General features: G+C 44.9%; 1 protein-coding gene across 2 annotated transcripts; it reads left to right on the top strand.

Annotated features, from left to right (window-relative positions):
• The first annotated feature begins 45,634 nt into the window (after nucleotides 1-45,634).
• On the top strand, nucleotides 45,635-93,832 carry LOC137677111 (zinc finger protein 366-like). 2 transcript variants are annotated; one of them, XM_068424301.1, is made up of 6 exons: nucleotides 45,635-45,707; nucleotides 78,034-78,114; nucleotides 79,401-80,627; nucleotides 82,732-82,923; nucleotides 90,808-90,982; nucleotides 93,000-93,832. In XM_068424301.1, the coding sequence occupies exons 2-6, from the start codon at nucleotides 78,052-78,054 to the stop codon at nucleotides 93,563-93,565; spliced, it is 2,223 nt and encodes a 740-aa protein (XP_068280402.1). In that variant the 5' UTR covers nucleotides 45,635-45,707; nucleotides 78,034-78,051; the 3' UTR covers nucleotides 93,566-93,832. The 2 variants fall into 2 exon arrangements, with proteins under 2 accessions (XP_068280402.1, XP_068280401.1); XM_068424300.1 differs by lacking the exon at nucleotides 45,635-45,707 and having other exon boundaries at nucleotides 78,033-78,114; nucleotides 79,303-80,627.
• Nucleotides 93,833-144,179: the final 50,347 nt, after the last annotated feature.

The raw sequence follows: 144,179 nt of genomic DNA, 5'->3' as shown, positions 1-144,179 counted from the left end.
GAGACGGATGCTGAAATATCAAGCCGTCCTTCTGGAACAAGATGATGTGGAACTGGAAGTAACCAGCATCCTGAATCCAGCAACCTTTCTGACTACAGATCCTGGTAGGAAAAATTAACACATGACTGTTTGCAGGCAATGGAACATACTCCAGCAGAGACCTTTATCAGGAGCAACAAAGAGAAGAAACAATCCAGAAGACTATTGGCAAATAGACTTTTCCGAATTACTGCGGCAAAATGGGTATTGGTATCTTTTAGTAATGATAGGTGCTTCTTCAGGCTGGCCGGAAGCTTTCCCCTGTTGCACCAACAAGGCAAGAGAAGTCGCAAAAATATTGCTTAAAGAAATAATACCGAGATTTGGGGTACCTATGGGACTATCTTCAGACAGGGGCCCACACTTTGTATCAGAAGCTGTTCGAAGTTTGGCTAAAGTGTTAGGGGTAAAATGGAACCTCCATACCCCATGGAGACCTCAATCAAGTGCAAAAGTAGAAAGAATGAATCAAAGCTTAAATAAACAGATGAGTAAAAATTTGCCAAGAGGCTCAGATAAAATGGTCCGGTGCTTTACCCTTAGCTTTGCTACGAATCCTAAAACTAAAGAAAAGATTAGTCCTTTTGAAATCATTTATGGTAAACCCTATCAGGTGACAGAAACAGGAGTTGATCCCGAGATCATGGGGAAACATTATCAGAAAGAATATGTTGTCTCTCTAGGAAAGGTTTTGTCCTCCCTCCACAGGTACATCACTGTGAGCACACCATTATCCCTGGACGTGCCTGTGCATCAATACCAACCTGGAGACTGGCTGTACCTGAGGACATGGTCAGATGAACCGCTAAAAGAGAAGTGGAAAGGACCTTTCCAGATTTTGCTCACCACCTACACAGCTGTCAAGCTCAAAGGAGTCACTCCGTGGATACATCACAGCAGGATCAAACCAGCTTCATCACCAGAATCAGAATGGACTGTAAAACAAGGACCTTTATGTTTAAGATTAACTCGGGGATCACAAGGTTCTGGGTTATCTCCCTTGCAGTGATGTTCGGAAATGCAGAAATTGATACAGATGGAGAGGCCAATACAGTCATAAATGAGAACTTAATTCTAACTCTGATACAAGGAGAATGAACAATCTTACTAGTGTAACAGCATGTATCCCAATTCCTCATTCAGCCCGTCAGTCTATCCCCTGGGGTCACAACTTGAATGGGGATTTCAAAGTTTCCTTTTACCAGGACTGATGGCTTTAGAAAATCGGATGCTAATAGAAAATCTAAACGTGGCAAGTAGAATCTTTATCAAGAGCCACTCAAAAGGGATTCCAAATTGTTAACAAACTAAGCTAATACTAAAATGACTCTGCAAAATAGACTGGCCTTAGACTTGCTATTAGTCAAAGAACAAGGAGTGTGTGGATATCTTAAGTTAGACAAAGAGCACTGCTGCATCCACATCCCAAACATCACTGATAACCTGCAAGAGCAATTGGATAAAACGAAGAGAGTAGCAGAACACAGCAGGGCAATCAGGGATGCAGCAGAAAATAGTTGGCTCAACAAAATCCTGCAAGAATTAGGTGGATTGTCTCTAAAAGGATGGTTAGCCGCATTATTAGAGGGAATAGTTTATGTAGTTGTGATTATAGTTATTCTAGGGATCTGTGTGGGTTGTGTTAAGAGAATCATTGAGAAAAATATATGGAAGTAGTGAGATAATAAATCTAACTACTTCCAAAGGGGGGAACTGATACCACACGGTTCAAGTTAGCAACAGTTTAGCAAGAGTAGGCCTCAGAGTTAGGAACAGTTTAGCAAGAGTAGGCCTCAGAGTAGGCTCTAAAGGCTTGCTCTGTGTTACCTTTGTACAGAACAAACTTTCCTGTCAATAATCTTCCTTTTAGCTAAGAATAATATAGAATAATAATAATAGGTTCTGAAGTATCTACATGTTTTGTAGATAAAGTTTGTTTATGGGATTGATAACAAGGTTCTAGTAAACAAAGATTCATGCTGTTTACGCTTACTCTTAGATAAACAAAGGTCTCTGCTAATTATATAAGGCCAAAAGACAAAAAAGAAAACTGTAAAGAACAACTTTGTGATGTCTAAATTAATTTGATTCATAAACTCTTGTGTCAGAGGAGAGATAAGTCCAAAACGATATCTTCTTCTTGGGAACACATGTACTTGTAAACAAGAAGGCCTCAACCACGCTTGCGCACAAGCACGATTTAAGGGGGATTGGGACCACCAGCGACCCCCAGAGACCACCAAAGACCCCTTCCCCAATTTAGTACGCATGCGTAAAGACATTACGTAATGCATTACATAATGTGTTATGTATAAGTTGTTTTTTAATTGGGTGGGTTTTTCCCTTGGAATTATGTATATAAGGAGCAAGCTTTTGTTCTTAGGTGTGCATGCTAGGAGGAGAGATCCCCCATGCACCCAGCGCTGCAATAAACCAATGTCGGCTTTCTAAACTGTCATTTGGTTTGGAGAGTTTTCTTGGTTACTATTTTCCAGTAACAGGAAGACGACTGCGCGTGCGGAACAGACATTAATGAGTTCTCGGAAATCTCACGAATACGTATAACTTTATGGTATATAGTCTCTGAAAGTTTGCCGAATTGGTGGAGCACTCATGGTGGACTAATCCCCAGTGCTGCCTGGCGCCGCTAATAAAGAATGCCTGCTTAACAGTATCGTCAAAGTGCTGTTGAGTCACTTTCTTTGTTTCAATATTTTCTTTTTCTGCAGATAGGATAATGTTGCAATAAAATTTTTCAATGATGTAGATTATTCCTGCTTGTAACAATTATCTCTAAAATCTGGATGTGATTCTTCAGTGTTTTATGCCTTGAAAACAGTACATCTTCAACGATTTGTACTCCACAGGCAAGAATAATTTAGTGGTGGATTTTTTTTTTTTTTAATAGGATATTGGGATAACCAGAGAAGATGGCCCTCTTCTTAAGGGAAGTCTAGCAAGGGCTTTAATTTTCTTAAATTATTGCCATCCAAGTTGAACACTAGGGGTCATATTTAGATAACCACTGACATACTGCAGAGCACATCAGGGAGAAAAATACCCACACACTCTTACCAACAATCCGTGAATGTTTAACAATTCACAGAGGAACAGTAGTGATTTTCATAATATATAGCACGAATGCTGGTTTGCTTTGAAGTGCTGGATTGACTCCTGTATTTCTGTGCTTTCACTAGGAGTTTGGAAACAAAATGGGAAGGCTCACAACATGCTTACAGCATCAGACCAGTTCTATCCTTTCCCCTAAAGAGGAATGTTCCTGCACAGATGTCTCAGAGTCTGTGCTCTGTCCCTCTTATATTTCAGTACCACACCAATTCCAGTTCAGGAAAAGTGGGGCACAACATTTTTGTTCTTGAGCCAAAGTGCTCTTGGGAAACCCAGGAAGTTCATTTAGGAGCCAGATTCAGAGGCAGCAACACTAGTTGTTTTATCAGTTTTACTAAGCTTTTGTATACTTACACATTTCTTTAAGTTAACTTTCACTGCCTATAATCCCCACAGAAGAGAGCTGACTTCAGGCAAAGTACCTTGACATTACATAGTTTCCTGGAAGCCCAAATAATGCCCTTGTGAGGAACAGACATAATATAACATTAATTTTTCATCATTTTACAGTAGTGGAAAGAGACTGCAGGAGATACGTACTTTTATGGAAGTGCAGCTCTACCAGTGTTGAGAGAGACATGTTCACTTACGGCAAACAAGAAATGCTAGAAGTGGCCTGACGGACATCTTTGCACTCCCACTAACCCCAGCTGTGCAGTGGTTCCCCAGCAGCTGTGGAGAGCTCACATATTCATGCTGTTATGGATTGTCGTAATTCTGGGTTGATGTCAACTTGCAGCATTGTGCTACTGCAGGTCCATACAATGAAATGTAAATGTAGAAAATAAGCATTAGCTCATGCCTAATGCCTTTCTGTCCACATGGCTTGCTTGTTTCCTACATTATAGTTTCCACTGCTTTGTCCAGTCACCTTTAAATGTCCTAAGTACTGGAGTTTCCACCATTTCCTTTAGGTGACTATTTCACAGTTTAAAATGTCCTGCTGTCAAGGAAGCTTTCCTGACATTCATCCTAAAATTTCCTTCTCTTAATCTCATCTCAATATTCCTAATTAAACTCCCATGTAAAGAATTCCTTCCCACAACTAGAGCCAGATTGTGGCTGTTCTTTCATGTATATGCAAGCTGAAGAAGGAATAGGGAACTTGATTTTACCTCTGCCCTGTGAGGTAAATGCAGATCCAGCATCAAACAACTCTCTAAAGAATCTTCTTTCAAATTAGAAATTATGAACATATGTAATATATACAGTTTGTTTGAACTCAGATGCTCTAGAAAATGTGAATCAGAACTGAAAATAAATAAGTAGTTCAAGACAAATAGAAGATGTAGTGGATTTTTACTACCCTAAAGCTTTTTAAAGAACATTTACTGCTATTCCATACTAAAGATATGGTGTCACATATATATCTTTGAATCTTTCTCTGAAAATGTACTGCCACACTTGAGTATCCCCACTGTTTTGTGGAGCTTCTTGTGAAACTCCTTGACCACTACAACTCTTTCTTAAGTGGTTAACAATTTACACTAAAGCCTTATACCTTATAACTTAGTAGTAACAGGTTATCCCTCAAAGCAGGGATTCATGATCAGGCATGATGATAAGAGACCCTGGATTTATAGATTTGACTAAAACGTGTTAGCACTTTGGGCAATAATAACAGATTAAGTCCTTATTGTCATGGTTAAATTCCAATTTACCTCTCTTGTGCTGACATTTAGTTCTCCTGCGGTTTCAAATTGTGTGCTGTTTTTCATTTCCCTTCTCAAAAACAGTTGCACAACATTGCTAATACACAGTGGCTGCTTTGGTTACATCTCAGACACTGAGCCTCAACACTAAGTGCAATAACTGGTGAAATACTTCAACCCCTAAATATTCTGCATGAAAACAAAAAGCTCTATCAATGTAGAAATTTATCAGTATAGACATTTTTTGTTAAAATGCATAACTGCATCACAAAATTTGCTCTTCAGAAACCCATGCTTTCCCCACATATATCAAGTTTATCTCTGGTTTGATTTCAGAAAAATCAGAACAGTATCAGCTGAGACCCAAAAGGACTAAACCAAATTTTAGCAGAGACAAAAACCTGCAGAAATAAAAAAGGAACTTTTAAAAATGCTCCAATTCAAATGAAAAGAACTATATTTAAAATATTCTTGCTTTCTTTAAGTTCTCTGGGAAAAGATCAGCTTGTCTTAAGAAATGACTTGGCTTTAGAAAGCAGTATACAAAGCACACCAAACACCAACTGTTGAGACTCAGTTCTGTAACTGGTGAAACGCAGAATCAAACTCTATAACTCATTAAAGGGTTATAAAGCAGGTATGTTTATTACAGCACTAGGTGCAAGGGGGATCTCTCCTCCAAACTTGCACACTGGACCACAAAGTAAGCATCCATTTATCACACAAAATATGCATATTCATTAATATGGGCTGGGTTATTACAATTAGTTCTGGGAATAGGTGTGACTATGGTAATTATTTCCAGGAACTCATTATCATAAGTCTCCTCCTTCTGGCACTTGCGCACTGTTATCTGGTGGTCGTCTATGGGGGTCTTCAGGATGAAGGCTCGTAGTCTTCTTCACTGTGTACTCTCCACCTTTGTCCTAGAACGCTGAGTTGGCTGAGCATCTAAACCGCAAGACCAGTTCTAACCCATTTGTGTACCAGCAGTTCCTCTTATCTATACATTTTAGCTTGTTAGCAGAATTTTGGGCCTGTTGTTATGTCTCCCTGCCTGCCTTCTCATCCCCAGATGTTTTTAACTCTTGGCCTGTTTTCCCGTATCACTGGGATACCAAAAAATTATATTACTTTCATGCTTTTTCCTGCCTGAGCAAAGAAAAGCACAACACAACTGAAAGCCCAAGCAAACATGGCTTTTCCTACTGTGTGTACGGCTGGATTAGTGGAATCATTCCAAGCACTCAGGCATGCCAAGGAGCATTGTGTAACTACCTCCTCCCACTCATCTCAGCAGGACAAATTTGATCCAGGGATGGGCACCTGTCTTGAGGGTGGGCGAGAAGAGGACAGGTACAGCTCATGGTCCTTGTGGATGGACTGGGGCACTTCTGTGGATAGCGGGTGGAAAACATGCTCCCTGCTCTGCTGGTGTGTTGGAAAGGGCCTTGTCTGGGGTCCTGGTTTCCTGGGGATAAAATTTATAGAATCAAGTTTCTGTTAGATTTTGTTTCAGTTTGTGGCCAGCCATGGTGATCAAGGGCAGCTGACCCAGGCTGGCCCACAGGTGTATTCTATAACATTAACATCAAGTTCACTATAAAAGGGAAAGCTTGTGGGGGCAAGGGTGTGGGGCTTTTTTTTTTTTTTTTTTTTAAAAAAAAAAAAAAAACAAAACAAAACCAAAAAAACCAAACCAAACTCTTATCTCCTGCCTTTTTTTTGTGTTCTCAATGCTAGCACTCTGTGGGCTAAGTATAATTTTGTGTGATTTGTATTATGATTGTTATTGGTTTCTTTATTTTATTAAATCTGTTTAACTTTAACCCACAAGTCTCCCTCCTTTTCCCAATCCCCTTCCTCAGTTGGGGAAGGGATATTGGGTGAGAGAAAAATCTGTTATTGTTTAGCCCTGGGTGGGGACTAAATGAAGACAGTTTATTTGGTGCCCAATGTAAACAGATCACCTGGGAGAAGTGTAGACTTTCACTCTAAGAGTCTCAGAGGGTTGAAGTTTTCAGATTTGACTGCTTTTGTCACAAGCAGTCATTATGTTGGTGTCAGTAGCAGGGTCACTGGGTGGAATTCTCTGGGGTTTGGTTTTACAGTTGCTTTTGGGGTGGCTAATCAAATGTGTGGCTCTGCTGCTGTTTGTTACTGGTTTTGTGTGGTTTTTCACTTCTGGGCACGGACTTAGAGGCATCACTCTGCTATGTGGTTTGGCATTGGTTTATGGTATTATAAATTCTTTTGGAACTGTGTCCATTTCTGATGTCTATGGAATGGGAATGGGTGACATGTACTCTCCCTTTCCCTCGAAGCTGATCTCACTGGCTTTTGACAATCTTTAATACCTGTGGGATATTTCAACCACCATGCTCATATTGTCAGGCCTTTTGAATGTTTTTCAGTTCTTGCTCTTGCTTAAACACTGGTATAAGGGTGGATACAGCTCAGCTGCTGCAACCACTGTTGTGGGCCCCGCAGCAGCCCTGGCCCCTACAGCAGCTCCAGCCCTTTGCCAGACACTGCAGCTGCCCCAGCACCCACAACTGGAATCGCAGATGCTCAGACCCTGCCAGTCCCTACAGCAGACATCCCAGCTACCCCAGAGGCCATTCAGATCTCTGCACTGGGCACTGTGACTGCTCAATTCCAGGCAGCACTTGCTGGGATGACCCACACTTTGGCAACAAGGGCTGCAGCTAATCAGCCCCCAGTGATGGGTGATGTGGCTAACCTAGGGACTCAACCAGTGCTGGTATCAGTTGCCCCTGTATAAAAACTACAAAAAGGGCAGGTTGTGATGGCCTAGCAGGGACATCAAAGGAGGCCAAGCCAGAGGTAAACACTTGATCCCTATTGTGGAAAAACCATCTGACAAATCCACAGAACTGCTCGGTGAGATGTTGGAAAAATTGTCCCAGATGGAGGACAGACCCCCCTCCCTGCCTGTACTGATGAATGTCTCAGCCATCAGGAGACAGTGTTCCCCTGCAAGACCGGCTTGGGAGAGACAGTACACATCATGAGGCACCCTGTGCTTTTTCCTGGGTGACCATGGAGAAGACATGAGGAAATCGGATGGAAAAACTACCTTGGCTTTACAGACATGCATACATAAGTTGCAAGGTGAACTGATTAGGAACGGGGCTTCTTCCAGGGAACTTGTTGCTCCAGTTTCCAAAGGGAAGCTCTCAAGACAGTGTAGATGGGCTTCAGATCCCTATTTACCAGGTGTGAGTAATGGGGATCAAATCTATGTGAACTGCAGCCAGGTGGAGGATAGGAACAACTGTGTTTCTGTGACTGTGTGGATTTGATGGCCTGGCACATCAGAGATACAGCAGTATAAGGCTCCAGTGGACACTGGTGCACAGTGCACCATAATACCATCAAACTATGAATGGACAGAATCAATATGTATCTCTGGTGTGACAGGGGGCTCCCAAGAGCTGACTGTACTGGAAGCTGAAGTGAGCCTGACTGGGACTGAGTGGCAGATGCACCCTACTGTGACCGGCCCAGATGCCCCATGCATTCTTGGTATAGATTACCTGAGAAGAGGATATTTCAAGGACCTGAGGGGGTACTGGTGGGTGTTTGGTGTAGCAGACGTGGAAAGGGAAGAAATTAGACAGCTGTCTACCCTGCCTGGTCTATCAGAGGACCCTTCTATTGTGGGGCTGCTGAGGGTTGAGGAGCAAAAGGTGCCCATTGCCACTACAATGGTCCACAGGCAGCAATATCGTACTAACAGAGACTCACTGATCCCCATCCATGAGCTGATCCGTCAACTGTAGAACCAAGGAGTGATCAGCAAAACGCGCTCCCCCTTCAACAGTCCCATATGGCCAGTGTGAAAGTCCAATGGGGAATGGAGACTAACTGTGGACTATCGTGGCCTGAACGAAGTCACACCACCGCTGAGTGCTGCCATACCGGACATGTTAGAACTCCATTATGAACTGGAGTCAAAGGCAGTGAAGTGGTATGCCATGACTGACATCGCAAATGCGTTTTTCTCCATTCCTTTGGCAGTGGAGTGTAGGCAACAGTTTGCCTTCACCTGGAGGGGCATCCAGTACATATGGAATCGACTGCCCCAGGGGTGGAAACATAGCCCCACCATTTGCTATGGACTGGTCCAGACTGCACTGGAGAAGGGTGGAGCTCCAGAGCACCTGCAGTACATTGATGACATTGTATGGGGTGATACAGCAGGAGAAGGTTTTGAGAAAGGGGAGAAAGTCATTTGAATCCTTCTAGAAGTGGTTTTGCCATCAAACGCGCTAAGGTCAAGGGACCTGCAAAAGAGATCCAGTTTTTAGGGATCAAGTGGCAGGATGGCTGCTGTCAGATCCCAATGGATGTGATCAACAAAATAACAGCCATGTCTCTGTGTGGGAATATAACAGAAGATTGGCGAGGAGGATTGCAAACACGCTCAAGTGACTTGCACCTGGGGTGTCAAAAAACACATATATCGTACTAGTAACTGTTGTTTAGTCTTGTGTGCTGGACAAGTAGAACATCTGCATTCAGATAACATAGGTCTGTGATAAGACTCAGGGGCACCTAATTGTTCATGCCTGAGATTCCTGCCCTGCTGTGAGAAAGATCAAAGCGCAGTGGAAAACTGCTGCCTGCAAGAAACCCCCAATATCCAGGCGAAGGCAGCAGGCCCGGAATCTCTCGCTCTCTCCAGCAGAAACCGAGCTCCGCGGTGCCTGCGTCCCGCTTGTGTGCCTTTGCACCGGGTGCTGCTTCGGCGATCCCCCGGTTTGCGAGGTAACAGGAATAAATTTGCTCTTTGCATTTTATCCGTGGTTTTGTGGCTGTTCCTGCGTCCTGCTGTGTCGGCTCACACACTCTGCCAACTAACAAAAAGGAGACAGTTTTCTTAGGTGTAGTAGGCTTCTGGAGGATGCACATTCCCCATTACAGTCAGGTTGTGAGCCCTCTCTATGAAGTGACTCGGAAGAAGAATGACTTTAAATGGGGCCCTGAGCAACAACAGGCTTTTGAGCAAATTAAACAAGAGAGAGTCTATGCAGTGACCCTTGGACCAGTCCGGATGGGACCAGAAGTAAGGAATGTCCTCTATACCGTAGCCGGGGAGAACGATCCTACCTGGAGCCTCTGGCAAAAGGCACCAGGGGAGACTCAAGGTCGATCCCTGGGGTTTTGGAGCTGGGGATACAGAGGATCAGAGGACCATTATACTCCAACAGAAAAAGATACTGGCAGCCTATGAAGGAGTTTGAGCTGCCTCAGGAGTAATTGGCACTGAGGCACAGCTCCTCCTGGCACCCCGATTGCCAGTGTTGAACTGGATGTTTAAAGGAAAGACCCCCTCTACACATCATGCAACTGATGCTACGTGGAGTAAGTGGGTTGCATTGATTACTCAGTGGGCCCAAATAGGGAAACCCAATTGCTCAGGAACTCTGGAAGTAATCATAGACTGGCTGGAAGGCAAAGATTTTGGAATGTTGCCAGAGGAGGTGAATGAGGAATCCCAGTGACATGTGTAATACCCCGTAGTTGACAAAATTGACGAAAAATCTATGAACAGTATGCTGGTCCATTATCAGTCTTAAGTTGTTGTGGAACCCCAAGACTTGCAAAGCAAGCAAGTAAATGTCATTTGACATGACGACCTGTTTCCCCAGTTTGTGCTGTTGCCCATATTATATGTGAAAACGTATCAACAGATACATGAACATATTTGAGCCTTCCAAATTCTGCAATGAGAGTAACGTCCATTTGCCACAGTTGCAACGCACTCAGTCCTCGAGGATTTACCCCATTCCAATTCCCATGCCAATTTTCTGACAACTAGGACAAGCACTAACTAATTCACGTGCTTGTGCCATGGTGAGGTGAAATTGTTTCGCTAACATTTTCGCTGATTGATGAAAGAATTGATGGGATAGGTGCACTTGTTCAAATAAATTTGGTGATATTTGCGTATAGGACACAAGTGTGTCTGCTTTATTATTTCCAATGCTCAAACCTTGATCAAATTGATGACTACGAATGTGAGTGACAAAATAAGGTATCTCTCTGAGGTTTATTGCTTGATGCAACTGTAGCAAAATGGTGTAAAGTCGCATATTTCTTATTGGTCGTATAAAAGCTCTTTCAATTCGATTTACAATGTCTGCTGCATAAAGAGAGTCTGTTACAATATTTACAGGTAAATCCTTCCATTTTACAAAAACCTGATATATCGCAAAAAATTCAAGTGTCTGCAATGAGTCCTCAGTTTGTCCTGAGAATTTACAATGTTTCCATTGTCCATCCTCTTGCCAGGTAATAACTGCTGAGTGTGATCGCTTTCCTGCATCAGTAAAAACAGTTAGTCCAGTCACAGGTATCTCTGATCTGATAGGTTGTTCTTCCCAATCCTGTTTGCAAATAAACTGTAGCTTTTTATCTCTTGGCAAATGCGTTAACAATTGTCCAGTAAAGTCCTGTAAGGCCATTTGAAAAAGAGTTGACTGATTTGTTAACCACTGTAGATATTCCTTTCTGACAGGTAAATAGATAACATCTGAGTCTAGTCCGGTAATGTCTGTAATCCTTTTATGCACTTTGACAAGCAATTGTGCTATTGCTTCCACTCTGGTACAAATTGTTGTTTTAGGATGAAAAGGTGGAAAAACCCATTCTATGATTTGCTGTTTAATGTCCGGCACCTGCACAGTCATTGCAGTAGAATTTGTAAATTCAGAAACCAAAGAGTCCACTCGAGCATTGTCTTCTGCAATAAACCCAGGCAAATTAGTATGATTTCTTACATGTAAAACATAAAACAATGCAGTTCGGATTTGAATTTCTTGCCACAGAGCTCGCAGCAATTCAAAAACACACTGATTACATATATGCTCTATAACAGATCTATCCAATTGCTTTATAATGCCAGCTACATATGCTGAATCAGTAATCAAATTAAAGGGAATGGGAAAATTCTGAAATACTTTTAATACAGCTCGTAATTCTACCACCTGAGGTGAACCCTTTTGTTGTACTACCATAGATTCCCACTTGCCATCAGAATACCAGACAAGGCCCGCCTTGCCTGTGTTCCCAGATCCATCCGTAAAAATGGTAGTTCCATCCACAGGAGTGTCTGCGCACCACACTCCTGTGGCAATTGGAAGTTCCACACTCAATTTTATAACAGGATGGGAGGGCAAGTGGTAAACAACCTGTCCCGAGAAATTCTCCATGGCTGTTTGCAAAGCAAAGCTATTAGCCATACACCACTCAAAATATTGAGCTGCAATAGGAACGGTTAGTGATGCAGGGATCTCTGGCCACAAGCTCCCGACATCGCATCCGTCCTTTGATGATAATCTGTGCCAATAGCTCTGTAACGAATCTGATCATTCTGAATTCCATTGACCAATTATTGCATACGGAATTTGCCTATCAAACAAAGTGATAATTTGTATTTCCTGATTCAAATGAATACGATGTACAAATTTGGAATGTAGCCTGCTTTCTATTTCTGTAATCAGTTGCTGTACCTCTGAAGTAGTGTGTCGTGGTGCTGTTAAAGTTGTGTCCCCTGCTAACAATTGGAATAGAGGCTGCAATTGTGACGACGTAAGCCCCAAGTACGGCCGCAGCCATAACTTGAGCCTTATGTTCCACAGTACCCACTTTTGCACATGCCTTTATCATAGCATTCAAATCTGTTTTTCCAGGTAAAGCTTCAATGATCTTTTGACAATCAGCATTAGCATTATCCCTGTTTGCCACAGGTCCAAGGCTTGGCAGCCGCACAGGTTAACCCTGCGTGGAAACACCAGTCCTACGCTCCCTGCGGTTCGGGCTGCGAGTTAACTGCTTAGGCCTGGAACTGGTTGGGAAGATTCATTTGTGTCAGCACACGGTTCCCCCCCCACGTTCTTTCTCCAGTTTCCCTGTACTCTGCAGCTGGTTGTTATCAGCTGACCTTGAGCATTATACTGAGACCTGCACAGCTTCACAAAATGCCCTAGCTTCCCACAGCAATGACACATCAAAACAGAGTTATCTCTCCCACTCAGCTTCAACTTCTTAAGGCAGTTTTTCTTAAAGTGACCTTCCTGTTCGCATGTATAACAACGATGAACTACCTTAATTGCCACCGCAAAAGTTTTTGCTAAATGCTCCATCTGAAATGTGGTGGTTCCTACTTTCTCACAAGCATCCATTAGCTCAGTTAAGGTGGCATTACTATTTGCCATCCCTGCAACAACTTTTCTGCAGTCCTCACCTGTGTTGTCCCTCGCCAACTATAGTGGTAATGCTTCTTTTACAATTTTCCAATCTAACGGTTGCCAAATATTTCTTCCCTCAGGACCCGCACCCACAATCACCGGATATGCTTGTGGAATTATAACTCCTTCTAATAACGCATCTCGAATGACCCCTTTCCATTTCACTCCTCCCTCACCTCCCCCCTCTTCCCCTGTATACGCGGGCGGACGCTGACCCTCTCCCTCACCTCCCACATTACCAGATGGACGCAAACCTCCCCCCCCGCCCTGATCTAAAGGTGGAGTAGGGAGTTGTAAAGGAGGTTGAGGTGGCCCTAATACTTGTCCCGAACACAGAGGGGGGTTTTGGGGGAGACATAGTCACGTGTCCCGAGGCGTTGGCTGAACGATGCTGCTGCAATTCCGTCTTTAATTCTTCCAGTCGTCTACCAAGCTCTGTCATGTCAAGTTCGTGTCCATTTCGTGATGGTAACGGTCCTTTAAGTCCTTGTGACTCTGGTACTGCTGACTCCGTAACTGGAGACTTTAACGGTGGTCGTTTAGCGCCCGCCGGAATGTGAACTTTGTTCAACAGACTCAGGATAACGGCGAATCCGGTAAAGGTGGATACGAAGCAGGTTTACCCTCCTTCTTGTCCTCCTGCTCAGCCTCATCCGCAGAGAGATCAATGAGAGGGAGGGGGTTTCGGAGGGGGTTTCTGCCAAGTCTCCTGTTCAGCGTCTGAATCAATTAGTCCAAATTGAGTTCGTGTTTTAGGGCGCACTACCGGTTCTAATGGATCTGTATCTATTTCACTCGCTCCCCGCTCCTCGGCTTTTTTCGGAGCCGTCCGTACCGACGGCGATAAAGGAGCTGCCACCGGTACAGCCACCGGGGCCGTGGGAGGTGTTGGTCCCGCAAACAGTGAGGGGGTAGTAGACGTCTGCGGTCCTAAAGCCATAAAAGCTGTATGTGTGACTTCTCTCTCTGCTTTTATTCCTTTTAACGCTTCGCTAACCAGCCTCCATGTAGCAGACAATTTAAAGGCTTCCTTATCACCACTTGACACCGCATTCCAGAGAGAGTCACCAATCTTCTCCCATAAAGGCACTTCAAAGACATCATTAAAGGTTGTAAAATGACCTTTATCTTTTGCCCAGAACAGTAACTGCTTTAACGCAGCTTCATCGTATTTAATTCCTCTCTCAGAGAGTATATGTTGGAGGAGTTTCACCACTGCCACTTCTGTCTTGGTCAGGGTAGACCCCATGTAAACACGCCCGAGCCGCATCCCATGTCGCCCGGTCCTCCTGCGCAGCCCGTAGCAGCCACAAGATAACTCCCCATGTTTTTAATTCTTTGGCAGAACCCGCTGCCATAGCTCGCTCAGCGAGCTGCATCGAGCACCGCTCCCAGGTATTCGGCTGTAAACAATCAGCTGGTCCTGCCACCGCCCCCTCTTTAACGAGACGGTCCACACACTGGGCTACGTCTTTCGATTTCACAGAAATCTTAAATTCCCCGCCCAGTAATGAGATCACCTTTATCAAGGTTTCCATGGTTCGCGAACCCACTCCGACCGCCTGCGGTCCGCCAGCCCAGCAATCACGTCGGGGTCACCATTTGTTGCCGCTTGTCTGCGGCAAGATCCGTTCGGTTGCTGGCTGGCCTGAGGCTATCCGCACCCCAGGGCCATTGAGCACTGACACCAATGTGAGGATGCAACAAATGGCGTTTATTTAACTGCGCAACAGCCTTATATAGTCGTCTTGTCCCGTACGAACTCGCACGATACTTGCGCATCCTGCTCCTTTCGCCACGCCTACCTTCCGTTACAGCCCGAGATTTTCCGGTCGCCGTACCCTAATCTACCTACAGGGCTGGCAGATTGATTACATCTCACTTCCACGAACCCACCAAGGCAAGTGCCATGTGCTCACGATGGTGGAAGCAAGTACCGGCTGCTTGGAAACATACCCCGTGCCTCACGCCATGTCCAGTCTTTTCTTAAACACATCCAGAGATGGTGACTCCACTACCTCCCTGGGCAGCCCATTCCAATGTCTAATGACCCTTTCTGAGAAGAAATGCTTCCTAATGTCCAACCTGAAGCTCCCCTGGCGAAGCTTGAGGCTATGTCCTCTTGTCCTATCGCTAGTTGCCTAGGAGAAGAGGCCGACTCCCACTTCACTACAACCTCTCTTCAGGCAGTTGTAGACTGCACTAAGGTCACCTCTGAGCCTCCTCTTCTCCAGGCTAAACACCCCCAGCTCCCTCAGCCATTCCTCGTAGGTCAGACCCTCCAGACCCTTCACCAGCTTGGTCGCCCTCCTCTGCACTCGCTCCAACACCTCAACATCTTTCTTGAAGTGCGGGGCCCAGAACTGGACACAGGATTCAAGGTGCGGCCTCACCAGTGCCGAGTACAGAGGGACGATCACTTCCCTAGACTGGCTGGCTACACTATTCCTAATAGAGGCCAGGATGCCATTGGCCTTCTTGGCCAAAGAATCACAGAATCACAGAATGTTAGGGATTGGAAGGGACCTCGAAAGATCATCTAGTCCAATCCCCCTGCCGGAGCAGGATTACCTAAACTATATCACACAGGAAGGCATCCAGGCGGGTTTTGAATGTCTCCAGAGAAGGAGACTCCACAACCTCTCTGGGCAGCCTGTGCCAGTGTTCGGTCAACCTCACCGTAAAGAAGTTTTTCCTCATATTTAAGTGGAACCTCCTGTGTTCCAGCTTGCACCCATTGCCCCTTGTCCTGTCAAGGGATGTCACTGAGAAGAGCCTGGCTCCATCCTCATGACACTTGCCCTTTACATATTTATAAACCTTAATGAGGTCCCCCCTCAGTCTCCTCTTCTCTAAGCTAAAGAGACCCAGCTCCCTCAGCCTCTCCTCATAAGGGAGATGTTCCACCCCCTTAATCATCTTCGTGGCTCTGCACTGGACTCTCTCTAGCAGTTCCCTGTCCTTCTTGAACTGAGGGGCCCAGAACTGGACACAATATTCCAGGTGCGGCCTCACCAGGGCAGAGTAGAGGGGGAGGAGAACCTCTCTTGACCTGCTAACCACACCCCTTCTAATACACCCCAGGATGCCATTGGCCTTCTTGGCCACAAGGGCACACTGCTGGCTCATGGTCATCCTGTTGTCCACTAGGACCCCCAGGTCCCTTTCCACTATGCTGGTCACCAACAGCTCTGCCCCCAACTTGTACTGGTACATGGGGTTGTTCTTGCCCAGATGCAGGACTCTACACTTGCCCTTGTTATATTTCATTAAATTTCTCTCCGCCCAACTCTCCAGCCTGTCCAGGTCTCTCTGAATGGCTGCGCAGCCTTCCGGTGTGTCAGCCACTCCTCCCAGTTTGGTGTCATCAGCGAACTTGCTGACAGTGCACTCTATTCCCTCATCCAAGTCATTAATGAATATATTGAATAGAACTGGTCCCAGTACCGACCCTTGAGGGACTCCGCTAGACACAGGCCTCCAACTGGACTCTGTCCCATTGACCACCACTCTCTGGCTTCTTTCCTTCAGCCAGTGCCACCTGGGCACACTGCTGGCTCATGTTTAGCCGGCTGTCGATCAGCACCCCAAGGTCTCTTTCCGCCGGGCCGCTTTCTAGCCACTCTTCCCCCAGCCTGTAGCGCTGCATGGGGTTGTTGTGGCCGAAGTGTAAGACCCAGCACTTGTTCTTGTTGAACCTCATGCCGTTGGTCTCAGCCCATCTATCTAACCTGTCCAGATCCCTCTGTAGGGCCTTCCTACCCTCCAGCAGATCGACACTCCCACCCAGCTTGGTGTCATCTGCAAATTTGCTGAGGGTGCACTCAATCCCTACATCTAGATCATCTCTAAAGATATTGAACAGCACCGGCCCCAGAACTGAGCCCTGGGGAACACCGCTAGTGACCGGCCGCCAGCTGGACTTTGCCCCATTCACCACCACTCTCTGGGCTCGGCCATCCAGCCAGTTTTTAACCCATCGAAGAGTCCACCCATCCAAGCCCCGGGCAGCCAGTTTGTCTAGGAGGATGCTGTAGGAGACAGTGTCGAATGCCTTACTGAAGTCTAGATAGATACATCCACAGCCCTGCCCTCATCTACTAAGCGGGTCACTTGGTCATAGAAGGAGACCAGGTTGGTCAAGCAGGACCTGCCTTTCATGAATCCATGTTGGCTGGCCCTGATGCCCCGATTGTCCTGCATGTGCTGTGTAATGGCACTCAGGATGATCTGTTCCATCACCTTGCCTGGCACCGAGGTCAGGCTGACAGGCCTATAGTTCCCTGGATCATCCTTCCGACCCTTCTTGTAGATGGGCGTTACATTTGCTAATTTCCAGTCAGCTGGAACTTCTCCAGTTAACCAGGACTGCCGGTAGATAATCGAGAGTGGTTTGGCAAGTTCACTTGCCAGTTCCTTCATTACTCTGGGGTGAATCCCATCCGGGCCCATAGCCTTGTGGGTGTCCAACTGGCACAGCAGGTCACTAACCGTCTCCTCCTGGATTACAGGAGGTTCACACAGCCCCCCGTCCCTAACTTCAGGCTCTGGGGGCCGAGTCTCCTGAGGACAACCGGTCTTGACATTAAAGACCGAGGCAAAGAAGGCATTGAGCACCTCTGCCTTTTCCTCATCCCCTGACACTACACTACCCTCCTCATTCAGCAAGTGGTGGAGGCTCTCCTTGACCCTCCTTTTGCTGTTAATGTATTTGTAGAAGCTTTTTTTGTTATCTTTGACTGTAGCAGCCAAATCAAGCTCTAATTGAGCTTTGGCCCTTCTAATCTTCTCCCTACACAACCTGGCAACATCCCTATAGACCTCCCAAGTTACCCGACCCTTCTTCCAGAGCAAATAGGCTCTCTTTTTTCCCTTAAGTTCTAGCCTAAGTTCTCTGTTTAACCAGGCCGGTCTTTTTCCCCGACGGCTTGTCTTCCTACACACCGGGACAGCCTGCTCCTGAATATTTAGCAATTCCCTTTTGAAGCATGTCCAGCCTTCCTGGACTCCTTTGCCCTTCAGGACCGATTGCCAAGGGACTCTGTCCACCAACCTCCTAAACAGGCTACAGTCTGCCCGCCGGAAATCTAAGGCAGAAGTTCTGCTCTTGCCCCTCCTTACTTCCCCCACAATCGAAAACTAACATTTCGTGGTCACTATTCCCAAGACGGCCACCGACCCTCACATCTCCCACTAGTCCTTCTCTGTTCACAAACAACAGGTCAAGCAGGGCCCCTCCTCTAGTGGGCTCATTCACCACTTGCATGAGGAAGTTGTCCTCCACACATTCGAGGAACCTCCTAGATTGCTTCCTCTCTGCCATTTGCATTTCCAGCAGACATCCGGCAAGTTGAAGTCGCCCACGAGTACAAGGGCCGGCGACCGGGCGGTTTCTGACAGCCTCTTATAGAACACCTCGTCCACCTGCTCATCCTTGTTGGGTGGTCTATAACAGACTCCCACCGTAATGTCCGCCCTGCCGACCTTCCCCCTGATCTTTACCCATAGACATTCAACCTTGTCATCCTCACCATCTTCCTCAATTTCGACACAGTCCAAGCACTCCCTAACATATAGCGCTACCCCACCGCCTCTCCTGCTTCGCCTGTCCCTCTTAAAGGGCTTATAGCCATCCATAGCAGCACTCCAGTCATGAGAGTCATCCCACCACGTTTCTGTGGTGGCAACCACATCATAACCTTCCTGCTGTACAGTGGCTTCTAGCTCTTCCTGTTTGTTGCCCATACTGCGTGCATTGGTGTAAATGCACTTCAGCTGGGCTAGCGGCCTTGCCCCCGATGCAGGCCTGTCGCCCCTAGGTTCATTTGTGGTTGCCCTGGTCTTATCCCCCTCCCCCATCAGACCTAGTTTAAAGACCTCTTGACCAGCCCTGCCAACTTCTGGGCCATAACCCTTTTCCCCTTCTGACTCAGGTGTTCCCCATCCGGCATAAGCAGGCCCAGTGCCATGAAAGCCACCCTGTGGTCAAAGAACCCCAAATCCCACCTACGGCACCAGTCTCTTAGCCACGTATTAATCTGTTGTATTTTCACAGTCCTTTCCCTATTTTCACCTAACACCGAAGGGATTGAGGAGAATATAACCTGTGCACCTACCCCCTTCACCAAACGCCGCAGGGCCCTGAAGTCCCTTTTGATTGCCCTGGCACTTCTCCCTTCAATCTCATCCCTACCCACCTGGAATACTAATAGTGGGTAGTAGTCAGAGGGCCTCACCAGTTCAGGAAGCCTCCTGGCAACATCCCTCACCCGAACCCCAGGGAGGCAGCAGACTTCCCTGTGAGTCGGGTCTGGCCTGCATATGGGGCCCTCTGTTCCCCTTAGCAGGGAGTCGCCTATAACAATTACTTTTCTTTTCTCCTTTTTGGAGCTGGTTGCAACCCTCCTAGTTGGTTGCTTCTGTTTACGTAGCCCCTTAGAAGGTCCTTCACCTAGATTCGTGTCTTCCTGACGCTCAGGAAGACGCTCGGTCCCTGTGGTTCATGCAAGAAATATGTTGGGGAAAAGAATTTGGATTACTCCTGCCTCGAGCAAAGGCAAACCTATGTGTGGAATTGCTTTTGCTCAAGGACCTGGGAGCACGTGGTGGATGATGCAGGAGGATGGGGAAGTTAAATGTGTACCCAAGGAGATTTGATTCTGGGTGAGAATAGCCAATAAGTTGAACTGTACGATGCTAATTGTCATTTATTACAGTAAGAATCACCCCAGACAGTGAACATGGGCTGCACCAGATACACCAGCTGCAAGCTCCAGATGCAGTACATAATCCTGCTGTGCCCAACTTCACCAGTCCATGACACCCTATTGAGGCCTTGTCCTGATCTGCCAACTGATTGAATCCCACACCAATGTTTTTCCTGCCCTGAGAGACTATTATGAGAAATGGAACCCACGGTTTTGGACTAAATTAATTCAATGGACAACTTGGAGAGATAGCCCCTAAAGAGAATGATACCTGTGTGTATATATGGAGATATATGTACGTTGAGGGATCGGGAAAATAGTAGTGACTTGATGTAAATGATATAGAATAAGGGGTGGAATCCTGTCCTGGTTTTCTGGGGATAAAATTTATAGAATCAAGTTTTTGTTACATTTGGTTTCAGCTTGTGGCCAGCCATGGTGATCAAGGCCCTCAGCAGTTAAACCCAGGGCAGCTGACCCTGGCTGGCCCACAGGTGTATTCTAGTTCATTAACATCAAGTTCACTATAAAAGGGAAAGTTTAGTAGGGGGGCTTTTTTTCCTCTTTTGCATTCTCAATGATTGCTATTCCTGGAGCAACCTGCCAGCACTCTGTAGCTAAGTATAATTTTGTGTGTTTTGTATTATCATTGATATTGTTTTATTTTATTAAATCTGTTCAACTTTAACCCATGAGTCCCCCTCCTTTTCCCAGTTCCCTTTCTCAGTAGGGGAAGGGACATTGGTTGAGAGAACAACTGTTATTGTTTAGCCCTGGGTGTGGGCTGAACGAAGACATCTGGAGAAATGCAAAGCAGGAAGGGAAATAGAAAGAAGAAAATCTGATTTCTTTGAGGCCCTACAGACAGTTTCGGTGTAAACCAGGTGTAATCATTGCAATATTTTTTTTTCCTTGGGTGCAACCCAACAAGGGAAGTGTGTAAAGGCTGAGGTTAGTAGCTGCAACAAGCTAGCCTCTCATGCTGTTACGACCTGGTCACAACTAGTTCATAAATCCCTTGGAGTAAATTAAGGTGAAACAACACCAAATAACTAGTATGAAATTAAGAACAATTTATTAATGCAGGGAAAGTGGCATGGTTGTAAGTGTGTTGGGTTTCTAAAGATGCTGCCAAAAGAGAGAGGGGAAAAGAGAAAGAGGATAGAGATTATGAGAGAGAAGGAAAAAGAGATCACCACCCTGGGATCCAGCGATGTAAGTTGCCTGTAGAGTTGGTAAGTTGCTTGCAGAGTTGCTCCTCAGGTAAATCGCTTGCAGGATTGGTCCTCAGGTGGTGGGCGGGAGCGCGCGCCAGCATCCCAAGTGAGAAGGTCTAAATACTTTAGGTCATTTGCATGCGAGATAGGAGAGGGTGGTAACATCTCCCCTCTCTGCTCGCTTCTCATGCTGAGATGCCTGTGCTTTGCAGTCTTAGATTGTTCTTGAAATGAGTCGGTGGTCCCCCAAGGGGTGTCTGGTGGTCGTGATTCCCCCCTAGCTGTGGTGTCCGCTGTATGACCCCGCTTCTGCACAAGTGTGCTTGATGCCTTGCAAAGTTGTTGCACGTGTAGGCTGGCCCCAAGGAAAAGATACCATCCTGCCTCCACAGGACTTATCTCTTCCTCCAGCCAGAGTTGTAAATCACAACAATTAAGGCACAGCAGGGGTATTGTTCTGTTCCCAAGGCCCTTATCTCTTGCCAGACTTGCAGGCCTCTGTAGTACACATACCCTCCTCCAGCCAGAGTTGTCAAACAAGTTGTTTAAGGCATACAAACTCTGTCCATCACACATGTCAGTCTTCACAAACATAACACACAAAATGTTATTGTTAGTATTTTCATGCTGGTAGGTTTTAAGCAATTTGTTGCATTCTATCAGTATGACTCATTTCAAATCATAAGGGGTGCCCTACTAATTCTATAAAATGTAATTCTGAAAAGGGTGAATTAGTTTTACAGACTGTCAGAAGTTCTTATGTTTTGTTACTCTCCAGCCTTCAAACTACACTTCTAACAGGAGAAATTTTTTTCTCTCTCATTCTATATAGATAATGATTTATAATGAGCAATTGTGTTTATCTTAACATAATCTACTCAGAGAGACTGTAAGAGAAGGATAAATACTAAGATACATAGTTTCTATCCAATAGCCATACAGGACTATTTTTATCAAGTATGTAGCTTTGGGACAAAAAAATCCCACCTGATTGAGTGTTGTGGTTTAATCCCAGCTGGCACCTAAGCACCACATAGCTGCTTGCTCACTCCCCCTCCCAGTGAGAATTGGAAGAGTAAAAGTGAGAAAACTTGTGAGTTTAGCTAAAGATGGTTTAACAGGTAAAGCAAAAGTTGCACACTCAAGCAAAGCAAAACAAGGAATTCATTCACTACTTGCCATGGGCAGGCAGGTGTTCAGCCATCTCCAGGAAAGCAGGGCTCCATCACAAGTAACGGTTACTTGGGAAGACAAATGCTATAACTCCCAACATCCCCCCCCTTCCTTCTTCCCCCAACTTTTGTTGCTGAGCATGATGTCATATGGTATGGAATATCCCTTTGGTCAGTTGGAGTCAGCTGTCCCAGCTGTGTCCCCTCCCAACTTCTTGTGCAACTTGCTGGTGGGGTGGTGTGAGAAGCAGAAAAGGCATTGACTCTGTGTAAGCACTGCTTAGCAGTAACTAAAACCATCCCTGTGTTATCAACACTGTTTCCAGCACAAATCCAAAACATAGCCCCATACCAGCTACTATGAAGAAAATTAACTCTACCCCAGCCAAAACCAGCACATGGGGCAACTCAGAGGCAAGTTAGAGGCTGGAAGAATCAGCACAGGAGTCTTAGACAAATAATCTGTACTTAATATGTTTTTGTATTCCAATAGTAATCACATAAACATCATCTGTGTGCTTAAATGTTGAATTTAGCATTTCAAATCACAAGCTGGACATCTTTTAAAAGCTGATGAGAAGGACTTAGCTTGGGAACTACAGTTTATGCAAAACACTCAAGCATGGGTATTTGCTGTGGAGATGAAGACAGTGGCTCTTTGGGTACTAGCTTCAGTAGTTGACTCTTCAAGTAACAGTTTCCCTGTTTGGGAGCAGCAGAGGCCCCTATCAAGCAAGTGACTGAACATCCTCGCTTCTTTTTAATGAGGACTGAGGAATTCAGCACCTTGCGAGAACCGGGTAATGTTAGGGAAATATAGTGTCCTGTTTTGTTGTAAAGCTGAGAAAACATTCCTTTAGTAAATCATAGTTGAAGAATTATTTATGCATATTTAAATTCAAATTTTTGATACTATAAGCACTAGGACTATTTTCTGCAACCTGCTTATCTGGGGTTTCATCTAAAACACATTAACAAAATTCATTGATTCGTTAGGGAATACAACACAACGTACAATGCACCACAAGTACATCTTGACAAAATGTAATTGTTTTGCTTTAGCAAACAAGGATATAAAAAGCAAAAACTGCAATATGTGAATATGACAGTGTTCACTTAAGGCCATGCTTTTCAAAACGTAGTCAACATAACTGTTTAATGTTGACAGTGTGCTTGCTGCTCTGCGATAGCAAATAAAAATCATATTTTAATATCTTTGAGCCAATATAACAAAGAGCAGGCATGACATCAAGGAATCAAGGTATTAAAATAATTAATTTGAATTATTGCTGTGAACTTTTTATTTTATGGCTACTGTAAAAGAAATGAGTTGTCAAAATGGACTGAGTGGGGAGCTGTAAGTTTGGTGATATGAAATCAGGTGGATTCAAAGCACAGTTACCAGACTGTGCTGTTCCTGTCATATGGCTCAGGCAGCAGTCATGCCATGTAGTGGGCACTGGTTTTAGAATACTTTTCCTGAAATCTACCCTCTCAGAACACCATACCACTTCTTGAAATAATACTTAACTCTCCTAAAACTAATGGTGTGAGAGAGATGCTGCAAAGGCTGAACCCCACCATCCTCTGGTTGCTTTCTTTTATAATTTCCAGGTATCATGTTTAGCCTTCATCTGAACAAAACTATAGATAAGGTGAATATCCATTGATTTTTTTTTTTTCCCCTTTTCTTAAATGCACATCATACAAAATATGGTCTGGAATTTAAATCTGTTTTGGCTTGCAAGAAAACCCATAAAGGTAGCAGGAATCCAAATTAAGGAATACAATGGGTCTGAAAATAATGAAAGGCTGAGCAGGCAGGGAGCAGAATTTCCTACATTTCTATGGGCTGTGTCAAGACACATAACAGCAAACTAGGAAAAAAGCTCAGGTCAGGCATAAATATAGACCAGTTCACTCTAAGGGAGAGAGAGGGTACAGGGTCTTTGGCAGTCCCAGGAGCTCTCTTTGCTAAAGGCAAGGGCAACCAGGACTGTCCTCAGATTAAATAGCTGAAGATACTCTGGAAGCAAAACCCTGACCTAGCAACTGCAAGGAGTACCAAGGGGGTGGGTTCACAACTGGTTTTGTCTGGTTGAAGACTACACTGCCCTTGACAGCAATGGTCCTGTGCTTTCAGTCTTCTCCTTCGCTGCCACTTCCCTTGTGTCAGACCGTGGCTGTTGTTCAGGTAGGCATGACATCGCATTTAACTGCTTTGCCTTTTCTTTCTCTTTTGTAACAATGTCAAAATATAGCTGACTATTTCATCCCTGGGAGAATAAAGCAAGTATATTCCCTTCCACTAAACACTGCACAACAATGCTGCAATTTCTAAGTGATCTGGCAAACAGAGACTATTCCTTTACTTTGGGACAGGTGAATCATTGTGCCAGGCAGGACTGTTGACTCACAAGGTCTCTACACCTCAGCACTGCTTGTGGGACGTTTCCTACCCTGAGGGGTGCATTAGGGCCTTGTGACAGGCTGTAACCAGTATTCTTCAGGTAAGTGGTGAAAGGCACATGAAAGCAGCCCAGCTGCCCTAAGAGATGCACATCTGTCTTGGCTTTTCATTCCTTCTGCCATCTCCATCTCGTTCTTGCCCCTCCTGCTTTATTCTCTAATATGATATGATCTATCTTGCAACTTCAAAGTGCTTCAAATCTTATCCTTTAGTGACATTGCATTTTATGAAGCTTTTGAAAATGATGAGACACCAGAGATTAAGAGGACTATGTGCTTAGTGGATTATAGAAGCGAATTATTAGTGCTAACAGACAGAGGATCTTTGTGTGTTTGATCTCTCCATGTATTTGGTTGTGTCAGCTGTTGGCAAAGAAGATGAAAAGGGAATCTATGTTACAGGCAGCCATGGTGTAATGAAAAGAAAAGAAAAATGTCTTCATAGTCTGTGAATTGTGTGTTTTGTTTTGTTTTTTTTATTACTGCATTAAAGAAGTTTTAAGAGTGTGCTATTTGCTTGTCAATAAAAATGTTGAAAGTAACTGATAGGTAGTTCAAATCCAAATTTTACTTCTCCCAAAACCAATAAAATAAAGGTTTATAAACCTAAAGATTGTTGAAATATCTTTCAGCTGAATGTGTTACTGAAAGACAATTTTTGCTTTGGATTTTGTAAGAACTAATACATGATACCAAACCTGATTTGTAAGAATGGTATATCTGTTTAATTTTCTGAACTGAATGAAGACTAACGCTATATCAAACAGGAGGAATCACAGAATAGTTAGAGTTGAAAGGCACCTCTGGATATCATCTAGTCCAACCCCCTGCCAAAGCAGGGCCACCCAGAGCACATTGCACAGTTGTGTCCAGGCGGGTTTTGAATATCTCCAGCGAAGGAGACTCCACAACCTCCCTGGGCAGCCTGTGCCAGGGCTCTGTCACCCTCAAAGTAAAGAAGTTTTTCCTCATATTCAGATAGAACTTCCCGTGTTTCAGTTTGTGCCCGTTGCCCCTTGTCCTGTCACTGAGCACCACTGAGAAGAGTCTGGCCCCATCCTCTTGACACACACCCTTAAGGTATTTGTAAGCATTGATAAGATTGCCTCTCACTCTTCTCCAGGATAAACAGCCCCAGCTCCCTCAGCCTTTCCTAATAAGAGAGATGCTCCAGTCCTCTGATCATCTTTGTACCCCTCCACTGGACTCTCTCCAGTAGTTCCTTGTCTTTCTTAAACTGGGAGGCCCAGAACTGGACACAGTACTCCAGGTGTGGCCTCACTAGGGCAGTGTAGAGGGGGAGGAGAACCTCCCTTGATCTGCTGGCCACACTCTTCCTAATGCACCCCAGGATACCATTGGCCTTCCTGGCCACAAGGGAACTGGAAGAGTAAAAGTGAGAAAACTCATGGGTTCAGATAAAGACAGTTTAATAGGTAAATGCCATGGTTTAAAGCTGGGTTGGCTATTAAACCTGTGGCAGATGCTCTCTGTTATCCCCCCCCCTCCCCCCAGAGGGAAAGGGAAAAGGGAGAGAGACTTCTGGGTTGGAAAATTAAAACAGTTTTAATAAACTATAATAATGAAAAAGAGTATAATAACAATAATAGAAATAATCAAATATATACAAATATATACACAAACCCAAGATTGAGCTCCCCTGAAGTCAGCCATGTCACCACCGGCACTGCAGGGCCTAGCGACGGTCAAGAGCTGGATTCAGGAATGCACGGATCGGGATTGGGGGCAGCAGGAAAACAGACGGAGTCCTCTGTGGACACCGGCCATAGCAGAAAGAGAGCGAGACCCTCGTGATCCCCCCCGCTTTATACTGAGAATGACGTGTATGGGATGGAATACCTTCGTTGGTCAATTTTGGGTCACCTGCCCTGTCCGCTCCCCACTGCAGCTGCGACCCCCCTTCGGCTCTTCACTCGTAAGCAGTAAGGAATTCAGCAGTGACCTTGGTTTCTCTCAAGAACAAGCACAACATCCCTACCAGTGCCTCAGTGATAACTACAAACTTCGAGCGTTATCAGTCCTGGAAGCAGACACTGCAAAACATGCAGTTAGTTTCAGAAAGTGCAGTTACTTAGAGGAGACTTAGCTGAAAGTAAAAATCACTGAAAGGAAAATTGGCCTGGTTTAGGCCAAACCAGGACAGTAAAGCAACAGCTGTACACACAAGCAAAGCAAAACCAGGAATTCATTCACTGCTTCCCATGGGCAGGTAGGTGTTCAGCCACCTCCAGGAAAGCAGGGCTCCAAGTATAGATTGGGAGAGGAGTGGCTGCAGTGGCCCTGCAGAAAGGGATCTGGGGGTGCTGGTCAACAGCAGGCTCAATAGGAGTCAGCAGTGTGCCCTGGCAGCCAAGAGGGCAAACCGCATCCTGGGGGGCATCAAGCACAGCATGACCAGCCGGTCAAGCGAGGCGATGATCCCGCTGTATTCAGCGTTGGTGCAACCTCACCTTGAGTACTGTGTAGTTCTGGGCCTCGCAATTTAAGAAGGATGTGAAGGGACTTGAATGCATCCAGAGGAGGGCGACAAAGCTGGAGGGCGACAAAGCTGGAAGGCATGTCCTATGAGGAGCAGCTGAGGATCCTGGGTTTGCCTAGTTTGGAGAAAAGGAGGCTGAGGGGAGACCTCATTGTTCTCTACAGCTTCCTGAGGAGGGAAAGTGGAGAGGGAGGTGCTGAGCTCTTCTCCCTGGTATCCAGTGACAGGACACATCGGAATGGTTCAAAGCTGCATCAGGGGAGGTTCAGACTGGACATTAGGAAGCATTTCTTTACCAAGAGGGTTGTCAAACCCTAGAAGAGGCTTCCTAGAGAGGTGGTCAATGCCCCAAGCCTGTCAGTGTTTAAGAGGCATTTGGACAATGCCCTTGATACCAGACGGTTCAGTTCAGCAATGGTTTAGCAAGAGTAGGCCTCAGAGTAGGCTCTAAAAGGCCTGCCCTGTGTTACCTTTACACAGAACAGCTTTCCTGTCAATAATTTTCCTTTTAGCTAGAATAAGAGAATAACAATAGGTTCTGAAGCAAACTACATGTTTTGTAGATAGAGTTTGTTTATGGGATTGATAACAAGGTTCTAGTAAATAATGATTCATGCTGCTTACACTTAGTCTTAGAAAAACAAAGGTCTCTGCTAATTATATAAGGCCAAAAGACAAAACAAAACTGTAGAGAACAACTTTGTGATGTCTAAATTAACTTGATTCATAAACTCTTGTGTCAGAGGAGAGATAAGTCCAAAACGATATCTTCTTCCTGAGAACACATGTACTTGTAAACAAGAAGGCCTTGACCACGCTTGCGCACAAGCACGATTAAAGGGGGATTGGGACCACCAGCGACCCCCAGAGACCACCCAAGACCCCTTCCCCAATTTAGTATGCATGCGTAAAGACATTACGTAATGCATTACATAACATATTATGCATAAGTTGTTTGTGTGTTTTTTTTTTTTTTTTGGAATGGGTGGGCTTTTCTCCGGATTATGTATATAATGAGCAAGCTTTTGTCCCTAGGTGTGTATGCTAGGAGGAGAGATCCCCCATGCACCCAGCGCTGCAATAAACCAGTGTCGGCTTTCTAAACTATCATTTGGTTTAGAGAGTTTTCTTGGTTACTATTTTCCGGTAACACCCTTAATAACAAGCTTTAACTTTTGGTCAGCCCTGAATTGGACAGGCAGTAGGACTAGATGATCGTTAGAGGTTCCTTCCAACTCTTCTCTTCTAAGTTCCTATTGCACACACAAACTGGAATATACTCAGAATAGCATAGAGCTTTTCAGTGAGCTCAATCACCGTGAAAAATAGACATCCAGACTGGCTAAGCAGAGATGTGTCATAACCCTGAACATACATTCCTATTGTACACAAAATGAGCTGCAGGTGGATATCTGCTCCAGCCTGGACCTCTATGGGCTACAGGGGGACAGCCTGCCTCACCATGGTCTTCACCACAGGCTGCAGGTGAATCTCTGCTCCAGCACCTGGAGCACCTCCTCCCCCTCCTTCTTCACTGCCCTTGGTGTCTGCAGAGTTGTTTCTCTCACATATTCTTATTCCTCTCTCTCAGCTGCTGTTGTGCAGCAGTTTTTTTCCCCTCCTTCTTAAATATGTTATCACAGAGGCGCTACCACCATCGCCAATTGTCTCAGCTTCAGCTAGTGGTGGGTCCATCTTGCAGCTGGCTGTCATCAGTTCTATAGGACATAAGGGAAGCTTCTAGCAGCTTCTCACAGAAGCCACCCCTGCAACCCCTCTGCTACCAAAACCTTGCCATGCAAACCCAATACACTATGATTCTTTCTTTCTCTTAGCACAGAGAGTTTAAAAAAGCCTTAGAGACACAATTTATCATCATTCACACAGATGTGGAGTACTGATTTCCCAAGAGTTTTCCTGGCTCTACAGCCTATCAGCTATAAATCAGAGGTGCACTACTTGGTAGCAGCAGTGGTGAGTGTTCAATATCTTTATTTTGCTATCAGAAAGGCCCTTTTTGAAGTGCCCACAGCACTTCAACTATAGTAAAATCTGGCCAACACTGAATACTTCAGAAAAATATCACAAACTAAAGGACAAAATCATTACTACTATTTTACTTCATATAAGATAGTGTCTATGTTATCCAGATTTAGTGAATAACTGAAATGAAAACGATTGCAATTGCAGACTGATTACAAAAATTAGATATTCATATTCATTTCAAATTCATCTTGAAATGTACTGTAAGGTTTCCAGAAGAAATAACGTCATTATCAGAGCTAACAAGGTAAAAAGAATCACTACACAGGGAAAAATACACAAAAATGCTTTTTACTGATATTTTCTGAAGCTTCTGAAGAGCAACACATTTTAGAACACTACATGCCCAACCTAAGCTTGTAAACATGTTAAGTAATTTCAGGTGTTACAGTACACTAAATGGACATTAGAGTACATGAAAACTCTTAAACAAGTAAGATCACCAAGAAAGATCAGAGCAAATGTTGCATTAATTTCACAGTCTAAGTAGAGAGAAAACTGCAGCCTTTACTGCTGTCAAATGGCCAGCTTCGAGGAGCCACCAAAAAACTTAGTGGATACTTTGGCAACTTTTCACATTACAGTTCTTCAAACGTGACACCAAATTCAAACATACTGACCAAAGGCAAGTTCTTGTCCACCTCTGACCTGAATAGGACTCACGGTCCTGTTCATATAACTTTACGCATTTTAAAAGATGAAAACACATCATCTTAATCATACCATCTTATTTTAAAATAGCTTTTGATGGTATTGTTTTAATAAAGGTAGCTGTAATGATTACATACAAGGTACAGGAAAAGCCAGTCTTTAAATGACTGCAGCCAATGTCATTTACCAGAAATAAGTTTGGCCCAGGATAAGTTATAAAGGATACTTTAAATTATAATAACGTGTTTATTGCCAGGAAAGCTCTCCTCTTTAAATAATTTTTAATACAAATTTCCGCTTTTCTCTCTCACATTGACAAATGTGGTTGGTCCGCATATTATAGGCTGCAAATGCTAATAGCTCATTAAGGTGTTGATTAGATATTACCTGACTCAAAAATCAAAAAGATTTAGATGACAGAGTGGTAAATCTAGCTGTACAAGAATGTAGTCATGAGAATACTCTGATTATATTATGATCATTAAAGACATGTAATAGTACAAAACCTTCAGAATATTTTCTAATATTGTAATATTTTCTAATCTGAGAAACTAAATTAAATACATACAGTATGAGTGCAATAATTAAAAAAATCCCTAGAAATATATTATTGTGTAAAAACACATGCAGGCTTAACACCTAGCAATACAACAAATTGCAATACATTCCTGAATACCGGTAACTAGAGCCATGTTCTTCACATGCTGCAGCACAGAAGGGGAGTCCTTTAGATTCAGCTCTGCATGTATCCGATCCTATTATCATTCTGCCAGCTCATTCCTGAACAGTCTACATATCTACATTTAGCCCACACTAAGGGCTAAACAATAGCAGTTTCTCTCTCAGCCAATGTCCCTTCCCCAAATGAGGAAGGGAATTAGGAAAAGAAGGGAGACTCGCAGGTTAAAATTAAACACATCTAATAATTAATTAATTAATGAGCAAAAGAAACCCCACCTCTCCCCAGCAAGCCCTCCCTTTTATAGTGAGCTTGATGTTAATGATCTAGAACGCACCTGTGGGCCAGCCTGGGTCAGCTGCCCTGGATTTAGCTGCTAATGGCCCTGATCACCATGGCTGGCCACAAACTGAAACCAAATCCCAATGAAACCAGGACACTACAGTAAACATTCGATGAAGAAAAGAAGCCAGAAAAGCACAGCAGAGAGTGACTTATGGAAAACAATTAGTTGTCCTTCAGGTTTTTTGTCTCTAAGTGAGAAGCATATTATTTTTACTCAGTTAAAATGCCACAGGTATACTGTAGACCGAAAGGAAGATATTAATCTTATTTTTTTCACAGACGGTTCAGATGTATATGGTTATTGTCCTAAAGCAATCACGCAAACCAGTAATGTCTCAATTTTTTTGCCTCTGGTCTCATTTTCTCAGGATGTAGTTGAATACTGTTGCTGCTGCAGTTACCTATGCATTCTTTCCTATCTACACTGGATAGTGGTGCAAAGGCTGCTGTTTGAAACCCTTCCCTCAATTTTTTTAGCATGCTGACCATGGAGCACCATCATTGGAAAGAGCCTATGAAGCACAATTTATTTCCTATTGGAATAAAAAGAAAAAAAAAAGAAAAAGAAAAAAAGAAAAAAAAGAGGAAAAAGTAAGGAATCAAGTCCTTAACATCATAGATGTTAGTCTGGTTGAAGACCTAGTCTGATAATACAGACTGGCACTAGTGGAATCTTCCTGCTCCTCAGTGCTTACCCTGATCGTGACCACGGATATGTTTTTTTTTCCTGGCCACTCTTCTGCCTTACAGAGACTATCTACTGGACCAGGGAAGCATTTACACTTGAAGTTGTTCACTTATCTGCATTGAGACTGGGACTGTAACTTTCTGAATTTGTGTCTGTAGATTCATTTTGGTAATAGCACAGCGAGGAAAGGTGAAAAAAAAAGGATAAAACTTCTTCCAGAAATATGTTCTGAAAAAACAGATGAATTTGTCCCTTTAAAACTTGGTTAAATATCATAAAGAGTGTCATCCGTTGTGACTTGGTTTGCATAACTCTAGATACTAATGATTTTGGCCATGCTTTTATTTCTTCACGGTCAGAAATTGCATAGGCAATGACCTTGAAAAGTATTTTCTGGCATGAAAATTACAGTTTCAGTGCCTCTTCCTCCTTGGGTTGTGATTTTCTGGCAGCAGTTGGGAGAAATCGGCAGAAGTAAGAGCAAGTCAAGTACTACAGTGGCTGCACCCTGGGAAGCAAGATTACTCTACCTGGCCTTGGATGGGGCAACTAAGTACCTCCTGAGCACTTGGGTGGTGGAAAGGCTGCTGACAATGGGACCTGAGGTGGGATTAGCAAAGACTTCACATATCCTGTTCTCCTTCCTGAAATAGGGAGCTCTCACAGTCTTCTTCAATCAGAATATCAAAGTCTTATAACCTAGTGAAGCTGCCACATGGATGTTTGTGGCCAGCTTCTTAGCTTTGCAATCCTCAAGAAAGTGAAACCTGCTATTTGAAGAAGGGACATCCATGACAATGAAGTGCTTCACAGAGGACTACACAGACTATCACATACTCTCAGTGACTTATATAAGAATGATACTAACTTGGATAGTATAGGTTTTCGACTAAACTTCTGCAATGTGTTCCCAATGGAGAGAAACAAAATTATATCTGATGGCAGTCTGGAGGGTCTCATTAACCTGGCACACCTGGCAAATAAATAAATAAAACAAACTTTAAAAGCCTGGAAGCTTCTATCATCTTTAAGAACTTGTGGTGACACTAAAAAAACTATTTCAAAACAAAATCAAACTTTTTCAGCTATTAGACTGACCCCCACAGCACAATACATTAATTTGGTGGTTTCCCATGCCTCTTTACTTTCTTTGTGCTTGGTATGCACTAGAACTCTATTTGATTGAGGCCTCCATTCTCAAGGGAGTATCAAGTACTTCATTTATGGTATATACCCTAAGTGCATTGCATTCTTTTGCTTTTAAAATTCACCCTTCTGTTAAGCTTTCACATGTTCCAGGAAACACTGGTGATGTTATAAGTCCAGAGATCACTTGTAGCACCTGCACTGCTCTGTCAACTACTGATGTCCATAATCAAGCTTTTAGTTGATAAATGTTAAAATGAAAGCCTCTCCAGTCAAATCATTGCTAGATGTCTCCTGGAAATAGCATCAGGAACTGCATGAAGGACCACAGGTGCCAAAGAGCTACTTCCTATGTTTGGTTTGCAGCTTATCAATTCTCATTATTGTACAATAAAAGAAATAATAATCTTTATGGGATAGTGTACCAACTTGTCCATTAACACTGGATTTATAGAAATAACTCAGACTACTTCAGCAACATTCATCTAGCTATTGCTCCTACAGCAAAGTCTGGATGCACAATTTATAGGAGAGGACCATTTGAAATGGCTTTTTGTTTTACTGCCTTTCACAGAAACCAACACTGAATTGCTTATCAATGAGCAGCACTCTTAGGTACCACATTACAAGGCTAATTTTATAGGCCTGTCAGCCTGACCTCGGTGCCAGGCAAGGTGATGGCACAGATCATCCTGAGTGCCATTACACGGCACATGCAGGACAATCGGGGCATTGGGGCCAGCCAACATGGATTCATGAAAGGCAGGTCCTGCTTGACCAACCTGGTCTCCTTCTATGACCAAGTGACCCGCTTAGTAGATGAGGGCAGGGCTGTGGATGTAGTCTATCTAGACTTCAGTAAGGCATTCGACACTGTCTCCCACAGCATCCTCCTAGACAAACTGGCTGCCCGGGGCTTGGATGGGTGGACTCTTCAATGGGTTAAAAACTGGCTGGATGGCCGAGCCCAGAGAGTGGTGGTGAATGGGGCAAAGTCCAGCTGGTGGCCGGTCATTAGCGGTGTTCCCCAGGGCTCAGTTCTGGGGCCGGTGCTGTTCAATATCTTTATAGATGATCTAGACGTAGGGATTGAGTGCACCCTCAGCAAATTTGCAGATGACACCAAGCTGGGTGGGAGTGTCGATCTGCTGGAGGGTAGGAAGGCCCTACAGAGGGATTTGGACAGGTTAGATAGATGGGCCAAGACCAACGGCATGAGGTTCAACAAGAACAAGTGCCGGGTCTTACACTTGGGCCACACCAACCCCATGCAGCTCTACAGGCTGGGGGAGGAGTGGTTAGAAAGCGGCCCGGCGGAAAGAGACCTGGGGGTGCTGATCGACAGCCGGCTAAACATGAGCCAGCAGTGTACCCAGGTGGCCAAGAAGGCCAATGGCATCCTGGCCTCTATTAGGAATAGTGTAGCCAGCCGGTCTAGGGAAGTGATCGCCCCTCTGTACTCGGCACTGGTGAGGCCGCACCTTGAATCCTGTGTCCAGTTCTGGGCCCCGCACTTCAAGAAAGATGTTGAGGTGTTGGAGCGAGTCCAGAGGAGGGCGACCAAGCTGGTGAAGGGTCTGGAGCGTCTGACCTACGAGGAACGGCTGAGGGAGCTGGGGTTGTTTAGCCTGGAGAAGAGGAGGCTCCGAGGTGACCTTATTGCAGTCTACAACTACCTGAAGGGAGGTTGTAGTGAAGTGGGAGTTGGCCTCTTCTCCCGGGCAACTAGCGATAGGACAAGAGGGCACAGCCTCAAGCTTCGCCAGGGGAGGTTCAGGTTGGACATCAGGAAGAATTTCTTTACAGAAAGGGTCATTAGCCATTGGAAGTGGCTGCCCAGGGAGGTGGTGGAGTCACCATCTCTGGATGTGTTTAAGAAAAGACTGGACATGGCACTTAGTGCCATGGTTTAGTTAACATGGTGGTGTCAGGGCAATGGTTGGACTCGATGATCCCTGAGGTCTCTTCCAACCTGGTTGATTCTGTGATTCTGATTCTGTAACTGAAAACACAGCCCCAGTGATGGTGTGAAGGTATTTACTGGCAAGAATATTAGAATAAAAAAAAAATAGTGGGGAAAAAAGGGAGCATCTACTTAGTATAAGTGGACTTCAAACAATAGACAAAGTTAGGGGAAAACATACAAATAAACAAAAACACAGTGGAGAACTGAGGAGAAGGAACACGCCTCCACACAATCCAATGTGAATCAAAGTGAAGACGTTTATTAAGCATAAGCTGTCCCTTTTATACATTTTGTACTTTCCCTGGCTGTAAGCATGTGCATTGCTACTGGTTAATATTACTAAGCATACTCTTCTTTGATGTGTTGATTGGTCACTGCTCTGCCACTGGTCTTTTCTTAATTGGCTCCATCAGTTCTTGTTTCTTCTCCTCCGTGTTCGGCTCCCACCGGCTACTCCCTCAATTCTTGTTTGCTCAGCTGCTGTTTTTCCTCATCTCTTCTCTCCAAGGTCGGCTTGTTGACACTAGCTACATGACTCTTGTCACGCAGCTAGGCCCTCACTCCATACTCTCATACTTCTGGCTCATTACATGACCATTCTCCTCCAAAAACCCCTCTACAGAGAACAATGGACTAAACTTATCCCAAGAATACAACCAGCCAGCTGGCCAGTTGTCAAAATATAGAATCATAGAATCATTTAGGTTGGAAAAGACGTTTAAGACCATCGAGTCCACCACTAAACCACGTCCCTCAGCACCACATCTCCACGTCTTTTAAATACCTCCAGGGATGGTGACTCCACCACTCCCCTGGGCAGCCTGTTCCAATGCTTGATAACCCTTTCAGTGAAGAAATTTTTCCTAATATCCAGTCTAAACCTTCCCTGGCACAACTTGAGGCCATTTCCTCTTGTCCTATCACTTGTTACTTGGGAGAAGAGACCAAGAGCCACCTCGCTACAATCTCCTTTCAGGTAGTTGTAGACATCAGTAAGGTCTCCCTTGAGCCTCCTTTTCTCCAGACTAACAGTCACAGTTCCCTCAGCCTCTCCTCATAAGACTTGTTCTCCAGACTCTTCACCAGCTTCGTTGCCCTTCTTTGGACTCTCTCCAGCACCTCAATGTCCTTCTTCTAGTGAGGGGCCCAAAACTGAACACAGTATTCGAGGTGCAGCCTCACCAGTGCTGAGTACAGGGGGACGATCACTTCCCTTGCCCTGCTGGCCACACTATTTCTGATACAAGCCAGGATGCTGTTGGCCTTCTTGGCCACCTGGGCACACTGCTGGCTCATATTCAGCCAGCTGTCGACCAACACTTCCAGGTCCTTTTCCACCAGGCAGCTTTCCAGCTACTCTTCCTCAAGCCTGTAGCATTGCATGGAGTTTTTGTGACCCAAGTGCAGGACCCCGCACTTGGCCTTGTTGAACCTCATACAGTTGGCCTCTGCCCATCGATCCAGCCTGTCCAGACCCCTCTGCAGAGCCTTCCTACCATCCAGCAGATCATCACTCCCACAAAACCTGGTGTTGTCTGCAAATTTACTGAGGGTGCACTCAATCCCCTCATCCAGACCATTGATAAAGATACTAAAGAGAACTGGCCCCAGTACTGAGCCCTGGGGAACACCACTTGTGACCGGCCACCAACTGGATTTAACTCCATTCACCACAACTCTTTGGGCTCAGCCGTCCAGACAGTTTTTTACGCAGAGAAGAGTAAACCTGTCCAAGCCAAGAGCAGTCAGTTTCTCCAGGAGAACGGTGTGAGAAATGGTGTCAAAGGCTTTACTAAAGTCCAGGTACACAACATCCACAGCCTTTCCCTCCTCCAGTAAGCGGGTCAACTTTTCATAGGAGAAGATCAGGTTAGTCAAGCAGGACCTGCCTTTCATAAACCCCTGCTGACTGGGCCTCATCACCTGGGTATCCTGTACATGCCATGTGATGGCACTCAAGACAAGCTGCTCAATAACCTTCCCCGTCACCAAGGTCAGACTGACAGGCCTGTAGTTCCCCGGATCCTCCTTCCGGCCCTTCTTGTAGATGGGCGTCACATTTGCTAACCTCCAGTCACCTGGGACCTCCCCTGTTAGCCAGGACTGACGATAAATGATGGGAAGTGGCTTGGTGAGCACTTCTGCCAGCTCTCTCAGTACCCTTGGGTGGATCGCATCTGACCCCATAGACTTGTGCATGTCTAAGTAGCATAGCAGGTCACTAACCATTTCCCCTTGGATTATGGGGGGCTTAATTTTGCTCCCTGTCCCTGTCTTCCAGCTCAGTGGGCTGGGTACCCAGAGAACAACTGGTCTTACTACTAAAGATTGTGGTGAAGAAAGCATTAAGCACCTCAGCCTTTTCCACATCCATTGTCACAATATTTCCCCCGGCATCCAATAAAGGATGGAGATTCTCCTTGGCTCTCCTCTTGTTGCTAATGTATTTATAGAAACAATTTTTATTGTCTTTTATGGCAGTAGCCAGATTACGTTCTAGTTGGGCTTTGGCCCTTCTAGTATTCTCCCTGCATAACCTCACGACATCCTTGTAGTCCTCCTGAGTCACCTGCCCCTTCTTCCAAAGGTCATAAACTCTCCTTTTTTTTTCCTGAGTTCCAGCCAAAGCTCTCTGTTCAGCCAGGCTGGTCTTCCCTGCCGGCTTGTCTTTCAGCACATGGGGACAGCCTGCTCCTGCGCCTTTAAGATTTCCTTCTTGAAGAGTTTCCAGCCTTCCTGGACTCCTTTGCCCTTCAGGACTGCCTCCCAAGGGACTCTGTCAACCAGGCTCCTAAATAGGCCAAAGTCTGTCTTCTGTTAGTCCAAGGTGGCAGTTCTGCTGACCCCCCTCTGTGGAAGACCCTCAGCCTGCAAAGAGCTGTGCTTTACTTGGGGAGCAGAAGATTTGCTTGGGAACACTGCACTGAGAATAGTTTTTGCTTGCTTCTAAGATAAAGGAGCCGAGACCAGTTCACAGGGCTTTTTGAGGCATGAAAGAAGTAAACATGTGTTGAAGGTCAGTTCTGAACACAGAGCTGAAAACAGGGAATGGTTGTTGATGTTTTGAGCCCAGGACACTGTGGCTCTTCCCAGAATGGGTGCTGAGTGCTTAGCGTGTGAATGTTGATGTTATCTTGAACTGCCCAGTCCAGCTCCTGCATTGTAGCAGTTAAATAGGGTAGTAGAATAACAATAAGAAAGCCTTAGGCCTTTCGGCTTGGGGCCCTTGCATCCTCGATCTCAGAGTCTGTGCCTTCCTTGCCGCCCGCCACAAATGGCGCCCGAACAATGTTGAAGATTAACGAAGAAGCGGCGGCGACTCTGATCGAAGGATTGTCAGGGGCTAGCGCGCGCCAGGACCGGAGAGTCCCCAGGACCTGAGAGTCCCCAGGATCGGAGAATCCCCAGGATCAGTGAGTTCCGCGATCGCAATAAACATGGGACAGGCTAGTTCCCAAGAGCATAAGCTCTACACTGAGGTATTACAGCGTATATTACGTGAACAGGGCTGTAAAGTCCAATTAGTGAAATTGGTGCAGTTATTAGTGTGGATCAAAGACAACTGTACCTGGTTCCCTGTATCAGGGACTTACAATGCAAAGATCTGGACGAAAGTGGGGGTAGAAATACAAAAACGGAACACGTTGCAGTCTGATATTCTAAAGGATTTAGAAGCAACGTGGAGGGTTGTTTTTACAGCAGTCTCTGCACTCCAGCCTGCAGAGGAGTATTTGCAATCTCAGGCATCCACTCCTATTAACACCTTAGTGGATGTGAAGGAGCAACAGGAGCCTGTATATGAAACAGTCTCTGGAGAATCAGACGATCCTTACGATCTTGATTTCACAGATCCAGACATACAGTCCAATTTATACCCACCATTAACATCGGTAAAAGAAACGGCTGCAGCCGTCCCTTCGGTGCGGGGGGTCTCGCAGCCAGCGGCAGTGGCTACGGCCAGAGCACAGTTAACACCAACAGCTCCTCCGTATCCTGCATCTGCCGAGCCACCTCTTGGCTTTGCTGAAAAGGCACCAGAGTCTCGTGTAACGAAATACAAAACGCTGGCAGAAAAATGTAGAGAGGAAGCTGCTCGTAAAGGAGATTTTGCCATGCTGACGGCGATGCCGGTAATCTATCATCCAAATCATTCTCCTGAGTATCGCTACCTTAGTTATGAAATGATTAAGGAAGTACGGGCTGCGGTGAGAGACTATGGTTTGCACAGTAACTATACTTTAAATTTAATAACAGTCATTGGGGAATCCTATACTATGACTCCACATGATTGGAAGTCACTTTTACGGATGATTTTAACACCTGCACAGTATTCAGTGTGGCTGGCAGAGTACCAGGAGGCTGCTTCTGCAGACACTTTGGAAAATAGGCAAGAATATTTGGGAATTAATCGCTATGCGACACCAGAGGTACAGGCAGGGCTACCTCGACAGCGTTTACAGCAGGTCTCTGCATTGGCTTTAAAGTGCCCGAAATGCGTTCCGGAGGCAGGGAAACGCCAGCCCTCTTTTGCGGCAGTCAGGCAAGGAGCTCAAGAACCCTATGTTACATTTATTGATCGTTTACAAACAGCACTGAGCAGGCAGATTGATGATGAAAATACAGTAGAAACGCTGTTATTACAATTGGCTCATGAAAATGCAAATGCAGATTGTCAAAAAATTTTGGGCCCTCTAAAAACCTCTTACAAAAGTATAGCAGAATTTATTAAAGCCTGTCAGAACGTAGGTTCTGAAGAGCATAAAGCTACTTTACTTGCACGTGCCTTGGCTCAGCAACTCGTTGTGGGATGAGCAGAAATGAAATGTTTTGAGTGTAATCAAATGGGGCATATTAGAAAGAACTGCCCAAAGCCGACAGTAAAGAAAAAAGATGAGCAGAAAGGATCAAAAGGACCTAACACACCCAGAGGATTATGTCCTAAGTGTGAAAAGGGCTATCATTGGAGCAATCAGTGTCAATCAAGGTTTGCTAAGGATGGAAACCCCATGCAGGGAAACTGGAGGAGGGGCGCGAGGCCCGGTGCCCCTCAATACAACAGGGTCTGTTGTGCACATGCACAGTCCGAGAATCCGATAAACAGACAGTCTCAGAACTCGTTGCCAGCACAGCCGGCAGCGCCGGGTTGGATCTGGCCTCAGCCACCGATACAGAATTGAATGATAAAAGGACTAAGATCATAGATACCAATGTATATGGGCCTCTCCCTTCGGGACTGGTAGGATTGATTTTTGGGCGTTCTTCTGTGGGAAAGCAAAATATATTTGTCATAGCAGGAGTTATTGATTCAGATTATATGGGCCAAATTAAAATCATGTTATGGACATCAGAACCACCTTGTTTTATACCTAAAGGTCAGTGTGTGGCGCAGTTGCTGTTGATACCATATACTGTGCCGGTGGCGAATCCACATCCACGGGGCACAGGAGGATTTGGCAGTACTAACACACCACAGGTGTTGTGGAATCAAAAGGTAACTAATGATCGGCCTATGCTCATAATAAAAATTGATGGACGGTTATTCACAGGTCTGTTAGATACTGGAGCAGACGTGTCCATCATCAGCAAAAATGACTGGCCGTCAGATTGGCCTCTTAAACAAGTAGCTGCTGCTGTGAATGGAGTAGGAGGGTTGCAAATTCCATTGCAAAGTGCACGTACCCTGTGTGTGGTGGGCCCTGAAGGAAAAACGGCAACCTTAGTTCCTTTTGTTCTTTCAGTTCCTTTTACACTGTGGGGATGTGATCTTTTAGCTCAGTGGGGAATTGTATTGTCAGCTATGATGGCGCATTTAACCCAAGGGTCACGGATCTCTTACCCCGGCTCAAACTGACTTGGCTAACAACAAAACCGGTTTGGGTAAATCAGTGGCCCCTTAACGGGGAGAAACAAAAATGGGCAGAGGAATTAGTAAATGAACAATTAAGGGCTGGACATATCGTACCCTCAACTAGCCCTTGGAATACCCCTATATTTGTGATACCAAAGAAATCTGGCAAATGGTGATTATTGCAGGATCTTGGAGCTGTCAATGCAGTAATGCAGCCTGTGGGAGCTTTACAGCCAGTCACACCCAGTCCAGCAATGATCCCTTCTGACTGGCAGTTATATATATAATTGATTTGAAGGACTGCTTTTTTACTATACCCCTTCATCCTGACGATCAGCCACATTTTGCTTTCTCTGTACCTTCCATTAATAATCAGGCACCTATGAAAAGGTACCAATGGACGGTTCTCCCACAGGGCATGATGAACAGTCCCATGATTTGTCAGTTAGTGGTCTCTGCTGCAATAGAGCCGACTTGAAGTGTTTTTAAACAGTCTCTTATTTACCATTATATGGATGACATTCTCATTGCAGCTTTGACACAGACAGAACTGATGAAAACTGTAAATCATCTAAAAGACTCTTTACAGCAATTTGGGCTTCATATTTCCCCAGAAAAAATACAGACAGAACCGCCCTGGAAGTATTTGGGATGGGTCCTGTTTACCAGAACCTTACGACCACAACAACTTCGTTTGGTAAACAATATCTCTACATTAAATGATTTGCAGCAACTACTAGGGACAATTAACTGGATTCGTCCTGTGCTGGGTATTTCTACTGAAGAGTTAAGGACCCTGTTTAACACCTTGAAGGGGGATTCAGATTTAACTTCGCCTCGAATCCTTTCTGACAAAGCAAAACAGGAATTGGCATTGGTAATTCAAAAACTTACAGCTTCCCAAGCAGGACGTATAATCTTACATTGGCCTCTTCTATTTTCTGTGATTCACACGAAATTCCAGCCTTATGGGCTATTTGCTCAATTGACAGAATCACAGCAATTACTCACCCTGGAATGGATTTTCTTATCACACACCTTTACAAAAACAATTATGACCCCTTTGGAGATGGTCATTATGGTGATTCAGAAAGGACGGTTCAGGATACAGCAGCTGACAGGTCGAGACCCTGACATTATTTACCTACCCCTTCATAAGGAAACCCACATTAGTCTGATGAGGGACAGCCTTGAATTTCAGGCTGCTCTGGCTGATTATTTGAATGATATCCATTTTACTTTGCCACAGAATGAAATCTTGCAAGCCTTACCTTCCCTCTGTTTACAACCACAGAGAGTGATGGTGCCTCAACCTATACCAAAGGCAAAACCAGTTTTTACAGATGGCTCAGGTAAAACAAAGAAGGCCGTAGTGACCTGGAAGGAAGAGGCACAATGGCAACACACATCAATTACTGTGGAAGCGTCCACTCAGATTGTTGAATTATCTGCAATACATTTAGCTCTGACATTGTTTGCAAGCGAACCTATTAATATTGTATCAGATTCACTATATGCTGTTGGCGCTATTAACCACTTAGAAGCTGCATTTATCAAAGAAATTAGCAATCAAGAGCTGTATAAACTTTTCCTTGCTATTGCAACTCTGCTTCAGCAACGACAGCATCCTTGCTTTATTGTTCATATTCGGTCTCACACTCGCTTGCCAGGACCTCTGGTAGAAGGGAATGCAGTAGCTGATAAGTACACTGTTTTGCCCATAACATCATCCTCCCTTACTCAACGATTTCAACATGCACAATTATCTCACTCCTTTTTCCATCAAAATGCTCGCAGTTTACAGAAAGAATTTGCTCTGACAAAAACGCAGGCCCGTGATATTATTCGGGCATGTAACGATTGTCAATTATATAATACTGCAACTTATCATGATGGTGTAAATGTCAGGGGACTGAAGGCTAATGAAATTTGGCAAACAGATATTACGCATTGTCCACCTTTTGGCAGGCAAAAGTATGTTCATGTTACTGTGGATACCTTTTCTGGTTATGTTGTCGCTTCTGCAGCTACAGGGGAACGGACTCAGGATGTTAAGAAACATTGGACAAGGTGCTTTGCACTTATGGGCCTCCCCAAACAAATAAAAACAGACAATGGACCCGTCTATGTATCTCAAGCAGCGGCCTTATTCCTACAACAGTGGGGTGTGTCTCACGTTACAGGTATCCCACACACCCCCACCGGACAAGCCATAAGTGAACGGACACATCAAAACTTGAAACACATGTTACAAAAACAAAAAAGGGGGAGTGTAGCCACAGCTCCTCAAGAACAATTAGATATGGCTGTGTTCACTTTAAACTTTCTAAATCGGTCATCATGTCGATTAGATACCATGGCAGTGGAATGACATTTTCAGGGTAAAGTTCCCTTTACACAAAATCCTAAGGTTTGGTATAAAGATCTGCCAGGCCCAACTGATTGGCGTGGACCAGTAGAATTGTTGACATGGGGGAGGGGATATGCTTGTGTTTTACTCCCAACAGGTCCTCGTTGCCTACCTGCGAGATGCGTGAAGCCATACCATGAGCTGGAGAAACCGCAACCAGAACCCGGTACCAGAAATGCAGACGCTGAAAGTACAGGGACCACGCAAGCGACGTAGAACAGTCAACCCAACACCAGGCATTACTTGGGGAATGCTGAAATGACTGGATGAGCACGCAAGTAGCATGCTGCGAGGGGTCTTGGGTGGTCTCTGGTGGTTGTATTCCCCCCCATAGTTGTGCTGTCTGCTGTGTGACCCCCCTTCCGCACAAGCGTGGTTAAGGCCTTTCTGTTGACACATGCAGGTGGCTCTGAGGAGAAGATACTGTTTTGGTTCTCACAGCAGTTATCTCTTTTAGAGCTTGTGAATCATGTCAATTTGGACACTACAAGGATGTTGTTCAAAGTCTTGTTTATCTTTGGCCCTTCTTTGTAATTAGTGATGCTACAGCATTATTGTATAGATATCTATGTTTATTCCTTTTTTTATATGTATTTATTGCATGCCTCTGTATATTACTCTGCTCTACACCCCACAAGCCAAATGTGCACATCCAGCTTTGCCCTCCCCAGGAGAAGCAGTCTCTTGAGCGAGGGGGTAGAATGTGGGAATATAACGGAAGATGGGCGAGGAGGATTGTAAACACGCTCAAGTGACTTGCACCTGGGGTGTGAAAAAACACGTATATCATACTAGTAACTGTTGTTTAGTCTTATGTGCTGGACAAGTAGAACATCTGCATTCAGATAACATAGGCCTGTGATAAGACTCAAGGGCACCTAATTGTTTATGCCTGAGATTCCTGCCCTGCTGTGAGAAATATCAAAGCACAGTGGAAAACTGCCGCCTGCAAGAAACCCCCAATATCCAGGCGAAGGCAGCAGGCCCGGAATCTCTCTCACTCTCTCTCTAGCAGGAACTGAACTCCGCGGTGCCTGCGTCCCGCTTGCGTGCCTTTGCCCCGGGTGCTGCTTCAGAGATCCCCTGGTTTGTGAGTCCTTCACTTTACCTGGTCTGCAATCAGAGGACTCTGAAAAGCCGAAGCCCACATCATGACCACCCTTGTCATCGAATAAACAAAAAAGGGGGAAATGTGGAAGACCCTTGGCCTGCAAACAGCTGTGCTTTACTTGGGGAGCAGAAGATTTGCTCGGGAACACTGCACTGAGAATAGTTCTTGCTTGCTTCTAAGATAAAGGAGCCGAGACCAGTTCACAGGGCCCTTTGAGGCATGAAAGAAGTAAACGTGTTGAAGGTCAGTTCTGAACACAGAGCTGAAAACAGGGAATGGTTGTTGATGTTTTGAGCCCAGGACACTGTGGCTCTTCCCAGAATGGGTGATGAGTGCTTAGCGTGTGAATGTTGATGTTATCTTGAACTGCCTAGTCTGGCTCCTGCATTGTAGCAGTTAAATAGGGTAGTAGCATAATAATAAAAAAGCCTTAGGCCTTTTGGCTTCAGGCCCTTGCATCCTCGATCTCAGAGTCTGTGCCTTCCTTGCCGCCCGCCACACCCCTCCTTACTTCTCCAAGAATTGAAAACTCTATCATTTCATGATCGCTATGCCCAAGACGACATCCAACCATCACATCACCCACAAGTCTTTCTCTGTTCGCAAACAACAGGTCCAGCAGTGCACCTTCCCTATTTGGCTCACTCACCATCTATGTCAGGAAGTTCTCTCCCACACACTCTAGGAACCTCCTAGACTGCTTCCTTTCTGCTGTGTTGTATTTCCAGCAGACATCTGGTAAGTTGAAGTCCTCCACGAGAATAAGGGCTATCGATCATGAGACTTCTCCCAGCTGCTTATAGAATATTTCATCTGCATATGTTTAATAGGGAAAGAAAGAAACAATATAAAGTATAAAATCGGTCAAGAACATAGCACATAGTTTTTGTTTTGATAAATCAGGATGCCTTCTATATTACAAGTCTTTGAGATAAAGTGCTTGTTACTGCAACTCCAATATGAAGCTATGGTCCTTACCATATTTGTGATCCCCTCTATCCCCTTTTTCATTTGATAGCATTCTGTAAATGTCCAATCTGCCATTTTCTTGTGATCACAGTAAAGAGGGTTGTTAGGATTTTTTTTACCTATATCACTGTGGAATCAAGATATTTGTATACATGTACGATAACTCCTTGTCTAGAGTAAAAGCCTGCATTAGCTTATGGCTAATTGTTCTGCATAAGATATAAGTGTCTTATTCCTCGTCACTACATGGGAAATTCAATTGCATTAATGTAGTTGCACATAACAAGCTGTAAAGTAGGTTTTATGAAGCCAATAATGCACATATAATACTTGAGGAATTCATTTTGGTTTGGTTATATTTATTTTTCCAAACATTTTGTTTGACAGAAAATGAGATTGCTATCTGCTATTTCCTTATTTTTTGCAGGAAAGCAAAGGGTTGTTGACTTCCTCTCCCCTCCCTTCCTTCCTTCTCTCTGAAGGTACTGTACTCATCTGAAAGAGAACGAAATTATTGTTCCTGTTCTCTTTCTTAAGTCATTTGAAACACTGTCCCTGCTAGTTTTCTAAGTTTACTGCAATCTCTGCACGGGGCCGGGGGGGTGGGAAGAGAGAGAGAAAGATCGATTACCAACATGAGAGAAGGTAGAGAGTTTAGGGCAAGATTTGTTCCAGCTTCAATAAGTGGTAAGTTAAGTAAAAATACTTTTATGATTAACTCTTTAGAAGTGAAATATATATGTATTGTAATTAAGAAAAGGCATTTATCAGATGATACACATTTAAGTGATAAAAAGATAATAACCATATGCATTGACAAGCAGTATATTTATGCTATAGATATCTATAGCCTGTTTTTTAGATACTGGTGCTAATAGCATTCGGTTTAATCAATGCAGACATGAAATGTTTTCCAGTGAGGCTGATAATATTCATAACATAATCTGCTGTGAATTTTGCATATAGGGCTTCTTCTAACAGAATCTTGTTACAGGCTTCACTAACTTTATCCTGAGTGTTTCGGCAAGCTTCACTGAGCCATTGATCAAATAGAGAAGCTGTGTCATATGCAAATTGATATTTTTATATATCATCTGCCACTACTGAAGTCTGCACCAACCTGTGCTATAGTGGGAGAAAAATTACTAGTGGCTTTTTTTTCCTTCAAACAGTATTGTGTTTATGATTATATGTTTTTACCTCTACTCATCCATGTATGCAATTAGTCTAGGAAAAGTGACATTTAAGACGTGCTAAGACAGTTCCAGGTTCTCACTTGAAAAAAAAAGAAGTTCATGTTGCATAGTATGTAACAACACCAAGGTTGATCATCAGCATCAGTAATAGGATGGACTCAAATGTTGTCTGTTTATTTGTCATTGACATTGTTGTAGATACCAATATTTTTCATGTTGGGCATAAATGTATCAGAACGATCAGAAGTGGTGCATAAAATGAGTGATTGAATACTCTTATGTTTCAAATACTGGAAGAGAAAATTACCCCCCCCATGCTTTTATAAAAGCAGAATGTAGAGGTGGGGGTAAGAATTAGGACAGGAGATCATTTCTCTGCAGAAGGAGAGCTTGGTCATCTTTTGACCCAGTATTTCTTCAAGCCATGGCTCTCTGAAGTACAAGGTCCTCTACAGGATGCCTGGAGCCTGGACAGAGCAGCTCCAAATGGCAGGCAGGCATTGCAGAGAGCTGGCAGGCAGCTCGAACTGCCCTTCTCCCACTCCCGCTCTCACTCCCACCAGGGTACCTGGGCTGCTCTTCTGCCCTGGAACAGCCCTCTGCTCCCACTCCTTGCTAAACCAACTAGTAGAACGGATTTTTCTTCCCCCCCCCTGTTTGGTGCCTTTCTGCAAGTTTTTCCATAGGAAGGAGTGATCTACCCCAAATTCAGCCCGATTTCTGGGTAAGTTGTAAATTCCCTTTGCTTTAAGAACAGCACATGGCTTCTACCAAAGGAGGTGAAAATAACTTGTTTCTCGAACACCATAGCTTAATGTTGCAGCTCGGTCTAATTTGGTACCAATTATTAGATTCACTTGGTGATATGTATCCCACAAAGAATTCTCTGCTAATAGCAAGAAAATTCCAGATGTTGCCGTGAAAACCACTTGCCACATCTTTTGCTTGGGATACCCGGGTTTATATTTTACATGACTAAATACTGATTCAAATTAAGTACATGATTTGGACAGCTATTTTGACAGTTATGTGTCAAACATCTGGAAAAACACTTTTAACTTCAAGTGAGAAGTAGAGGAGTCTCCTAAACATTCAAAAATATTTAAGCTCTGTATTTGTTGTGGCATTTTGCTCAAATTGCAGTGTGTTAGTCTGGGTTACAGTCACCTGGAAGTTTTGATCTGGTTAGTTCAGAAGTTCAGTTTACCATGTAGGTAAGAGCCAGTTGCAGCATTTAAGTACAGATTTTGCTTTTGAAGATACTAAACATTAATGTATTATTGATTTAGACCATGTATATGATAAATTATTTCTCTGAGAGATTGTCTGAAATACATAAATAAGAATATGTGTTCATAGTAGGTGGTCAAAAGCAGTAAATGCTATTTTTAAACTCATTCCCCAATAATGATCACACAGAAAGAGCATTTTTAAAGGAATGCTTAATAATTTGACAGTAAAAAATAGACTTTGAGTTTTGAACTTCATTCTTAGATTTCACCTTTCAGGTTTATTTTTCCTCCAAATAATAGAGTTTTGAAATCATTTGGAGTTTATTTGTTTTCACATTGTATATTTTATTGCTAGGATAACTGTAACATGATTTAGTAAAATGGTAATTTGTAACACAACTAATATCTTTCTCCAGAAGTCAGGAAGAGGAGATTTTTGGCTGGTGTTATCCTTATCCTATATTGCTGAGGTATTTATAAGCAGAGAATGGTATAGTTTGAGGCCAGATTGAATACAGATCCACTACCAGCTGTCTCCGTTTAGCCCAGGGCTAAACAATAACCAGCTGTTCTATCACCCAATGACCCCTCCCCAGCCGAGAAAGGGAATTGGGAAAAGGAGGGAGACTCATTGGTTGAAATTGAAACAGATTTAATAAAATAAGAAAACCAATATCAATACTAATGCTAATATAAAATACACAGTTATACTCAGCCCATATAGTGGTGGTGAGACCCTCCAGGGAGGGGAGGGGAGAGAGCCAGCCATCCCCAGCAAACTTTCCACTTTATAGTGAACATGACATTTATGGTATAGAATATACCTGTGGGCCAGCCTGGGTCAGCTGCCCTGGCTTTCACTCGTCCTAGCTTTAGCACCTGGCTAACTCAAAACTGCTGATGGCCTTGATCACCATGGAAACCTGCATACCATGGTCGGCCATCAACTAAAACAAAATGTAAGAAAATTGATTCTACGATTCTATCCCAGCAAAACCAGAACACCAGTTTATGGCACAAATTAAACGTTTGTGAAATCAGTTTTCAGTTATTCACTTCAATGTTATTAAAAAAAATTCATTGAAGCAATAAAAAAAAAGAATGAAAAGAGAGATGCTCTGTTTATTTTGCTTAAAGTCTTATTGCTGCTATTGCTAAGAGCCATATTTATGTATATAGCATACATAACAAAAGGTCAGTCAATTCCCACAGATTTATTCACAATTCCCACAGAATTATTCAAAGCCATTATTTCCATTTGATTTGTTCTCAATTATAATGAAAATATAGACAGATTTTGCTTTTGTTCTGAAAAATAAAACCAAAACTACACCAATGATGGTAAAGATAATATGGAAACAAGATGTACGGAAATCCCAAGTTAACAGGTCCGATTCAAAAAGCACAGAAATTGATAGAAGTCTTTCTGTAAATGTCAGTTGGCTTTTTATACTTAGGACCAGGTTCTTTAATGGTGAAAACTGTTGAAAATCTGAGTTTTGGATGCAGAATACTAGCACAGAGTTACATTCCCAGTAACATTTTTGAGTCTATAATATGTATTTTTGACCAGAAGAGAATTTGAATCTTTGAATTTTAAGGAGTTTTAAGTGTTTTCTCGTTCTTCTGGAAGAAGTAGAGGGATGAATCATGTTAGAATACAGTTTACCCCAGATAGCACTTATATTGTTTCCAACCTTTGATATTGCAAAGCCTCAATGATGCAGAAAGACATCTATCTGAATGGACATCACTCAGATACATCAGCAGAATTTTACCCTGAGAAACAAAAGAAGTAAATGCTGCATAAGATAATAGGGCTTTTGTACACTGATGGTTTAAGGATACAAGCAAGGCAAATGTGTGTAAGGATAGGTAGCCTCTTATTAGTTGATGAGAAATAATCCATAGCTTCTGAGCACTAATGAATGTTCCCCAGTAGTAACTGATCTAATGAAAAAACCTGCTCCTTCAAAAGGACCTTGCAAGTGCTGTGTAGACTGCTACAGATAGTTGTAAAATTATTCATTTGTTTGATGGACTAATTCTATACCTCAGCCACTTTTTAAAAACAGACAAACTGTTAAAACCAACTGAATGTTTTCTTCTTAAATTCAGTAGTTTTCCCCATTCTAGTTTACCATCCCAGAAGACCAATGAAGGAATGTCAGCTTGGAGAAGAAAGAATTATAGACACACAAATAATGTGAAGCCTTTAAAAAGAAAGAAAAAAGTCTGAAAAAAAGATGACTTATGGCTATCCTCTTTCTTGCTGAAAAACTAATATTCTGAAACTGAGACTGCAGCTCTCCAATGCTGTAAAAAATGCAATAGAATTTTATGGATGATATTCAGGTTTTCATCCAGTAAAGAGGTCTAAGTTAATACTTACTGGTTATTTAAAACACTCACTAAACTGCATGCTGGATGTCTGATTTTTCTTTATATCTATCTGGCAGGGACCAGTCCTTCTTGCCTGGTTTCTAACATACTAATGATCCAATGAAAAATATTATTTAATCTTTGTTTTAGTTCCTTCCAAACTTAATACCTTTGTGAGTTGTTTTTGTAAAACAAATGGTTTTATACTAGCATTACCCTGATCTTGATAAGCAAAACAGCATTTTCCTTCTAAAACAACACTTGATGTATTGTAAAGTCTTCCACTGACACTGGAAGCAATTAAGCTAAGCAATCAAAAAAAGAAAATTTTCATGCTCTGGAAGTTACAGGAAGAAATTATGTGAATATTTGCATTTTCTTTTCTTTCACTCCTTATTTCCTGCTTCATATGTTAGAAAGATATTATTATTTGAATAAAGGATAAAAAAATGATTATTCTTACTTTCTCTCCCCTCCCTCTTCTACTGTGAAAGCTAAAGCATTGACACATTTTCCTTCTACTTTGTGGATGTGCATGAATTCAAGTGTATGAATTTTGGTTTGATTTAAAAGAAAAAACTTAGGATAAAGTCTTTTTCCTGAAAACCTATTTTCCCCTTGCCAATATTAATAAAAAGTAAACCTGAAAACATCCAACTTAACAACTGCGTATACTTAACACCAGAATTCTGGGAACGCTGAAAAACACAAATGGTCATTGAATCTGAAAGTTCATTTAATTACAAAAAGCTACAAGGTAAACCGAGTCTCATACATCGATAAGATCACTTCAACAAATTAGAGAAAGATGCAACTGATTTGAAATTGAAAGCAAGGCTATGAGAAGGGTTATACATTTTAGTTGATATTCTTAGACAATGTTGTACTACAAGGAATACTAATGCATGGCAAGCAGGGCGAGCAGAGTAGGTGGGCAGGAAGGTATGGTTTCCACTCGGCGGGGCCCTAAGTCCTCTGCGGGTGCCAGAAAGGACATGGCAACCCAAACAGACCTGCCGTGGAAGCATGTGGAGGTCCAGGTGGCAGGCTGCAGGGAGTGCCAGAGCCTGGCCCTGGCACTCAAGGGTAACGGAGACCTCGCCTGTGTGAGGTGTGAACAGGTCGATGACCTGATCTCCTTGGTGGCACGACTCAAGGAGGAGATGGAAAGGTTAAGGAGCACAAGAGCATCCCAGAAAGAGGTTGGCGGGCAGTGCTGTTCCCTGCCTGTCCTGGGGAAAACGGACAGGTCTAATGCTCCTCGGGTAGTGGAGGATCCTCTTCCTCCTCCACAAGGAGCAGGAGGAGACTTAGGGGATGGGGGGGAATGGAGGCAGGTCCCTACTCGGGGTGGCAGGCGAATCCCATCCCGACCTTCCTCCCCTCCCTGCATCCCCCTGAAGAATACGTATGAGGTGCTGGAGCCTGAGCGTCTTCCTGAGCGTCAGGAAGACACGAATCTAGGTGAAGGACCTTCTAAGGGGCTACGTAAACAGAAGCAACCAACTACAAAGGTTGCAACCAGCTCCAAAAAGGAGAAAAGAAAAGTAATTGTTATAGGTGACTCCCTGCTAAGGGGAACAGAGGGCCCCATATGCAGGCCAGACCCGACTCACAGGGAAGTCTGCTGCCTCCCTGGGGCTCGGGTAAGGGATGTTGCCAGGAGGCTTCCTGAACTGGTGAGGCCCTCTGACTACTACCCACTATTAGTATTCCAGGTGGGTAGGGATGAGATTGAAGGGAGAAGTGCCAGGGCAATCAAAAGGGACTTCAGGGCCCTGCGGCGTTTGGTGAAGGGGGTAGGTGCACAGGTTATATTCTCCTCAATCCCTTTGGTGTTTGGTGAAAATAGGGAAAGGACTGTGAAAATACAACAGATTAATACGTGGCTAAGAGACTGGTGCCGTAGGTGGGATTTTGGGTTCTTTGACCACAGGGTGGCTTTCATGGCACTGGGCCTGCTTATGCCGGATGGGGAACACCTGAGTCAGAAGGGGAAAAGGGTTATGGCCCAGAAGTTGGCAGGGCTGGTCAAGAGGTCTTTAAACTAGGTCTGATGGGGGAGGGGGATAAGACCAGGGCAACCACAAATGAACCTAGGGGCGACAGGCCTGCATCGGGGGCAAGGCCGCTAGCCCAGCTGAAGTGCATTTACACCAATGCACGCAGTATGGGCAACAAACAGGAAGAGCTAGAAGCCACTGTACAGCAGGAAGGTTATGATGTGGTTGCCATCACAGAAACATGGTGGGATGACTCTCATGACTGGAGTGCTGCTATGGATGGCTATAAGCTCTTTAAGCGGGACAGGCGAAGCAGGAGAGGCGGTGGGGTAGCGCTGTATGTTAGGGAGTGCTTGGACTGTGTCGAAATTGAGGAAGATGGTGAGGATGACAAGGTTGAATATCTATGGGTAAAGATCAGGGGGAAGGTCGGCAGGGCGGACATTACGGTGGGAGTCTGTTATAGACCACCCAACAAGGATGAGCAGGTGGACGAGGTGTTCTATAAGAGGCTGTCAGAAACCACCCGGTCGCCGGCCCTTGTACTCGTGGGCGACTTCAACTTGCCGGATGTCTGCTGGAAATGCAACATGGCAGAGAGGAAGCAATCTAGGAGGTTCCTCGAATGTGTGGAGGACAACTTCCTCATGCAAGTGGTGAATGAGCCCACTAGAGGAGGGGCCCTGCTTGACCTGTTGTTTGTGAACAGAGAAGGACTAGTGGGAGATGTGAGGGTCGGTGGCCATCTTGGGAATAGTGACCACGAAATGTTAGAGTTTTCGATAGTGGGGGAAGTAAGGAGGGGCAAGAGCAGAACTTCTGCCTTAGATTTCCGGCGGGCAGACTGTAGCCTGTTTAGGAGGTTGGTGGACAGAGTCCCTTGGGAGTCGGTCCTGAAGGGCAAAGGAGTCCAGGAAGGCTGGACGTGCTTTAAAAAGGAATTGCTAAATATTCAGGAGCAGGCTGTCCCGGTGTGTAGGAAGACAAGCCGTCGGGGAAAAAGACCGGCCTGGTTAAACAGAGAACTTAGGCTAGAACTTAAGGAGAAAAAGAGAGCCTACTTGCTCTGGAAGAAGGGTCGGGTAACTTGGGAGGTCTATAGGGACGTTGCCAGGTTGTGTAGGGAGAAGATTAGAAGGGCCAAAGCTCAATTAGAGCTTGATTTGGCTGCTGCAGTCAAAGATAACAAAAAAAGCTTCTACAAATACATTAACAGCAAAAGGAGGGTCAAGGAGAGCCTCCACCACTTGCTGAATGAGGAGGGTAGTGTAGTGTCAGGGGATGAGGAAAAGGCAGAGGTGCTCAATGCCTTCTTTGCCTCGGTCTTTAATGTCAAGACCGGTTGTCCTCAGGAGACTCGGCCCCCAGAGCCTGAAGTTAGGGACGGGGGGCTGTGTGAACCTCCCGTAATCCAGGAGGAGACGGTTAGTGACCTGCTGTGCCAGTTGGACACCCACAAGGCTATGGGCCCGGATGGGATTCACCCCAGAGTAATGAAGGAACTGGCAAGTGAACTTGCCAAACCACTCTCGATTATCTACCAGCAGTCCTGGTTAACTGGAGAAGTTCCAGCTGACTGGAAATTAGCAAATGTAATGCCCATCTACAAGAAGGGCCGGAAGGATGATCCAGGGAACTATAGGCCTGTCAGCCTGACCTCGGTGCCAGGCAAGGTGATGGAACAGATCATCCTGAGTGCCATTATATGGCACATGCAGGACAATCGGGGCATCGGGGCCAGCCAACATGGATTCATGAAAGGCAGGTCCTGCTTGACCAACCTGGTCTCCTTCTATGACCAAGTGACCCGCTTAGTAGATGAGGGCAGGGCTGTGGCTGTAGTCTATCTAGACTTCAGTAAGGCATTCGACACTGTCTCCCACAGCATCCTCCTAGACAAACTGGCTGCCCGGGGCTTGGATGGGTGGACTCTTCGATGGGTTAAAAACTGGCTGGATGGCCGAGCCCAGAGAGTGGTGGGGAATGGGGCAAAGTCCAGCTGGCGGCCGGTCACTAGCGGTGTTCCCCAGGGCTCAGTTCTGGGGCCGGTGCTGTTCAATATCTTTAGAGATGATCTAGACGTAGGGATTGAGTGCACCCTCAGTAAATTTGCAGATGACACCAAGCTGGGTGGCAGTGTCGATCTGCTGGAGGGTAGGAAGGCCCTACAGAGGGATCTGGACAGGTTAGATAGATGGGCCGAGACCAATGGCATGAGGTTCAACAAGAACAAGTGCCGGGTCTTACACTTCGGCCACAACAACCCCATGCAGCGCTACAGGCTGGGGGAAGAGTGGCTAGAAAGTGGCCCAGTGGAAAGAGACCTGGGGGTGCTGATGGACAGCCGGCTAAACATGAGCCAGCAGTGTGCCCAGGTGGCCAAGAAGGCCAATGGCATCCTGGCCTCTATTAGGAACAGTGTAGCCAGCCGGTCTAGGGAAGTGATCGTCCCTCTGTACTCGGCACTGGTGAGGCCGCATCTTGAATCCTGTGTCCAGTTCTGGGCCCCGCACTTCAAGAAAGATGTTGAGGTGTTGGAGCGAGTCCAGAGGAGGGCAACCAAGGTGGTGAAAGGTCTGGAGGGTCTGACCTACGAGGAACGGCTGAGGGAGCTGGGGGTGTTTAGCCTGGAGAAGAGGAGGCTCCGAGGTGACCTTATTGCAGTCTACAACTACCTGAAGGGAGGTTGTAGTGAAGTGGGAGTCGGCCTCTTCTCCCAGGCAACTAGCGATAGGACAAGAGGACATAGCCTCAAGCTTCGCCAGGGGAGGTTCAGGTTGGACATTAGGAAGCATTTCTTTTCAGAAAGGGTCATTAGCCATTGGAAGTGGCTGCCCAGGAAGGTGGTGGAGTCACCATCTCTGGAGGTGTTTAAAAAAAGACTGGACATGGCACTTAGTGCCATGGTCTAGTTGACACGGTGGTGTTAGGTTAAATGTTGGACTCTGTGATCCCTGAGGTCTCTTCCAACCTGATTGATTGATTCTGTGATTAACCATGCAGTCCTCTGTTTGGAGGCCTGATGAATAGAAATGACCTAATTTCTCTACATAGAAAGAATTTCACAGGGTGGTGTTCCCAGGGTGGAGGAGCAGGTGTGACAGGTCTGGGATGGGAGCATGTGTCTTCACCCCTTGTCAGGGAGCAGCTTATTCTGATACCAGGTGCTCTGATAAGCCACAAGTGTGTTGAATGGGAGTGTGTCTTAGTTTAGCCCACATCCAGGGCTAAACAGTAACAGTTTTTCTCTCACCCAATGTCCCTTCCTCAACCAAGGAAGGAAATTCGGAAAAAGAGGGAGACTCATGGGTTAAATTTAAACAGATTTAATAAAATAAACCAATATAAATGTTAACACAGAAGTATATTTAGTTATATTATGAGCCAGCAGTGTGCCCAGCTACAGAGTTGTAGCAAGTTGTCCAGAAATACCAATCATTTGTAATGAGTAAAAGGAGAAGCCAGAAGAGAGGAGAGCAGAAACATCCCCACCTCTTTTTAGCAAGCCCTCCCTTTTATAGTGAACTTGATTGTTAATGCTATAGAACACACCTGTGGGCCAGCCTGGGGCAGCTGCCCTGGATTTAACTGCTAATGGCCTTGATCACCATGGCTGGCCACAAACTGAAACCATATCCCAGTGAAACCAAGACACCCCTTAAGAAAAGGAAGAAATTTGTCTTATTGGCATCACTTCATAACAGCCAAATCCTAAATCTTGTTCTCAACTACACCCCAGATTTTCCATAATGGTTTCAGTACAATGTGGATGATGTCAGGGAGAGAACGACATAGTTGCCATTACTGAAACATGGTGGGATGAATCCCATGACTGGAGTGCGGCTATCGATGGCTACAGGCTGTTCAGAAGGGACAGTCGAGGAAGGAGGGGTGGAGGGATTGCCCTCTACATCAAGAAATGGATAGAGGGTGAAGAGCTGTCTCTGAAGAATAGCCACGTCAGGTTGAAAGCTTATGGGTAAGAATTAGAGACCGAGGCAACAAAGGGAACCTTGTGGTTGGTGTCTACTACAGGCCACCCGATCAAGAGGAGCCTATTGATGAAGCCTTCTTACTCCAGCTACAGGAGGCATCGTGCTCACAGGCTCTCGTCCTGCTGGGGGGACTTCAACCACCCCGACATCTGCTGGAAAAGTAGCACAGCAAGCTGTAGGCAATCCAGGAGACTCCTGGAGTGCATCGAGGATAACTTCTTAGGCCAGGTAATAGACAGCCCTACCAGTGGGGATGCAACACTGGACCTGATGGTCACCAACGCAAGTGAGCTAATCAGAGACATCAAGACTGGAGGCAGCCTGGGCTGCAGTGATCATGCACTGGTGGAATTTTTAGTCCTGAGGGATATGGGTCAGGCGAAGAGTAAAGTCAGGACCCTGAATTTTAGGAAAGTAAACTTCCAGCTGTTCAAGGAGTTAGTCAATAGGACCCCCTGAGAAACTGCCCTCAGGGACAAGGGAGCAGAACAGAGCTGGCAGATCTTTAAGGACGCTTTCCATAGAGTGCAAGAGCTCTTGATCCCCAGGTGTAAGAAATCAGGAAAGGAAGGCAAGAGACCAGCATGGCTGAGTCAAGACCTGCTGGTCAAACTGAAGGGCAAGAAGGAAACGCACAGGCAGTGGAAGCAGGGACAGGTACCCTGAGAAGAGTATAGGGACGCTGCCCGGTTGTGTAGGGATGGGGTCAGGAAGGCCAAGGCGGGGCTGAAGCTGAACTTGGCAAGGGACGCAAAGAATAATAAGGGCTTCTATAGGTATGTCAGCCAGAAGAGGAAGGTCAAAGGAAGTGTACCTCCCCAATGAATATGACTCACAAACTGGTGAAAATGGACGAGGAGAAGGCTGAGGTACTCAACAACTGTTTTGCCTCAGTCTTCACTGGCAACCTCTCTTCCCACACCTCTCGAGTGGATGGACCGCAAGGCAGGGACTGGGGGAGCAAAGTCCCTCCCACTGTAAGAGAAGATCAGGTTCGTGACCACCTGAGGAACCTGAACATGCATAAGTCTATGGGGCCTGACGAGATGCATCACAGAGTCCTGAGGGAATTGGCTGATCACAGAATCACAGAATCAACCAGGTTGGAAGAGACCTCAGGGATCATCGAGTCCAACCGTTGCCCCTACACCACCATGGCAACTAGACCAGGGCACTAAGTGCCATGTCCAGTCTTTTCTTAAACACATCCAGAGATGGTGACTCCACCACCTCCCTGGGCAGCCACTTCCAATGGCTAATGACCCTTTCTGTAAAGAAATTCTTCCTGATGTCCAACCTGAACCTCCCCTGGCGAAGCTTGAGGCTGTGCCCTCTTGTCCTATCGCTAGTTGCCCGGGAGAAGAGGCCAACTCCCACTTCACTACAACCTCCCTTCAGGTAGTTGTAGACTGCAATAAGGTCACCTCGGAGCCTCCTCTTCTCCAGGCTAAACAACCCCAGCTCCCTCAGCCGTTCCTCGTAGGTCAGACGCTCCAGACCCTTCACCAGCTTGGTCGCCCTCCTCTGGACTCGCTCCAACACCTCAACATCTTTCTTGAAGTGCGGGGCCCAGAACTGGACACAGGATTCAAGGTGCGGCCTCACCAGTGCCGAGTACAGAGGGACGATCACTTCCCTAGACCGGCTGGCTACACTATTCCTAATAGAGGCCAGGATGCCATTGGCCTTCTTGGCTACCTGGGCACACTGCTGGCTCATGTTTAGCCGTCTGTCGAGCAGCACCCCCAGGTCTCTTTCCGCCGGGCCGCTTTCTAACCACTCTTCCCCCAGCCTGTAGAGCTGCATGGGGTTGTTGTGGCCGAAGTGTAAGACCCGGCACTTGTTCTTGTTGAACCTCATGCCGTTGGTCTCGGCCCATCTATCCAACCTGTCCAGATCCCTCTGTAGGGCCTTCCTACCCTCCAGCAGATCGACACTCCCACCCAGCTTGGTGTCATCTGCAAATTTACTGAGGGTGCACTCAATCCCTACGTCTAGATCACCTCTAAAGATATTGAACAGCACCGGCCCCAGAACTGAGCCCTGGGGAACACCGCTAGTGACCGGCCGCCAGTTGGACTTTGCCCCATTCACCACCACTCTCTGGGCTCGGCCATCCAGCCAGTTTTTAACCCATCAAAGAGTCCACCCATCCAAGCCCCGGGCAGCCAGTTTGTCTAGGAGGATGCTGTAGGAGACAGTGTCGAATGCCTTACTGAAGTCTAGATAGACTACATCCACAGCCCTGCCCTCATCTACTAAGCGGGTCACTTGGTCATAGAAGGAGACCAGGTTGGTCGAGCAGGACCTGCCTTTCATGAATCCATGTTGGCTGGCCCCGATGCCCCGATTGTCCTGCATGGGCCGTGTAATGGCACTCAGGATGATCTGTTCCATCACCTTGCCTGGCACCGAGGTCAGGCTGACAGGCCTATAGTTGCCTGATGTAGCTGCCAAGCCACTCTCCATGACATTTGAAAAGTCATGACAGTCAGGTGACATCCCTGGTGACTGGAAAAAGAGAAACCTCGCACCCATTTTTAAAAAGGGTAGAAAGGAGGACCCATGGGAGACTACTGACCTGTCAGCCTCCCCTCTGTGCCTGGGAAGATCATGGAACAGATCCTCCTAGAAGCTATGTTAAGGCACATGGAGGACAGGGAGGGGATTTGAGACAGCCAGCATGGCTTCACCAAGGGCAAGTGCTGCCTGACCAACCTAGTGGCCTTCTATGATGGAGTGACTACATCAGTGGACAAGGGAAGAGCTACGGATGTCATCTAGCTGGACTTCTGTAAGGCATTTGACACAGTCCCCACAACATCCTTCTCTCTAAATTGGAGAGATATGGATTTGATGTGTGGACTGTTTGGTGGATGAGGAATTGGCTGGATGGCCACATCCAGAGATGGTAGTGGTCAACGGCTCAATGTCCAGATGGAGATCGGTGATAAGTGGTGTCGCTCAGGGGTCTGTATTGGGACCACTACTGTTTAATATCTTCATCAATGACATAGTGGGATAGAGTGCACCCTCAGCAAATTTGCAGACAATACCAAGCTGAGTGGTGCAGTTGACACACCTGAGGGACCTGGACAAGCTCAGGAAGTGGGCCCATGGGAACCTCATGAGGTTCAACAAGGCCAAGTGCAATGTCCTGCACCTGGGCCGGGGCAATCCCTGATATCCATACAGGCTGGGAGATGAAGGGATTGAGAACAGCCCTGAGGAGAAGGACTTGGGGGTACTGGTGGATGAAAAGCTGGACATGAGCCGGCAACGTGCCCTCGCAGCCCAGAAAGCGAACCGTATCCTGGACTGCATCAGAAGAAGCGTGGACAGCAGGTCGAGGGAGGTGATTCTGCCCCTCTGCTTCCACTTTGGTGGGACCCCACCTGGAGTACTGCGTCCAGCTCTGGAGGCCTCAGCACGGGAAAGACATGGACCTGTTGGAGCAGGTCCAGAGGAGGGCCACAAAAATGATCAGAGAGATGGAACACCTCTCCTATGAGGAAAGGCTGAGAGAGTTGGGGTTGTTCAGCCTGGAGAAGAGAAGGCTCTGGGCAGACCTTTTTGGAGCCTTTCAGTACTTAAAGGGGGTTTATAAGAAAGATGGGGACAAACTTTTTAGCAGGGCCTGTAGTGATAGGACAAGGGGTAATGGTTTTAAACTAAAAGAGGGTAGATTCAGACTAGATGTAAGGAAGAAATTCTTTATGATGAGGGTGGTGAACCACTGGCACAGGTTGCCCAGAGATGATGTAGATGCCCCATCCCTGGAAACATTCAAGGTCAGGTTGGACAGGGCTCTAAGCAACCCGATCTAGTTGAAGATGTCCCTGCCCATGGCAGGGGTGTTGGAACTAGATGACCTTTAAAGGTCCCTTCCAACCCAAACTATTCTATGATTCTGTGTCTTAAAATAAAGTGTAATTCAGAGGTACATAGCCATGGGTTTTTTTCAGTGATTAACTGTTTTATCATATACATTCAACTTCCTTGCTTCCACTGCAAGATAACTCCTCTTGAAAAAGCAGCCATCTTTCAAGGAAAACATTGTGGTCAAGCAGAAGAATTGGAAAACTTTCAGGAATAATGCATACAACTGCATTCTTTCTCAGTCTAGAAGGGAAATGATCAGGTAGAATGCGAGCAGCGGAGGAACAACACGCAGACAACTCATTATGAGTGATAAAGCATGCGTCACTTTATTAGCCCAGACAGCATCTATTTATACAGTGGATTTTAATTATGCCTACTAGTCAACTATTGATTGGCTGAAGCTCTACAAGTTACTTTTGCATATCCCTCCTACTTGCGGTTAGCCAGCTGTGCTTCTTTCTCATTCTCACGGCTCTCACTCCCCCTTTAGTTAGTTGTTTACGATCCCTGTCAAGGTCTCAGTATCCTTGCCGTTCTGCTATCATCAGCATGAATTGCAGTTTCGGCCAGGGCCTGAGGCCTAGTCTTGCTCGCCTCAGAATCTGCTCTGCTCGTACAGTTGTTCCAATGAGCCATGACCTTTGTCATGCAGCCAATCCCCAACAATAGAACTTCATCATGAATTCAGTCTAAGAGCCTGTGTTTTAGAAATGGGAACAAGTCCTTCAGTTATCTTCTTGGCAATATATTGCCTCTGGCTGACAAAAGCTCCTATTTTAGAACGTATACAGCCAAGAGCTGGGAGCTGCTGACTCTCAGAAATGTCTTTCTCAAGGTGATGTAGTTCCCAGCTGTGCACCATTCAAGATCAGTCCACTCCACCTTTGCAGCCATAGAAGTTCCTATAATAAAAGTCGAACCTGGTTGCAATTTCTATAATGGTGGTCATGCAGATGAGTTGAACTTAGCAAGTCACTTCACTTCTGCAGTGGGTAGAGCAGAAAGGCATGCAGCCCTTGTATAGCCCTGTTGTCTATAAATTGGAAAGTGTTACAGGACAGCTAGACAATCCTTATCAAGAAAGAGACGAATGGTTACATATCAAGAGCATTCCAGGCAAATGGAACAAAGGAGACATTTTCATCAGAGCTCAACTCCCAGCAGATAACATCATAACCACAAAAAATGATGTCTACTGGAAGTATGCAGTCCAGAATTCCCTTACAGACCTCATAAGGGAAAGTGTCAGAGGTTTCCTCAGGAAAGGAACTCACTGCAAACATTCTGGTGTCTGAATGGTTAACCCAAACACTTTCAACCACACCTTCACTGCAGCCAATTTATTCACTTCTACAATCTCACTTCTCATTGGAGCAAAAGCAACTGTCAACAACCACAGCCAGGTAGAAAGGAGTAGAGTTCCCCAGAATGGCAATGCTATTTGGGAATAATTCGTAATGTAAATCCCTTTTCTTGCATTCTTCCTAGAAAGTGGAGAATATTTCATTACAATGAGGCCTTGACACTGTGCCTGGTCACGTAGTCACACTAAGCTAATTCACAAGCACCCGCAGCTAATTCATGTTAGAATAGCAAAGAACTCATCTAAAACTGTAAGTGACCAGTCAGAGGAACTGAAAACAAAACTATTACTGAGATAAGGAGGCAGTGCCAAGTGACCCAAGCAAAAGGATTAGATGATAGTCCTCCCTACTGCAGAACATAATGCAGCTGGGTCTAAGACACTTATAAAGAGGCTCCAAGGGAAAAATTAAAAGTGAAATAACAACCTTCATTGTGAAGCACCTTGCTTTTCAAACAGAAGCTATTTTCACACTATTTACATTGGCACCATTTTGGGAACAGACAGTAACAGCCTTTGTTTTTTAATAGCTTTGAAAATGCTTTATAGAAATTTGCTCTCATAACCAAGTTATTTCCCATTTTCGAAGGATTAGCTGCCTTATTTTGCTTTGAATAGAGGCCCAGAAGTCCTGTAGAGACATTGCCTGTGTCCTGGACCTTGGGACACTCATTTTCTTTTTTCCTCCTTCCTAATCTGAGTCTACCTTTTTCTTGCAATGCTGTGGGGAAAAAAGTATCTTATTGCAGCTTTTCAGTACTTAAAGGGGGTTTATAAGAAAGATCCTTACGATGAGGGTGGTGAAACACTGGCACAGGTTGCCCAGAGAGGTGGTAGATGCCCCATTGTCCTGCTTTCGCTGGGATAGAATCATAGAATCAATTTTCTATTCAGAAAAGCTGCATTTTTGAGAAGACTGCAGCACCCAATACAGCAGGAACAAAGGTGATAAGACAGTTTGTTTTAGTTCCTAGCCAGCCATGGTATGCAGCTTTCCATGGTGATCAAGGCCATCAGCAGTTTTGAGTTAGCCAGGTGCTTAAGCTGTGACGAGCAAAAGCCAGGACAGCTGACCCAGGCTGGCCCACAGGTGTATTCTATACCATAAACGTCAGGCTCACTATAAATTGTGAAGTTTGGTAAGGATAGGGTTTCTATCCAGTGGTTGCTGTTGTTGGAGGGGCTTACCTGTCATTATGCTCCTGAGGCCTACTCTTCTCTTTCTTGTGAGTGTTGCACAGTGTCTGACATCCAGCATTTGTTGGGTGAGTATAACTGTATCTACTTAGTATTAATCTTAGTTTTGTCATTTTATTAAATCTTTTTCTATTTTAACCTATGGGTCTCCTTTCCTTTTCCTGATTCCCTTTCTCAGCTGGGAAGGGGTCATTGGGTGATAGAACAGCTGGTTATAGTTTAACCCCTGGATATGGACTAAGTGTAGAGATCCACCCTGGAAACATTCAATGTTAGCTTGGATGGGGCTCTGAGCAACCTGAGCTAGTTGAAGATGTCTGCTCATTGCAGATGGGGTTGGACTAGATAACAGAATTGCAGAATAGTTAAGGTTGAAAGGCACCTCTGGAGATCATCTAGTCCAACCCCCTGCCAAAGCAGGGCCACCCAGAGCACGTTGCACAGGGTTGTGTCCAGGTGGGTTTTGAATATCTCTAGAGAAGGAGACTCCACAACCTCCCTGGGCAGCCTGTTCCAGTGCTCTGTCACCCTCAAAGTAAAGAAGTTTTTCCTCATATTCAGATAGAACTTCCCTTGTTTCAGTTTGTGCCCATTCCCCCTTGTCCTGTCACTGGGCACCGCTGAGAAGAGTCTGGCCCCATCCTCTTGACACATACCCTTAAGGTATTTGTAAGCATTGATAAGATCCCCTCTCAGTCTTCTCCAGGCTAAACAGACCCAGCTCCCTCAGCCTTTCCTCATAAGAGAGATGCTCCAGTCCTCTGATCATCTTTGTACCCCTCTGTTGGACTCTCTCCAGTAGTTCCTTGTCTTTCTTGAACTGGAGGGCCCAGAACTGGACACAGTACTCCAGGTGTGGCCTCACTAGGGCAGTGCAGAGGGGGAGGATAACTTCCCTTTGACCTGCTGGCCACACTCTTCTTAATGCACCCCAGGATACCATTGGCCTTCCTGGCCACAAGGGCACATTGTTGGCTCATGGTGAACTTGTCCACCTGGATTCCCAGGTCCTTCTCTGCAGAGCTGCTTTCCAGCAGGTCAACCCCCAGCCTGTACTGGTACATGGGGTTATTCCTCCCTAGGTGCAGGACCCTACACTTGCCTTTGTTGAACTTCATGAGGGTCCTCTCTGCCCAACTCTCCAGCCTGTCCAGGTCTCACTGAATGGCAGCACAGCCTTCTGGCGTATTGAACACTCCTCCCAGTTCTGTGTCATCAGTAAACTTGCTGAGGGTACACTCTGTCCCTTTGTCCAGAATAAGTTGAACAGGACTGGACCCAGTACTGACCCCTGGGGAACACCACTAGCCACAGGCCTCCAACTAGACTCAGCACCGCTGATCACAACCCTCTGGGCTCTGCCATTCAGCCAGTTCTCGATCCACCTCACTGTGCACTCACCTAAGCCACACCCCCTGAGCTTCCCTATGAGGATGTTGTGGGAGACAGTGTCAAAAGCCTTGCTGAAGTCAAGGTAGACAACATCCACTGCTCTCCCCTCATCTACCCAGCCAGTCATGTCCTCATAGAAGGCCATCAGATTGGTCAAGCATGATTTCCCCTTGGTGAATCCATGTTGACTACTCCTGATAACCTTCTTTTCCTCCACATGCTTAGAGATAGCATGCAGACTGAGCTGTTCCATCCCCTTTCCAGGGATGGAGGTGAGGCTGACCAGCCTGTAGTTGCCTGTAGATGACCTTTAAAGGTCCCTTTCCACCCAAATTATTCTATGAATTAGGACAGTTACTGAGAATGAATTACCACTATTGTTTAATTGAGTAATTAACTGAGCTTGCCAACCCATTGTTGATCGTAATAAGTAGTGAGGGCAGGATCAAATTGAATTTCCCCCTGGTCTGCTGGTACCAGTTAAGCTTTCCAAATTTGAAGTTCTGCTACTGTATGTACTCCTGATGTCATTATCCTGGCCAATCTGGTCTTGTCAGTGTTGAAGTCTGGGCAAGGTCTGGAAACTCGGTATATCTATGCCCAAATGGTGACCCAGTCCTGTAAGAATATTTATATGAAATGGTATATACACTAACAGCATCAAATTCAGTGTAAAATATAACAGCCATGAAGTGGGAGACTGATTTATTTCCCTCCTCCCCCCTGAGGGATTTGGACCCCCATCTCTAGCCTCTTAATGGAGTGCCCTAACTAGAGCCCTGGGCTGTGAGGGTAACCCTGCTCTCCTTTGGCTGGAGCTGGGGCATTATGCAGCCAAAAATGCAAGTGCCAAGGAGCAGAGAGAAGTCAGATGGGGTAGTTAGGAGCTGCAGACTCCATCTTCTCTAGAGATAGGTCTCCCTCCAGGTGTTACTTCTGCAGGTTTATTGAATGATCACAAGTTAAAGGTACTTCACCCTCCTGTGTGATTTCCTGTGTTCATTGAAAGTCTTTCCATAAGCATTAGTGAGCTCTGATTTATGCCCTAGGAAGAGTTACCAAGGTTCTCAGTTTTACTTTACCAAGCGTTTGCTGAGAAAAAAAGCATTTGTTATTGGAAAGAAGAGGCTTTATACTGAAGCCTGATATCAGCAGATGAAGGTAATTTCCCAGGGAGAAGTGAAAAGACACTGAGCTCCTAAGTACTATCCTACTAATGTAGGAAGAAAAAAACCTGATCTGGTCCACTTCTTGTTTACAGTCGTTCCAGATCATTTTCATGAACAATTGTTTACTTGTTTCCAAATCCATTTCTATTAATTATGGTAATCCAAAAGGGGAAGAGAATTGCCTTTATTGTGATAGCGTTCTCTATTTCAGCAGACATATCTGTCTCATAAAAGGTATGGGACAAGTCTTATCTCAGAAGACAATTAAGCTGATGATTAAATCATGGACTTCATTTGACACAAGGGCTACATGTATGTGAGAAAACAAATCTTTGTAGAAGTGGTGTTGGAAAAGATCTGACTAAACTCCACAGTCTATTATTCCCAATTTAGGCCTGTTTTTTTTAAAGCCTCCCCAACATTTGTATGACCCTAATCAGTATCCACACTCATTGATTTTGGATACTTTCCCTAAATCCATGTTTATTTTTGCAAGGTAGTCCAAATTTCTGCCTTCTCCCAGCTCCACACTGTATCTGCAAGTGAAGGCACATGGTTTGTTAAATTAGAGGCTTTTCTGCTGTAAAGGGCAGCAGGGAGAATTCTGCAAGACACTGTACAGAACAGAGTAGGTGTATGAAAAGTCAAAAGTTGGGTTAATAAAATTTGAGGGTAAAGAAATACGATGTATTTACTGAGAAAGTGAAGTTGTACTTGGATCTGAGCTATTTTGAGTCTGGCCACCAGGACTCAGCCATCTCCTTTTGAACCTGAGTTCTCCTGACTGCTGGACAGCCTCCAGTCTGTGAAGGCAAAGACAGGTGCCATGTGCTCAGCAGCTCAAAGGATAAAATACTTTATGATACTATTAGAAAGAAGTTTATCCTGTCCTGTGTCCTATAAAACATATTCTTGGAAAGTTACCAGAAAGCTATCACAGTCACATTTTTATAACTCTGTATTGGTTTAGTGGCTATTCTCTGATTTCTCTCTTCATATGTTGCTGCTGTACTCTGTCGTTGTAAGTGTACAGTTAAGAAGTAATATAGGTACTATATTTGTTATTCCAATAAACTTTTTATAATGATTAACAGTTTTGAAAATGTCATGTCTGCTTAGCTGAACACGATGTAACAGAGTTAACGTTTTGTACTCCTAACAGATTTTGCAAATGATGTGGTATATGTTTATTTCACATAGAACACTGGGTTCCTATTTAAAGCCCCAACTCAAAAAATGGACCATCTGTGAATATTTAGTTTCTGGCTTTCTATCTCAGTAGTAAAAGCATGTATGATGTATTGTATTAATTTAAGCAAACAAATATATACTGGAGATGCTGCTGTCCTTTGTATTGAAATAGATCTGGAGTTCTTGGCACTCTAGCTGTTTAGTAAATGCATGGGGCTGGCCTGACAAGGTCATACTTCGCTCGGCACCACTGAAGAGTGGTCCTCGTAAAAAGAAGCCTAAATGAATGAAAGAGGACTAGTTAAGAGACAAAGGCATAAGGGCCGCCAGGTCCTCTGAGACAGAAAGATCACTTTATTATTACAGACTGCAAGGAGGACATAAAGAACACTCTGGAATGATTATGGTATTTGTTAACTTAGCCTCAGACAAGCTAAAAAAGAAAGATGTAATCCTTATCTTAAAGACATTTCAAAGATCTGCATCCTGCAGATGTGTTTGCCCACTGGTTTGTGATGCAAAGACCTGATCTAAAAACAGATGCAGGGTGTCAGTCATTTCAGCACTTGTAAATGATGAAACGATAGGGATCACTGCTAATGCTGTTACCAGATTAGAATAGAATAGAATAGTTCAGTTGGAAGGGACCTACAACGATCATCTAGTCCAACTGCCTGACCACTTCAGGGCTGACCAAAAGTTAAAGCATGTTATTAAGGGCATTGTCCCAATGCCTCTTAAACACTGACAGGCTTGGGGCATCGACCACCTCTTTAGGAAGCCTCTTCCAGTGTTTGACCACCCTCTTGGTAAAGAAATGCTTCCTAATGTCAAGTCCGAACCTCCCCTGATGCAGCTTTGAACCATTCCCACGTGTCTTCTCACTGGATCCCAGGGAGAAGAGCTCAGCACCTCCCTCTCCACTTCCCCTCCTCAGGAAGCTGCAGAGAGCAATGAGGTCACCCTTCAGTCTCCTTTTCTCCAAACTAGACAAACCTAAAGTCCTTAGCCACTCCTCATAGGACGTGCCTACACATATTGAGCCTATTGTCAACCACCACCCCCAGATCCCTTTCTGCAGGGCTGCTCTCCAGCCACTCCTCTCCCAATCTATACTTGTGCCCAGTGTTACACCATCCCAGGTGCAGAATCTGGCATTAGGACTTGTTAAATTTCATGCCATTGATGATTGCCCAATGCTCCAGTCTATCCAGATCCATCTGCAAGGTCTCTTGTCCCTCAAAAGAGTCAACAGCACCTCCCAGTTTAGTATCATCAGCAAACTTGCCAATGCTGCATTCAACTCCTGCATCCAGATATTGATAAAAATATTGAACAAGACTGACCCTAGAATTGAGCCCCGAGGAACACTGCAGGTGACTGGTCGCCGGCCAGATGTAGCCCCATTCACTACAACCCTTTTAGTCCTGCCATTCAGGCAGTTCTTCTCCCAGCGCACTGTGAACCTGCTCATCTCACAGTTGGACACCTTGTCAAGGATGCTGTAAGGGACAGTATCAAAAGCCTTACTAAAATCCAGAAAAACTACATCCACCATCTTCCCTTCATCCACTGGATGGGTGACCTTATTGTAGAAGGAAATCAGATTAGTTAGACAGGACTTTCCCTTTGTGAACCCGTTGACTGTGCCTGATGATTGCATTGTTCTTTAAATGTCTTTCAATAGCACCCAGTATGATCTTCGTCATAATTTTTTTCCAGGTACGGAGGTTAGACTAACAGGTCTGTAGTTTCCTGGGTCTTCCCTCATGCTCTTGTAAATTGGAATAACATTGGCTAGCTTCCAGCAGGGACCTCCCCAGACTCCCAAGACCTTTGGTAGATGATCAAGAGGGGTCCTGCTGTAACATTCACTAGCTCCTTCAGTACTCTGGGATGAATCCCATCAAGCCCCATGGACTTATAAACATCCAGCTGATACAGCTGATCCTTTACAATTTCAGTGTCCACAAATGGAAAATGACTGTTCCCACAAACATGGTCCTCCAAACTCAGAGGACTGGGCAGCCCAAGGTCTGTCAGTATTATTAAAGACCCAGGCAAAAAAAAAGCATTGAATGCCTCCACTTTTTCTTCATCCCTATCAGTCAGGTGACCATCTTCAACGATTATCAGTCCAAAGTTTTCCTTGGGCCTCCTCTTGCTATTAATATACTTAAAAGAGCATTTTTTGTTATCTGACACAACACTGGCCAGTTTCAACTCTAGTTGAGATTTGGCCTTTTGTGTCTTCACCCTGCATATGAGGACCACAGCTCTGTAATCTTTCTGCAAAGCCTGACCTTGCTTCCAGAGGTCGTACAATTTCTTTTTCCTCTTGAGCTCCACGAGGAGATCCCTGTTCAGCCAAGCTGGTCTTCTGCCCCGCTTGCTTGACTTATGACACAAAGGAATTGCCTGCTCCTGTGCTTTTAAAAGGTGCTGCTTAAAAACTGACCGTCTCTCATGGACCCATAAGCCCTCAAAAGCAGATTCCCAGGGGGCACTGCTAAGTAGCTCCCTGAGTAGCTTAAAGTTTGCTCTCTTGAAAGCCAGGGTAGCAACTCTGCTGATCTTTTTTCTCATTACACCAAAAACTTTAAACTCGACCATTTTGTGATCACTGTGGCCAAGACAGCCACCTACCATCACATCTCCCACGAGTCCTTCTCTATTCAGTAATAACAAGCCTAGGAGGGCACCTACCCTAGTTGACTCACTGAGTACTTGTGACAAGAAGTTATCTTCCACAAACTTCAGGAATTTCCCAGACTTGCTTGTCACAGCAGTATGACATTCCCAGTTGATGTCTGGGAATTTGAAATCTCCCAGAAGGACAAGGGCTACCAATCCAGAGATTTCTCCTAATTGCCTATAGAATAACTCATTGGTGCTTACATCCTGGCTGGGCGATTGATAGTAGACACACACCATGACATCTCCTTTGTTTTCCACCCCCCCCCAATCCTCACCCAGAGGCTCTCAACCACATCACCACTAAGGGCTATACAGTCAAACCTCTCCCTTACATACAGTGCGACACCTCCACCTCACCTGCCCTGCCTATGCCTCCTGAACAGACTATAGTCCTCCATCCCAGCACTCCAGTCGTGAGACTCATTCCACCAAGTCTCACTAATACCAATGACATTGTAGCTCTGGGAGCTGATCAACGCTTCCAGTTCATCCTGTTTGTTTCTCATACTGCGTGCATATGTGTATAAGCATTTCAGATGTTCTCCTAAACCCCCAGTGCTCCCTGGAGCAGTGTAAATGTTCCCATTAGCATTGCCACCCTCAGGTGGTGCTGTGCCAACCCTTGGCTTACCTTCAGTTGTCCTGTTGATATCCCCTTCCCCCATCAATCCTAGTTTAAAGCCCTCTGAATCAGTCTGGCAAGCTTACAAATAAAGATGCATTTCCCTCATCAGGACGGGTGGATCCAGTCAGGCCTCAGAATACTTTGTGCCTCAAAGACTCCTCCATGGTTATAAAACCCAAAGTTCTGGCGGAGGCACCAGTCCTGGAGCCAGGTATTGATGTCTTGGGCACACCTGTTTCTTCCAATGTCTCTCCCCATTACTGGGAGTAGTGAGGAAGACACTACGTGTGCTTCTGAATCCTTTAGCATTCTTCTGAGGACAATGAAATCTCTTCTGATTGACCTTAGACTTCTTGCAATGTCATTAGTACCCAGGTGAAAGAGCAGGAGTGGGTAATAGTCCAAAGGCTGTACTAAGCTTGGGGAAGGCAGCAAACTTCTCTGAAAAGAGGGTCCGGTCTGAAGATGGGTACCTCCATTCCACTCAGGAGAGCGTCGCCTATGACCATAACTCACCGTTGTTTCTTCTCAGCACTAGTCCTAATCATAGAATCGCTTTGGTTGGAAAGGACCTTTAAGACCATCAAGTCCAACCGTTAACCCAGCACTGCCAAGTCCACCACTAAACCATGTCCCTAAGCACCACATCTACATGTCTTTTAAATGCCTTCAGTGATGGTGACTCTACCACTTCCCTGGGCAACCTGTTCCAATGCTTTACAACCCTTTCGGTGAAGAAATTTTTCCTAATATCCAATCAAAAACTCCCCTATCATTTGTTACTTGAGAGAAGAGACCGCCACCTACCTCTGTACAACCCCTTTTCAGATAGTTGTAGAGAGCGATAAGGTCTCCCCTGAGCCTCCTTTTCTCCAGACTAAACAACCCCCGGTCCCTCAGCCACTCCTCATAAGACTTGTTCTCCAGACTCTTCACCAGCTTCGTTGCCCTTCTTTGGACTCTCTCCAGCACTTCAATGTCTGTCTTGTAGTGAGGGGCCCAAAACTGAACACAGTATTCGAGGTGCGGTCTCACCAGGGCTGAGTACGGGGGGACGATCACTTCCCTAATCCTGCTGGTCACAATATTTCTGATACAAGCCAGGATGCTGTTGGCCTTCTTGGCCACCTGGGCACACTGCTGGCTCATATTTAGCCAGCTGTCGACCAATACCCCCAGGTCCTTTTCCACCAGGCAGCTTTCCAGCCACTCTTCCCCCAGCCTGTAGCATTGCATGGGGTTGTTGTGCCCCAAGTGCAGGACCAGACACTTAGCCTTGTTGAACCTTATACAGTTAGCTTTGTCCCATTGATCCAGCCTGTCCAGATCCCTCTGCAGAGCCTTCCTACCCTCAAGCAGATCAACACTCCCGCCCAACTTGGTGTTGTCTGCAAATTTACTGAGGGTGCACTCGATCCCCTCATCCAGACCATTGATAAAGATACTAAAGAGAACTGGCCCCAGTACTGAGCCTTGGGATTCACCACTTGTGACCGGCCACCAACTGGATTTAACTCCATTCACCACAACTCTTTGGGCTCGGCCACCCAGACAGTTTTTTACCCAGCGAAGACTATGCCCATCCAAGCCAAGAGCAGTCAGTTCCTCCAGGAGAATGCTGTGAGAAATGGTGTCAAAGGCTTTACTAAAGTCCAGGTACACAACATCCACAGCCTTTCCCTCATCCAGTAAGCGGGTCATCTTGTCATAGAAGGAGATCAGGTTAGTCAAGCAGGACCTGCTTTTCATAAACCCATGCTGACTGGGCCTCATCACCTGTGTGTCATGTACATGCTGCATGATGGCACTCAAGATGATCTGCTCCGTAACCTTCCTCGGCACCGAGGTCAGACTGACAGGCCTGTAGTTCCCCAGATCCTCCTCCCAGACCTTCTTGTAGATGGGCGTCACATTTCCAAACCTCCAGTCAACTGGGACCTCCCCAGTTAACCAGGACTGCTGATAAATGATGGAAAGTGGCTTGGTGAGCACTTCTGCCAGCTCCCTCAGTACCCTCAGTACATTTGTATGACCCTAATCAGTATCCACACTCATTGATTTTGGATACTTTCCCTAAATCCATGTTTATTTTTGCAAGGTAGTCCAAATTTCTGCCTTCTCCCAGCTCCACACTGTATCAGAAAAAGTGCTCTCTTCATTTAAATATGTAAATCATCTCTTAGGTTTGCTTCAAATAATGTAGCATAAAGACTTCAAGGCTGATTTGGGTATATTAACATATACTTAGTTTATATATAACATGTACTCAGTTTATATACTCAGCTTGAGTATATTAACATACACTCAGTATATGTTAATGGAGTCCATTTTTCAAATTTGTGTGCTTGAAATGTGGCTATTGATGCCTGGAGAACATAGATGGAAAACCCATCTTGCACGGACTTCTCTAAAGAATAAGAGTAGGGTTGACATTGATTTTAGAGAAGTTCTAGTATGGATTTGAACATGATGTTTTACCTCCTGCCTTCCTCTAATGAATATAGTCACTCAAGCCTAGAGTAAATAAAATGCCTTAATTTCATAGAATCATAGAATGGTTTCAGTTGGAAGGGACCTTAAATATCATCTAGTTCCAACCCCAAAACTGTACAAATAACCCATTATCAAATAACAATGGCAGTTTGAACTAATATCTAGAGAGCCTAGTATTGAAATAACTAAATCTTTTGAGCATATTTACAGCTTCTGCATAATTCACCAAGGCAGCACCTACAAACAAAAATCTGTACAAATGACAAGCAGATGCATGGATTTTACAGATATGGAACATTATCATCATCTAGTCCAACTTCTTACTCAAGACAGGCCATAAAACCAGCAAAACAGACAAGATATATTTGAAAATTAGAGGTGGAAAAAAAAATCCACTTGATTATTTTCCAACTTTGAAATTACGAAACTCTCAAAAGAAAAGGAAATGGGGAAAGGCAACATTATTGTGGGACTTCATTCACAAACAGGAGGCAGCATGAAAGAAGACATGAAAACAAGCAAAAGAGGAAGAAAAAAGGAGCTTATGGAGGGCTCATGTTGCCACTGAAGGAAACTAGCAGGGAACATCTCTCAGATGTGTACTAACTGAAAATACTCGGTTACTGGTGATGGATACGTTCATGTTCGTACAGGTATTCCTGGCATTTTCAAAGTCTAAAAAATACCTCAAAGCAGTGTGGATTCGGTAGGGAACACTGCTTTGCTGCTGAAATGAGATGAATTCAGCATAGTGAAGCCCCTTTGGTCAGATCCTGAGACTGATGCAAGTTTTGCATAAATAGTGACTGAGTGAAAACTAAGTAAAGGCTTTTAGTTCAACAGCTGTATGACTGAATACATTTAAAACCAAAAACTATACTGAAGGGTGAACTGAACAAAGGAGATACCATTAAACCTATTAAGACAAGCATAACCACCTCTATAATAAGAGTTTACAAAAGTCAGTGACTGAAAAAACAGCTGGTTGTTTAATAAGGCTGGAGCTCTCCAACTGCTCAACTTTAGCTCAAGAAATGTAATAGTGTGTCATTTGTCACTAATCCTCACCACATCCTATGCAGAAATAGTTGTTAGATTTCATTCTTTCCTTATAGATGCCAATAGTTCAGGCTTCAAGAGGAGAGTAGAAATGTACTCTTAGAGTGCACAGTTTCTACAGTCATATATGTTCATTTAAACATGGAATTTCTCTTCCAGCTAAGAGCAGCTGTTCAGCCTATTCAACCATCTTTAGCATTCCTACACTTTCCTCTGTTTCATCATCTTTTGAAATAGAAAACACAAGTGCAAACCATAAAGTAGCCTGTTTGTCAGAGGGTACATATCACTTTCACTCATCTTTGTCTCATTTCAGTTTTTACCACTGTGTTGCCCGAGAGCAGAATCAGAACAGTAGTAGTCAGTGTTTAAGCTGGAGCAATTTCATAAGCTCCCATTTTTATTGCTGAGCTTATATTTATTCTATAGATAGAAGACACTTTCATACTGGAAGCAGAACCTTGGTTCTATTGAAGTCTAAAGAAATTTTGCTGCTGACATCAGTATGGAATATTAACTGGGGACTATAACAATGTGTATGCTTGTAGAGTGAATAGCATGATTTATGTACTTTGTTAAAAATCCTTTGTAGAAATACCATGAGTGGAAATGAGAAAGTAAATGGTGGTGATTCATATTCTGTGTTAAACTCTCTTCCCCTTTCATGGAAGTTAACAACATTATTAGCTGCTGCATAGATATTCTGTTTTGGAAATACCTCAACAACTATCTGAACTCACTGTAGCCTTTCTTTTCTTTTTTTAAAAGGGCAGGGAGAGAGATTATTTGTGGTTCTATTTTTCAAAATAGTATATTTCCAAATATACTTATTTACATAAAGAAACTGAGGATGCTTGTCTGTTCTAAAGAAATGAACTTTTTTATAAGCTCCAGAGGAGCATGGAAACATCTGTCTCAGATTTCCAGACCAAGTTTTCAAAACTGAAAAGCTGAAATACTGCTGATAAAATCTAGAATTTTTAATGTCTATCCAGGTTTAAACTAAATGTTTAGAATCACACACCACTGCACTAGATATCATTCCATCAGATGCTGGAGAAAGAAATTTTAAAGTGCTTATATAGGAAAGACAAAAGGTCCCTGGGAGATATTTAATACAAAAATCCTTCACTTCATCCCCCCTTATTTATTGTTGAGTACTAAAATGAGATCAGCTACTCCAGAGTCAGATAGAAAAAAAATAATGGGGAACTGTGCTATTAAAAGCTTTAAAGTTATCTACTGAAGTTATTTAAAGAAGGGACTGCTCCTTAACTATTTCTCACATGGTGGTCAAATCTGCAGTCTCTTCTATGGTTTCCTTGGGACTCACATTTTTATGGAATTAAGTTCTGGTTAATGTGAAGATCATGCCTCCATTCAAATTAGCAAGGGTTTGCTACCAACATGAAAGGAGATGAGAAGAGAGGCTAGATTTAATCTTTCCTCGATGAATTTCTACATCATGGGGCTTGGCAGTTTGAAGGGGAAAAAAAGCAGCAAGGTGATCCATATTTAGACTGTAAATCTGTACTTTCCCTCCTCTTTTAGGTGCTCTTTTGTCAGATTATACAGCACCTCTCTGACTGAGCTGGTCACTGACTGGTTAAACACTTTCCCTTGTAGGCTTGGTCCTGTGATGTGTGTAACCATGGACAGGGGAATAAAACAATATGCTCGGTGAAAGCAACCAAAGATTAGTAGTGCAAGGAAATTATTTCTAGTAATTTCAAGCAGTTCTACAGCCTCTGTCATACCTCCGTGTTCCAGATAGACTGAAATTTTGCATAAAACAGGCTGTGGAAGAAGGGAGAACTGGCAGCCAAGAGATAAGAGAGCACTTAGACACAACTCACTGTCACTTCTCTATTTTTTGGCAGCATTTCAATAATCTAACAAAGCCAGTAAATAACATAGCTGCGTTCTCAATTGCTATGGGCTTTCTGAAGCATTTTATACTCCTTTTGCCAGGAAAGAATCAGATACACAAGATGAAAGACATTTGAAGGAAAGGTCCATATTTTGAAGGGGAGATTTTGGCCTACAGGCATATTTTATGTTCAAATTGTGTGAGTTTAACATTGTCAAGATGAATTTTGAAAAACTTTTTTTCCTTTTTTGGAAAGAAGTAGAGTCTTTCTTGATATTCAGAGGATTCTCTTCCCCTTCTCCCATTTTAATAAGTCAATTCTTTGTACCCAAAGTCTTCAAGATCTAACTGTTCCTTATTTTGCCCAGGGAGTTAGGGTGAAAAGGAAACATAACAAAATGCATACTCCCTAACAATCCTCTCTGAAACACACACACACATGCTTATATATATTATGTATGTGTATATATATATATATATATATATGTTGAGAGGGCACGGAGTAAATGCATGCAGACCAATATGATCGTTAAGCAGATCTCGTTTATTTACGTATCTGAGGGTACATTTATACTATTCTATTGAGGGTACACACTCTGTGTACATGTCATTTCTATTATGATTGGTTAGTATGCTTTGTTCACACACCTCTATATTAGTTCTGATTGGCTTATGCTAAAAAGTTATATCTTGCAGGTGCTGCATTCTTTCTTATTTTTCAGCTTCCCCATATCTTATTTTTCTCATAGCCAAGGTCCTCAACTTCCCCCATATCTTGTTGGTCTCATAGCTAAGGCCCTTGTTCTGTATTATGATTGGCTAGTTCATCACCACCCCATTACCACCCCCTGGACATGCCTGGGCATAGCTCGTTCAGTACCTCGTTCCCACCATTGTCCTGTGGGAACCCCACATATATATATATATATATATATATATATATATATATATATATACAGTGCTGGACTTCAGGAGAGCTAACTTTGGCCTCTTCAAGGACCTACTTGGGGGTATCCCATGGGTTAGGGCTCTAGAAGGTAGGGGAGTCTTAAGAGAGCTGGATGAGCAAGGAGCTTCTGGCAAAACATAAATGGAAGAAGGAAGTCTATGGAATGTGGAAAAAGGGACAGGCCACTTGGGAGTACATGTACTTCAAATATGTCAGCAGCAAAAGGAAGACTAGAGAAAATGTGGGCCTGCTGCTGAATGAGGAAGGTGCCCTGGTGATGGAGGATACAGAGAAGGTGGAGTTACTGAATGCTGCCTTTGCCTCAGACTTTACTGCTAAGGCCAGCCCTCAGGAATCAAAGACCCTGCAGGTATGAGAGAGTCTGGAGAAAGGAAGACTCCCTTGATCGAGGAGGATCAAGTTAGAGATCATTTAGGCAAACCGGACATGCACAAATCCATGGGCCCCGATGGGATGCACCCACGAGTGCTGAGGGAGCTGGCACATGCTAAGCCAAGCCACTCTCCATTGTCTTAGAAAGGTCATGGAGAACAGGAGAGGTGCCTGAGGAGTGGAGGAAGGCCAATGTCACTCCAGTCTTCAAAAAAGGGCAAGAAGGAGGACCCAGGCTGGTCAGCCTCACCTCCATCCCTGGAAAGGTGATGGAACAGCTCATTCTGGATGCCATCTCTAAGCATGTGGAGGAAAAGGAGGTTATCAGGAATAGTCAACATGGATTCACCAAGGGGAAATCATGCTTGACCCATCTGATGGCCTTCTATGAGGACATGACCAGCTGGGTAGATGAGGGGAGAGCAGTGGATGTTGTCTACCTTGACCTCAGCAAGGCTTTTGACACTGTCTCCCACAACATCCTCATAGGGAAGCTCAGGAATGTGGGTTCGATGAGTGGACAGTGAGGTGGATTGAGAACTGGCTGAATGGCAGAGCCCAGAGGGTTGTGATCGGTGGCACTGAGTCTAGTTGGAGGCCTGTGGCTAGTGGTGTTCCCCAGGGGTCAGTACTGGGTCCAGTCCTGTTCAACTTATTCATCAATGATCTGGATGAAGGGACAGAGTGTACACTCAGCAAGTTTGCTGATGACACAAAACTGGGGGGAGTGTCCGATACACCAGAAGGCTGTGCTGCCATTCGGTGAGACCTGGACAGGCTGGAGAGTTGGGCAGAGAGGACCCTCATGAAGTTCAACAAAGGCAAGTATAGGGTCCTGCACCTAGGGAGGAATAACCCCATGCACCAGTACAGGTTGGGGGTTAACCTGCTGGAAAGCAGCTCTGCAGAGAAGGACCTGGGAGTTCTAGTGGACAAGAAGTTCACCATGAGCCAGCAATGTGCCCTTGTGGCCAGGAAGGCCAATGGTATCCTGGGGTGCATTAGGAAGAGTGTGGCCAGCAGATCAAGGGAGGTTATCCTGCCCCTCTACACGGCCCTGGTGAGGCCACACCTGGAGTACTGTGTGCAGTTCTGGGCCCCCCAGTTCAAGAAAGACAAGGAACTACTGGAGAGAGTCCAGCAGAGGGGTACAAAGATGATCAGAGGACTAGAGCATCTCTCTTATGAGGAAAGGCTGAGGGAGCTGGGGCTGTTTAGCCTGGAGAAGAGAAGACTGAGGGGGGATCTTATCAATGCTTACAAATACCTTAAGGGTATGTGTCAAGAGGATGAGGCCAGACTCTTCTCAGTGGTGCCCAGTGACAGGACAAGGGGCAATGGGCACAAACTGAACCATGGGAAGTTCCATCTCAGTATGAGAAAAAACTTCTTTACTTTGAGGGTGACAGAGCACTGGAACAGGCTGCCCAGGTAGGTTGTGGAGTCTCCTTCTCTGGAGATATTCAAAACCCGCCTGGACGTGACCCTGTGCAATGTGCTCTAGGTGAACCTGCTTTGGCAGGGGGTTGGACTAGATGACCTCCAGAGGTCCCTTCCAACCCTTACCATTCTGTGATATAGTGTGTGTATATATATACACACTACTGCGAATCAATGTGACTGCAAGTCACATCCTGGTATAATTATTAGATACTTATCCCAGTTTTAAGCAATTTTTTTAGGCTTTTGTCCTATCACAGGTGTTTTTAGCATCATCATTTTAGAGGTCCTACGGTTTTCACTTCAATTACTTTTCCTTCTTTGTGCATTGATTGATCCCTTTGTCTAAAGTTTCCATCTTAAAGTTTTGTCACTGAGCCTTTGGCTTCAGACAGTTATGTCAGAGATAATTCCACAATCTACCCTATTAGAAGGAAGTAATCTGTTTGCAAGCAGGTTTTTAAGATGCCTTCTCTTGTCCACAGCTTAACCGGGTCAGAGAGATGTGCTTTCATCTATCTTTAGAAGCAGATTTGTCCAGCACGGAGCTTCCTGAAACAAAACAGGTACTTTAGTACTCTAACCACATTCATGCTCTCCAGCCAATATTTCCAAGAATGGTTTTATAAATAGCATCAACATGTCACAGGTAACAGAGGGAAAATATGTCTAGTTTTCCAACCTAATCTTGGCCTGGTTGGACAGATGCATATACACATACACTTTCAGATAAGTGCATCCCTAGAGAGCCAAGGCAAAAGGCAGAAGCCTTATTTAAGATGAACCAAAATTCATAATCAGTATTTTAGATGAACCCCAAATTCAGGAGAAGCTCCCTCTATAAACAGTGGAATATAAAATTTTGCTAGAGGACAATTATTAATCTGCCTTGTCACACTGTACCATATAAAGGATCAGAGCATTCTTAGGTGCCAATTACTCTGGAGACCTGAGGGGTTGTTGACATTAATTCTATATTTAGTTTTAAAGTGGAGGCTTTGTCCACCTGTTTAGAAACAAACAAAAAAGCCCCTAGATTATGCCTATAAAATGGAAAGTAATTCAGAGTGGTCAAAGGCCTTTCCTCCCCCAAATCTGCCAGGTAAATATCTCTGGGATTAAAACAAAGAAAATTAATTAATCTCTGCCTTCTTATTACAATACAAAGTGAGAGAAGCCAGGAAACAGCACAAAACCTGATGGTACACAGTGTCAGATCACTTGGCCATTGTTTTCTCTCATAGCAGCACATGTTAATGATTGATACAAAGAAGTTTAAATTTTTTTGGCTTTGACTTTTCATGTCACAGCCATAATAAATGTGCACATTGTTTGTATTGCCATATCCTTTAGATGCACTACTAATTTCTAGAGCCTGTGCATGCATAGCCAAGGACAGGATTTTGCCCACAAATAGCCTGGCTGAATTAAATTAAGCAGAAACATTGCCATACAGATTCATCTGCTAAATAGTGTGTCATGGTACAGCATGTTTATGTTGCAAAGATGTTGTATGGGTCAAACTTGATTTAAACCACCAATTTTACTACAGGAAGACCAAAGCTTCTTTGTTCTTCATGAGCCAATTTAATTGTTTTAAAAGGCATTTGTCTTATATGGGCCTAAGACATCCTTAGTTGCATTTAATTAAAAAACCAACAACCTCCAAACCAATAAACTAGACAATAAAACGTTAACCCCAGGAGAGCAGGAAGAAAAAAAGAGATTTTGGGGGTTTTTTTGTTTGTTTTAAGGAATTTGGGCAACACAGAAAAAATTAAATATGAAGAATGAAGAAATGAGTTTTAATGTGGACAGTACACGAGCTTCTCCATTTTCCTGCTGCCTGCAGCCACTGAGCCCTGTTACAAAGCCACACAGAACGACTCCATTTGGTGAAGAATTCAGACTGCACATCTCACATTTCCACTATGGCCCTTCTCCTCTTGGAGACACGGAAACTTTCCAGGGGTCCTTGGAAGGAGGGTCTCGGAAACGCAAGAGCATGCCAACAAAAATGCTTCCTCCTATTGCTCTTGAGGGTTCCTCATCACCACCAGACAGACCTGAAGATCGCAATGATATAGGCTCTTCCAGTCTCCCCTTGCTGTTTCAACAGCCAGCACAGCCCAAATACAGTTCCCAGATGATCAACTGCTGCAACTTTAATTTTCAGTTCTACAGAACTCTGGAGTGCTTTGGAGCCAAGCCTGTTAAGCAAGAACCAGTGAAGCCTAAGATGGCATGGCCCAGTAGCTCAGCATTTGTGCAGGCTCCTTATCCTTGTTATCCTAAAGTCCATCCTGGCTTAATGGTTCCTTTTATTGTGCCCACAAACTTTCATTTTGGGAACCCCTTTCAAAGGAAAAGGCCTCCACAGCCACCCTTCAGGAGGGCTGAAGTAAGAGGAAGTGCTGAAAATAAACAGAAAGTGGAAAGAGTAGATGTCAACCTTCAGATAGATGACAGCTACTATGTTGATGTGGGGGGCGAACAGAAACGCTGGCAATGTCCCATGTGTGAGAAGTCCTATACATCCAAGTACAATTTGGTCACCCATATCTTGGGGCACAGCGGCATTAAACCACATGCTTGCACCCAATGTGGCAAACTTTTCAAGCAGCTGAGCCACTTGCACACGCATATGTTGACACACCAGGGCACTAGGCCACATAAGTGCCAGGTGTGCCACAAGGCTTTCACTCAAACCAGTCACCTTAAGAGACACATGATGCAACACAGTGACATCAAGCCTTATAACTGCAGGATCTGTGGCAGAGGTTTTGCCTATCCTAGCGAGCTGAAAGCACATGAATCTAAGCATGAGAGTGGCCAAGAGAACATTTGCGTGGAGTGTGGTCTGGACTTCCCAACCTTGGCCCAGCTGAAGAGACACTTAACAACCCACCATGGCCCTATACAGTACAATTGCACTGAATGTGATAAGACCTTCCAGTACCCGAGTCAGCTGCAAAACCACATGATGAAGCACAAAGACATCCGTCCATATATCTGCACTGAATGTGGCATGGAGTTTGTGCAGCCTCACCATCTCAAACAACACTCCTTAACTCACAAGGTAAGCCATCACGAGTTGCACTGTCACCTTGCATCGGAAGGTAGTACAAGGATTACAGAATACTAAAGATACACATACCTCCTTGGAAAGAAGTTAATCAGTCTATAGAGCCTCATGCTGGCCCTTTGCCAGTGGGAGAATTTTATGTAGAGCAAAAGTCCCAGCAGCACTGGCAATACTAGAAGCTAGATGTCTCTGCCAGTCTTAAGAAAATACATGCAAAAATGTTTTGTTATAAAAAGGAGTTAATTTAAAACACCCGTATTACTTCCCAAAATTGTATTCACATCTCTCTGAGTTTTATCTTCAGAATGACTTTCTGTAAAATAATATAATTATGTAGAGCTGTCTACCCCCCCCTGAAATTTTAACAGAAATTTTCTACTGAAAAACAGATCTATTGCTTTGCTTCCCTTAACTGGGAAGTAGGTGGATATGCAGTAGGCTGTATGTATGCAGCAAAAGAAGGTATATTATTACACATCAGAATTTGAAGAATCATTATAATGAGACGTTTAGGGAAAAAAACAACCTAAGAAAAATTTCCCTTTGTGCATAAGTTATCCAGAATTACAGTTAATAGAAGTGGACAAGCAGGACCATCATCCCAGCCAATTCGTATCAAGTGGCAGTCTTGCCACTGCTGTTGGTAATGACAGCAATGTCATTTTTGACTAGGAGCAGGCTTTGGAACACATCCAAAAGGATCACTTTAAAAAATAGGAAAAATGTGTTCCATTCAACAATGTCTGAAATTAGTTTATCCACCTTTACAACAGTGTTATTAAGACAAGTTAAAAAACCCACGTTTTATAAAAATTTGCTTCGTCTTGCATATTTTTTCCTTTAACACTTGAATTTTGGCTTTTATATGAAAAATAGAAAGTTACAACATTTTAGTCTAATAGACACAATTTCTTTTAAAAAACAACCTCCTCTACTTCCACATTTGCTTGTTCTTCCCTTCTACACTATTATCATTTCTGCTCTTTCTGGAGACTCCCTGGTCTTTGGATTTACCATGCAGAATTCTACTAATTCAAAGCTTGATAGTGTTTTCTCATTGCCCTTGAGCCTTTATGGAGCTTCTGCTTCTTTGTCCACAGCTGCAGCTGTGAACATAATTGACAGTACTTAGCTGCCCAAATGTAGCCTCACATCAGATAAGCAGACACTAAGAGTTGCTGTTGGTGTTCACAGTTTTAGCTTTGCAATTAACTATGAAAACCACTTACTGTTACAAAAGTAGAGATTGTTTCAAGTCATCTTTGTAATGGGGGCCCGCAGGAGGAGTAATTGCTCTTGGCACTTCACTAGTAAATCCGCATTACCTTCAGCAAGTTATACTCTTAAGGTGTTTAGTGATAAATTCATTGATTTTCAAAGCATCTAAATGACTTTTTGAGGAGCTGGCAGTTAGACCACATGGGTGTGACCAAGAATATTGAATTATGCATTAGTAAATTGACCAGATGGCATACAGGGTGCTAGAAATGCTCTGTAAACACTAGATAAAATGGGGTCACTCCCTTAGAGTTAGTGCAAGTCCCACTAAGAGTAAATAGTTTTTTCTCTTCCTTGAATGTAACATGTACATCCTTATTTGGTGGCATTGCTTGAATACTTCTCGGTTATTTCAAATTATTTTCTATAGCTTTCTTCAAAACAGGGACAGGTCTTTTTTAGAAGCAAATGATGCTCAATTACCATAGGCAGGCACTACTTTAGTCTCTTAACTGGTTATCTTTTATTCTTGGTCAATAAGTGTACACATTTGACCAATATTTTACATAAGCAGCAGAGTAGGACAGAGAAGCTCTGCTACTATGTCTCACTGATTTGTAAACTTACTCATGGAAACAAAACTCATTATTTCATTAAGCTTACATTTTGTTTTCCCTCTCTGCTTCTCAGATTCTTGTAAGAATTTGCCAAGAAAAAAATACATAAATATCTATTACTTTAGCAAATGATGTTAAAAGCAAAATAATTTATTACCTACTTTGCTGTTGCAGAATGAATAATTCATATATTGCTGTTCTGAAGAAGAAATTATCTAGAAAATATTCCATCTACAGGCTTTTCTGATTTTTTTTTCTTAAAGGGTGTGAAAGAGCACAAATGTGGAATTTGTGGCCGGGAATTTACTCTGCTGGCCAACATGAAGCGACATGTCCTGATCCACACCAATATCAGAGCCTATCAATGCCATTTGTGCTTCAAGAGCTTTGTGCAAAAGCAGACTCTTAAGGCCCACATGATTGTTCACTCTGATGTTAAACCCTTTAAATGCAAGGTAAGTGTATCTCCTTTGGTAGCAGAGGCATAAACTCACTGGATATTTATGTGATGTTATCACCTGGTGATATGGTAGAATTAGAAAAACAAGACATGCTAACACATTCTACAGTCATATTTAAATTAGCATAAAACAGTCTAGTTTCCTTTCTTGATCCAGGTTCTGTTACTGGAAAACAGTAACCAAGAGAACTCTCTAACCCAAATGACAGTTTAGAAAGCTGACATTGGTTTATTGCAGCGCTGGGTGCATGGGGGATCTCTCCTCCTAGCATGCACACCTAGGGACAAAAGCACACTCATTATATACATTATAGAAAAATGAATATTCATACAATTCCGAGTAAAGCCCACCTATTCCAAGAAACTTATGCATATGCTAATACATTATGTAATTGTCTTTGCACATGCGTACTAAATTGGGGAAGGGGTCTGGGGTGGGCTCTGGTGGTCTCTAGTGGTCATAACCCCCCCGTAGTTATGCTGTTCACTGTATAACTCCGCTTCTGCACAAGCGTGGTCGAGGCCTTTCTGTTGACACATGCAGGTGACTCCAAGGAGAAGATCCTGTTCTGATTCTTACAGGATTTATCTCTACTCCTGGCGCCAGAGCTATGAATCAAGTCCTTTAAGACACTACAAATATGTCGTTCACAGTCTTGCTTGTCTCTGGCCCTTCTTTGTAATTAGTGAGGAATTTAACAGAGACCTTGGATTTTTCTAAGACTAAGCGCAAGCAAGAATCATTGATGACTATAACACTGTTATCAGTCCCAGAAGCAGACTCTATCTACAAAACATGCAGTTTGCTTCAGAACATCCTGTTATTCTCAGTTATTCCAGCTGAAAGGAAAATTACTGACAGGAAAGTTGATTCTGTGTAAAGATGACACAGAGTAGGCTTTTAGAGCCTACTCTGAGGCCTACTCTTGCTAAACCGTTGCTAAACCGTCTGGTATCACCCCCATAGTTACGCTGTCCGCTGTATGACCCCGCTTCTGCGCAAGCGTGGTCGAGGCCTTTTTGTTGACACATGCAGGTGACTCCAAGGAGAAGATCCTGTTCTGGTTCTTACAGGATTTATCTCTACTCCTGGCGCCAGAGCTATGAATCAAGTTCTTTAAGACACTACAAATATGTCGTTCAGAGTGTTGCTTATCTCTGGCCCTTCTTTGTAATTAGTGAGGAATTTAACAGAGACCTTGGACTCTCTAAGGCTAAGCGCAAGCAAGAATTGGTGATGACTATAACTCTAAGTGTTATCAGTCCCAGAAGCAGACCCTGTCTTCAAAACATGCCGTTAGCTTCAGAACGTGCTGTTATTTTAGCTGAAAGGAAAATTGCTGAAAGAAAAATTGATTCTGTCTAAAGGTTACACAGAGTAGGCCTTTTAGGGCCTGTTTTGAGGCTTACTTTTACTAAACCGTCTGGTATCAGTTCTGCTTAGGTAGCACAAAATAATGGAGGTAAATATCTGTGATTTACTCCCTTCCCCTTCAATATCAGTAACTTTCATCCTCAAATATTTTTTTCCTCTTAGTGAGCATTTAAATGCCACTGCAGTTTGAGGACAATAAAAATACCTGAAACTTGCTTATTACAGCCATCCAAACAGAAGTCTAAGTGCTTAATAGCTTGAAACACTGACTAAATACATAGATCAACTCGTGCACCCTGTAGTGGACCATGGAAAAGCAGCAGCCACGACTTCACACAGTGATGCTATGCAACAGATCAGAGAAGGACTCAAAGAAAGCCACAGCAAAATTGAACTGCAGAAGGGATTTGAATGGGCCAAATGTAATTACCAGACTGCAATTCAGGGAAGGACATCAGTATCCTAACGAAACAGCCTCTGAGACCATCTGGCCTTTTTAGGATCCTTTGGGAATTCCAGTTTGCTACCTCCCTCCAGCACATTGGAGGCTGACATTCCCTTTCCATCCCCTCTTCTCCCCCTTCCCCATAAACTTTTGAGGCTTTGGCTTTGTTGACTGTGTTAATCTCTAATTTCTTCCTTATGAATGTTTATATTGTTATTCAATATTGGACATTACATCTGTTCCTTTTGCTGCCTATCTGGTTCATTATTGTAATCATACCTTGTGAAGTAAAGGCTGTAGGTTTTATTCCCACTTTGATCTGCTCTAAGAGGGCTATAAATATGGAGTGGAGTGTATTACCCAGTTTATGCCTAAATAACTGAAGATTGATCTGGAAGCATTTTCTAGAACTCTTTCATCCAACATTTTTATGGAATTAAATATTTTCTTAAAAGGAGTCTTTCATAGAGAAGTGAAGCTAGATGAAAAATTTTAAATGGAATTATTTTCTCTTGAAAAATGTAGAACTTCAAAATGTCATAGGAAAATATGGCTTTTGGTGATAATTTTAATGGGAAAATGCTAAAATGAATCTTTTTTACTTCCTCATTTTGCTTGGATAACTTTGAAACATTTCACTTTGAAAAAATAAAAGCAAAGCCAGCTTTTTTACTTCTCTGTCCCCACCCAATGTTCCTAGGAGGAAAGAAACAAGTAAGCACAATGAACCAGTTTCTCCTATGGCTGAAGGGATATGAATCAACATCAATGTCCTTGAACAGAGTGGAGATCCTAACTATAAGCAAAGAGAGAATCAGGAATTGCTCTTTGGCATTAGGATCATCCCTTGACTCTCTGGCAGAGCCCTTGAAAGACTTGAGCAAGTATTTCTGGCTGGTATTCAGAGGGTTAAGGCAATGACCAGATAGCAGCCTTTTGGCACCAAGCTCCTCCTCAGCAGAAGGAAGGATATAGCTGTATGAACAGTCTGCTTAACAATGGCTCACATGTCCCCCGGGAACCGCCTGCAACTAGATTTCATCTTGCTTTCTCTTGTACTTTTCAAAGCTTCCTGTTTTCTCACGGTCCTTTTGGACAGTTTACAATCTTTCTCCCTCTCCTCCTCTCTTTGAGGAAAGGAACACCCTTCTTATGAAGAAAAAAGAAGAAGAATGCAAGGGAAAGAGCACAGCAGTAGCCTTTCTACTTCACCACATGCAATGGTTTTCTTTACCTTTTTCTCACAGGAAAAAAAAAAAAAAAAAAACCAAAAAACCAAACAAAACAAAACAAAAAAAAAAAACAAAAAAAAAACATGGGGCTTTCCTATGAGTCTAATCATAGCTAAGCACAGACTATCTGAAGTGAGGGAGTAGGTTGTCCCTTCTGTTTCCTCATCCAGCTGCAGCCTGGATCTGTGTTTGATTTTTCTCTGAAGAGTGAACTTCTCTGTAGCTTTTAAAGGCCTGAGCCCATGCTTCCTTATTTATTTCTGTTTTAAACAAAACCACTGAAGAGTTCTGAACGAGTTGTACCAACTGGTGCAATAGTGCTAATTCTGATTTGCAGAGGAAACTCCTATGAAATTTACAGTTGCTTTTAGTGCTGAAGTCAATAATGTTTCAGACCTGTAATAAAGAATGCAATGAAGTTTTCTCCAGCCTAGCGACATGCACTTTGCAGCAGATGTTTTGAACTCCACTTTTTCCCATCTAAAATCATGGGTTTAGATCAGGAGTCAAAACCAAAGAAAATGTGAGAGATAAGTACTTTGGGAAGAAACAAAAGAGACTGACAAATCTAGAAGGGTGATACTTTTGTCTTAGGAAGACAAAATCTAGTGTTGAACTAATTCAGCTTTTCTAGCAAACTACTGAAGTCCATTTCACCAGCCAGTGCATCAAAGTGTGTTCAGCAGACTTGCAGCTGAGGTCTTTCTCTTCAGGACTTGAATTTTATTTTGTCTAAACTAGAGAGCCTAACAAAAGGTCCACAAGTAAACCATGTCGTTCTTGCTATCCCAAGATCTCTTGCATGAGCTTTGCATCTCCCTGAGTGCTAAGGTGCTCTGTGGTGACTTCTGCTGGAGCTTCCTCCCATGTAACTGGCTCTGGGTCATCTTTCACACTCTGCTTATCAGTGCTCACACCCCTGTCCTGTCACAGAGGAAGAAAATCTTGTACACCTTCCTAGTTTGGTCTGCAGACTCAGGCTGTTGTTTAAGCCCTAGCTGTGAACCCCAGCTAGCTCTGAGTTGCCGTCTTTCAGCATGTGAGCCTGAAACCTGCTCCCTTTGTCCTCTGAATCATGGACATTCATCTGAAACTTGTCTTGTGCCTTTTGAAAGGGACATCTTACCCAGATACCATGCCACACAGAGCCATGGTTCTGAAAAAACAATTTTCATATCTGCAGTAAGTTTGCAGATGACACTAAGTTGGGCGGGAGCATTGATCTGCTTGAGGATAGGAAGGCTCTGCAGAGGGATCTCGACAGGCTGGATCGATGGGCCGAGGCCAATTGTATGAGATTCAACAAGGCTAAGTGTCTGGTCCTGCACTTGGGGCACAACAACCCCATGCACCGCTCCAGGCTTGGGGAAGAGTGTCTGGAAAGCTGCCTGGTGGAAAAGGACCTGGGGGTGTTGATCGATGGCCGGATGAATATGAACCAGCAGTGTGCCCAGGTGGCCAAGGCGGCCAACAGAATCCTGGCTTGTATCAGAAATATTGTGACCAGCAGGATAAGGGAAGTGGTCGTCGGAAGTGCTGAGTGTACTCGGCACTGGTGAGGCTGCACCTTGAATACTGTGTTCAGTTTTGGGCCCCTCACTACAAGAAAGACATTGAAGTGCTGGAGAGAGTCCAAAGAAGGGCAACGAAGCTGGTGAAGGGTCTAGAGCACAAGTCTTATGAGGAGTGGCTGAGGGAACTGGGGTGGTTTAGTCTGGAGAAAAGGAGGCTCAAGGGAGACCTTACCGCTCTCTACAACTACCTGAAAGGAGGTTGTAGCGAGGAGGGTGTTAGTATCTTCTCCCAGGTAACAAGTGATAGAATGAGAGGAAATGGCCTCAAGTTGCACCAGGGGAGGTTTAGATTGGATATTAGGAAAAATTTCTTCACTGAAAGGGTTGTAAAGCATTGGAACAGGCTGCCCAGGGAAGTGGGGGAGTCACCATCCCTGGAGGTATTTAAAAGACGAGTAGATGTAGTGCTTAGGGATATTGTTCAGGGATATTGTTTAGTGGTTGACTTGGTATTGTTAAGTTAATGGTTGGACTCGATGATCTTAAAGGTCCTTTCCAACCAAGATGATTCTGTGATTTCTTTCATTTTCCTGCCACGCCTCTCCACTCTGGTACCTTTTCCTCATGTTCCCGGAGGAGATTTCAGGACAGGAACCCATTATACATCCCTAAGACTCTGCATGACTTTGGGAAATGGAAAACGTACCCCCTTTATTCAGAGACACAAAACTTTTATGCTGTAAGGAACTATTCTTTAGGAAATCCCCTCTCTTTTCATTATGAAGAAAAAGAAATAAATGTTGCCTTGACAGAAAAAAAATGCTCATACCAGACCCATTTTACTACTCAATACCTGATATAGATTTGCATGAAGTACTCTAGCCATTCACCTGTTCAACCTGATTTTCCTTGATTACCAGTTTAGATAGAGAAATAAAGACCTAGCTATCAGAAAGCAAAAGTTGTTGAGAACACAGGTCAGCCAAGCAGTTAACCAGAAGCCTTCTGCTAAGAGGTATTAGAGAGGTATTATTATTGGCATTCTTATAGCCAGAGAAATATTGCCACATCATAGATCGTTCCAGCAGCTGTCAAGATATATTCAGCTGGTGTTCTTCCTTGTGAATTTTCTGCGCTCATCAGTGCTGCTTCTCCTCTTTGTTTCCTCCCAGCACTTTCAGAATGTTTTTTGGTGCATTCATTTCACTGAATATAAGTCATCTGGCAGATTAGCTTTCTTTGAATGCAAAAGAGAGACAGTCCTCTTTCCTAAGTGGATGGATGACCCTTGGAATCTGATATCTTACTTTTACAAATTAATAACTCATTTTCAGTGGCTATTCCTTTTTCTTTTTTTCACTTTGCTGATAACTTTATTTGCTAGAATGTTCATTTTAGCAAAAACACAGAGAGCAAATCACAGAAGAGAACTAATGCAGCTGAAGTAAATATTTTTTTTAAAGCAAGTGAATATTTCCAGACTTATTTTGCAACATTGACTCAGCTCTAGTTGTTATTTAAAAACAATACCACTGCAAATTTTTATATTAGTGAACTGCTTCCATTTTCCCTCCAGAGATGGTTTAAAAAGCAAAGGATACAGTACTACTTCACCAAGGATCATTCCACTACCTACATTTCATCCAGATATTCCAGGTGATGGCTTTGTGAATTTGAATCAAGAAGTACTGTAGCAGACCTTCTGTACTACCAAAAAAAATTAAATCAGAAGTCAAATTGGACCAAAAATTTGGTGGAATCACAGTAATTGCTTTTTAATCATTTTTCTTCCAGATGAGTATGCTTGATATAAGATTCAGTTACTCTGTAATAGTGATTCTGGCTCATATAGTAATAAAGATCATTTAAAAAAAAATCTGATGGTAAAAGTATTTGTCTAAAAACACTCCAGAAAAAGAGCTTAAGTAGAAAGCAAACACAGAAGTTTGCAGAGGATGGAAATAGCCCCTCAAATGTGAACAAAATTATAAATCCTGATAGGGAAAGACCAGAAGATAAGTAAGACTAGAAGCTTGTAATAGTGACGTCAAACTCTTATGTCTTGAATCATAGAATCGTTTCAGTTAGAAAAGACCTTTAAGATCATCAAGTCCAACCATTAACCGAATACTGCCAAGTCCACCACTAAACCATGTCCCTAAGCACCACATCTACACATCTTTTAAATACCCCCAGGGATGGTGACTCCACCACTTCCCTGGGCAGCCTGTTCCAGTGCTTGATAACCCTTTCAGTGAAGAAATTTTTCCTAAATCTAAACCTCCCCTGGCACAACTTGAGGCTGTTTCCTCTCATCCTATCACTTGCTACTTGGGAGAAGAGACCAACACCCTCCTTGCTACAACCTCCTTTCAGGTAGTTGTAGAGAGCGATAAGGTCTCCCTTGAGCCTCCTTTTCTCCAGATTAAACAACCCCAGTTCCCTCAGCAGCTCCTCATCACACTTGTGCTCCAGACCCTTCACCAGCTTTATTGCTCTTTGGACGTGAGAGTATGTTTGATTTATAAGGGACCAGACTACAAAAGGACCCATCGAGATAAACAACAACAATGAAAAAACCCATTATTTTTTCATCAAATGGGAACCTGCACATCAATGGCTCAAGCTGTCAGGAACACGCTTCAGGGAAAGCTGAGTCATTCTTGCAGCCCCATGACTGTTTAAATTCCAGCTTACTTACCAGAGACACTGAAACACAGAGGCTGGTAAACAGAAGATAAGAGGATCAGAGAAAAATGGAGGAGCCAGAAAAAAAAAGGAATTTCTTTTTCTAGCTTTAAGCAAAATGTACAGCCATTTCATTTCCACTTAAGGAGAAGTAATATTTTCCTTGACTTTCACAGAAATCCTTCATTGGTTTTATCTTGTATTTCCATCTCTGCCTGGCATTGTTCTTGATTAAAGGCTAGATTTATAAACTATAAATGAAATGGTTCACCAGGGCAGAAAGTTATACTTTGAATTTCATTCAAGTTAAGAGCCTTTCAGGTTATGTACTTAAGCTTCTCCCCTCCTTACAACAATATTCCCTGATTTTGGGGAATCCTTGACTGTGTGTCTCTCCTAGTCACCAAATTTTTTAAAAATGGCAGCAGTGCAGAAGGCCCTAGATAGATCAAACTCAACCGCATATTCTTGTCTGTAGGTTTTTGCCTGTATCTTTGAAAAACAAATTGCAGCCAGAAGCTGCCAGGGTTCAAGGTGAGAAGGGTAGGTTCTATTTCCTTTTAAAATGTTCTCCTTGGAAGTACCCCTACGAACAAATAATTTTCATTTTTACTGTTTTTGACAGCTGTGTGGAAAGGAATTTAACAGACTGCACAATTTAATGGGACACATGCACTTGCACTCAGACAGTAAGCCTTTCAAGTGCCTCTATTGTCCCAGCAAATTCACCTTGAAGGGGAACCTAACCAGGCACATGAAAGTCAAACACAGCGTCATGGAAAGAGGATTTCATTCTCAAGGTAATATTTTTCAGTTATTCTCTGAGAGGTTTGACGGTGCATATCAGTAAACCCAAATGGTCTTTGTACCACAAATCTACAATCTCGTACCATAGATCCAATGCGATTGGAAGAGATTGCATCCCATAAGCCTGGGAGGTTGTTATTAACTATCTATATTACTCCGATGCTATAGTTCAGATATCCCCAAGGTAGTGACCCTTGTCTCAGAGACCTTTCAGACTAGATATCTGATGACACAGAGGTACAGACTGAGATGGAGCAGTAGATGGAGACAAAATGAGACAGTACTTGTGAGCACAAAGGAAATAATTTTAGTGCACTAAGTTGCTGTTGTTAAGTGTTAGGGAAAATATAGTCAGTAGTGTTAGAGCAGAGGATTTATCAAGCCATACCAAACATTCTCATACTTAAGCCCAGGGCTGCCCATTAGCGTGGGGAAGGTGCAATATCTACAGCACTGCAGAGCTTCTCCCAGCATGTGGGTACCCCTGAGACACAAACAGGAGTGAGCTGGTGGCACATGTAGTTGGCCAGGGGAATGATTGGAGGACATGACTGAAATTGCATTGATCTTCCTGACTGAGGGTGTAGTCCCATTATTTTTTTAATAAATTTTACAGTTTGGAGGGGAGTTGATTCCCAGATGCTGACAGACCACAGCCTAGCAGCCATGAACAAGCAGACATTTTCCCCCAGACACATCTGGTTAGGAGTTTATAGTTTTTTTCTCATGTTTGAGGTATATCACCACGGTTTTAAACATGGGGATAAATTGTAAATACATTCAAAGCTGACAGAAGCAAAAAATTTACAAAGATCCTAACAGATAATAATATAAATGGCTTTTTTTTTTTTACTGTAAATCTCCTACAGCACCGTGCTAGTTACACAAATGCTTGTAATTGAAGACAGCCTAAGTGCTTTTCAGTGTACAGAGATTCTTCAGCCCTTGAGGCTTATCAGACATAAGACAATTTGTGAGGGCTGCCACCTGCTCATGAACCATTTTAACAAATACAACCTGTTGCAAAGTAGCAGCTGTATCTAGTGAGGCTGCATAAATCCTGCAGAAACTGGATTCAATTACTGAAGGAAAAAAAAAACCAAACTAAGCAAGTAAAGTAGTGGCTCTCATAGATTTTTGCTATTGGGTGAGATCCTCACCCCCGTACTGTCATCTTTCTTTTAATTAAGATGGACTATGCCTGCAGTGTCTGAATCTTCTTCTGTGCATCCTGATGGTCAGAGCACATTTAAGTCTACAGATGCCTCCTGGGTAACATCTGGGTTTCCAGCAAGAGGAACAGAAAGGAGATGCTCTGACAAATATTAAGACAAACTAGATCCAGGACCACACTTAGATTTATCCTGCACAACTCAAAATCATCATTTGATTATAATGATTTCTTCAAGCTGAAGCACTATCTAGTGCATATAGCTTTTCAGTGGCACTAGATGAGAGAGGATAAATGAGCAGAGGTTGTAGACTGACGAGACACGATTGTGTTTTCATTTTTAAAGTAGTAACTTTGAATCAGAGGGTCCATAGAACAAATATGTTAACATGTTTTTAATCTCTTCCACTCCTCTGGAAAAAAATGGACAAAACATGGGACTTCGATCTAAAACGTCACATGCCATAATCAAACTGTTCATTTAAAAAAAAAAAAATAGGAAGGAGGAAGTGGGTAGGTTTACTGGCAAAAATAGTTTACAAGAGGCCAGGACACTTCACTTTTATTCCTAGCTCTCTCATCAAGTGTCTGGCATGTACAGCACAATGTTTTGTGTGTCCTGACCTGGCTGTGAAGTAGATACGATAGTATTTCTTTTAACAGCATCTCAAAGGAGATGCCATGAGATGTAAACAGTAAAGTATTTGAAGATAGCTGGGTGGAAGACAAAGGTAAAATATTAAATAGAAGGTCATCTCACGTTTTTTTAACCAAGTATCACATAGTAAAATTTGCTATATATAAATTGTTCCTTTTCTCCCCCATCAAACCACTACAAGGTTTTGGAAGAAGAATTTCTCTTTCCCGGACAAATGTCTTGAGAAGCTTGGAACAGGAAGAACCCTTTGATCTTTCACAGAAAAGCCAAGGGAAGGGAATTTCATTTCACTCAGATGGTGAGTGTGCCAAGGGAAGCCCATGCCAGGAAGAAGAGGAAGACAACTGCTACGAGAAAGAGCATTACAGCCCTGGCATGCACCATCATAACAACAACAAGCTGTATGTGGCTCAAGATCTGCCTGGCAAACCTGAGTGCATAATGAAGGACTGCAATGAGAAGGAAGAAATGCTAAGTGAGGGAGGACTGGAGAAGAGAATAGGAAATTCAGACAAGCAGGAGAGCCAAGGAGAGAGAGACCTTGCAAACAACAAAAACCACCTCAGCTTTAGATCCTTTGAAAAAGCTAGACTTGGCCATTCTCTCTCTGATTACTTGTATTTCAAACACAGGAACAAGAGTTTGAAAGAATTACTGGAAAGAAAAATGGAAAAGAAAAACAATGCTTATAGGCACTTAAATGGACTTTTTAAAACAGCTGGAAAATTGGAACCAGATAGTTTTTAGCATGAACTGTAATTTACCAAAGCCTGGAATTTTGTAGTAATCTTTAGAAATAAGCAAGCCAAATGAATTAAAATAATTTAAGGTAAAACACGTACATTAAAAGAATAAACCAGTCCAAGGTCACCAAGAAATGCAATATATATTGAACACTAACATTTTAATAGTTATCCAATTGATGTCAAAGCAGACAATGGGGTGGGTACAGAAGTTTATTTTCCTTTATCTGGGGTGGTAGAGACTTATACACAATTTTCTAGTTATCAAAAAGCAACATACTTTAGTGTTTGATTTATTATCTGACTAAATATATATGCACATTTCTAACCATAGGTCTCAAAAAATCTGAAAATGCTAAGTATTTCACAGTATAAGCAAGAGTACTGTTAAATATGGCGTGCATGAAAGTGCTGTCACTCAGAATTAACAAAATCCAAATACTTTCATTTACTGAAGTTACTGTATTAGTTCAACCACTTACAATGAAAAATGGGAAACAAATTAAGAAGAAATGCTAATGTCTTGTGAGATAGTGAAGTGCAACTCTGCAAGGCTTTTAAAGGACTGGAATTTGTTATGGTCACAGAAGCTTTTCCTCTTGCACAAGGAATGTTCATGTTTTGCTATGTTTCAGTCAGTATGGGAGTATTCAGCAATTTTTCAAGTGAAATAGCATGGACGGCACTGACATTTTGTTCTGCTCAGACCAATACATTTAAGCAGCAGCAGCAGCGTGTAGCATTTGCAAGTCTTGCTGTAATTACAAAACCCCAGAATCAATCAGGTTGGAAGAGACCTCTGGGATCATCGAGTCCAACCATTGCCCTGACACCACCATGTCAACTAGACCATGGCACTAAGTGCCATGTCCAGTCTTTTCTTAAACACCTCCAGAGATGGTGACTCCACCACCTCCCTGGGCAGCCCATTCCAAGGTCTAATAACCCTTTCTGAAAAGAAATTCTTCCTAATGTCCAACCTGAACCTCCCCTGGTGAAGCTTGAGGCTGTGTCCTCTTGTCCTATCGCTAGTTGCCCGGGAGAAGAGGCCAACTCCCACTTCACTACAACCTCCCTTCAGGTAGTTGTAGACTGCAATAAGGTCACCTCTGAGCCTCCTCTTCTCCAGGCTAAACAACCTGAGCTCCCTCAGGCATTCCTCATAGGTCAGACCCTTCACCAGCTTGGTCGCCCTCCTCTGGACTCGCTCCAACACCTCAACATCTTTCTTGAAGTGCGGGGCCCAGAACTGGACACAGGATTCAAGGTGCGGCCTCACCAGTGCCGAGTACAGAGGGACGATCGCTTCCCTAGACCGGCTGGCTACACTATTCCTAATAGAGGCCAGGGTGCCATTGGCCTTCTTGGCCACCTGGGCACACTGCTGGCTCATGTTTAACCAGCTGTCGATCAGCACCCCCAGGTCTCTTTCCGCCGGGCCGCTTTCTAACCACTCTTCCCCCAGCCTGTAGCGCTGCATGGGGTTGTTGCGGCCCAAGTGTAAGACCCGGCACTTGTTCTTGTTGAACCTCATGCCATTGGTCTCGGCCCATCTATCTAACCTGTCCAAATCCCTCTGTAGGGCCTTCCTACCCTCCAGCAGATCGACACTGCCACCCAGCTTGGTGTCATCTGCAAATTTACTGAGGGTGCACTCAATCCCTATGTCTAGATCACCTCTAAAGATATTGAACAGCACCGGCCCCAGAACTGAGCCCTGGGGAACCCCGCTAGTGACCGGCCGCCAGTTGGACTTTGCCCCATTCAGTGCAGACATATCAAAATTAGTTTCCTCCCAATGCCCCAGTAACTTGCCTTAAGAATCATTTTTAACTCTATCTCATTGCCCATGCTTCTTATTTTTTTCTACTCTTGTTTGGGTATCAATGGGATAAACACAATGGTGTCCTAGGAATGGCACTGACATCTCTAATTCTTTTGCTGTGTTTCCTATTGAACTTCTGTTCAGAGGGAAATGACTAAGTCACTACTGAGACAGCTTAATTGCAAATGAGTAATAGAGGTTAGTAGGGATTAATTAGTCTTTTCAGCCAAGCAGCTTTTTCAGTAAGAAGTTGCTCAAAATTTAGCTGAAACCAAATTTGTTCACTTTCCAAAAGGACTAGGAAAGCATTATCTGGTAATTCATTTTAAGGAACTGGACACCAAGAGGAGTATTCAGTAGCAGATACATTTTTCCTAATTCTGTCAATTTCTGGATGAAATCCTCTTCTTTCAGTTCTTGTAGGACATAGCATGTCTTACTGGAACACATGATACCAACCACTTCAGCAACCTTCAGTTTCACGATGAGTTTTTAACTGTGTGAAACAAAGAACTAAAAGCAAAATAAACACAGAAAGCAAAATCTTGGTCCTTTGGGAAAGGCTGTGGATATTGTATACCTGGACTTTAGTAGACTTTGACACTGTTTCCCACAGCATTCTCCTGGAGAAACTGACTGTTCACAGCTTGGATGGGCATACGCTTCGCTGGCTAAAAAACTGGCTGGATGGCCGAGCCCAAAGAGTTGTGGTGAATGGAGTTAAATCCAGCTGGTGGCCGGTCACAAGTGGTGTTCCCCAGGGCTCAGAATTGAGGCCGGTTCTCTTTAATATCTTTATCAATGATCTGGATGAGGGGATCGAGTGCACCCTCAGTAAGTTCACAGACGACACCAAGTTGGGCAGGAGCGTTGATCTGCTTGAGGGTAGGAAGGCTCTGCAGAGGGATCTCAACAGGCTGGATCAATGGGCCGAGGCCAACTATATGAGGTTCAACAAGGCCAAGTGTCCGGTCCTGCACTTGGGTCACAACCACCCCATGCAATGCTTACAGGCTTGGGGAAGAGTGGCTGGAAAGCAGCCTGGTGGAAAAGGACCTGGGGGTGTTATGAGCCAGCAGTGTGCCCAGCTACAGAGTTGTAGCAAGTTGTCCAGAAATACCAATCATTTGTAATGAGTAAAAGGAGAAGCCAGAAGAGAGGAGAGCAGAAACATCCCCACCTCTTTTTAGCAAGCCCTCCCTTTTATAGTGAACTTGATTGTTAATGCTATAGAACACACCTGTGGGCCAGCCTGGGGCAGCTGCCCTGGATTTAACTGCTAATGGCCTTGATCACCATGGCTGGCCACAAACTGAAACCATATCCCAGTGAAACCAAGACACCCCTTAAGAAAAGGAAGAAATTTGTCTTATTGGCATCACTTCATAACAGCCAAATCCTAAATCTTGTTCTCAACTACACCCCAGATTTTCCATAATGGTTTCAGTACAATGTGGATGATGTCAGGGAGAGAACGACATAGTTGCCATTACTGAAACATGGTGGGATGAATCCCATGACTGGAGTGCGGCTATCGATGGCTACAGGCTGTTCAGAAGGGACAGTCGAGGAAGGAGGGGTGGAGGGATTGCCCTCTACATCAAGAAATGGATAGAGGGTGAAGAGCTGTCTCTGAAGAATAGCCACGTCAGGTTGAAAGCTTATGGGTAAGAATTAGAGACCGAGGCAACAAAGGGAACCTTGTGGTTGGTGTCTACTACAGGCCACCCGATCAAGAGGAGCCTATTGATGAAGCCTTCTTACTCCAGCTACAGGAGGCATCGTGCTCACAGGCTCTCGTCCTGCTGGGGGGACTTCAACCACCCCGACATCTGCTGGAAAAGTAGCACAGCAAGCTGTAGGCAATCCAGGAGACTCCTGGAGTGCATCGAGGATAACTTCTTAGGCCAGGTAATAGACAGCCCTACCAGTGGGGATGCAACACTGGACCTGATGGTCACCAACGCAAGTGAGCTAATCAGAGACATCAAGACTGGAGGCAGCCTGGGCTGCAGTGATCATGCACTGGTGGAATTTTTAGTCCTGAGGGATATGGGTCAGGCGAAGAGTAAAGTCAGGACCCTGAATTTTAGGAAAGTAAACTTCCAGCTGTTCAAGGAGTTAGTCAATAGGACCCCCTGAGAAACTGCCCTCAGGGACAAGGGAGCAGAACAGAGCTGGCAGATCTTTAAGGACGCTTTCCATAGAGTGCAAGAGCTCTTGATCCCCAGGTGTAAGAAATCAGGAAAGGAAGGCAAGAGACCAGCATGGCTGAGTCAAGACCTGCTGGTCAAACTGAAGGGCAAGAAGGAAACGCACAGGCAGTGGAAGCAGGGACAGGTACCCTGAGAAGAGTATAGGGACGCTGCCCGGTTGTGTAGGGATGGGGTCAGGAAGGCCAAGGCGGGGCTGAAGCTGAACTTGGCAAGGGACGCAAAGAATAATAAGGGCTTCTATAGGTATGTCAGCCAGAAGAGGAAGGTCAAAGGAAGTGTACCTCCCCAATGAATATGACTCACAAACTGGTGAAAATGGACGAGGAGAAGGCTGAGGTACTCAACAACTGTTTTGCCTCAGTCTTCACTGGCAACCTCTCTTCCCACACCTCTCGAGTGGATGGACCGCAAGGCAGGGACTGGGGGAGCAAAGTCCCTCCCACTGTAAGAGAAGATCAGGTTCGTGACCACCTGAGGAACCTGAACATGCATAAGTCTATGGGGCCTGACGAGATGCATCACAGAGTCCTGAGGGAATTGGCTGATCACAGAATCACAGAATCAACCAGGTTGGAAGAGACCTCAGGGATCATCGAGTCCAACCGTTGCCCCTACACCACCATGGCAACTAGACCAGGGCACTAAGTGCCATGTCCAGTCTTTTCTTAAACACATCCAGAGATGGTGACTCCACCACCTCCCTGGGCAGCCACTTCCAATGGCTAATGACCCTTTCTGTAAAGAAATTCTTCCTGATGTCCAACCTGAACCTCCCCTGGCGAAGCTTGAGGCTGTGCCCTCTTGTCCTATCGCTAGTTGCCCGGGAGAAGAGGCCAACTCCCACTTCACTACAACCTCCCTTCAGGTAGTTGTAGACTGCAATAAGGTCACCTCGGAGCCTCCTCTTCTCCAGGCTAAACAACCCCAGCTCCCTCAGCCGTTCCTCGTAGGTCAGACGCTCCAGACCCTTCACCAGCTTGGTCGCCCTCCTCTGGACTCGCTCCAACACCTCAACATCTTTCTTGAAGTGCGGGGCCCAGAACTGGACACAGGATTCAAGGTGCGGCCTCACCAGTGCCGAGTACAGAGGGACGATCACTTCCCTAGACCGGCTGGCTACACTATTCCTAATAGAGGCCAGGATGCCATTGGCCTTCTTGGCTACCTGGGCACACTGCTGGCTCATGTTTAGCCGTCTGTCGAGCAGCACCCCCAGGTCTCTTTCCGCCGGGCCGCTTTCTAACCACTCTTCCCCCAGCCTGTAGCGCTGCATGGGGTTGTTGTGGCCGAAGTGTAAGACCCGGCACTTGTTCTTGTTGAACCTCATGCCGTTGGTCTCGGCCCATCTATCCAACCTGTCCAGATCCCTCTGTAGGGCCTTCCTACCCTCCAGCAGATCGACACTCCCACCCAGCTTGGTGTCATCTGCAAATTTACTGAGGGTGCACTCAATCCCTACGTCTAGATCACCTCTAAAGATATTGAACAGCACCGGCCCCAGAACTGAGCCCTGGGGAACACCGCTAGTGACCGGCCGCCAGTTGGACTTTGCCCCATTCACCACCACTCTCTGGGCTCGGCCATCCAGCCAGTTTTTAACCCATCAAAGAGTCCACCCATCCAAGCCCCGGGCAGCCAGTTTGTCTAGGAGGATGCTGTAGGAGACAGTGTCGAATGCCTTACTGAAGTCTAGATAGACTACATCCACAGCCCTGCCCTCATCTACTAAGCGGGTCACTTGGTCATAGAAGGAGACCAGGTTGGTCGAGCAGGACCTGCCTTTCATGAATCCATGTTGGCTGGCCCCGATGCCCCGATTGTCCTGCATGGGCTGTGTAATGGCACTCAGGATGATCTGTTCCATCACCTTGCCTGGCACCGAGGTCAGGCTGACAGGCCTATAGTTGCCTGATGTAGCTGCCAAGCCACTCTCCATGACATTTGAAAAGTCATGACAGTCAGGTGACATCCCTGGTGACTGGAAAAAGAGAAACCTCGCACCCATTTTTAAAAAGGGTAGAAAGGAGGACCCATGGGAGACTACTGACCTGTCAGCCTCCCCTCTGTGCCTGGGAAGATCATGGAACAGATCCTCCTAGAAGCTATGTTAAGGCACATGGAGGACAGGGAGGGGATTTGAGACAGCCAGCATGGCTTCACCAAGGGCAAGTGCTGCCTGACCAACCTAGTGGCCTTCTATGATGGAGTGACTACATCAGTGGACAAGGGAAGAGCTACGGATGTCATCTAGCTGGACTTCTGTAAGGCATTTGACACAGTCCCCACAACATCCTTCTCTCTAAATTGGAGAGATATGGATTTGATGTGTGGACTGTTTGGTGGATGAGGAATTGGCTGGATGGCCACATCCAGAGATGGTAGTGGTCAACGGCTCAATGTCCAGATGGAGATCGGTGATAAGTGGTGTCGCTCAGGGGTCTGTATTGGGACCACTACTGTTTAATATCTTCATCAATGACATAGTGGGATAGAGTGCACCCTCAGCAAATTTGCAGACAATACTAAGCTGAGTGGTGCAGTTGACACACCTGAGGGACCTGGACAAGCTCAGGAAGTGGGCCCATGGGAACCTCATGAGGTTCAACAAGGCCAAGTGCAATGTCCTGCACCTGGGCCGGGGCAATCCCTGATATCCATACAGGCTGGGAGATGAAGGGATTGAGAACAGCCCTGAGGAGAAGGACTTGGGGGTACTGGTGGATGAAAAGCTGGACATGAGCCGGCAACGTGCCCTCGCAGCCCAGAAAGCGAACCGTATCCTGGACTGCATCAGAAGAAGCGTGGACAGCAGGTCGAGGGAGGTGATTCTGCCCCTCTGCTTCCACTTTGGTGGGACCCCACCTGGAGTACTGCGTCCAGCTCTGGAGGCCTCAGCACGGGAAAGACATGGACCTGTTGGAGCAGGTCCAGAGGAGGGCCACAAAAATGATCAGAGAGATGGAACACCTCTCCTATGAGGAAAGGCTGAGAGAGTTGGGGTTGTTCAGCCTGGAGAAGAGAAGGCTCTGGGCAGACCTTTTTGGAGCCTTTCAGTACTTAAAGGGGGTTTATAAGAAAGATGGGGACAAACTTTTTAGCAGGGCCTGTAGTGATAGGACAAGGGGTAATGGTTTTAAACTAAAAGAGGGTAGATTCAGACTAGATGTAAGGAAGAAATTCTTTATGATGAGGGTGGTGAACCACTGGCACAGGTTGCCCAGAGATGATGTAGATGCCCCATCCCTGGAAACATTCAAGGTCAGGTTGGACAGGGCTCTAAGCAACCCGATCTAGTTGAAGATGTCCCTGCCCATGGCAGGGGTGTTGGAACTAGATGACCTTTAAAGGTCCCTTCCAACCCAAACTATTCTATGATTCTGTGTCTTAAAATAAAGTGTAATTCAGAGGTACATAGCCATGGGTTTTTTTCAGTGATTAACTGTTTTATCATATACATTCAACTTCCTTGCTTCCACTGCAAGATAACTCCTCTTGAAAAAGCAGCCATCTTTCAAGGAAAACATTGTGGTCAAGCAGAAGAATTGGAAAACTTTCAGGAATAATGCATACAACTGCATTCTTTCTCAGTCTAGAAGGGAAATGATCAGGTAGAATGCGAGCAGCGGAGGAACAACACGCAGACAACTCATTATGAGTGATAAAGCATGCGTCACTTTATTAGCCCAGACAGCATCTATTTATACAGTGGATTTTAATTATGCCTACTAGTCAACTATTGATTGGCTGAAGCTCTACAAGTTACTTTTGCATATCCCTCCTACTTGCGGTTAGCCAGCTGTGCTTCTTTCTCATTCTCACGGCTCTCACTCCCCCTTTAGTTAGTTGTTTACGATCCCTGTCAAGGTCTCAGTATCCTTGCCGTTCTGCTATCATCAGCATGAATTGCAGTTTCGGCCAGGGCCTGAGGCCTAGTCTTGCTCGCCTCAGAATCTGCTCTGCTCGTACAGTTGTTCCAATGAGCCATGACCTTTGTCATGCAGCCAATCCCCAACAATAGAACTTCATCATGAATTCAGTCTAAGAGCCTGTGTTTTAGAAATGGGAACAAGTCCTTCAGTTATCTTCTTGGCAATATATTGCCTCTGGCTGACAAAAGCTCCTATTTTAGAACGTATACAGCCAAGAGCTGGGAGCTGCTGACTCTCAGAAATGTCTTTCTCAAGGTGATGTAGTTCCCAGCTGTGCACCATTCAAGATCAGTCCACTCCACCTTTGCAGCCATAGAAGTTCCTATAATAAAAGTCGAACCTGGTTGCAATTTCTATAATGGTGGTCATGCAGATGAGTTGAACTTAGCAAGTCACTTCACTTCTGCAGTGGGTAGAGCAGAAAGGCATGCAGCCCTTGTATAGCCCTGTTGTCTATAAATTGGAAAGTGTTACAGGACAGCTAGACAATCCTTATCAAGAAAGAGACGAATGGTTACATATCAAGAGCATTCCAGGCAAATGGAACAAAGGAGACATTTTCATCAGAGCTCAACTCCCAGCAGATAACATCATAACCACAAAAAATGATGTCTACTGGAAGTATGCAGTCCAGAATTCCCTTACAGACCTCATAAGGGAAAGTGTCAGAGGTTTCCTCAGGAAAGGAACTCACTGCAAACATTCTGGTGTCTGAATGGTTAACCCAAACACTTTCAACCACACCTTCACTGCAGCCAATTTATTCACTTCTACAATCTCACTTCTCATTGGAGCAAAAGCAACTGTCAACAACCACAGCCAGGTAGAAAGGAGTAGAGTTCCCCAGAATGGCAATGCTATTTGGGAATAATTCGTAATGTAAATCCCTTTTCTTGCATTCTTCCTAGAAAGTGGAGAATATTTCATTACAATGAGGCCTTGACACTGTGCCTGGTCACGTAGTCACACTAAGCTAATTCACAAGCACCCGCAGCTAATTCATGTTAGAATAGCAAAGAACTCATCTAAAACTGTAAGTGACCAGTCAGAGGAACTGAAAACAAAACTATTACTGAGATAAGGAGGCAGTGCCAAGTGACCCAAGCAAAAGGATTAGATGATAGTCCTCCCTACTGCAGAACATAATGCAGCTGGGTCTAAGACACTTATAAAGAGGCTCCAAGGGAAAAATTAAAAGTGAAATAACAACCTTCATTGTGAAGCACCTTGCTTTTCAAACAGAAGCTATTTTCACACTATTTACATTGGCACCATTTTGGGAACAGACAGTAACAGCCTTTGTTTTTTAATAGCTTTGAAAATGCTTTATAGAAATTTGCTCTCATAACCAAGTTATTTCCCATTTTCGAAGGATTAGCTGCCTTATTTTGCTTTGAATAGAGGCCCAGAAGTCCTGTAGAGACATTGCCTGTGTCCTGGACCTTGGGACACTCATTTTCTTTTTTCCTCCTTCCTAATCTGAGTCTACCTTTTTCTTGCAATGCTGTGGGGAAAAAAAGTATCTTATTGCAGCTTTTCAGTACTTAAAGGGGGTTTATAAGAAAGATCCTTACGATGAGGGTGGTGAAACACTGGCACAGGTTGCCCAGAGAGGTGGTAGATGCCCCATTGTCCTGCTTTCGCTGGGATAGAATCATAGAATCAATTTTCTATTCAGAAAAGCTGCATTTTTGAGAAGACTGCAGCACCCAATACAGCAGGAACAAAGGTGATAAGACAGTTTGTTTTAGTTCCTAGCCAGCCATGGTATGCAGCTTTCCATGGTGATCAAGGCCATCAGCAGTTTTGAGTTAGCCAGGTGCTTAAGCTGTGACGAGCAAAAGCCAGGACAGCTGACCCAGGCTGGCCCACAGGTGTATTCTATACCATAAACGTCAGGCTCACTATAAATTGTGAAGTTTGGTAAGGATAGGGTTTCTATCCAGTGGTTGCTGTTGTTGGAGGGGCTTACCTGTCATTATGCTCCTGAGGCCTACTCTTCTCTTTCTTGTGAGTGTTGCACAGTGTCTGACATCCAGCATTTGTTGGGTGAGTATAACTGTATCTACTTAGTATTAATCTTAGTTTTGTCATTTTATTAAATCTTTTTCTATTTTAACCTATGGGTCTCCTTTCCTTTTCCTGATTCCCTTTCTCAGCTGGGAAGGGGTCATTGGGTGATAGAACAGCTGGTTATAGTTTAACCCCTGGATATGGACTAAGTGTAGAGATCCACCCTGGAAACATTCAATGTTAGCTTGGATGGGGCTCTGAGCAACCTGAGCTAGTTGAAGATGTCTGCTCATTGCAGATGGGGTTGGACTAGATAACAGAATTGCAGAATAGTTAAGGTTGAAAGGCACCTCTGGAGATCATCTAGTCCAACCCCCTGCCAAAGCAGGGCCACCCAGAGCACGTTGCACAGGGTTGTGTCCAGGTGGGTTTTGAATATCTCTAGAGAAGGAGACTCCACAACCTCCCTGGGCAGCCTGTTCCAGTGCTCTGTCACCCTCAAAGTAAAGAAGTTTTTCCTCATATTCAGATAGAACTTCCCTTGTTTCAGTTTGTGCCCATTCCCCCTTGTCCTGTCACTGGGCACCGCTGAGAAGAGTCTGGCCCCATCCTCTTGACACATACCCTTAAGGTATTTGTAAGCATTGATAAGATCCCCTCTCAGTCTTCTCCAGGCTAAACAGACCCAGCTCCCTCAGCCTTTCCTCATAAGAGAGATGCTCCAGTCCTCTGATCATCTTTGTACCCCTCTGTTGGACTCTCTCCAGTAGTTCCTTGTCTTTCTTGAACTGGAGGGCCCAGAACTGGACACAGTACTCCAGGTGTGGCCTCACTAGGGCAGTGCAGAGGGGGAGGATAACTTCCCTTTGACCTGCTGGCCACACTCTTCTTAATGCACCCCAGGATACCATTGGCCTTCCTGGCCACAAGGGCACATTGTTGGCTCATGGTGAACTTGTCCACCTGGATTCCCAGGTCCTTCTCTGCAGAGCTGCTTTCCAGCAGGTCAACCCCCAGCCTGTACTGGTACATGGGGTTATTCCTCCCTAGGTGCAGGACCCTACACTTGCCTTTGTTGAACTTCATGAGGGTCCTCTCTGCCCAACTCTCCAGCCTGTCCAGGTCTCACTGAATGGCAGCACAGCCTTCTGGCGTATTGAACACTCCTCCCAGTTCTGTGTCATCAGTAAACTTGCTGAGGGTACACTCTGTCCCTTTGTCCAGAATAAGTTGAACAGGACTGGACCCAGTACTGACCCCTGGGGAACACCACTAGCCACAGGCCTCCAACTAGACTCAGCACCGCTGATCACAACCCTCTGGGCTCTGCCATTCAGCCAGTTCTCGATCCACCTCACTGTGCACTCACCTAAGCCACACCCCCTGAGCTTCCCTATGAGGATGTTGTGGGAGACAGTGTCAAAAGCCTTGCTGAAGTCAAGGTAGACAACATCCACTGCTCTCCCCTCATCTACCCAGCCAGTCATGTCCTCATAGAAGGCCATCAGATTGGTCAAGCATGATTTCCCCTTGGTGAATCCATGTTGACTACTCCTGATAACCTTCTTTTCCTCCACATGCTTAGAGATAGCATGCAGACTGAGCTGTTCCATCCCCTTTCCAGGGATGGAGGTGAGGCTGACCAGCCTGTAGTTGCCTGTAGATGACCTTTAAAGGTCCCTTTCCACCCAAATTATTCTATGAATTAGGACAGTTACTGAGAATGAATTACCACTATTGTTTAATTGAGTAATTAACTGAGCTTGCCAACCCATTGTTGATCGTAATAAGTAGTGAGGGCAGGATCAAATTGAATTTCCCCCTGGTCTGCTGGTACCAGTTAAGCTTTCCAAATTTGAAGTTCTGCTACTGTATGTACTCCTGATGTCATTATCCTGGCCAATCTGGTCTTGTCAGTGTTGAAGTCTGGGCAAGGTCTGGAAACTCGGTATATCTATGCCCAAATGGTGACCCAGTCCTGTAAGAATATTTATATGAAATGGTATATACACTAACAGCATCAAATTCAGTGTAAAATATAACAGCCATGAAGTGGGAGACTGATTTATTTCCCTCCTCCCCCCTGAGGGATTTGGACCCCCATCTCTAGCCTCTTAATGGAGTGCCCTAACTAGAGCCCTGGGCTGTGAGGGTAACCCTGCTCTCCTTTGGCTGGAGCTGGGGCATTATGCAGCCAAAAATGCAAGTGCCAAGGAGCAGAGAGAAGTCAGATGGGGTAGTTAGGAGCTGCAGACTCCATCTTCTCTAGAGATAGGTCTCCCTCCAGGTGTTACTTCTGCAGGTTTATTGAATGATCACAAGTTAAAGGTACTTCACCCTCCTGTGTGATTTCCTGTGTTCATTGAAAGTCTTTCCATAAGCATTAGTGAGCTCTGATTTATGCCCTAGGAAGAGTTACCAAGGTTCTCAGTTTTACTTTACCAAGCGTTTGCTGAGAAAAAAAGCATTTGTTATTGGAAAGAAGAGGCTTTATACTGAAGCCTGATATCAGCAGATGAAGGTAATTTCCCAGGGAGAAGTGAAAAGACACTGAGCTCCTAAGTACTATCCTACTAATGTAGGAAGAAAAAAACCTGATCTGGTCCACTTCTTGTTTACAGTCGTTCCAGATCATTTTCATGAACAATTGTTTACTTGTTTCCAAATCCATTTCTATTAATTATGGTAATCCAAAAGGGGAAGAGAATTGCCTTTATTGTGATAGCGTTCTCTATTTCAGCAGACATATCTGTCTCATAAAAGGTATGGGACAAGTCTTATCTCAGAAGACAATTAAGCTGATGATTAAATCATGGACTTCATTTGACACAAGGGCTACATGTATGTGAGAAAACAAATCTTTGTAGAAGTGGTGTTGGAAAAGATCTGACTAAACTCCACAGTCTATTATTCCCAATTTAGGCCTGTTTTTTTAAAGCCTCCCCAACATTTGTATGACCCTAATCAGTATCCACACTCATTGATTTTGGATACTTTCCCTAAATCCATGTTTATTTTTGCAAGGTAGTCCAAATTTCTGCCTTCTCCCAGCTCCACACTGTATCTGCAAGTGAAGGCACATGGTTTGTTAAATTAGAGGCTTTTCTGCTGTAAAGGGCAGCAGGGAGAATTCTGCAAGACACTGTACAGAACAGAGTAGGTGTATGAAAAGTCAAAAGTTGGGTTAATAAAATTTGAGGGTAAAGAAATACGATGTATTTACTGAGAAAGTGAAGTTGTACTTGGATCTGAGCTATTTTGAGTCTGGCCACCAGGACTCAGCCATCTCCTTTTGAACCTGAGTTCTCCTGACTGCTGGACAGCCTCCAGTCTGTGAAGGCAAAGACAGGTGCCATGTGCTCAGCAGCTCAAAGGATAAAATACTTTATGATACTATTAGAAAGAAGTTTATCCTGTCCTGTGTCCTATAAAACATATTCTTGGAAAGTTACCAGAAAGCTATCACAGTCACATTTTTATAACTCTGTATTGGTTTAGTGGCTATTCTCTGATTTCTCTCTTCATATGTTGCTGCTGTACTCTGTCGTTGTAAGTGTACAGTTAAGAAGTAATATAGGTACTATATTTGTTATTCCAATAAACTTTTTATAATGATTAACAGTTTTGAAAATGTCATGTCTGCTTAGCTGAACACGATGTAACAGAGTTAACGTTTTGTACTCCTAACAGATTTTGCAAATGATGTGGTATATGTTTATTTCACATAGAACACTGGGTTCCTATTTAAAGCCCCAACTCAAAAAATGGACCATCTGTGAATATTTAGTTTCTGGCTTTCTATCTCAGTAGTAAAAGCATGTATGATGTATTGTATTAATTTAAGCAAACAAATATATACTGGAGATGCTGCTGTCCTTTGTATTGAAATAGATCTGGAGTTCTTGGCACTCTAGCTGTTTAGTAAATGCATGGGGCTGGCCTGACAAGGTCATACTTCGCTCGGCACCACTGAAGAGTGGTCCTCGTAAAAAGAAGCCTAAATGAATGAAAGAGGACTAGTTAAGAGACAAAGGCATAAGGGCCGCCAGGTCCTCTGAGACAGAAAGATCACTTTATTATTACAGACTGCAAGGAGGACATAAAGAACACTCTGGAATGATTATGGTATTTGTTAACTTAGCCTCAGACAAGCTAAAAAAGAAAGATGTAATCCTTATCTTAAAGACATTTCAAAGATCTGCATCCTGCAGATGTGTTTGCCCACTGGTTTGTGATGCAAAGACCTGATCTAAAAACAGATGCAGGGTGTCAGTCATTTCAGCACTTGTAAATGATGAAACGATAGGGATCACTGCTAATGCTGTTACCAGATTAGAATAGAATAGAATAGTTCAGTTGGAAGGGACCTACAACGATCATCTAGTCCAACTGCCTGACCACTTCAGGGCTGACCAAAAGTTAAAGCATGTTATTAAGGGCATTGTCCCAATGCCTCTTAAACACTGACAGGCTTGGGGCATCGACCACCTCTTTAGGAAGCCTCTTCCAGTGTTTGACCACCCTCTTGGTAAAGAAATGCTTCCTAATGTCAAGTCCGAACCTCCCCTGATGCAGCTTTGAACCATTCCCACGTGTCTTCTCACTGGATCCCAGGGAGAAGAGCTCAGCACCTCCCTCTCCACTTCCCCTCCTCAGGAAGCTGCAGAGAGCAATGAGGTCACCCTTCAGTCTCCTTTTCTCCAAACTAGACAAACCTAAAGTCCTTAGCCACTCCTCATAGGACGTGCCTACACATATTGAGCCTATTGTCAACCACCACCCCCAGATCCCTTTCTGCAGGGCTGCTCTCCAGCCACTCCTCTCCCAATCTATACTTGTGCCCAGTGTTACACCATCCCAGGTGCAGAATCTGGCATTAGGACTTGTTAAATTTCATGCCATTGATGATTGCCCAATGCTCCAGTCTATCCAGATCCATCTGCAAGGTCTCTTGTCCCTCAAAAGAGTCAACAGCACCTCCCAGTTTAGTATCATCAGCAAACTTGCCAATGCTGCATTCAACTCCTGCATCCAGATATTGATAAAAATATTGAACAAGACTGACCCTAGAATTGAGCCCCGAGGAACACTGCAGGTGACTGGTCGCCGGCCAGATGTAGCCCCATTCACTACAACCCTTTTAGTCCTGCCATTCAGGCAGTTCTTCTCCCAGCGCACTGTGAACCTGCTCATCTCACAGTTGGACACCTTGTCAAGGATGCTGTAAGGGACAGTATCAAAAGCCTTACTAAAATCCAGAAAAACTACATCCACCATCTTCCCTTCATCCACTGGATGGGTGACCTTATTGTAGAAGGAAATCAGATTAGTTAGACAGGACTTTCCCTTTGTGAACCCGTTGACTGTGCCTGATGATTGCATTGTTCTTTAAATGTCTTTCAATAGCACCCAGTATGATCTTCGTCATAATTTTTTTCCAGGTACGGAGGTTAGACTAACAGGTCTGTAGTTTCCTGGGTCTTCCCTCATGCTCTTGTAAATTGGAATAACATTGGCTAGCTTCCAGCAGGGACCTCCCCAGACTCCCAAGACCTTTGGTAGATGATCAAGAGGGGTCCTGCTGTAACATTCACTAGCTCCTTCAGTACTCTGGGATGAATCCCATCAAGCCCCATGGACTTATAAACATCCAGCTGATACAGCTGATCCTTTACAATTTCAGTGTCCACAAATGGAAAATGACTGTTCCCACAAACATGGTCCTCCAAACTCAGAGGACTGGGCAGCCCAAGGTCTGTCAGTATTATTAAAGACCCAGGCAAAAAAAAAGCATTGAATGCCTCCACTTTTTCTTCATCCCTATCAGTCAGGTGACCATCTTCAACGATTATCAGTCCAAAGTTTTCCTTGGGCCTCCTCTTGCTATTAATATACTTAAAAGAGCATTTTTTGTTATCTGACACAACACTGGCCAGTTTCAACTCTAGTTGAGATTTGGCCTTTTGTGTCTTCACCCTGCATATGAGGACCACAGCTCTGTAATCTTTCTGCAAAGCCTGACCTTGCTTCCAGAGGTCGTACAATTTCTTTTTCCTCTTGAGCTCCACGAGGAGATCCCTGTTCAGCCAAGCTGGTCTTCTGCCCCGCTTGCTTGACTTATGACACAAAGGAATTGCCTGCTCCTGTGCTTTTAAAAGGTGCTGCTTAAAAACTGACCGTCTCTCATGGACCCATAAGCCCTCAAAAGCAGATTCCCAGGGGGCACTGCTAAGTAGCTCCCTGAGTAGCTTAAAGTTTGCTCTCTTGAAAGCCAGGGTAGCAACTCTGCTGATCTTTTTTCTCATTACACCAAAAACTTTAAACTCGACCATTTTGTGATCACTGTGGCCAAGACAGCCACCTACCATCACATCTCCCACGAGTCCTTCTCTATTCAGTAATAACAAGCCTAGGAGGGCACCTACCCTAGTTGACTCACTGAGTACTTGTGACAAGAAGTTATCTTCCACAAACTTCAGGAATTTCCCAGACTTGCTTGTCACAGCAGTATGACATTCCCAGTTGATGTCTGGGAATTTGAAATCTCCCAGAAGGACAAGGGCTACCAATCCAGAGATTTCTCCTAATTGCCTATAGAATAACTCATTGGTGCTTACATCCTGGCTGGGCGATTGATAGTAGACACACACCATGACATCTCCTTTGTTTTCCACCCCCCCCAATCCTCACCCAGAGGCTCTCAACCACATCACCACTAAGGGCTATACAGTCAAACCTCTCCCTTACATACAGTGCGACACCTCCACCTCACCTGCCCTGCCTATGCCTCCTGAACAGACTATAGTCCTCCATCCCAGCACTCCAGTCGTGAGACTCATTCCACCAAGTCTCACTAATACCAATGACATTGTAGCTCTGGGAGCTGATCAACGCTTCCAGTTCATCCTGTTTGTTTCTCATACTGCGTGCATATGTGTATAAGCATTTCAGATGTTCTCCTAAACCCCCAGTGCTCCCTGGAGCAGTGTAAATGTTCCCATTAGCATTGCCACCCTCAGGTGGTGCTGTGCCAACCCTTGGCTTACCTTCAGTTGTCCTGTTGATATCCCCTTCCCCCATCAATCCTAGTTTAAAGCCCTCTGAATCAGTCTGGCAAGCTTACAAATAAAGATGCATTTCCCTCATCAGGACGGGTGGATCCAGTCAGGCCTCAGAATACTTTGTGCCTCAAAGACTCCTCCATGGTTATAAAACCCAAAGTTCTGGCGGAGGCACCAGTCCTGGAGCCAGGTATTGATGTCTTGGGCACACCTGTTTCTTCCAATGTCTCTCCCCATTACTGGGAGTAGTGAGGAAGACACTACGTGTGCTTCTGAATCCTTTAGCATTCTTCTGAGGACAATGAAATCTCTTCTGATTGACCTTAGACTTCTTGCAATGTCATTAGTACCCAGGTGAAAGAGCAGGAGTGGGTAATAGTCCAAAGGCTGTACTAAGCTTGGGGAAGGCAGCAAACTTCTCTGAAAAGAGGGTCCGGTCTGAAGATGGGTACCTCCATTCCACTCAGGAGAGCGTCGCCTATGACCATAACTCACCGTTGTTTCTTCTCAGCACTAGTCCTAATCATAGAATCGCTTTGGTTGGAAAGGACCTTTAAGACCATCAAGTCCAACCGTTAACCCAGCACTGCCAAGTCCACCACTAAACCATGTCCCTAAGCACCACATCTACATGTCTTTTAAATGCCTTCAGTGATGGTGACTCTACCACTTCCCTGGGCAACCTGTTCCAATGCTTTACAACCCTTTCGGTGAAGAAATTTTTCCTAATATCCAATCAAAAACTCCCCTATCATTTGTTACTTGAGAGAAGAGACCGCCACCTACCTCTGTACAACCCCTTTTCAGATAGTTGTAGAGAGCGATAAGGTCTCCCCTGAGCCTCCTTTTCTCCAGACTAAACAACCCCCGGTCCCTCAGCCACTCCTCATAAGACTTGTTCTCCAGACTCTTCACCAGCTTCGTTGCCCTTCTTTGGACTCTCTCCAGCACTTCAATGTCTGTCTTGTAGTGAGGGGCCCAAAACTGAACACAGTATTCGAGGTGCGGTCTCACCAGGGCTGAGTACGGGGGGACGATCACTTCCCTAATCCTGCTGGTCACAATATTTCTGATACAAGCCAGGATGCTGTTGGCCTTCTTGGCCACCTGGGCACACTGCTGGCTCATATTTAGCCAGCTGTCGACCAATACCCCCAGGTCCTTTTCCACCAGGCAGCTTTCCAGCCACTCTTCCCCCAGCCTGTAGCATTGCATGGGGTTGTTGTGCCCCAAGTGCAGGACCAGACACTTAGCCTTGTTGAACCTTATACAGTTAGCTTTGTCCCATTGATCCAGCCTGTCCAGATCCCTCTGCAGAGCCTTCCTACCCTCAAGCAGATCAACACTCCCGCCCAACTTGGTGTTGTCTGCAAATTTACTGAGGGTGCACTCGATCCCCTCATCCAGACCATTGATAAAGATACTAAAGAGAACTGGCCCCAGTACTGAGCCTTGGGATTCACCACTTGTGACCGGCCACCAACTGGATTTAACTCCATTCACCACAACTCTTTGGGCTCGGCCACCCAGACAGTTTTTTACCCAGCGAAGACTATGCCCATCCAAGCCAAGAGCAGTCAGTTCCTCCAGGAGAATGCTGTGAGAAATGGTGTCAAAGGCTTTACTAAAGTCCAGGTACACAACATCCACAGCCTTTCCCTCATCCAGTAAGCGGGTCATCTTGTCATAGAAGGAGATCAGGTTAGTCAAGCAGGACCTGCTTTTCATAAACCCATGCTGACTGGGCCTCATCACCTGTGTGTCATGTACATGCTGCATGATGGCACTCAAGATGATCTGCTCCGTAACCTTCCTCGGCACCGAGGTCAGACTGACAGGCCTGTAGTTCCCCAGATCCTCCTCCCAGACCTTCTTGTAGATGGGCGTCACATTTCCAAACCTCCAGTCAACTGGGACCTCCCCAGTTAACCAGGACTGCTGATAAATGATGGAAAGTGGCTTGGTGAGCACTTCTGCCAGCTCCCTCAGTACCCTTGGGTGGATCCCATCTGACCCCATAGACTTGTGCGTATTCATTCTGTTCCCCGTCCCTTTCTTCCAGCTCAGGGGCTGGGTACCTGAAGAACAACTGGTCTTACTACTAAATACTGAGGCAAAGAAGGCATTAAGCACCTCAGCCCTCAGCCTTTGTCGCTATGTTTCCTCCCACATCCAATAAAGGATGAAGATTCTCCTTAGCCCTCCTTTTCTTGTTAATGTATTTATAGAAACATTTTTTGTTGTCTTTTACAACAGTAGCCAGATAAAGTTCTAGTTGCGCTTTGGCCTTTTTGATTTTCTCCCTGCATAGCGTCACAACATCCTTGTAGTCTTCCTGAGTCACCTGCCCCTTCTTCCAAAGGTCATAAACTCTCCTTTTTTTCCTGCATTCCAGCCAAAGCTCTCTGTTCAGCCAGGCTGGTCTTCTTCCCCGTCGTCTCATCTTTCAGCACATGGGGACAGCCTGCTCCTGCGCCTTTAAGATTTCTTTCTTGAAGAGTGTCCAGCCTTCCTGTACTCCTTTGCCCTTCAGGACTGCCTCCCAAGGGACTCTATCAACCAGGCTCCTAAAGAGGTGTCCTGGTTTGGACTAGGACAGACTTTTCAGTTAAGTTTCCTTTAAGTGACTTTACTTCCTCAAGTGGGAACTAGGGTCCCTGCTGGGTCTCTTTGTCCCACAGAGGAAGGGGCTGTAGAGTCCTGCACCTGTGGGGAGGGGCGGACAGGACAGGTGACCCAAACCTGACCAATGGGGTATTCCATCCCACCCACGTCACACTCAGTATAAAGCTGAGGGACCACGAGGGTCACACTGTCTTCCCCTATGGCCAACATCCTGGGAGGACCCTGCCCGCACTCCTGCCATCGCTCCTGAACCTGGTTCCCGCCTGCTGCTGCGTGTGCTTCAGGACCGCCCAGCGCCTGCCCTGCAGCGTCAGCGGTGATGTGGTCGTCATCGGGGGGAGCTCAGTAGCAGTTTTGTATACAATTCATTATTTATTATTGTCTGCCAGTTGCTTCGCTTCCACTGCTTTAACCACCCCCACAAGGCATTTGTTACCATCCATGAGTCAGTATAAAGATACAGTCTTGGCCACTGTTCTCGTTCAGCAATGTCTAAAGCCAGCTGGATGGCTTTTACCTCTGCGAATTGACTTGATTCACCTTGTCCTTCTGTGGCTTCTGTGACTCCTTGAATAGGACTCCACACAGCAGCTTTCCACTTCCGATGCTTTCCTACAAGACAGCAGGATCCATCGGTGAACAGGGCATACTGCTTCTCATCCTCTGGTAGTTCATTATACGGTGGGGCTTCTTCAGCACGTGTCACCTCCTCTTCTGGTGGCATTCCGAAGTCTTTGCCTTCTGGACAGTCCATGATCACTTCAAAATTCCCGGGCAACTTGGTTTTCCTATTCGAGCCCACTGTGTGATTAATGCAATCCATTTACTCCATGTAGCATCAGTTGCATGATGAGTAGTAGGAACCTTACCCTTGAACATCCAGCCTAATACTGGTAATCGGGGTGCCAGGAGAAGCTGTGCTTCAGTACCGATTACCTCTGAGGCAGCTCTAACTCCTTCATATGCTGCCAGTATCTCTTTTTCAGTTGGGGTGTAATTGGCCTCGGAACCCTTGTATCCTCGACTCCAAAATTCTAGGGGTCGACCTCGAGTCTCCCCTGGTACTTTCTGCCAGAGGCTCCAGGTAGGACCATTGTCCCCAGCTGCGGTGTAGAGCACATTTTTAACATCTTGTCCCGTACAGACTGGTCCAAGGGCTACTGCATGTACAATCTCTTGTTTAATCTGGTCAAAAGCCTGTTGTTGTTCAGGGCCCCACTGAAAATCATTCTTCTTTCTGGTCACTTGATAAAGAGGGCGTACAATCTGGCTGTAATCTGGAATATGCATTCTCCAGAAACCCACAACGCCTAAGAAGGCTTGTGTTTCCTTTTTGTTAGTTGGTGGGGACATAGCTGTTATTTTGTTGATCATCACCTCTATTGGGATCTGGTGACGCCCATCTTGCCATTTAATCCCTAAAAACTGGATCTCCCGGTGTAACGGTCCCTTGACCTTGCCTCTTTTTATGGCAAAACCAGCTTTCAGAAGAATTTGGATTATTTTCTCCCCTTTGTCAAAAACTTCTGCTGCTGTATCACCCCACACAATGATGTAATCAATGTATTGCAAGTGTTCTGGAGCTCCACCCTTTTCTAGTGCAGTCTGGATCAGTCCATGGCAAATAGTAGGACTGTGTTTCCACCCCTGGGGCAGTCGATTCCAGGTGTACTGGATACCTCTCCAGGTAAAAGCAAACTGTGGCCTGCACTTTGGTGCCAAAGGAATAGAGAAAAATGCATTAGCTATGTCTATGGTGGCGTACCACTTGGCTGCCTTTGACTCCAGTTCGTATTGAAGTTCTAGCATGTCTGGCACAGCAGCACTCAGCGGTGGCGTAACTTCATTTAGGCCACGATAGTCCACAGTTAATCTCCATTCTCCATTAGACTTTTGCACTGGCCATATAGGGCTGTTAAAGGGTGAGCGAGTCTTGCTAATCACTCCTTGATTTTCTAATTGTCTAATCAGTTTATGAATGGGGATCAGGGAGTCTCGATTGGTGCGATATTGTCGTCGGTGCACCATGGCAGTAGCAATTGGCACCTGTTGTTCTTCAGCCTTCAGCAGCCCCACAACAGAAGGATCCTCTGAGAGGCCAGGCAAGGTAGACAGCTGTTTAATGTCCTCAGTCTCTACAGCTGCTATACCAAAGGCCCATCTGTACCCTTTTGGGTCCTTAAAATACCCTCTCTTGAGGTAGTCTATGCCAAGGATACACGGAGCATCTGGGCCAGTCACAATGGGGTGCTTTTTCCATTCATTTTTAGTTAGACTCACTTCGGCCTCCAATACAGATAAATCTCAAGATCCCCCTGTCACTCCAGAAATGCTGATGGATTCTGCCCCTTTATGATTCGACAGCATTAGGGTGCACTGTGCACCAGTGTCTATCAGGGCTCGATACCCTTATGGTTCTGACATGCCAGGCCATCGAATCCACACAGTCCAATAAACTCGGTTGTCCCTCTCCTCCACCTGGCTGGAGGCAGGGCCCCCCTAATTAAGGAATGGATTCGTGCTGCTCACGGGGATTGGACCTTCATTCCCCTTATTCACATTTGGGAAATAGGGACCTGAGGCCCATCTACCCTGACTGGGGTCCTGCTCACTGGTAACTGGAGCAGCCCTCCTCCTAGGAAAATTCTCTCTGGTATTTCTTTTAGCTTGCAACTCACGTACTCGTGCCTGTAGGGTACTGGTAGGTTGTCCATGCCATCTGCTCATGTCCTCCCCATAACCATGCAGGGCAAACCACAGGATACCTTGTGACGTGTTCCGTTTCCTTTGAGCCGGTCCAGTAGGAATGTGTTTTCTCCTAACAGCTGCAATGCAGGCCCATGTAGGTAGTCAAGTTTATTCTCGATCCTGGACAGTTTGTCTGACAGTTGTTTAAATGAGTCCTTGTTTTCCTTAGTCACTTTTCCCACAGCCGAGATGCGGGTCTGCAGTGGGGAAGAAATACTATCTTCATACTGTCGCATACAGTTAGCCATTTCGCCCACACTAGGTTGTGCCATAGCATCTTCTCCCCATACTAATATTGACAATGTATGGGTATGTGTTGGTGAAGCACTCCTCACAACCTTCCGGAACATGGATCGGTTGCATTCCACTTCATCAGGATCTACAGGATCTACAATGTCCCGTGGGTGTCTATAAATGATCTCTTGCACAGCCAGTTCTCTAAGGTAGTTAATACCTTTTTCTATAGTGATCCAGTTGCTTAGGTGACTCATAACATCATCTTTATAGGGATACCTGCTCTTTACAGCTGACAAGAGTCGCCTCCAGAGACTGATAGTGTTTGACCTTCTTGCAAGTGCCTTATCAATACCACCGTCTCTGGACAGGGATCCCAACTGTCTGGCTTCTCTGCCATCTAATTGCATGCTGTCTGCCCCATTATCCCAGCATCGGAGCAGCCAGGTAATAATTGGCTCACCGTCATAACGGCTGAAGTCTTTCCTTATATTTCTCAGGTCCTTCAGGGATAAGGAGTGGTAGGTTACCTCTATGTCCGAGTCCTCCTGTGATGGTTCTGCTTTAGAAGGACCTTTCTTCTGTGATGGGTCTGCTTTAAAAAGACGATCAAGGAGACCCGCATCTGTGTCAGGCCCTGACTCTGCCTGAGAAGGGCCCTCACCTGGGTCATGTGATGGCTCTGCCTTAGAAGGCTCTGAGTCATCATCCTTCTCTTCACCAGGTGATTTCTTTTGGTGTTTCTTCCTGGTTACAGGGGCGATTGGTACAGATTCGATAGATGCTGGGGTCTGAGTAGATGCAGTGGCTGTCGTGGGAGTGCTGAGACTCGCTAGAGTCTGAGTGGCTGCAGTGGCCATGTTGGGTGTAGTCTGAGTAGCTGCAGTGGCCATGTTGGGGGGTGTAGTCTGAGTAGCTGCAGTGGCCATCTTGGGGCGTGCAGCAGCTGCGGTGTACGCTGCTGGGGTTTGAGTAGCTGCAGTAGCTGTCTTGGGGGGTGTAGCAGCTGCGGTGCAAGCTGCTGGGGTTTGAGTGGATTTAGTAGCTGTAGCGGCAGCACGTGCTGTAGGATCTGAGGTGGCTGCATAACACCTACACCTGCACCTGCACCAATATTTAATCTTATCCCACATCAGAAACACATTCAGGACACCTAGACAGCCCCATCCGAATTTTGCAAAATCTAGTGGAATCAGCTTGGCAGAAAAGGGGAAGGTACTATTTCCCGAAGTAAAATTGGAAGTATAATCATTAACAAAATCAGCAAAAGGACACCCGGAGCGCGCAGATGAAGTCGCTGCTACCGATTCGCGATTAAAGCTGCCCATCATTGTGTCATAGAGATAAGAGATCGGAATAGTAACGGCCCATTTTCCCACAACATAAATCAGTATCAAACCCCATACCAAAACGATACGTTTTGACCAGCGCCCACTGCTAAACCGCATGTAAACATTAAGAAGCAGCAAGCAATAACACAGTGCCCACGGCAGGTAAGGCAGCATTGCAATAATCAACTGTGAAAGAAACTCTGTAAAAAGACGAGAACACAGTGTTCAAAAATGACATTACCATCTTAGCTATCTGTTTTAATTTCCAACCCCTCGTAAATCTCAAAGGAAGAACTCTGATACTCTCTCAGCTGAGCTCTCCGGGTCTCCTCCCGCCGGAGCTGGGATTCTACTTATCAGAGCAACCTGTCGGAGCTTCTCTTGTGCCCCACGTTAGGCGCTAATAAATCTGTCATGGTTTAAAGCTGGGCCGGCTATTAAACCTGTGGCAGACGCTCTCTGTTAACCCTCCCTCCCCCCCCCAAAGGGAAAGGGAAAAGGGAGAGAGACTTATGGGTTGGAAAGTTAAAGCAGTTTTAATAAACTATAATAATGAAAAAGAGCATAATAATAGAAATAATCAAATATATACAAATATATACAAAACTTATTTGGGCTGCTGAATTGTGGCAAGATATTGCTGCTTGGCTAGAGACAGTAGTCATGAAGGTACATCACATAGATGCTCATGTACCTAAAAGTCGGGCAACTGAAGAGAATCGAAACAACCAACGAGCAGATAAGGCTGCTAAAGTGTTCCAAATAGACTTGGACTGGGAACATAAAGGTGAACTATTTTTAGCTCAGTGGGCTAAAATCAGAAGATTTTCTTCCCTTTGGCGTCCCCGATAATTCCGTTCTCTGACCCTACCAGTTTCCTGGGCTATAGCTGCTGCCAGTTGCTGGTTGTTTTTAAACACCTCTTTTTTTTTCTTTCTTCCTCTACCTTTTCTCTGTTGTTATACACTTTCCAGGCATTCTCTAACATTTTGTCTAGTGAGCGAGCATCTGCCCCCTCTATTTTCTGCAATTTTCGGTTTATATCTGCACTAGATTGTCCCATAAAAATGTGTATTAACGAGACAGCATCTACATCATTTTCTGGATTCAAATCAGTGTATTTTCTTGCAGCCTTCGTTAGTCTTTCAAGGAAAGAGGAGGGATCCTCGTTCTTTCCCTGAACGACCTGATACAGTTTAGACCAGTTCTTTGACTTTAGAATGGCATTCCGAACACCATGCAAAATCACTCGTTGGTATTCAGTCACTAACAATCTCCGAGCAGGAACGTTGGGGTCCCAATTAGGGTTACTGGGAGGAAAATGTTCATCTATCCGTCCTGCTTGTGCAGCTTGAACATGCACTCGTTCAGCCTCCTCTCTGGCCTTGGCCAAAACAAGTCGTTTTCCTCGAAAATCACTAAGTTATTCAAAATAATTTGCAAATCTTTCCAATCTGGATCATGATTTTCATTTATAGTTTCCATAACCTTTGCTACCCGTTCAGGGTCCTCCCTATACACTCCTGCCATCTCCCTCCAGGATTTTAAATCCGATACAGAAAACGGCACTTTTACTCAAACTGGCCCCTCCGGTCCTACTGCTTGTCTGAGAGGGGCTTGTATGTTAGCATTTCTCTGCCTAGTCCTACCTGCCACCGGACTGAAACCTGCTTCACCTTCACCATCGGTACTGTCCGAATCACTCTGTCCATTATCCCTTCTATCCCTTCTAGGTCCAACTAACATTTGAACATCCTCCTCGTTCTCTGAGGAGAAGAAACACGCCTCCACACAATCCAATGTGAATGAAAGTGAAGACGTTTATTAAACATAAGCTGTCCCTTTTATACATTTTGTACTTTCCCTGGCTGTAAGCATGTGCATTGCTACTGGTTAATATTACTAAACATACTCTTCTTTGATGTGTTGATTGGTCACTGCTCTGCCACTGGTCCTTTCTTAATTGGCTCCATCAGTTCTTGTTTCTTCTCCTCTGTGTTCGGCTCCCACCGGCTACTCCCTCAATTCTTGTTTGCTCAGCTGCTGTTTTTCCTCATCTCTTCTCTCCAAGGACAGCTTGTTGACACTAACTACATGACTCTTCTCATGCAGCTAGGCCCTCACTCCATGCTCTCATACTTCTGGCTCATTACATGACCATTCTCCTCCAAAAACCCCTCTACAGTTCTCCTCCTCCTCTCTTTTCTCCTTACACTTGTTGCACCACCTGCCGATGCTGCATGCTGAACAACAACACTTAGGCGCTTTCTTTTTCCCTGCCTCTAACGCCAATACTTCACCTTCGCTTACAATCAAACCACATTCCTTACGCACATCATAATCATCCCGTAATGCAAAGAACAAATTCACATACGGCATCTCATCCCACTTTCCCTCTCGTCTACAGAACAGCATTAATTGCAGTATTGTGTTGTAGCTTATACTCCTGTTCTTAGGCCATTTCTCCTGATCATCTAGGATATACAAAGGCCACCGTTGATTACAATATTCTACTAACTTTTTATGAGTAAGGGGATCACCCCCAAACTTTTTCCAGTGTCTTAATATACATCCCAAGGGAGAGCCCTTAAGTATCCCCCTTCGGTAAACTGTCTGTTTCCCATTTTACAAAGTTTCAAAATTAACACGAATACCTGAACAAAGTTATACAAGTACCACAATTACCACAATTACAAATAAATCTGTCACAGTTCAAAGCCGGACTGGCTGTTAAACCGGTGGCAGACAGCAAACGACAAATGCCGTTTGCCCCCTCTTTTCACCCTTCCCCCCCCCCCCGAAGGGGAAGGAACAGAGAACACGGAGAGAGACTTGCAAGCTGAAAGTCAAAAGCAGTTTCACTAAACAGCAATGAATATATGAATATATATATACAAATATACAAAACCAATATTCAACCAAAATCCGGACTCTGGGCATCCCCGTAATAACGTACGGATTATCACAATTGTGCACACCAATACCAACAGCTTAATAACGCGCACTTAATTCAGGTACGACTTATTTGTAAGCAGCCAAGTTAAAATACTGGTACCAATACTCACAACCAATGTTGTTAATCTCCCAGATAGCTGTTAGCTGTCTCGGAAACTCACCCGACCAGGGAATCGGAGGCTTCCCCGAAAATACTCCGGTGCGCTCTGGAGTCCTCACGATTCCTCTGGTCTGTGGAGACTCCAGAGAGCTTGTCCCATCTGGGGTGCCAAATTCTGTTACCGGAAAATAGTAACCAAGAAAACTCTCCAAACCAAATGATAGTTTAGAAAGCCGACATTGGTTTATTGTAGCTCTGGGTGCATGGGGGATCTCTCCTCCTAGCATGCACACCTAGGGACAAAAGCACACTCATTATATACATTACAGAAAAGTGAATATTCATATAATTCCAAGAAAAGCCCACCTATTCCAAGAAACTTATGCATATGCTAATACATTATGTAATTGCCTTTGCGCATGCGTACTGAATTGGGGAAGGGGTCTTGGGTGGGCTCTGGTGGTTGCAATCCCCCCTAATTGTGCTTCTGCGCAAGCGTGGTCGAGGTCTTCTTGTTGACAAGTGCAGGTGGCCTCAAGGAGAAGATATTGTTCTGGTTCTCACTGGACTTATCTCTCCTCTGGCGCCAGAGTTTGTGAATCAAGTTAATTTAGACATCACAAAGTTGTTTTGCACAGTCCTGTTTGTTTTTGGCCCTTCTTTATAATTAGCAAGGAATTTAACAGAGACCTTGGATTTTTAAGACTAAGCGCAAGCAAGAATCGTTGACGACTATAACGCTGTTATCAGTCCCAGAAGCAGACTCTATCTACAAAACATGCAGTTTGCTTCAGAACATCCTGTTATTCTCTGTTATTCCAGCTGAAAGGAAAATTACTGACAGGAAAGTTGATTCTGTGTAAAGGTAACACAGAGCAGGCCTTTTAGAGCCTACTCTGAGGCCTACTCTTGCTAAACTGTTCCTAAACCATCTGGTATCAATGACAATTCAGGTCATAAAGGGAGAGATGCAACATACAGATGGGCTCGTGACCGAGGGGTGGACTTAACCATGGACTCTATTGCACAGGTTACCCACGACTGAAACGTGTGCCGCAGTTAAGCAAGCCAAACGGTTAAAACCTTTGTGGTATGGGGGGCGGTGGTTGAAATATAAATATGGGGAGGCCTGGCAAATTGACTATATCACACTCCCTCAAACCCGCCAGGGTAAACGCTATGTGCTTACCATGGTGGAGGCGACCACCGGATGGCTGGAAACATACTCTGTGCCCCATGCCACTGCCCGGAACACTATTCTGGGCCTCGAAAAGCAAATCTTGTGGCGACACGGCACGCCAGAGAGAATTGAGTCGGACAATGGGACTCATTTCAAAAACAGTCTCATAGACAACTGGGCCAAAGAGCATGGCATCGAGTGGGTATATCACATCCCCTATCATGCACCAGCCTCTGGGAAAATTGAATGGTACAATGGGCTGTTAAAAACTACCCTGAAAGCAATGGGGGGTGGAACCTTTAAAAACTGGGATAAGCATTTGGCACAAGCTACCTGGTTAGTTAACACCAGGGGATCTATCAACCGAGCTGGCCCTGCTCAGTCAGACCTTTTACATACAGTAGAAGGGGATAAAGTCCCTGTGGTGCATGAAAGGAATCTGTTGGGAAAAACTGTCTGGGTTCTTCCTGCTACGGGCAAAGGTAAACCCATTCGTGGGATTGCTTTTGCTCAGGGACCTGGATGTACTTGGTGGGTGATGTTGCAAGATGGTGAAGTCCGATGTGTCCCTGAAGGTGATCTGATCCTGCGTGAGAACACTTAATTCTGAACTGCATGATGTTAATTGCTGCATAATACTAGCAGTGTTCATAAGTGTCTTTCAGGTTAAGACAGTGGTGATGAGACCAGAGCTAGCTGCAAGTGGCATCCAGTAACCTCCTCAAGACTGACATCTTTAACCTGCAACCCGTGGGCACAAACCGTGACAAAACTCATACCATCTCTCCTGCCCTGAGAGACTGGTAGCCAGATGGAAACCCACAATCCTGAACTAAATGAACTTAACAAACTTTTTTTGTATAGAGATGAATAATAAACTAGCGATATCTGTATATATTTGAAAATGAAAATGTAGTGGTGATCCGAGTATGATGTGAATGGTATGGAATAAGGGGTGTAATGTCCTGGTTTGGCCTAAACCAGGCCACTTTTCCTTTCAGTGATTTTTACTTTCAGCTAAGTCTCCTCTAAGTAACTGCACTTTCTGAAAGTAACTGCATGTTTTGCAGACAGTGTCTGCTTCCAGGACTGATAACGCTCGAAGTTTGTAGTTATCACTGAGGCACCGGTAGGGATGTTGTGCAGAAAGGCTCTTGCTGTCCTTATTCTTAGAGAAACCAAGGTCACTGCTGAATTCCTCACTGCTTATGAGTGAAGAGCCAAAGCGGGGGGGGGGGGTTGCAGCTGCAGGGGGGAGCAGACAGGACAGGTGACCCAAAATTGACCAACGAAGGTATTCCATCCCATACACGTCATTCTCAGTATAAAGCGGGGGGATTGAGGGTCTCTGACTGCTTGAGCCTTCGTCCCTTTCTTCTCCCCTCTCACCCTTCTGGTATGGCCGGTGTCCGAAGAGGACTCTGTCCATTTTCCTGCTGCCCCGATCCCCATCCGTGCATCCCTGAATCCGTTGCTGGCGCCAACCTGGGCCTTCCCGGAGCCTGCCCTGCAGTGCCAGTGGTGACGTGACTGACATCGGGGGAGCTCGATCTTGGTTTTGTATATATTTGTATATACTTGATTATTCCAATATTATTATTATCCTCTTTTTCATTATTATAGTTTATTAAAACTGTTTTAACCTTCCAACCCATAAGTCTCTCTCCCTTTTCTCTTTTCCTTTTCCCCTCTGGGGAAGAAGAAGGTTAACTGAGAGCATCTGCCGTCCATTTAACCACCCGCCCAGCCTTAAACGGTGACAACAGGCCAACTACAGGCCAAAGTCTGCCCTCCGGAAGTCCAAGGTAGCAGTTCTGCTAACCCTCCTCCTTGCTTCACCAAGAATCAAAAACTCTATCATTTCATGATCACTATGCTCAAGATGGCCTCCAACCATCACATCATCCACAAGTCCTTCTCTGTTCACAAACAACAGGTCCACCGGGGCACCTTCCCTAGTTGGCTCCCTCACCAGCTGTGTCATGAAGTTATCTCCCACACACTCCAGGAACCTTGAGACTGTTTCCTCTCTGCTGTATTGTATTTCCAGCAGACATCTGGTAAGTTGAAATTCCCCACGAGAACAAGGGCTAGTGATCGCAAGACTTCTCCCAGCTGCTTATAGAATATTTCATCATCTTCTTCATCCTGGTTGGGTGGTCTATAGAAGACTGCCACCATGATATCTGCCTTGTTGGCCTTTCCCGATTCTTACCCATAAATACTCGATCCTCAAGCTCTAGACAGTCAAAACACGCCCTAACATACAGGGCCATCCCACCGCCTCTCCTTCCTTGCCTATCCCTTCTGAAGAGTATAGCCAATCCATTGCAGCACTCCAGTTGTGTGAGTCATCCCACCATGTTTCCGTGACAGCAACTACATCATAGTTTTCCTGCTGCACAAGGGCTTCCAGCTCCTCCTGTTTGTTGCCCATGCTGTGTGCATTGGTGTAGATGCACTTCAGCTGGGCTATTGATTCCACCACCTTTGTGGGGAGAAGCCCTAATTCCTACATGACCATTCTCAGGCACTTCCATGGTTTCTAACCCACCAATAATCCTTCCATCTCTGCTACTGCATGGCTCTCCATCCCCTGCTTTCACTGAGATGGCAGACTGAAGGACCTTACTAGTACACCATCTCACACACATTGGTGTGCAGCCCCCAGGCTTGTCTTCAGTGAGCCTAGTGTTATGCCCTTCCCCCTTCAATACTAGTTTAAAGCTCTTCCAATGAGCCCTGCTAACTGCTCTGCAAAGATCCTTTACCCCCTTTGAGACAGGTGTACCCCATCTGTCATCATAGAATCATAGAATGATAGAATGGTTTGGTTGGAAGGGACCTTAAAGATCATCTAGTTCCAATCCCCCTGCCACGGGCAGGGACACCTTTCAACTAGACCAGGTTGCTCAAAGCCCCATCCAACCTGGCCTTGAACACTGCCAGGGAGGGGGCAGCCACAGCTTCTCTGGGCAACCTGGGCCAGTGTCTCACCACCCTCACAGTAAAGAATTTCTTCCTAATATCTAATCTAAATCTCCCCTCTTTCAGTTTAAAACCGTTCCCCCTCATCCTGTCACTACTTGCCCTTGTAAAAAGTCCCTCTCCCGCTTTCCTGTAGGCCCCCTTCAGGTACTGGAAGGCTGCTAGAAGGCCTCCCCGAAGCCTTCTCTTCTCCAGGCTGAACAGCCCCAACTCTCTCAGCCTCTCTTCATAGGAGAGGTGCTCCAGCCCTCTGATCATCTTCGTGGCCCTCCTCTGGACTCGCTTCAGCAGCTCCATGTCTTTCCTGTGCTGAGGACTCCAGAGCTGGATACAGTACTCCAGGTGGGGTCTCACGAGAGTGGAGCAGTGGGGCAGAATCACCTCCCTCGACCTGCTGGCCACACTTCTTTTGATGCAGCCCAGGATATGGTTGGCCTTCTGGGCTGCAAGCGCACATTGCCGGCTCATGTTGAGCTTCTCATCAACCATCACCCCCAAGTCCTTCTCCTCAGGGCTGCTCTCAATCCATTCTCTGCCCAGCCTGTATTTGTGCTTGGGATTGCCCCGACCCACATGCAGGACCTTGCACTTGGCCCTTTTGAATTTCATGCAGTTCACACAGGCCCAGCTCTCAAGCCTGTCAAGGTCCCTCTGGATGGCATCCCTTCCCTCCAGCATGTCGACCACATCGCACAGCTTGGTGTCGTCGGCAAACTTGCTGAGGGCGCACTCAATCCCACTGTCCATGTCGCCGACAAAGATGTTAAACAGAACCGGTCCCAATACCGACCCCTGAGGAACGCCACTCGTCACTGGTCTCCACTTGGACATCGAGCCATTGACCGTAATTCTTTGAGTGCAACCATCCAGCCAATTCCTTATCCACCGAGTGGTCCATCTGTCAAGTCCATGTCTCTCCTCTTTAGAGACAAGGATGTTGTGTGGAACAGTGTCAAATGCTTTGCAGAAGTCCAGATAGAAGACGTCAGTCGCTCTTCCCCTATCCACCAACGCTGTAACCCTGTCGTAGAAGGCCACCAAATTTGTCAGGCATGATTTGACAGTTCACTCAGGACCTGTGGATGCACCTCATCAGGTCCCATGGACTTCTGCTCCTTCAGGTTCCTTAGATGGTCTCAAACCTGATCTTCTCCTACAGTGGGCGGTTCTTCATTCTCCCAGTCCCTACCTCTGCCTTCTGCGACTTGGGTGGTGAGAGCTCTTGCCGGTGAAGACTGAGGCAAAAAAGTCATTGAGCACCTCAGCCTTTTCCATATCTTGGGTAATAAGGTCTCCCGTTTCCTTCCGGAGAGGGCCCACCTTTTCCCTAGTCTTCCTTTTATCACTGACATACCTGTCGAAGCATTTCTTGTTGCCCTTGACCTCCCTGGCCAGATTTAATTCTATCAGGGCTTTAGCTTTCCTAACCTGGTCCCTGGCTGCTTGGACAATTTCCCTGTATTCCTCCCAGGTTACCTGCCCTTGCTTCCACCCTCTGTAGGCTTCCTTCTTGTGCCTGAGTTTATCCAGGAGCTCCTTGTTCATCCATGCAGGCCTCCTGGCGTTTTTGCCTGCCTTCCTCTTGGTTGGGATGCATCACTCCTGAGCCTGGAGGAGGTGGTCCTTGAATACCAACCAGCTTTCTTGGGCCCCTCTTCCCTCCAGGGCTTTATCCCAAGGGACTCTCCCAAGCAGGTCCCTGAAGAGGCCAAAGTCTGCTCTCCTCAAGTCCAGGGTGGTGAGCTGGCTGCACACCCTCCTTGCTGCCCTATGGATCTTGAACTCCACCATTTCATGGTCACTACAGCCAAGGCTGCCCTTGAGCTTTACATCCCCCACCAGCCCCTCCTTGTTGGTGAGAACAAGATCCAGCATGGCACCTCTCCTCGTCGGCTCCTCTATCACTTGGAGAAGGAAGTTGTCATCCACGCATTCCAGGAGCCTCCTGGATTCCTTGTGCCCTGCTGTGTTGTCCCTCCAACAGATATCCGGGTGGTTGAAGTCCCCCATGAGGACCAGGGTCTGTGAACATGAGGCTACATCTATCTGTCTGTACAGGACCTCATCTGCTCAGTCTTCCTGGTCAGGTGGCCTGTAGCAGACACCCACTATAATGTCTCCCATCCCTGCCTTCCCTTTAATCCTGACCCATAAGCTCTCAGTCGGCTCCTCCTCCATCCCCAGGCAGAGCTCCATGCACTCAAACTGGTCATTGACATAGAGGGCAACACCCCCTCCTCGTCTCCCCTCCCTGTCCTTCCTAAAGAGCCTGTATCCCTCCATTCCAAGGCTCCAGTCATAGGAGCCATCCCACCATGTCTCCATGAGGCCAATAAGGTCATAGCCCTGCAGGCATGTGCAGGTCTCTAGCTCCTCTTTATTCCCCATGATACATGCGTTTGCATAGAGGCATTTAAGTTGGATCCCCAATGAAGGTGACTTACTGGCTAAAATTTCTTTGCGCTGCTCTTCAGATGCTCTCCTGCTGACCTGCCATCCTTCTTGAGGCTCTGGGCATCTATTGCTGGCCCTGGCATCAAATTGGCTGGATTGGGATGGACTGAGGTTCTGGTTCCGGGCCCCCCTATTCAAGAAAGACAAGGAACTACTGGAGAGAGTCCAGCAGAGAGCTACAAAGGTGATTACAGGACTGGAGCATCTCTCTCATGAGGAAAGGCTGAGGGAGCTGGGTCCATTTAGCCTGGAGAAGAGAAGACTGACTGGGGATCTTATCAACACTTACAAATACCTTAGGGGTGGGTGTCAGGAGGATGAGGCCACACTCGTCAGTAGTGCCCAGAGACAGGACAAGGGGCAACGGGCACAAACTGAAATACAGGAAGTCCCCTCTGAATAAGAGGAAAAACTTCTTTACTTTGAGGGGGAGAGAGCACTGGAACAGGCTGCCCAGGGAGGCTGTGGAGTCTCCTTCTCTGGAGATATTCAAAACCTTCCTGGATGTGACCCTGTGCAACATGCTCTAGGTGAACCTGCTTTGGCAGGTGGTTGGACTAGATGATTTCCAGAGGTCCCTTCCAACCCTAACCATTCTGTGATTCTGTGAGGTTCCCCTCCCCCAGCAACTTTAGTTTAAAGCCCTCTTTACCAGCTTGGCAAGCCTATGACCAAAGATGGTGTCTTCATCTAGCCCACACACAGGGCTAAACAATAGCAGTTTTTCTCTCACCCAATGTCCCTTCCCCAAATGAGGAAGGGAATTGGGAAAAGGAGAGGGAGACTTGTAGGATGAAGTTAAACAGATTTAATGAAATGAAGAAAACAATATAAATAACAACATAAAACACACAAAAGGATACTTATCCACAGAGCACTGGTAAGTTGCTCTAGGAATCACAACAACAAGAAAAAAGGAAAGACAGAGAAAGCATAAAGAACATCACCTCTTCCCAGCAAACCCTCCCTTTTATAGTGAGCTTGATGTCAATGATCTAGAACACACCTGTGGGCCAGCCTGGGTCAGCTGCCCTGGGTTTAACTGCTGAGGGCCTTGATCACCATAGCTGGCCACAAACTGAAATCAAATCCCAATGAAACCAGGACAGATGGTCTTCCCCTTCTCTGTCAGATGGACCCCATTGGCCCCCTGTAGGCCAGGTTTATCAAAGCAAGTCCCATGGTCTAAGTAGCCGAACCCCTGCCTGTGGCACCAGTTCTGTAACCATTTTTTCATTTGCTCGATTCAACTGTCCCTTTCAAACCCCTTCCCTTTGATTGGGAGGATTGATGAAAAAACTACCTGGGCTCCAGGATCCTTTACCACTGGTCCCAGGGCTCTGTAGTCCTTCTTGATACATCTCAGACTGCTCCTGGCTGTATCACTGGTGCCCATGTTAAACAACAGCAGCAGTGGGTAATAATCAGTGGGCTGTATGAGGCTCAGTAGTCTCTTAGTGACATCCCTGATGTGAGCCCCCAATAAGCAGCACACCTCTCTAGAGAGTGCGTCAAGTCAGCAAATGGGCCTCTCTTCTCTCTCAGAAGAGAGTCTCCTACTACTATCACCCATCGCTTTTTCTTGGTTGCGCTGGTTGTTATTCAGGGAGCACATCAGACTACCTTACTTGGCTCCAGCGTCTCTCCTGATGCGACGGGTCTTTCCTGTTCTGTCTGCAGAGCAGTGAAGGCCTGGTGCTGTGTAGATTGACCCGTGATTGAAAAACCCAAAATTGTTCCATTGACACCAGTCTTGGAGCCAGGTATTGATCTGCTGGCTCTCCCTGTTTCTTCCTTCATCATTCCCTGCAACTGGAGGGATAGAGGAGAACACTAATTGTGCTCCTGATCCCTTAACCAGTCATCCCAAGGCCCTGAAGTCTCCCTTAATTGCCCTCTGACTTCTTGTAGCAACTTCATTGCTGCCTACCTGAAAAATCAATAATGGATAACAATCTGAGGGCCTTACCAGGGTAGGAAGCTTTCTCTTCACATCTTTAACCCAGGCCCCAGGGAGGCAGCAGACTTCCCTGTGAAGGGGGTCCGGTCTGCATATTGGACCTTCTGTTCCCTTCAGAAAGGAGTCTCCTCTGACAATGACCCATCTTTTTTTCTTTATGGATGCTGTTTTGACGCAGGGCTTAGATCAACTTAACCTCGGCGACACCTCCGAGCTAGTCGAACCATCCTCCTCCTTACTGCCCTGGTCCCCTTGCAGAGCCTCATAACTATTATGCAAGGGCACCTGGAAAGGTGGGGTAGTCACGGAGGAGACATGCCTGCTGTGCCAGTCAGGAACTTGTCGCCATTGCGACAAGGTATCACAGAAATGACTGAACGAAATATAATTTAGCAAGTGGCAGATATAAACCCAGAAAAACAGCTATCAATACAGAGTGATATCTTGCCAGGGAATTCTGCAAGCTGGTTAATTCTTCACAGGACTTTTCATTTTCTACTACAAGTTATAGGACTTTTCTAGAAGCACATAACTCTCGATCTTTTTTATTTGTTTCATAGGCCAAGATGATTTTTTAAAAATTAGTATGTAAAGCATTTGCAAGAGAAAGAATCAGGCCTCCATACAGCCACATAAATACAATGAAAACTGACAACAGTGGTGAAATCCTGCTGTGAAAAAAGTTACACTAAAATTGAAACAGGATTGTACCTAGTACAATCTATCTTGCAATTCTATGAGAGCAGCACAAAGACTAGCAAGGTCCAAGATGATATAGGTCTGATAAATGCACATGCAAACGCTGCCTGGGAGCTTGGAAAGAAATGTGATCTTACTTAAGGGGAAAAAAAATTAAAAGCATTCCCTTAATGAGAGTTTTTATTAAACTGAGATTAACTACATTGCAAGTTCTAGCAATCAGTTGGGACTAGACACTGGCAAAACTAATGGCACTCTTAAATATTTCATGCAAAAATGGCCGGGGTTGCTTATGATAACAGTAGCTCATACATGCTTGTTACCATCACTGTGTGGGAGGCAGCCACCCCACAGCCAACCAGCAGAATGGATCACGACAATGGATTGTGCATCACCCACTCCAGTGAAGTTAGTCCATTTTAATTATATCATCCTCAGGTTAAGCAAACCTGCCTAATTTCACTCTGAAGGGGATGAGGCATGCTCATGCAGCCTGTTCCACCCACTCTTCTTTAACAAGCACCTGTGGGGCAAATACATTTTAAATGGCTGCACTCATTTACTAATGAACACCTGATAAGGACATCTACTCACATGCCTGATTTCAGCAGTGAGGTCAGTTGTCCTTCTGTCTGAGTTGTATTAGCAGATCCAACTCCTGTACAGCATGAACCCACTCAACTACTCATACTCTGTTGGATAATATAGGGCTTTTTCATTTCCATTGCCCCACTAGTCTCATTGGGGTTTGACCTGCTTCCTCAGTTTCTTATAATCACATACTTCCAGGTTTATTTTTCCAAGGCTTTGGTTCTGCATTTTTAGTCTTCCACATAGAACCAATTTTTGTGTAGATCTGATAGTGCATCCTGTGGAGAGTAAGTGCAAGTGATTACTTGCATGTGTTTTTGACAGATTTAAACATTTTAAGATGAATCTTAAAATATCAGATTACAGACTGAATATGTAAGTAATAGCAGGCAGTGGGCACATATAGATTCACTCATAGTGGACAAAGATTGTTAATCTCCCTTTTATCTTTATATGTTTATATCCCATGAATTAACAGTCTAGTCAGCCAGAGTATATTTACAATGCAGCTATTTCCATATATGAGTTTTTTCAGACACATGAAAAAAATCCCTTTGTATTGACAACAACCAAAAAATCCTGCCAATCAAGATATGAAGGGTGGTCTTATCCAGTTCATTTCATCCTAAAACAACACCTTCATAAAGCAGCACAGTCAGCAAACCTAGACTTGCTCTTTTTGTGCAAATGTGGGTTTGCAACTGCACAGTTAAAGTTCCCTCTGCCAAAAATAATGTCACCTTCTCTTTTCTGCAGCTCAAGAATCTCAATTACAGTGTTGTCAAAAGGAGAGGAACGTTTGCTTGTACATCAGAAGATTTTTCCCATTTTAATTTTGTGTTTTCAACTGTCTTCAACTTTTGACCTTAAAATCTCAACCTGAATTGCCACGAGTCATACAAAAAAAGTTAGGAGGGGGAAGACAGCATAATCATTTTGGAGATCTAGGTTGATAAAAACATAGGTTATCTTACCAATATTAAACACCTCCCAATCTGTTTATTAAACATCCCTAAAATTTCTTTCATTTCAGATCTTCTTTATGATGTTAACATGAAGACAAGGCCTAGTTGCCCAGCAAGTAGAAAGCTATCCTACACTGTTCAAACCTGCAAACTCTCCAAAAACATTTAATTAAATATGTAGTTTTTCAAGCCTTACTCTGTAGTTTTTTTGTTGCATTGTACATTCACATTAGTGACCTTCCTGCAGCTTTCTGAAGCAGTTATGCAGGAGTATGCCCAGAGGCAAAGCTAGCAGTGCAACCACACCTCCCTCTCCCTGTAGCCCTGTCCTCTCCACCTAAGGTGTCTCCTTGGCCAATACCTCCTGTCTGGTGCATTTTGCAAACTGGTTACTGAGCAAAAGCTTTCCAGCCTGGTCTTGGGGTGCAAGTTGTTGCAATCAGTTTTGCAGAAGAGATGTGAGGCTTTTCCTTGCTGTGTTAGAGGGTGACGAGCTCCAAACAGACCCAATGCCTTCCAGGGCCAAAGCAGCCGCACCACAGCTGCCAGGGTGGCCTGCAGCAGGGCTGGGGCACTGGGGTCAGCCTCCCACCGGTGGGAGAAAGGGATGCAAAAGGTGTACAAAAAGGGACTACACTACGTCTGTGCATCACTGCTACTGCAAGTAACCGATTGTTCTTTCTCCCATAAAGCTCGGTCTGGGTGGATGCAAGAGAGAGGGTCTCATTTCAACCTGCATTGGCAGGAAATATTTTAAGAAATGCACCTTTCAGGAGAGCACAAGTACTCTCAGGACCAGCCAGCTCTGTTGAATACCAGCTCCAGAGCTGATCAGAGGAGAAAAATGCAGTCATAAACTGAGATTCAGTTGTGTCTTTCACTTCTAGCTTCTCCCTGCACTTAGCCCTACCTCCATTTTCTGAGGTCCTTCACCACTGCAGGGTACAAGCCCTTCTCATAGCACCTCTACAAACCACTCTTTCAAGGATAGCCAGTCCTTACGCACCTCTTATTTTTCATTACAGATTTCCAACACCTTTAAAGCAAAGTTACATATCAAAACCTCATTTTTTTCTCCAAGCACTGGAGAAACAGTACTTCTTCCCTGCAGACCACCTGACTGCCTCTCTCCACCTCACTGCTCCCACTGACAAATCTTACTGGGTGGGTGAGCTCACACGGGCACTTGGTTTCCATGCTGATAGAGGCGCTTGAACCCATTCCTTCCCTGGTCAGAACCCACCTCACCACAGCATCTTTACTTTTTTTTCTGCTAACTTTTGGGTGTTTGACTTTGCAACTTGAATAATGTCCTGTTAGGGTATTGTCCTGGTTTGGCCTAAACCAGGCCAATTTTCCTTTCAGTGATTTTTACTTTCAGCTAAGTCTCCTCTAAGTAACTGCACTTTCTGAAACTAACTGCATGTTTTTGCGGACAGTGTCTGCTTCCAGGACTGATAACGCTCGAAGTTTGTAGTTATCACTGAGGCACCGGTAGGGATGTTGTGCAGAAAGGCTCTGGCTGTACTTAGTCTTAGAGAAACCAAGGTCACTGCTGAATTCCTCACTGCTTACGAGTGAAGAGCCGAAGGGGGGTCGCAGCTGCAGGGGGGAGCGGACAGGGCAGGTGACCCAAAATTGACCAACGAGGGTATTCCATCCCATACACGTCATTCTCAGTATAAAGCGGGGGGATCACGAGGGTCTCGCTCTCTTTCTGCTATGGCCGGTGTCCAGGGAGGACTCAGTCTGTTTTCCTGCTGTCCCCGATCCCGATCCGTGCGTTCCTGAATCCAGCTCTCGACCATCGCTAGGCCCAGCCTGGGCCTTCCCGGAGCCTGCCCTGCAGTGCCGGTGGTGACGTGGCTGACTTCAGGGGAGCTCAATCTTGGTTTTGTATATATATTTGTATATATTTGATTATTTCTATTATTATTATTATACTTTTTTTTTCATTATTATAGTTTATTAAAACTGTTTTAATTTTCCAACCCAGAAGTCTCTCTCCCTTTTCCCTTTCCCTTTCCCTCTGGGGGGAGGGGGGGGATAACAGAGGGCATCTGCCACAGGTTTAATAGCCAGCCCAGCTTTAAACCGTGACAGGTATACATTTTGTTATTACGGAGCTCTCCTTTGTGAGAGAAGGAATAGCATCACTCGCCTCAAAAGTGCCATCTTATTGTGCTCTATGCCTTTTCCACCAATCTTTTTTCCTTCTGCCCTTTCTTCCCTCTGCTTGTTTATTCTTTTTTCCTCTAGACAGATGCAACTGCAACATCCTCTCTTCAGGCAGGAAGCAGTAGGTAGTTATGTCACACTATAAAGCCAAACAAAAAAATAGAGCAAAACTGCATGCTTCCCTCACCATGCAGCTGAAGCACATGTTAAGGTTCACTGTGCAAGAAAACAATAGCAGGTTCATATTTATGGTGGATGTGATTGCACTTTCCACCTTTAAATTAAAGTTTTAATTCTTGTCTTTAGCCATCTCAGGGATGTTGTTTTTAAAAGGGTAAATTTTAAAACCATGATCCACAGGAAAGTTTTTCAGAATTGATTTTCACTTTACCACTGTCCTGGTTTTACAGGGATAAAATTTATAGAATAAATTTTCTGTTACATTTGGTTTCAGTTTGTGGCCAGCCACGGTGATCAAGGCCATTAGCAGTGAAAGCCAGGGCAGCTGACCCAGGCTGGCCCACAGGTGTATTCTATAGCATTAACATCAGGTTCACTATAAATGGGAAAGCTTGCTGGGGGTGGGTGGGGTTCTCTTTTCACTTTTTTCTTTCTTCTTCTTAACAATTGCTATCCCTGGAGGGACTTGCCACCACTCTGTGGGCTGAGTATAATTTTGTGTCTTTTGTATTAGCATTGATATTGGTTTCTTTATTTTATTAAATCTGTTTAAATTTTAACCCATGAGTCTCCCTCCTTTTCTCAATTCCCTTTCTTGGTTGGGGAAGGGACATTGAGTGAGAGAACAACTGTTTATTGTTTAGCCCTGGGTGTGGGCTAAATGAAGACAACCACGAACCAATTGTAACACACATGAGAGTAAAAAGGACTTAATGGAGACAGTTCAGCATGCATAAACAGCAGCCCAGGTCTGTTCTGTCTTTAACAGGCAGTGGATTGGGCCTGACAGCAAGAACAGCAGCTGCCTCATCCACTGGTGATGACAATATCATCCTGACCTATGTGCCCATAGGCAAGGAATGCATGCAGAACTTACAGATCAACGTACTCCACTGCACAGCTGAAATGGAAAGTGGCTTTAGCTATCAGTTCAGGCTGATGCTTGCGATTTCAGCCCATTAACTGAGGAAGAGATGTATCTAAAATGGGTGTCACTAGACCTTTCAACTTTGAATGCCTGACCAGCTGCCAGTTGGCTATTTACAATAGAAGATAAAACAAGGTTTCTAACAGCCAAACTTGTTTTGCTCTCTATTCCTGTGACTGAGCAGACTGATCTGAAAATGCTCCTGTGACAGTGTCTGTCTAGACAGCATTACCCCAGCAAAGTGCAACTCTGACCCAGTTTGACTTGGCTGTTCAGTTTTGAATGGCACATAGCCAACTTGCTACCAGTTGGGTTATTCATGCTGCAATAGGAAGCAATCTTCCTGACATGCAAACTTCCTCCTTCTTCTGCCTGAGTAGCAGTGTGGGCAGTCAAAGATGCTGAGTCAGGTAAAGAACAATTTGACCCTGTAAAGATATGGGTCTTGACCCAAGGCTGTATTTCAGCTTCATTGCGCTACCCAGCAGCAAAAAACATAATTACCCATGGCAAATCCTGGAAAGACAGAAAGCAGTTCTTCTTGCAATAGAGAATTGCTATCACAGCTCCTATAGCAGCACTTACCCTATATTCAGGTGCAAATGTATGATCTGGAAATCACTGGTAAATAAAATGGGTCACTGGAGGTGGCAATCTAAATCAGAATTCAAGATGCCACTGCAGAGTTTGATTACATTCATCTTGCTGTCATGAATGCTAGCCTATTAGAAAGGGCTTCATCATCTGAGGGTTAAACTGGTTATGTGGGATCATTTTCTTCCTCTCCCTTTCTGTCCTCATAGAAAGTCTTCATCCTATAAAAAAAAAAAAAGGCTACACCAGCCTGCAATGGGTTTCATTAGTCTGATCACGTGAGCTGATGCACAATATTCTTCCTGGAGGACAGCAAGTTAGAAGAATTATCATCTGTCCCATCTAAAAACACCAAGGCACTCATACAAGCCATGTATTTGTATAAGGCTGCTCTTAGCTCATTATCTGAAGAGAAAGGAGAGGTTTGGAGTAGCAGAAGGAAAGAAATGGGAAGCCTATATTTTAGTTTCTAACAGAAACAAAGATGTTCTGTGACCCCTCATACACTCACACTCTCATAATTTTTACTCATTCTCACTGTTCGTTACACCATTGTATCATAAGTGTAGCTGTGGACTGGTTTACACTCCAACCCTGAAAGCAAGGTGGCAGGCATTGAAGATCTACCATACTGTTCAGTTCAGTAACTGGAAATCAAAGTCAGTGATAAGACCTAGTAGGGAAATGAAAAGCATTGAAACTTCATTGCTACCCAACTGTAGGCTCTGTGGTGTACAGAGTATTTTTCTAAGCCAGAGATATAAGAAATATACAGCAGGAATGTTGGGGTCCGAGCAAGGAAGGAACTACAGCGCACCAATATGATGCTCTAGTAGCTTCTTTATTTTGGTTAACACACTCTTTTATAACCTACATACTCTCTTATGTAACGGTTACACACTAAGCTATTGGCTACAAGTATTGTCCATAATCTGGCTGCGTGCCACCTCTACTGTTCTAATTGGATACTTACTATAAACTTAAGCAAGCCACATCCCTATGCTTTCTTGCTATCTCATGCTGTTACGTAACAGTGTACTGGTATGTTCTCTCTATAACTTTCCCACGGTCCAGGCCCCTACAGGAAAGTAATTTAATTAAAGTTAAAAAATAAAAACATATCTGTCATGGTTTAACCCCAGCCAGCAACTAAGCACCACACAGCCGCTCACTCACTCCCCCCACAATGGGATGGGGAGAGAATTGGAAGGGTAAAAGTGAGAAAACTCGTGGGTTGAGATCACAGAATCACAGAATGGTTAAGGGATGGAAGGGGCCTCTGGAGATCATCTAGTCCAACCCCCTGCCAAAGCAGGGTCACCCAGAGCACGTTGCACAGGGTTGCGTTCAGGCGGGTTTTGAATATCTCCAGACTCCCCCCCCCTCCCTGGGCAGCCTGTTCCAGTGCTCTGTCATTGCGGGATTGCGGGAGCAAATCCCAGGGGACTCCAACCCAGACAGATTTGGCAAACAGACATCACCGAATATGCTGCCTTTGGCTGACTCAAATATATCCATGTATCAACTGACACCTGCTCCGGTCACATGTGGGCTACAGCCCTGACCTCCATGACGGCCAAGGCTGTTAAAAAACATCTGTTGCAAGCTCTTGCAGTAATGGGCCAGCCGGAACAAATTAAGACTGATAATGGCCCTGCCTATCGCTCTGAATCGCTTGCAGAGTTTATGCAGAAATGGGGTATTACACATGTACGCGGTATTCTATATAATTCTACAGGGCAGGCAATTGTGGAACGTGCGCATCGCACATTAAAAGAGCATTTAGAAATTATTCGAAAACAGGGGGAGATGGGACCACAGGATGCACTACATAAAACATTGTTTGTATCAAATTGGCTAAACCCTAAGCAGAACTCGCAAACACCACCTGCCATAGCTCACGGGCAGGGAAATCAAAAAGACCTCAGTAATACAAACGTATCGGTAAGGGTATTCATCCTGGAATCAGGCACTTGGGAAGGGCCAAAGCAATTGATAACTTGGGGCAGAGGGTATGCTTGTGTCTCCACAGGAAATAACTGCCAATGGGTTCCGGCCAAATGGCTGAAGCCGTGGCTAGATGAACCAGCCGACGCTACAGGACCAGGCAACTCTAACACCAGAGGCCTTGAGGAGGCGTGATCACCGCCTTGCACGTATCATCTGGCCGTGGCTCCAGAATCTGAATCCAGAACAGAAAATGTGGGAACATCATGGGTTTTTGGATGACTGGTTGGGTGGTCTGGGAATTGGAGGGTGGATAGCCAGCCTAGTGAAAGGCTTGGCGCAAGTATTGCTATTCATCTTTGTCTTGGTACTTGTTATAGAAATTTTCACATAATTAATGTAAAAGTTCTTATGAGTTAGGGAGACAAGGATCAATAGGGGTGAAATAGAATTAAGAATAGAGTAATAAATAGAAGTCTATCTGACAAACACAGGTGGGCTTTCACAATCCATGAATATTGTTCTCAAAGCTCCTTTGTAATCCTGACCTATGACTGAACAAATTATCAATCAAAGCTTAATGAGTAGCTAAGCAGGAGTAGGCCTAGAAGTATTACCTTCTGATGATTTTACTAAAGGGGATGTATGGTTAACCTGTTCTTTACCTTAAAAGAAAATATAGGATACTTAGAAATAAACATTAATAGAAATAAAAGTTCTAAATAGACTTTAGCTATTTTAGGTTAATACTTAGGAGACGCTGGCAGTGGGAACCAGACTCTGGTCAACCCGAATCAAGATGGGATGCTGATTACAGCAAGAACATTAAGGACGGGGTGTCGACTGGAGCCAGAGCAGAACCAGAACATAAAGATCAGCGTACCGATGGAAAAGAATGGACTTTTATGGACTCCTGACAATGTACTTTTGTGGACTCTTGATGAAGGAAGAAAGAGGAATTGTAATAGTTAGTGGATTATTAACAGAAGCTCATGAAAAGTTTATGATGTAATTGCTTATTAATTTCTATATAAACCGATAGTGAATTTAAGACAGGTACCATTCACTGCGGTGGTGGTCCAACTCTGAGTTGTTTAATAAAACCATCAAACCTAGAGACCCGGACTCTGCCAATTTTCTTTAACAGTACTCTGTATCATAAAAGGTTTGCAGGGAATGATATCAAGAACCATTGCTATTGTATTAAGAAAGAAAGGGGGAGATGTTGGGGTCTGGATCATGGAAGAACTATAGAGAGAAAATACGAGTACACTGTTATGTAAGAGCATGAGACAGCAAGAAAGCATAAGGATATGGCTTGCTTAGGCTCATAGCAAGTATCCAATCAGAACAGTAGAAGTGGCGTGCAGACAGAGCGTGCACAGTGCTTGCAGCCAATAGCTTAAGGCGTGACCGAGAGATAAGAAAAGTATGTATGTTATAAAAGAGTGTGTTAACTACAGTAAAGTGGACTATTAGAGCATCATATTGGTGTGCTGTAGTCCGTTCCTCGCATGGACCCCAACAGTTGCCCTTCTTTGGACTCTCTCCAGCACCTCAGAATCACAGAATCACAGAATGGTTAGAGTTGGAAGGGACCTCTGGAGATCATCTAGTCCAACCCCCTGCCAAAGCAGGTTCACCTAGAGCACATTGCACAGGGTCGCATCCAGGCGGGTTTTGAATATCTCCAGAGAAGGAGACTCCCCACCCTCCCTGGGCAGCCTGTTCCAGTGCTCTGGCACCCTCACAGTAAAGAAGTTCCTCCTCATATTCAGATGGAACTTCCCATGTTTGAGCTTGTGCCCATTGCCCTTTGTCCTGTCACTGGGCACCACTGAGAAGAGTCTGGCCCCATCCTCTTGACACCCACCCCTAAGGTATTTCTAAGTGTTGATAAGATCCCCCCTCAGTCTTCTCTTCTCCAAGCTGAACAGCCCCAGCTCCCTCAGCCTCTCCTCATAAGAGAGATGCTCCAGTCCTCTGATCATCTTTGTAGCCCTTTGCTGGACTCTCTCCAGTAATTCCTTATCTTTCTTGAACTGGGGGTCCCAGAACTGGACACAGGATTCCAGATGTGGCCTCACCAGGGCAGTGTAGAGGGGCAGGATAACCTCCCTTGACCTGTTGGCCACGCTCTTCCTAATGCACCCGAGGATACCATTGGCCTTCCTGGCCACAAGGGCACAGTGCTGGCTCATGGTGAACTTCTTGTCCACTAGAACTCCCAGGTCCTTCTCTGCAGAGCTGCTCTCCAGTAGATCAGCCCCCAACCTGTACCTGTGCATGGGGTTATTCCTCCCAAGGTGCAGGACCCTACACTTGCCTTTGTTGAACTTCATGAGGTTCTTCTCCGCCCAGCTCTCCAGCCTGTCCAGGTCTCGCTGAATGGCAGCACAGCCTTCTGGTGTATCGGCCACCCCTCCCAGTTTTGTGTCATCAGCAAATTTGCTGAGTGTACACTCTGTTCCTTCGTCCAGGTCATTGATGAATAAGCTGAACAGGACTGGACCCAGTACTGACCCCTGGGGAACACCACTAGCCACAGGCCTCCAACTAGACTGAGCACTGCTGATCACAACCCTCTGGGCTCTGCCATTCAGCCAGTTCTCGATCCACCTCACTGTGCACTCACCTAACCCACACTTCTTGAGCTTTCCTATGAGGATGTTATGGGAGACAGTGTCAAAGCCTTGCTGAAGTCAAGGTAGACAACATCCACTGCTCTCCCCTCATCTACCCAGCCAGTCATGTCCTCATAGAAGGCCATCAGATTGGTCAAGCATGATTTCCTCTTGGTGAATCCATGTTGACTACTTCTGATAACCTCCTTTTCCTCCACATGCTTAGAGATGGCATCCAGAATGAGCTGTTCCATCCCCTTTCCAGGGATGGAGGTGAGGCTGACCAGCCTGTAGTTGCCTGGGTCCTCCTTCTTGCCCTTTTTGAAGACTGGAGTGACATTGGCCTTCCTCCACTCCTCAGGAACCTCTCCTGTTCTCCATGACCTTTCAAAGATGTTAGAGAGTGGCTGGGCAATAACATCTGCCAGCTCCCTCAGCACTCATGGGTGCATCCCACAGGGGCCCATAGATTTGTAGGTGTCCAGTTTGTCTAAATGATCTCTAACTTGATCCTCCTCAACCAAGGGAAAGTCTTCCTTTCTCCAGACTTTCTCTTGTACCTCCAGGGTCTGGGATTCTTGAGGGCTGGCCTTAGTAGTAAAGACTGAGGCAAAGGCGGCATTCAGTAACTCCACCTTCTCTGCATCCTCCGTCACCAGGGCACCCTCCTCATTCAGCAGCGGGCCCACGTTTTCCCTAGTCTTCCTTTTGCTGCTGATGTACTTGAAGAAGCCCTTCTTGTTGTCTTTGATGTCCCTTGCCAGACTGAATTCCAAGTGGGCCTTGGCCTTCCTTGTCGCCTCCCTGCATACTCTGACAACCTTCCTATATTCCTCCCAAGTGTCCTGTCCCTTTTTCCACATTCCATAGACTTCCTTCTTCCATTTCAATTTTGTCAGAAGCTCTTTGCTCATCCATGCAGGTCTCCTGCCCCCTTTGCTTGATTTCTTACTCATAGGGATGCACCGATCTTGAGCTTGGAGGAAGTGACACTTGAAAATTAAGCATCTTCATGGACCCCCCTACCCTCTAGAGCCCAAGCCCATGGGATACCCCCAAGTAAGTCCTTGAAGAGGCCAAAGTCAGCTCTCCTGAAGGCCAGGGTTGTAATCCTACTTCTTGCCCTGCTTCCTCCACGCAGAATCCTGAACTCCACCATCTCGTAGTCGCTACAACCCAGACTACCCCCAACTTTCACATCTCCAACCAGACCTTCGTTCTTTGTTAACACAAGGTCCAGCAGTGCACTTCTCCGCGTTGGCTCCTCCACCACCTGTGTCAAAAAGTTATTGTCAACGCTCTGCAGGAACCTCCTGGACTGTGGGTGCCTAGCTATGTTGTCTTTCCAGCAGATATCGGGGTGGTTGAAGTCCCCCATGAGAACTAGGGCCTGCGATCCTGAGACTCCTTCCAGCTGTCTGTAGAAGGCCTCATCTACTTCCTCTTCCTGATCAGGTGGCCTGTAGTAAACCCCCACAACAGTGTCACCCATGTTAACCTGCCCCTTAATTCTTACCCATAGGCTCTCTACTCATTCTTCATCCTTCCCTAGGCTCAGCTCGATACATTCCAGTTGCTCCCTCACATAAAGGGCATTGTCACCCTTGGGCAGCATCGTTACATTCTATCCCTATGTTAGTGACACTTCTTTTTTACCTGGCCTTATGTAGGTTGGTATGGTTAGTATGACTTTTTGTGTAGGCATTAGTACACTTAATTGGCTTATCGTACACGAACCTCCCACCTTCTTACTGGGCAACCTTGGCCAAGCCCTATCCCCACAAATTAGGAATAGACCCTTTGGTAATTTTTGCTTTCAGATCCGTTTAAGGGGACCCCCACTAGACATGTATGAAAGGGTTGTTCAGGCTGAGCTAAGGAGGCACAAAACTGCGTCTGGTTCAGGCTCCGCATCAGAGTCACCCAAACGTTGTGACTCCCCTCCCAAGGTGTCGGCGGAAGGACTATCGGCTGGTGTCCTCTTGTCAGCTCCAGGATCCAAAGCAGGCTTAACACACCTGGTGGGAAACCACCGCGGCCCTGCATCTGTGGAGACACAAGCATACCCACGTCCCCAGGTAACTAAATCCCACGGGCCTGTCCACTTTCCCGTTTGCAGGTCTCGTGCTAAAACCTTTGCCCTGACAAGAGGATCGCCTCCCTGCAAAGACAAAAAATGAGAGATAATTACAGGACACTCTTTCCTGGCTGGCACAGTTAAATGATTCAATGTGTACACAGCCTTCCATAGGCGAGCGTGCGGGGTCTCAGAGCTCCCAGTCCGGGTCCTAGGCGTTGACACTCCGGACAAGCAGCAGTGATAGATTTCACGTCTGCAAAAGAGATCTTGAATTGACAGACTAACACCCAAGCCCCTTGGTGAAAAAACTGGTGAGACAGAAACGCTTGATGAACTAGGTCTGGCACTGGAGGGGTCCAAGCGGGGGCTGCGAGGGCGTCGGCACGCGCGTTCCCTTCACATATGAATCCTGGCAGACCGGTGTGGCTGCGAATATGCAAGATATAATACCTATGCATACGTCGGTTCACTACAGTCCATAGCATTTTTAGCAACGAAAATAATAGTTCTGAGTTTACCTCTTTGAGCAGCGCACGATCAACACGCTGCGCAATGTCTGCTACATAAGCAGAGTCCGTAACAATGTTTACAGCACAATGCGAAAATGTTCTAAAAGCAACAATGGCAGCACTAAGTTCAACCAATTGAGGTGATCCCTGTACTAAATGCACCAACTCCTGCCATTGCCTTCCGTCGTACCAGGTAACTACTGCTTTTCCCGATTTTCCAGAGCCATCAGTAAAGACCGTGGGGCCTTGTACTGGGCTATCCGCTGCCAGTGGCTTTTGAATCACTTGTAACTCTGAATGAATTTGTAATAATTTGTGACTGGGAAGATGATAAGATACCTGCCCTTCAAATCCTTCCAGGGCCAATTGAAATGGTAAACTGTTTGCCATACACCAGCTTACATAATCGCGTTCAATGGGAATTATCAGTTGACTGGGGTCTCGGCCCGTGAGTTGAACGCATCGTGTGCGTCCTGTCGTGATTATTTTCGATATCAGCTCAATCCGAGTGCTCACTGTTTTTCGTGGTTGAACAGATAAAAACAGCCACTCTAGAATGTGTAGCGAATCCTGCCAGCGCTCATTCCACTGGCCCGGTAATCCCATGGGATGATAGTTGGCAATGGCTACATATAAACTTACTGGTGTCTCTAAATCCACACGATGTACCTTTTTCTGCCACATACCATTGACATATTGTGGGATTGTTTTTCATGCCTTGCGGTAATACCGTCCACTGATATTGTTGACAAGGCACCATGTTGTTCCTACTAGGTATTGAAAAAGCAAATTAGCATTTGTCAGTTTCATGTAAAGGGATGGTGAAAAAAAAACAATCTTTCAGATCAATATCCAAAATGTATAGTCTGCATCAATAACTCCTGGTAAAACAAATAGACCTTGCAAGGTTACACTAGGACGTCCGAGTAATAGTGCACTTAACCCGTTTCCAGTGGGTCCCACGGTATTCATTGGTACCTTATGCACTCTGCTATTCTCTATTGTGATTGTGGTTGCTGTGGTAACATCCAGTCCGGCGCTCCCTGCGGTTCGGGCTGCGAGTTGGCTGCTTAGGCCTGGAACTGGTTGGGAAGATTCATTTGTGTCAGCACACGGTTCCCCCCCGTGTTCTTTCTCCAGTTTCCCTGCACTCTGCAGCTGCTTGTTATCAGCTGACCTTGAGCATTATACTTAGACCTGCACAGCTTCACAAAATGCCCCAGCTTCCCACAGCAATGACACATCAAAACAGTTACCTCTCCCACTCAGCTTCGACTTCTTAAGGCAGTTTTTCTTAAAGCGATCTTCTTGCCCACATGTATAACAATGATGAGCTACCTTAACTACTCCATCTGAAATGTGGTGGTTCCTACTTTCCCGCAAGCATCCATTAGCTCGGTTAAGGTGGGGTTACGATCTGCCATACCTGCAATAACTTTCCTGCAGTCCTCGTTTGCGTTGTCCTTTGCTAACTGTAACAACAATGCTTCTTTAGCAGCCCCGTTTTGTATTTGTTTGTCTAAGGCAAATCACTCCCCAATTGAATGGCTCCCATTCTGGTGGGCCATTTCCATCCCCTCGATATACCGGGCAAGCCAATACCCCGCCACCCATAGTAGCCACAGCCCCGAAATCACCGTCCGCAAGTGCGTGCTCTCTTAATCTTCTCCAGAACCTGGCTGAGTCCGGGCCAGACACAGTAAC

This window comes from Nyctibius grandis, assembly GCF_013368605.1.
Source record: "Nyctibius grandis isolate bNycGra1 chromosome W unlocalized genomic scaffold, bNycGra1.pri SUPER_W_unloc_1, whole genome shotgun sequence".
Lineage (NCBI taxonomy): Eukaryota > Metazoa > Chordata > Aves > Nyctibiiformes > Nyctibiidae > Nyctibius > Nyctibius grandis.
Note: the sequence above shows the minus strand (reverse complement) of the source record. Positions and strands in the feature narration are given on the sequence as shown.

What these genes read in the sequence shown, in the direction of transcription:
- LOC137677111 (XM_068424300.1), top strand. Translation starts at nt 79,332, where the DNA reads ATGAAGAATGAAGAAATGAGTTTTAATGTGGACAGTACACGAGCTTCT. An exon ending in TTAAACCCTTTAAATGCAAG is followed by an intron (nt 82,924 to 90,807) that starts GTAAGTGTATCT and finishes TGTTTTTGACAG; the next exon opens with CTGTGTGGAAAGGAATTTAA. An exon ending in AAGAGGATTTCATTCTCAAG is followed by an intron (nt 90,983 to 92,999) that starts GTAATATTTTTC and finishes AACCACTACAAG; the next exon opens with GTTTTGGAAGAAGAATTTCT.